The 144,179-nt window shown below is 35.6% G+C and overlaps 1 protein-coding gene across 49 annotated transcripts; it reads right to left on the bottom strand.

Annotated features, from left to right (window-relative positions):
• Positions 1-95,112: 95,112 nt before the first annotated feature.
• LOC18440288 (uncharacterized) lies at positions 95,113-129,620 on the bottom strand. 49 transcript variants are annotated; one of them, XM_088855547.1, is made up of 10 exons: positions 129,260-129,417; positions 123,799-123,955; positions 121,562-121,613; positions 111,586-111,685; positions 111,018-111,366; positions 109,977-110,923; positions 108,886-109,711; positions 108,632-108,765; positions 96,412-96,523; positions 95,113-96,239 (listed from the first exon to the last, which is right to left on the bottom strand). In XM_088855547.1, the coding sequence occupies exons 7-9, from the start codon at positions 109,681-109,683 to the stop codon at positions 96,520-96,522; spliced, it is 936 nt and encodes a 311-aa protein (XP_088711673.1). In that variant the 5' UTR covers positions 109,684-109,711; positions 109,977-110,923; positions 111,018-111,366; positions 111,586-111,685; positions 121,562-121,613; positions 123,799-123,955; positions 129,260-129,417; the 3' UTR covers positions 95,113-96,239; positions 96,412-96,519. The 49 variants fall into 49 exon arrangements, with proteins under 49 accessions (XP_088711673.1, XP_088711669.1, XP_088711647.1 ...); XM_088855543.1 differs by lacking the exons at positions 121,562-121,613; positions 129,260-129,417 and adding exons at positions 113,877-113,968; positions 114,073-114,186 and having other exon boundaries at positions 95,113-95,819; positions 96,073-96,239; positions 109,977-111,366; positions 123,799-126,290; XM_088855521.1 differs by lacking the exons at positions 109,977-110,923; positions 111,018-111,366; positions 129,260-129,417 and adding exons at positions 113,877-113,968; positions 114,073-114,186 and having other exon boundaries at positions 95,113-95,819; positions 96,073-96,239; positions 123,799-125,983.
• Positions 129,621-144,179: the final 14,559 nt, after the last annotated feature.

Genomic DNA, 144,179 nt, shown 5'->3' with positions numbered 1-144,179 from the left:
TAAGGTGGGTTCGGGACTTACTCGGGCTGGCTCGCATAGGCGCCCTCTTAGATCACAAAGAAAGCCCCTTAGTAATAAAACTGGTTCGAAATCTCTTCCCTTAGCTTGTATTCTCCTGTTTTCTGCAATCACACATATATGGCAAAGGTTATAAGACAAATGGATCAGTGGACCTCATCTGGCCTTTTGGGTGAACGTACACACGGGTGCACATTCAAAAGAAGAAGGAAAGAACGAGAGAAGAAAGATGGGGGAAAGAAGAATTTGACCAAGCGAAGAGATCAACACAATGACTAGGCTGGTGGGTAATTGGCCCGACGTGGTAGTAAAACTGCCTTGGTAACTCAGACCGGCTCAAAAGGATTACTACTAGACGTCAATATCGATACTGACTAGCTAGACACGATGGTTAGTCTGTTGTGGCAATAAAGCGAGCGCAGTAATTATGGCACAACAATATTACGGCTAGACAACAGAACTACCACAAGGGGCTAATCTCAACCCTTCTTAATCAAACGAAAGGATAACAAAAGGAATGAAAATCATAAAGAGAGAGTAAGAAGTAAGAGAATAAGAAAGAGAAGAGAAATAAAGAGAGGAAGAGAGAAAGAAGGAGACGCTTGTGAGAGAAGAGAGAAAGAAGGAGAAAAGAGGGTGAAAGACACAGGCGACACTAGGCATCGTTGGCTGTGTTGGAAGAGGAAGAGAACGAATAACACATTCGGTGCTAGGCATCGCCGGTTGGGTTGGAAAGAGAAGAGAGAGAAGATGCAATTGACACTAGGCTTTATCGATTGGGTTGAAAAGAGAAGAGAGAAAAAGGACACAGTTGGCTCTAAGCTTCGTCAGCTGTGTTTAAGAACAGAGGAGAGAGAAGACACAATTGGTGTTGAGCATCACAGGTTGTGCTAGTTCGAGAAGAGAGAGAAGATACAGTCGGTGTCAAGCTTCATCTATTGTGTTAAAAAAAGAAGAGAGAGAAGATGTAGTTGGTGCTAGGCTTCACCGACTGTATTAGATTGAGAAGAGAGAGGATGAAGTCGATGCTAGGCTTTATCGACTGTATTAGACGAGAAGAAAGAGAAGACACAGTCGATGCTAGCCTTCACCGACTGTGTTAAACGAAGAGCAGAAAGAGAGATAAAGATGAGAAGAAGAGAGAGAGAGATAGAGATGAGAAGAAGGGAGAGAAAGAGAAATAGAGATGAGAAAAAGAGAGAGAAAGAGAGATAAGGATGAGAAGAAGAGAGAGAGTGAGATAAAGGGTTGAGAAGAAGAGAGAGAATGAGAGAGAGATGAGGAGATAGAAAGAGAGGAGGAGAAAGAAAGAGAGGAGGAAAGATAAAGACGAGGAGAGAGAAAGAGAGGAGGAGAGATAAAGATGATGAGAGAGAAAGAGAGGAGGAGAGATAGAGATGATGAGAGAGAAAGAGAGGAGGAGAGAGAGGGAAGGAGAGAGAAAATTACCTTATTGAAGGGTACCAACCCTTTTCTTCTCTATGCTCTCTCTCTCTCTCCAAGACACCCACGAGTTCAAAGGAAATTGAAATTTTATTGATCGTTATGCGAAATGAATTGAAGGTTCTTTACAATTTGGCTTTGCATGCTTATATAGAATTGGGGTAAAACATCAGAGGATGCCCAATAACTACCTAAAATTGAAGATAATTACAGTTTTATTGAATTAAAAGAAATTTTAAAAATGGGTGCAAAATGATTGTTTTGCCTCTGCCTAACGATGTGTGGAATTCTAGAACAGTCCCTACTACTAGGAGAGAACTTGCGTGATCTTTCATGACTGATCTAGGGTTCTTTTAATGCTCGTTTGATCGAAAGATGATTATTTTCTTATGGGGTTCGGCATGGCGATCTATTTAATACCAACTTCGAGCCATGAATCACGTTTTTAAGCCATGATCATGAAACTTGAAATTTGCTTGAATCTTGAAAATTTTGGATCGATTGTGTACTCATTCCTTGATGTTTCTTCATGATTCCTTCGCTGAATCACACTAAGCATGCCATCACAATCACGTTGCAACAAATGCAGCTAGATTTTGTGTTCAGATAAAGATTTGGTTGTCTTGAATTTTTTGTCAGAATCTTGAAATCCGACAACCAGAATTTACAATAGCTTTGATGTCTCCGTGTGTGAAATCCAACCATTCATCGTACACGAGGTTTAAACCATAGATAACCACGGACCTCGCGCATATAATGTAATTGGTTTTGTGCCGATCTTGTATGCAAGTATCGTGATTTGGTCATCGGAGTGGTGTACGCTGCTGTTGAAGTTTCTGCAACTTTCTTTATGAATGAGCAACTTCGCTCTAGTTTTTCTCCCTGCTCGGGCATCGTCTTGGGGTATCGAATCGCTTGTAATGATGAGATGAACAAGCTCACCAAATTTAAGCAAGATTTGACTCAGATAGAGTGAGATATGGGCCCCAAAAGTCACTGTTCGTGACTGTAAAAATAGCCACCTTTAATGGTGTTTTGTTGCAGGGTGGCCACACAGAATTGGTGTGCAACCTACTCCTTTTCGATATTTTACCCATAACGTTGTCCTAGAGTGCTTGATTAAGCCGACACTTGACCTATAGGGTTTCGACCGTGTCAGATCCAATGGCACTGGTCTCACAACTGTTTGACGTACCAAAAAGATGATTCTAGTTACAGGGTCCATTTCGGGGTGCTAGAGGCCAATGTTTTCAAAATTGTTTCTTTGTGTTTATTACCTTAGACATGTCTGATTGTGATCAAACTTGGCAAGTGGCCTTTTGGAGTGCTTACGAATATCTTGACCAATTATGGGGCCATTATGAGACTGTCGAAATTTCCAATTATTTTGTAGACTTTAATGACCTGCTTCCTTCTTTATTCCGCATCAGGGACAAAGGTTTTAAAAAATGAGTTCAAAAATATACAATGACCTTGCCTCTCTGCATGAGTACATTCTCGAGTCCTTTATGGGATACAACGGTATAAACCACAAAGTCTTTATTCCCTTCAAGCAAGGCTAGTATTGGGGTTGTGGTTAATCTCTTCTTAAGTTCCTAAAAACTTTTCTTGCAATCCTCTGACCATAAAAATCCCGTATTCTTCTGAGTCAACCGAGTAAGGGGAAGCGCTATTTTCGAGAATCCCTCTACAAAGTGTCGAAATTATCCTGTTAACCCCAGAAAGCTACGAATATCGATTACATTTGTTGGTCTCTCCCATTTAAGCACTGCTTCAATCTTAGAGGGATCGACCGTGATCCCATCCTTAGAAATAATGTGACCAAGGAAGGCTACATTGGGGAGAAAAAATTCAGTCTTACTTAGTTTAGCATATAATCTTTTCGACCTCAGAGTTTGCAACACGGTTCTCAGATGCTGCTCATGTAATTTCCAACTCTTCGAATACACCAAAATATCATCTATAAAAATCACTACAAAATCATCCAGGAATGGTCGGAACACTCTATTCATCAAATCAAATCCATGAACACCTAACCCGAATGACGTTACGTATCAAGTTTTGGAAGCAATCTTCGGGACATCTCCCTCCTTAATTCGCAGTTGGTGATACCCCGATCGGAGGTCGATCTTTGAAAACACCTGGGCCCCTTGGAGCTGATCAAAGAGGTCATCAATTCTAGGCAAACGATACTTATTCCTTACCGTCACTTGGTTCAACTGCCTATAGTAAATACATAGCCTCAGGGATTCATCCTTCTTTTTCACAAATAGAACAAGTGCACCCCAGGGTGACACGCTTAGTCGGATGAACCCCTTATCCAGCAATTCCTGCAACTACTCTTTTAACGCCTTCAACTCAGCTGGGGTCATTCTATACGGGGCTTTAGAGATGAGAACCGTGTCCGGGACTACATCTATCTCAAGTTCATTGTCCCTCGTTGGAGGCAGGGAGGGCAACTCTTCTAGGAATACCTCAGGGTACACCCTAACGACCGGTATTTCTTCTAATTGGGCCTGAACACCCTGATTCTCTATTACATAAGCCAGATACCCTTCACATTTCTTAGCCAGGAGGCAAGAGGCCTGGAAGGCGGAAATAAGGTGCAGAGGGAAAATATCCCTGGTGCCCTCAAAGTCTAGTTTTGCTTGGTTAGGACATTTAAAGGTTACCGTCTTTTCATGGCAATTGACAATGGCATGATGGGTGTACAACCAATCCATGTCCAGAATAACATCAAAGTCCTTAATATCTAGGAGGATCAAGTCTATAGGTAGGTCGCATGTCACGACCCCGCTCCTTGACCCTTGCCAGAGGGCGACAGAGCAAGGGATCACGACCGAAGGTCTAGAACGCCACTCAGGTGGGAGTGGCTCAACGTATTAAAACATGGAATCAAGAGCAAAGCACGAAAACTAGAATAAATCCATCCATCAAGCAAGAATCAAATCAAAGGTACATCCATTTCACTCATTCAATATCAAAATTCTTTATAATTTCTTAAAGGCACTACTGGCCCAAAATACACAAAATGAAGTGTACATCATGTTGCTAAAATCACCAAAACGTATTGTGAAAGTCTTCGGAAGATGGCTTCTCAAACTTCTTAATTTCGGTCTTCAAGCCCTCAAATTGCCACCCACCTTGGTACAGTTGCCTCCACCCTTCATTCTACAATTATGAGATTAAAATGGAATGAGCTAAAGGCCCAGTAAGTAGATCACTAGCCTTGCATTCATGACTAATAGTATATATATACATGATAACATGCCCATAGTTCATCAGAAATCGCATTTGTCATACAGAGTGTAGTCACATATCAAAGTACACATGAATGATATAACGAGGGTAAGAATCGGTTAACGGAGCATTACTTTTCCTTAAGATGACATTTACCAGTTACCATTAGATAGTCTTACAGAATGCAGAATTCTGATAAGAAGAACAGATTAATTACTCCCGAAGTAGAAGCCACATCGATCAGGCTAAGCCACTCCTGTAACTTGGGACTTCTACCCTCATTCAGAAGGGAGGATTATGACAAGTGGGTGCCTCACTTCATAATATCCTCACTCATGCACACATCCCCAGTGCGCTTTAGGGTTTTCGATAGGCTGAGAACTAGCAACGCACGACATCACTTGTGCTTTAGGTGAGAGGGCGTTTCACTACCATTGGAGGTCCCAATTCATAGTGCCCATGACAATTCGGGGGGCACGACCCTCCCAGTTATTTACAGTTACATCTCGACTCCACTCCTATATAGGAGTTGAGAAACGGAATACTCAACTACCTATGGAGGATCCATTGCATAGCGATCACAGAAACATCATATCCACTACCAATGGAAGACCCATTGCGTAGTGACCGGAAATCACATATAACCGAATTCATGTAACAGAATCAGAATATCCACTACCAATGGAGGACCCATTGCATAGTGGCCAGAAATCACAGAATATCAGCATCAGAATATCCACTAGCAATGGAGGACCCATTGCATAGTGGTCAGAAGTCACAGAATATTAGTTTTCATATAACAAAGTGAGAATATTCACTACCAATGGAGGACCCAATGCGTAGCGAACATGGCGTGTATAACAACATCAATATGACAGAAATCATAGTATCCACTACCAATGGAGGACCCATTATGTAGTGGCTAGAAATCAGTATCCATATACCAGAATCAGACAGTATCAATATCACATTTTTAATAGTATCAGATCCATATTATATCAGTATCAACATTACGTGATCACATTATCAGAGTTACAAAATCTTAGTGTTGTTGTCACATTTCCTGTAATTTCAAGCAGAGACATCTGGTTAAAACATGGTCATTACTCCCAATTCCTTTAGATAGAGAAACTATCTCGAATTTTGAGTGTTATAGAGAAACTATCTCAAATTTGGAATTTTAGAGAGAGAAAATATATTAAAATTTTAAAGACAAAAATTATATCCAATTTTAGAAATAGAAACTTTCTCAAAATTTTTGGAGAGAGAAACTATTGCAAAGTTTATGTTTTAGAGTGAAAGTATTTTAAAATTAAAGATCAACTATATCAAATTTTAGATCGAGAAAGTACATAAAATTTTTAGAGAGAAAAACTCTCTCAAAAAAATTTAGAGAGAAACTATCTCAAAATTTAAGTTTTAGAAAGAAAAAGTATATCAAAATTTTGAGAGACACTATTAAATTTTAAAAAGATAAACTATTTCAAAATTTTAGAAAGACGAGCTATCTCCAATTTTAAGTTTTAGAGAGAGAGTATCTTAAAATTTTTGAAAGAGAGAGCTATCACCAGTGAGCTCCTTTGGTCAATTATGTGACTTTGGAACTGAATTGACCATACATACGTTTTATGAAAGGAAAATGGTTAAGTAAAGGCTCACCATTTAACTCATCAAATACTGCAATTGAAGCATCAAAAAACATTTACATCCAATCATCTTGGCCTGAACATTATGTTTGTGAAAACGAAACTTTAAGATTTCAAGTTTTAAAAATAATGTATATTGAAACAAATAATGTAGACCTTCTATTTCACCCTAAAAATAAGGGTTTAATGATCCACAAGAACTATATTATTTTTTGAGTTTCAAATTTTATTTTTGGTATTGAAAATCAATTTTAGAGTCATCACAGAGATTTCACTTGGTGAATGTATTTTCCAAACGCGGATTTGATGTGAGGCTTTAGTTTGTTTCATAAAGCCTAGGCTTCATAGAAACTTCATCCTCCATGAAAACTTGAGCATGTTATTATAATATTCTAGTCTACCTGACATCGGTGCCCAAATTTTCAATAGAAAAGGGACTCTGTTCTAAAAGAAAAACTCTTCCATTTAATGGACAAGATTTCTAGGAGTTGGCCTACCCATCTATTTAAATGAGTCTTCTCTCAAAAATCTATAGGAGACAATGGACCTGGACTCGAGGGGTAGACCAGATTTGGGTCCGGGTCTGGGTCCAAAAATTGGACCTAGTGGGTTAAGTTGGGATCCTAACCTGGTAATATTTTTCGGGTCTCAATATATAAAATGTATTTAATATAAAAAATTTATATATTTTTTAATTTTTGGGTTCAGATCCCGGACCCAACCCAACCTGTTGTCATCCCTACAAAAATCTATTTTAGAGATGGATCTAAATTTTTCTTTTTTCTTTCTTTTCGTTTTTTTTTTTTTTTTTTTTTTTTACCATAATCTTGTGTTCAATATTTTAGTGAACGAAAATCTCAAGCATGATGAGCAAGTATTTGAGGGGAAAAAAAAAAATATATATATATATATATATATATATATATATATATATATATATATATATATATATATATATATATAATATAATTATAACATCATTAATTTTAAATGCAGGTGGGGCTAATATTTTTTAACATCCATCTTCTGGTGGATGTTTTAGATATGCATCCTCTCACGCACAAAGTACTTTTCCTGTTCTAATTCAAAGCTAATTTAGCGAGACCACGAAAGAGAGCTTTGTGTTGAAGCTAGACTTTCTTGAGACTCAACCATGAGGCGTGTAAACCCGAGTCAACTTAGCGAATCTTGGTTAAGGGGTTGTTTGGGAACTTGGAATCTAATACATGAAAATAGATTATACGGAAATGTGTACACTTTAATAGTAATAAAATGGAAAAAAATTAACCGTGATTTCCTCAAAAATCAAGAAATCTATTACACGCTGAAGGGTGAAAAATCTATTAAGCGTTTAACAGATAATCGAGGTATATCTAAAAATCTCATGATTTACCTCCTAATGAAACACAAAAAAAATCAGCAAATCTATTACGTGGTAAAGGGTAAAAAATCTATTACGCGCTTGATGGGTAATCCAGGAAATATTTTTGTGTCTATGATTTTCAAAAAATCTCATGATTCACCTCCTAATAAACCACCAAAAAAAAAAAAAAAATTTATTCAACTAGCAGATAAAACGTATCTTTTCGTCTTTGTGATTTTCGAAAAATCTTGTGATTCACCTCTTAATAAACCACAAATACAAAAAAAGTTATTCAACTAGCAGATAAAACGTAGTAGCCCTCCTGCAACCAATAGTTCCCTTTGCAATCATGGTAGCAACAATAGCTCCCGTTTGCAAACGTGGTAGCCCTATTGCAACCAATAGCTCCTTTTGCAAATTGAAATCGAACAGTTGTAGCTCAAGAGATTTAAACCTCACAAATCACATAGCACCCCATCTTCTTTAATGCAGCTAGAACCCGACAGCCCCATCTTCTGAAACCAAGGCCCCAGCAACCCGCCCCATCTTCTGAAACTGCAGGCCCATCTTCTGCAACTACAACTGAAGCTATTGTTTATTTTCTGATATCCGAGATTCATTTTCTGGGTTCTGCAACCATACTTGTAGTTATTGTTCCAAAAAAAATAAAGCTATTGTTACAAAAATAAATAAATAAAGCTATTGGTCCAAAAAATAGATTTGGATTTTTTTGCTAAGATCAGTCTGTTTATTTTTTTGGTTTTATTTTTTATTTTTTGCTGCTATTTTACTGATAAATTCAAAATACTTGAGTTCACTCATAGAGAATCGTCAAATCATAGTGCAATCAAAGCGCTTGAATTTTTTTTTTTTTTTCTGAACTTTTTTAAATTAATTTAACTCTTCAATGTCCTCCAATGCCCTCAACATAATTTCTCCTCCAATACATCTCATTTAGTCATAAAGTCTTCTTGATTACTAGCCAAATTTCTCTGAACTTTTTTTTTTTCTTTTAAATTTGCCCATGGAAGTTTTCTGCAGAGAGGTGATCGAAGGGCTTTAGCACAAGAAAAGAAAACATAAAAAAAATGATGGCTTATCATAATAAAAGTATATTATTCAAAAGTGTTAACATCTTGAAGACATGTGATTTCAAGTCAAGATGCAAAGGCATACAAAAGGTGTGGCTAATTCTTATGCCTGATGCAATTATAAAGTTTATGCTATATACTACTAGGGATTGTACACTCAACCATGTTTTGGGTATAAAGCCAAAAAAAGAAAAAAAAAAAAAAAGTTGGTAGTACATTTCCCATATTTCTTCTAGACATAGACAAACAGTAATAATGTATTTCCCAGATTGCATCTAAATACTACCTAAACAGTGACAATCCATTTGCAGGTAATGTATTATTCAGTAATGTATTATACCAGTAATATATTTTACAAAAAATATATTTCCAGGTATCCAAACGCCCCGCATTAAAATTTTATTTTAAAAAAAGAGAGGAAAAGACTAAAATAACTCATGAAGAAGAAAAGAAGAATGATATCTATATCTATACTATATTATTAAGCAAGAGTTAAGGAGTGGAATAAGAAAGGACCTTGCATATAGAGTGATTTTGGGATACATGCCTTTCAAACTAAATATAATAGACTCCTAAAAACAATGTGTCCCTAAATTTTTATGTATAGAGAATAAAGAAGAGAGTGTCTCCTAAACCATAAGGGGAGAGAGAAAGAGAGAGAGGGCTATGTAGGGAGAGAGAGAGAGGGAGTTTATTTTCTTAGAATCTTCTAAAATCTTGAGAGATAATATTAAGGGGGTATCAACACTTAAAAAGAAATATTAAAGAGATATCTCCTAAAATTTAAAAAGTTGTTATTGTAGAGAGATCGTAAAATTTAGAAAGATGCTATGTAGACAGTTATAGTAGGAAGATATGATGCTTTCTATCCAAAAAGGGCCTTTAACATTTTATGCTCCTTCTATCAAAGATACTATTTCTGTTTCTTCTTTCGTTGCAACCCCTTTGCATACGTAAAACTGTTTGCAATGATATTGCTCATGGTTTGGAACATGTCGTTCTTAAAGAAACTGAAAGGTCGGAATTGTGAAGCCATTCGTGTTATCTCAGACCCTTTTGGCATGCAACAATAAGGTTGGCATCTTTTGGAACTCAAACCACCTGCCTTTGATGGTTTTGCAGTTTGAGGGTTTTTGCACATTGAGGATGTTGATTTGCAAACCTTTTTCTTTTTTAATGAAAAAGGTTGCAATCTGTGCACCCACAAGTTGACCTTAATATTAATGCAGATTTGTTGTCTCATCCCACAAGTTGGTTACCAACCCATCTGAAGGTCGATGTGGTGAGAGAGAAAGCAAATTGTTATTGCCATTGTAAGCATTTAATTCACAGAGTTGTATGCACATCGGCAATTTCTAGAGAGAGAAACTGTAATTCTCATTGGGATCTTCGATCAATTCTGATTGAGGCGTCTTCTTTTCTTTAGTCGCCCTTGCTATCGATCAAGTCAGTCTTATGATTCTTGTTATCTCTTTATAATGGATAATTCAGAAAATAACTTCAGCATGAAACATACTATTGTCCCTTTGATTAGATTTAATTATCTTGCTTGGTTGAAAGCTATTTCTCGTTCTCTCTTTGGAAAATCTAAACTTGGACACATAACGCAAAAGAAAATCATGAATATTGATTTCAAAACTTCTGAAAATAGTGTTGAGAAACCTTTTCTGGTTGCAAATAATGAAAAATACGAAACAGAAAACCCTCAAAATAGAGGTAGAGGTACAGTCGTTAACAATTATCATGATGGTAGAATGGGTCGTAGTAACAGATGATATCCTAGGTGTGATCACTACAATAATATGGGACATATAAAGAATAGGTGTTGGGTATTCTACCCACACTTAGGGCACATTATTAACATGACAGCCAACAGATCTACCTCTTAGACCACAACCACTCAAACCCAGCACTGCAATTGTGATCATTATCATCAACTAAGTAACAACAATGGATCTTCCTCTGCACAAGATCTGTCTTCTTCATTCCAAGACATAGGTAACCCTTACACTTTCACATCTTCTTGTGACATTTTTCCTTGGATAATAGACAATAATGAAACTTACAATATCTCTTCAACCTAAACAATAATGAAAATATAAACCCTGTGGCTATTGCTAATAGCTCCTTGATTCTTGTCCATGGTGTTGATAAAACCAAATTCTTTTCAAAGTCTCATAACTCTGAAGTTCTATTTATGTCATCATTTTCCCCTAACAAGATGTCTGCTAGTAGAATTACTCAAAACATGAATTACGATGTTGTTTTTTCTCTTAACTTTGTGATTTTTCAGGACCGGGCCACATAGAGGAAGATTGGTGAATGAAGATTGTCTCATGGCCTCTATTTATTTAATCTGGAGAATAAGGCTTTGGTTGCCAGAGAAGATAATTTCGATATTAATAACTTGTGGCAATGGAGATTTGGGCATCCTTCAGATAAAGGTTTGAAAATTTTACTACCCTCTCGATCTTTATATTCTCATTCTTGTGAAATTTGTAAATTCTAAAAACAAAAAAGAGCTATGTTTAAGTATTCAATGCATGTTTCAAATGATCCCTTTTATTTGTTATATTTTGATGTGTGGGGACCAACCCCAGTTGATTGTTATGCTAGCTTTAAATATTTTGTTACTTTTATTGATGATTGGTCTCATACTACTTAGGTATCTTTATTGAAATTCTTAAGGATAAATCTCCCTTTGAAATTTTGGGGAAATGAGAACACTTTAGAAAGCCAAGTGGCTCCAACGGGTCCATTACAAAGGAAGTTAAGATCTAACGTTTGGGAGGATTTTACCTTAGAAACTAAAGATAGTTCTAGTAAAGCCAGGTGTAAACATTGTAATAACGTCTTTGTGGCAAATAATACTGATGGGGAAAACCACCTTAATCGTAATATTAGGAACTGTATTGGCCATCCACATTAGGATTTGCACCAGTCATTGGCTAGAGACTTTGAAACATTTAAGTTTGACTAAGAAATTAGTCGTACAGTACTTGCAAAGATGATAATTATTCAAGAGTACCTATTTCGTCTGGTTGAACCCTGCTTTTAGAAAATTGGTTAAGTCCATTCAACCCAAGTTTAATATAATAGGACAAACTACAATAAAGAATGATTGCATGACTATATATCAAGACGAAAAAAAAATGATCTTTGATATTCTAGAGAGATCTAATAGTCGAGTGAGTCTTACCATTGTCCGTTTGAATTCATATTAATCTCTTGGATATATGTGTCTCACAGGACATTACATAGATAGTGATTGGATTTTAAGAAAAAGAATCATAAATTCCAAGTTGGTACCATATCCGCACTTAAGTTTAGTTATATTTGATGCAATTGAATGATGTATTTTTTATTGGAATTTGAAGGATAAATTGTGTATTGTTACTATGGATAATTGTACTATTAATGATGTTGTTGTTAAATTTTAAAGAGAATTTATCTAAAAAGCTTTTACTTGGAGGAAATTGCTTTCACATTAGATGTTGTGTACACATTTTGAACATTATAGTACAAGCAAGGTTAAAAGTAATATAAAGTATTACTGAAAGAGTGCGTGAGATTGTTACATATGTTAAGGCATATCCATTTCACATGCAAGTATTTAATGAAATTGCACAATAGTTAAGAGTACCAAGTAAAAGGGTTTAGTCATGGAGTTCCCACAATGTGGAACTCCATATTTGACATGCTTCAAAGTGCACTGACCTCTAAAGAGGTATTTGCTCGATATGCAGATAGTAATCATTATGATAGTGCTTCATCTGCAGATGATTGGAATAAAACTGAAGTAATTTGTAAGTTCTTGAAGTCTTTTTAGGGAACTACAAATTTATTTTCTAGAAGCATCCTGCAGCACATATTTACTTTTAGGGCATTCAAGATATGTTGATGGAAGAAGGTAATATTCAAGATGAAACCATAACATTGATAATTTGACAATGGCAATAGCAACAATTTTGGATCCTAAATCTAAGTTAAAGTTTATAGAGTACTGTTTTTTAACAGGATATAGTGATGGTGATGAAAGTAAGGTGAAACTCAACTTTGTTTGGGATATCCTCTATTGTTTATATGAGAAGTATGTGTGTTTCACACAATCAACTAATTCTAATATAGAAAACGAACAAAGTAATATTGGGAGTTCTAGCTCTTTGGTTGATAGAGGTACAAAGGCGGTCCATTTAAACTTTAACCAATTCCTCAACGAAGCTCAGTTGCTTGTACCAAAAAATCAGATTTGGATCATTATTTAGAGGATGAATTGGTTCCTCGAGATGAAGATGGGGCCGTTGGCATCTTATGTTGGTGGAAACTTAATGCATCAAAATATCATATTTTGTCTAAATTGGATCGAGATATTCTAGCAATTATGTTGTCCACTGTCCCTTCAGTGTCGGCCTTTAGCACAAGTGGCCAAGTACTCGATTAGTATCATAGTTCTTTGCATCTAGCTACAGAGGCACTCAAGATTGGCTCCATGGTTACTGCCCTAAAGGTAAATAGATATTCTATGCCTTTAAGTGTTGGTCTTATTTATATCTTTATTATGCATTTTAGTTATGATAATTACCAATTGATATTTATGTACGCGCCGAGAGCTCATCATGTATTGACCAACAGATAGATGGATGATTGCTTTTGGCGTGAGTATTCTTGTCTAATTCTTACTTTTCTCTATTCATGTAATTATTTAATTTTACCATTCATTTGAAATCACTTCAATGACTATTTTATGTATCTTGCTTGTCCTTTATTTGTATAATTGTCAAGGTAGGGGTATTCTGCAAGAGGAGGGCATAATTGTCCCCTTTCTCGACCAATTTGATTATTATATGAATTATTTTGCTTTTAGCATGACCGACTATGCGCATTATGTAATTAGTTTCTCATATGTTCTTCTCACCATGCAGCTTTTTTTCCATGTGCTTTGAATTCTAGAAATTGGCTTATTTGATTCATCATTTGGGTCTTCATAAATTGTAGTGATATGCTTTAGAAATCTAGCTACTCACTTACTATATCTATGAGCAGCTGATCTCTATTCTTGCACTTTGACTCAATATCATGGTTTGTAATAGTCCATAGTCCTGTTTAGTGGATACCATTCATGAGCTTTTTACATCAGCATGCATGGTGGACTTGTTCAATTGGAAAGAGTGTCTGCTCAAAGAGCCATGAAGTACCTGGGTCCAAAAATTTTCATCTTGTGATGTATTTTGATAAATCTTGATGAAAATGATGAACATGATAGATAAAGGCTTTTACAGATAGTTCAAGATGCTAACATGTATGCAGTGATTGCACCTCAAACAGGGAAACAAGTGATTTTGCCATCTTCATGAGTTATTTTCTCATTGTATAAGTTCTTGATTTTATTTGCTTTACATTCAGCGGTGGAATGCTCATTTAGATTGTTCTTCCTTCTTCAGGTTGTTGCCTTTCAGGCTGCGATGAAAATTATCCCTTTACAGGATATGCACTTTGGGTAGGAGCTTCTTCCTCACTTTGTATTGTGGGATCAGTTTTCTTCTTGATATTAGTACTGCAAAATCTGAAATATGTACTTTTCAGATTTCCTTGAGATGCATATGTCATAATGACATAAGAGATTCAAACTAATAATTATGGGTTTTGGGCTTAGAAATCCTTCAGCATTTGTTGCATGGATAGTCCTTTTAAAAAGTTATATCTTCTGATAATTTTCTGATCATATTGGATTCTTTTCCCTTAATTAACCTTTTTTTTTTTCCTATTTGCCTTGAACTTAGGTGATGGAATCACATTAAGCTAGCAAGCGGGACACTTCGGGCATAGCTAAAGCCATCATCTTATCATTTCAAAAGATTGGGGTGTCATTTGAGATGGATCAAGTACCTAAGGACAAGAGTGTGGCCAAAATTTCTAATTGCTTGATGAATACTGTGATATCATTGTACATAGGAATATGATATTAATTACCTGAAAAAGAAAATCTATCATTGTATACATGGAATACGATATCAATTACTTGAAAATGAAGCTCTTATCGTTTTGTTTGTGCCCACATATTTCTTTGTTCATTTTTTCATTGATATACATCTACTCGTTTAAGAATCAAGAAAGAAAAGATCGACGTGTTGGAGCTTTTGCAATTTGCAGTTTTTATTGTAAACAATGTTCATAATGTATTTACTGTTATTTGTTTTTGAATACTCATCCCTTATAGTATAGTTCTTCATCATGTAGTTAGGCTTCAATACATTGAATTGAGGCTTTTATGCAATTGTTAGATATATAAGACTAGTATTATAGTGTAGTTAGCTCTACCTTAAGATATGATGCAATTTGGATCTAGCTGAGGTCTGAATCCTTTTCATATTGGGAGCCTTGAATGATGTGAACATATCTCTTTCTATATTGAAAGTAGTAGACCCATCTACCGATGAACCATTGCATAGTATTGTGTGCTGTGGGCAGGGGTTCCTTTAATTGACTAACAGGACATTGTGGGTAATTGTTTTGGTGATTATTGAGTGTTTAAGTACAATTTTTGTGCCAGAGACTGAGGTTTTTTTTTAAAAGATTGTCTATGATTTAAACATGTTCACACTATGTTTATATCTCTTAATGCCGATGTTTGTGCACTTGGGGTTATAATTGTGAAGCTTCTTACTAATAAAAGCAAGGTAATATTAATATCTGGCCGTTTGAGAGCTACTTATCACATTGTTTTGGTTCAATTATGTACAAATGATGGGAGAGGGGCCTGTTGCTATGCTGCACATGTTGTGGGTTTAGGGGAGTTCTTAAGAGATGGATGAGTTGCTTGTCTTCTTTGAGGTGTGTCATTTTTTATTAATAGGTTGCTAATATTAGATCATTCCTTGAAGATCACGATTTTTCAGTTAATAATGAGATAATGTGAAAGGTGTTCGAAAGAATACTTATGTTTTTATGTTTATCAAGGATTAAGTTGTCTTATAGTTCCCGACGAGTTAGTAACACTTTCATAGTCAGTTGTGTAATTTTGCTGACTCATTTGTGAAAGAAAGACTAATGTGATCTTCTTGGGGGATATTTTTTTTATGGTCAAGCTTTCTAAGCTTTCCCTACAACATAAAACTTATGTACTTCCCCTTGTCCAACCATCTATTCTGAATGGAGGGCTAAGATTGCCCTAATCACAATGTTACGTCTCCACACTATTTTGTTTTCTTTGTTTTTCTATAAACTATTTTGACTCCAAATTTTGTACGTCCAATCCTCTATTAAACTTGTACAAGCTAAAAATATATAAAAAAAATTATAATAAATAAAATGACCAAAATACCCTTAAAAGTTTCAAGGGGTATTTTGGTCATTATATTTTATTGAAAATTTATTTTTAATATTTTTTATAGGTGAGCCCCAATAGAAGATGGCATGTATCAAATTCTATATTTATAAAATTTGTATAAAAAAGCTAAAAATAAAATACTTTGGAATGTCAGATCAAGATCAAATAGTGAGTAGCTCTCTTGATCAAAATTGGACGGCTGGATGGTAGGACAAGCATAGATCTTCTATGTTGCATAGGGAAATATAAAAACCTTTCCCATTTTTTATTTTTTTCTTTTCATCCCTTTTTCTTTTTATTTTCTTTTGGTAAATATCACTTACAAGTAGTCTTATTTATAGTTAGCAAGTCTTTGTTTAAAACATGTTTTTTTCAAAAAATCTCAGATTTTTTTAAAATCCATTTAGAACTCCAACTATTTCAAAATATTTTCAAAAAATCATGTTTTTCCCATGAAACTGATGTAAACCCGTATTTTATATTTTTAAATTTTTTTAAAAAAAAACTTGTTCCTTATAACTTTATTTCTTCATTAACTTAATATATATTGAATTTGTATTTAAAGAATAGTAAATTAATAGTAATAGTAAATTAAGAATCTTTATTTAAAGTAAAAATTCCATAAAATGTTTCACCATTAATTTCCCTTTAAAAAAGTTTACAAAAAATTACAAACAATATATTCCCTAAAAAACAAGATATCAAAATAATCGTATATCGCAAAATTATATGCAGAGTTAGAGACTAACCCAATGATTTTTTTTTTTTTATTCTTTAAACCCAGTGCATCCTTATAAAGAGCATTTTGTGTGAGATTAGAATTTGTTTAAATATTTTGTATACTAAAGATTTCAGCAGCGAGGAATGCAACATGAGATTCTAATTTGTTTAAACATTTTCTTCCTTTCTTTATATATTGAAAAGAATGATTAATTGTATTTTTTAAAAAATTTTATTGTATTGGTGTAGATAACATAGTATTTGGGCCTATATTTTGGTTTAGTTAATTGCTCTCCTATACTGAGGGTTTTTTTGTGTTTTTTTTTCTTCTTCAAACAATAATCCTATCTCTTAGTTTACAGTTCTTGTTATCTATTAATATAGTTCTTTTGTTAAGTATTATTTATATTTCATTTTACATTCCAAATAAATATGTGATATGTTTCGTTTTATGACAATAGAGTAAGCATTGTTGTTAGTCTTATTGAAAGTTTGGACAATAAATTGTCAAGTATCACTCTAACGACACTAGGGAAGGTCATAAAATTATTGTTCAATGGCTTTAATGTTTTTGTACAATAACTGCAAATCATAATCCTATATTATGTCATCTTTACATATCTGATTTTTTCACTCCATTTTTTCAGACAAATCTGTAATATTCATGACTTTACAACTTACCTCATTTTTTGGCGATTCTTATTTTTGACGCGATTGTTTCCACCGACTTTTTGAAACAAAATCGATTCATTACCGATGTTTTAGCTTGCCGACTTTTTATTATTCCCCAACTTGCTAACTATGGTCTCTCTTGCTTCAAAAAAAATAAAACTAGCAAACCTAAGATCCTAAAAACCTTGATGCCACTAAACCAATTTTCTTCAATAAAAAAAAATAACAATAATTCTTATGCTTGATAATATAAAGACAATTAAAGAGAGTGTCACAGATTACCTCAACTGGGCTTATTACACCACACATTGAGTCACCACCATCTAATGGTGTAGGATCAATTATCAACCTTAATCTCAACCAGGAAAGCAAGTTTAGGCCAAACCTTGTAATGGAAAAATGAACTCCTTTATCCCAAATCTCAAGCCCTTAACTGAATCTCCTTAGCAACTTAGTTTAAGAGATATGCTTCTCTTTTCTACCATAACTCTAGAGTCTAAAACCCCAATGAGAGATGAGAGATCATGAGAGAGTTGAGAGGACCACCATGAGAGAGATACCAAAGATGATAGAGTGGGATGTGCCCCTTTGGGTCTCTTGAGAGAGGATAAATTTTCTTAAGAGAGAGAGATAAACTAAGTGGGGTGTGCCACTTTGTGGGACATGAGAGAGATGAGAATTAGGTATAAGAGATAAGGTGTAAGGATTTGGGTAGGGATCAATCCCTTTTTATAGTGCTTGAACAAGATTAGGGGTTTTTAGGGTTTCCCTTAACTTGTCTCTTCTTGTGAGATTGAATATGACCCATTGATCTTGGGTAATTTCTGATATGAGATATTTGAGCCCTCCATTCTATAGATGGATCATCAACATTATAGAAGATTTTAAAGCTTTCATCCGCCATTTCTAAACCATTCTCCCATCAATAGAAATTAAATTAAATAATTCCATTCATAACATTGTGCGTACCAAAATTATGCATATGCCTTCTCATGCTTCTAGAAAATCCATTCCGTGCTTACTCAAGGCAAAGGCTTTCCAAAACATCACAAAACGTTTTCTTCAAGTCAAAGCTTGATCCAACAATATTGGAAAGCTCCTTAGAGTGGAGTGTGCCACCCTAGATGTCATTCATGGGCCCCACCCACATTGCAATGGTGGGCACAGATGCTTATGTGGGCCTCCCATGCAAAAATAAATTAATTAAAAAAATTATATGATATTTAGAAATTCATAAAATTCAATATAAATAATTAAATATACCTCAAATCAATATCTTTGTTTTTATAAAAAATTTGATAAATAAAATATCTAGAGATTTAGAAAAATTCAAATCATAATTTTAAAAATCTATATCATTAAAAAAAATATAATTAAATTCATTAAATGAGAAAATAATCCATATGGTCTAGGAATTAAATAAATAAACACTAGGGCACTCCACCTTCATCTGTGGACTACGGTCGAAACTTGCTTTATCGAACCGACCTAGTGTTTCCCAAGACCCAGAGTCCATGCAGGAGCTCATTAGTGGGTCATCAAAATTCGACTAATGAGCCAAACAGTCGTAATCCCATTTTGTGAATTTCAGGTTCTCTTCTAGAGACAAACCAAAGCCACCTAGACATGATGTGACCACTACTCCTATGGCGAATAGGGGTATCCTTCGCACTTGTATCAGCTTTACCCTGAAATGATGTTCGCTTTCCCGAAACGACTGTCATATATGCATGCCCCGTCTCTGAAGGCTACCATCACACACAAGGGTCACACTATCCCTCGACTATCTCATCGGAGCATACTCCGACCTCATCAAAGGATGACCTATTAGAAACCTTATCGGGTAGTTTTATATGTCCAGGTAACATAGGTTTTTCTCAACTGATTTGTCTAGCTCGTCAAGATCAGTCAGGCATCAGCAAACATCGTTTGCTTAGTATGGTCCATAAAGAACCACACTCCCACTGAGTTTATATTCCATCATATCAAAATGTTTATTACATGCACTCATCGAGCCTTTAATGGCCACACTCACCCAATATCTCCCACTTGGCCTTTGAAGGTCTTACATTCTTTCTTCCTCACTTTTTCTCATCCCCATCTCTCTCACATGTCTTACAAAAACATTAGCGACAATCTCCTTTGTCAAAGGATCTGCAATCGTCAGATATGTGGATGTATAGTTAATCTTGATCTTTCTCAATCTCACCTCATTCCTCTGGTGATAAAAATATGGTTTTATATGCTTGGAGTTCTTATGGAATTGTGGCTTCTTTGACACACATATCACCGCCATGTTGTCACAAAAAATCCTTATTGCCTCATAATGTAGGGGGTGCAAGTCGATTAAGAAATTTCTTAATCCATTCAGCCTCCTTGGCTGTCAAATAACATGCCGCGTACTCTGCCTCTATGGTGGACAATGTCATCACATTCTATTTCTTTGAATTCCAAGAAATTGTACCCTCTTCAAGCATGAACACATATCCAGATGTAGAGTTCGCATCATTTGGATCAGTGAGATAGCATGCATCGGTAGGAATATCTAAGCAAATAAAAACAAATGTGGGATTGCAGCAGCTCGCACTTAGTTATTGCATATACAACATATACATTCTTAACATTTTTATGCAATAAGTAAGGCAATACCCTTTAGTTTCACAATATGCAAAACCTTCCTGAACCACAAAGGTTCAACAACACTAGTCATCTCAATAGTGAATCCATGTAAACCAAGTTATCTAAGCCCAGCAAGATGGCCTTCCTACAGCATTCCCTATGGTTCAAGCTCTTAGGTAATCGCGGATTCAAAATAACGAGAAACATGAGTCAAGGCATATAGGTATTTAAAAACCAGTGCATGATAGTTTTTCTCGTAATTTTATAAATACCTTCAAGACACAATGTTTTTCTCTTTAATTAAAAAGCTATTGACTAAGTATATACATATTCACAAGCAATAGTTAGATAATAGTATGGTGGTTTAGAATGATTTTCCATAAAGACTTAGTGGACTTCGCAAGACTATGTGGTTTTCTCAAAACCATATTCATAGACTTAGGTTTTTCTCAAATTATCCAACTTAATTTTAAAATATATATTTAGCCTTCATAAATCATTTTACGACATTCACCTTTAATTTCCTACCAAGTCAAGTTCATGGCCACAAAAGAAAATCGTAAAGACCATCTTATAATTTTGTCCAAAATAAATCATGACTAAATAATGGTTATCAAAATTTTGACAAAATACTTCCTTTTGGTAAATATGAAGATTTTATCAAGAGATCATCATCACATGTAACCCATATTATTGGACATTATTGGGATGATGGTCACTAAAACCGAGTTCCATCAGAACACTCACTTCATGCTTATATATTTGAATGAGCCACACCCATCTCTCATGTTTCATCCTTAGGGTTCAAAGTCCTTGATCAAATCATATCTCCATGTGTATTATTACCTTAAGTAGTTCATACTCTAGCACAGGGAGTATTTATAAATCGACTCTTTCAAATTTGTTGACAGCTATCATTTAATGTCCATATACTCCATACATATTCATCCATAGACTCCATACATATTCATAAAACAATTAGCCAAAATATAACCAAAGAAAATTAAACATAAAATAAAAATTTATTGAATCTTCTTTCCCTATACGACTTTACCATATAATGTGAGATAGATTCCATACCTCAAAACAATGTAGTGTGGTACTGGGTGTTTCTTTATTCATTGCTTTTACTTGTTTGACAAGCTTTTGTGATCTTAGAAGGACATGCAACTGATGGAAAATATATTGCTGTAAGGACCCGAAATTTTCTACTATTTTGTGGTGCGCTAACGAGTCGTCAACACGAGGATGCTGCTAAGCACGACGCTGTAGAGCACGACGCTGTCGAGTGCGATGCTGCTGAGCGTGATGCTGTCGAGCGCGACACTGTCAAGTGCGATGCTGTCAAGCACGATAGTCCAAGGAAACTTCTTCTCTCTCATGATTTCTTGCATGTTTCTTGTGTACCATGTGGCACATGCATGCCCCGTGTGTTCCAATTGTCAGTTGTATGCTGTCACCCCCTTTCGTTTGCTTATTTATACCCCCCACTCCCCCCCCCTTCACACCCCTCCATGTGTTTTTCCTTCTCTCACCCACATCCTCCCTCTCTATACTTAAAGCCTTAAGCCCGAACCCATCCTTGGAGCTCGGCCTTTTGAAGGGAACCTATGTGGGGAACCTTAGAGTCTCTTTTGGTGCAAGTAAGTAGATCTAGCTTCCATGTTTATGTTTTATACATGTCTACTTAGTTGATCAAGTATTAAATTCTAGCATGAACAAGAATATGATTGTGAATATATGGGTGTGGATGTATAAAATCTTACTAGAATGTGCTATGTTTTTCCAGAACTATGACTCCCATTTGTGTAATCGATTGAGTATCGAAAACTTCTCTGTTGATTATGAAATTTTTTGAGAAAGTGTCTCTTTGAATCTATTTTAAGATGAAAAAGATCTCTTGTCAATATCTCTTATAGTTAGAAAGTTATGAGCTATTTTTAGAAGTAAGCCAAGATTATAAAATGAATTTTCAAGAACTTTGTGTTTTTGTATAGAACTATTCACTGACAAAAATATATCAGAATGAGGTCAAACTACTTCTATTTTAAAAATGGTTTTGGAACCATGATAAAATTCATGTGGATTGGAAATTATGCTCATTCTTCTATAAGGATGTTACATTGGAATTTCTATTGTGATCATAGGAATTTTCAAAACTGTTATGTGTTATTTTTTGGAACTGTTCCTTGACCCAAATGTATCAGAATGAGGTCAGACTACTTTTAAATGAAACATAAATGAGTCTATTTTAAAAATTGATTTGGAACTATGATAAAATTCCATGTGGACTGGAAACTTTGCCTATTTTTTTATAAGGATCTCACACTGGAATTTCTGCTGTGATGACAGGAATTTTCAAAACTGTTATGTGTTTTCGTGTGGAACTGTTCACTGACCAAAATATGTCAGAATGAGGTCAAACCACTTCTAAATGAAAGATTAATGAGTCTATTCTAAATAAAAATTTGGAAACATGATAAAATTTTTCGTAATTTGAATGTTTTGCCTTTATTCTATGAGAATGTTACACTGAAATTTCTACTGTAAAAACAGGAACTATACTCAAAGAATATCAAATAGTTTGATAAGCTTTAAACCAAAATTTGTGGTCACCCCCTTCACGAAAATTGTGTTTCATGAGCCGAGATTGTTATGAAAGTGGTGTCTAAATGACTTTTGAATCTCATGTTATGCCCTTAACGGTGGACTGTATTCACCGTGAAACACCAGAAAAATAATCTGATGATGCCTTTGGAGCTAATAAGTTCAATGATATGTGTGCCTAAGTTATACCATGTTGTGCTATTTTCTGTTATGATAAGACATGCTCTATTATAAAATAAGTTCATGAAATGAATTTCTACTCCCTTATGAAACGATGAAGGTGCATGGTTGTCATAAGCCACGCATATCAAATGATGAATGTGCATGATTGTAATAAGACATACCACAGATGTGATATGAAGCACTATGTAATGGGTCGTCCATTGGTAGTGTGATATGATATGATTGTTTGAACTTATTTTTTAGTACCTTGATCCCTAATGCGGAATAAAGAAGAAGCAGATCAATAAAACCTACAAAATAAGTGGAAATTTTGACAATCTCAAAATAAGTGGAAATTTTTACTGTCTCAAAATAACTCCAGAACTGATCAAGATCTTCATCAGCACTCCAAAAAGCCACCTGCCAAGTTTCATCAGAATCAAACATGTTTAAAGTAGTGAACACAAGGAAACAATTTCAAAAAAATTGGCCTTTTGCACCTGAAAATGGACCCCATAATTATAAATATACTTTTGTAAGTCAAACAGTTGTGGGACGACTACCATTGAGTCCAGCACAGTTGAAAACCCCAATGGGTCAAGTTTCGACGTAATCAAGCACTCCAAGATGACGTTATCAGTAAAATACCGAAAAAGGGTAGGCTGCATACTTTTCCCGTGTGACCACCTTGCACCAAAACACCATTAACGATGGTTGCGTTTATAGTTATGGATAGTGATTTTCTCGGCCTATATCTCACTCATTTCAAGTCGAATCATGCTCAAATTTGGTGAGCGTGTTCGTCTCGTCAAGACGAGCGATTCGATATATGGTATGCTCCATGACGACGCTTGAGCAGAGAGAAAAACAAGAGAGAAGTTGTTGATCCGTGAAGGAAGTTGTAGAAAATTCAACAGCACCACTCCCCACTCCAGCGGCCAAATCATGACGTTCGCATACCTGATCGGTACGTAATCAATTGCATTATATGTATAAAGTCTGTGACCATCTCTGGTCTGAACACCGCGTGTGATGAATGGTTGGATTTCTCACACGAAGGTGTTGAAGCTGCTGTAAATACGGACCACTGAATTCCAAGATTCCGGCAAAAAACCCAAGACAACGAAATTTTCGTCCGACCACAAAAGCGAGCTGCGTTGGTTGTAACATGATCGTGATTACATTCTTAGTTTGATTCAGTTAAGAAACCGAAGAAAACATCAAGAAACGAGCACATTACCAATCTGAAGTATTCAAGATTATCCAAAATTCAAGTTTCATGATTATGGCTTTAAAACATGATTCATGGCTCAAAGTTGGTATCAAATTAATTGCCATGCAGAGCCCACAAAAAAACATGCATTTTTTGATCAAACAGGCATCAAAACAACCCCGGATCAGTCATTAAAGATCACGTAAGTTTTGAAGCAGCAATAACGATTGTTTTGAAATTCCACACATTGTTAGGCAGAGGCAAAACGGTTCTTTTGTACTCAGTTTAGAATTTCTTTAAATTGTAATTATCTTCAATTCTAGGTAGTTTTTAGGCATACACTTATGTTTAGGCACAATTCTATAAAAACATGCAAAGCCAAATTATAAACAAGGAGGACAATACCCATTGGGTTCATTCTTCAATCAATCAATAAAGACTTCATTTTTGCTTAAGCTCGTGGGTGCGTCTTGGGGAGAGAGAGGAGAGAGCAGAAAAGGGTCGATATCCTTCGAAAAGGTAACTTTCTCTCTCCTCCCTTATTTCTCTCTCCTCCCCTCTTCCTCTCTCCTCTCCTCTTTCTCTCTCCTCCCCTCTTTTCTCATCTTTATTTCTCTCTCTTGTTGTCATCTTTATCTCTCTTTTTCTCGATTCTCATCTCTATCTCTCTTTCTCTCTCTTCTTCTCATCTCTATCTCTTTTTCTCTTTCTTCTTTTCATCTCTATCACTTTCTCTCTCTTCTTCTCATCTCTATCTCTCTTTCTCTCTTCTTCTCCCTTTCTCTCTCTTCTTTCCATCTCTATCTCCCTTTCTCTCTCTTCTTCTCATCTCTATCTCTCTTCTTATCATCTCTATCTCCCTTTCTGTCTCTTCTTGTCATCTCAGTTTAGGGTCATGCAGTATGGGTCGAGGCTGAGCACTCTAGGGTCATGCAGTATGGACCGAGGCTGAGCAGTATTAAGTCATGCAGTATGGACCGACCTTCAGTAGTTTAGGGTCATGCAGTATGGACCGATGATGTGCAATCTACGGTCTTTCCGTATGGTACGAGGCTGAGCCATTTAGGGTCATGTAGTATGGAACGTTGCTGAGTGGTTTAGGGTCATGCAGTATGGAAAGAGGTTGAACAGTTTAGGGTCACGCAGTCTAGACCGAGGCTGAGCAGTTTATGGTCATGCAATGTGGATCAAGGTTGAGATGTTTAGGATGGACTGAGACTGAGCAGTTTCTGGGAGGCTGAGCATTATGGATTGAGGCTGAGCAGTTTAGGGTCATGAAGTATGGACCAAGGCTGGGCAGTATATGGTCATGCGGTATGGACCGAGGCTGAGCAGTTTAGGAGTCTGGACCGAGGATTAACAGTTTAGGGCCATGCAGTATAGATTGAGGCTGAGAAGTTCGGGGTCGTGCAGTATTTAAACTGCTCATGCAGTATGGACTGAGGCTGAGTAGTTTATGGTCATGCAGTTTGGAGCGAGGCTGAGTAGTTCACGGTCATGTCATATGGACCGAGGCTGAGCTGTACATACTGCATGACCCTAATCTGCTCAACCTCAGTCCAAACTGCATGACCCTACACTGCTCAGCCTAGGTCCATAGTAGAAGACCCTAAACTGCTCAACCTCGTTCCATATTGCATGACCTTAAGCTGCTTAGTCTCGATTCATACTACGTGCCTTGGTCAAAAATGCCTGACCCTAATTTGCTAAGCCTCGGTCCGCAATGCATGGCCATTAACTACCCAGGCTCAATCCATAATGCATGACCCTAAACTGCTCAGCCTCGGTCCATACTGCGTGACCCTAAACTGCTCAAGCTCAGTCCATACTGGCAAACCCTAAATTGCTCAACCTTGATCCATAATGCCTGACCCAAAATTGCTCAGCCTCGATCCATACTGCAAGACCCTAAACTGCTCAGCCTCATCCATAATGCATGATGCTAAACTGCTCAGCCTCGATCCATACTGCGTGACCCTAAACTGCTCAGGCTCGATCCATTTTGCATGACTCTAAATAGCTTAGCCTCAGTCCATACTGCATGACCCTAAACTGCTCAGGCTCGGTCTCGGTCCATACTGCATGACCTTAAACTTCTCAGCCTCGATCCATACTACTTGACCCAAAACTGCTCAGACTCGGTCCATACTCCATGACCATAAATTGCTCAACATCGGTCCTTATTGCATGACCCTAAATGGCTCAGCCTCGGTCCATACTGCATGGACCCTAAACTGCTCAGCCTTGGTCCATACTGCATGACCCAAAACTGCTCAACCTCAATCCATACTGAATGACCATAAATTTGTCAGTCTCGATTCTTACTGCGTGACCCTAAACTGCTCGGGCTCGATCTATATTGCATTACCCTAAACTACTTAGGCTTAGTTCATACAGCATGACCCTAAACTTCGCAGGCTCGGTCCATATTGCATGACCCTAAACTACTCAGCCTCATCCATACTGCCTAACCCAAAACTGCACAGCCTCGGTCCATATTGCAAAACCCTAAACAACTCAACCTCGGTCCATATTGCGTGACCCTAAACAGCTCAGCCTCGGTCCATATTGCATGACCCGAAACTGCTCTGCCTTGGTCCATATTGCATGACGTGCCTACGTACAGCTTAACGCATGTAGTTTTCTTCGCAGCTAGGTCGCCCAGTAAGAAAATGTATGAGCTACCACGCAACGACTTTCACGCTAGCGCGCAGCAAGAAAACGGATGCACTACCGCGCAACGGCTTTCGCACTTGCGCGCTCTCCCGTTGCTTAGTGTAGTTTTCTTCACTTCAACAACGACAAGACTTGGTTACCTAGCGGAGCGAGTGCTTGCTTTTGATGTGTAGCCAACAAGCACCGAGCGAGAAGATGCGTAGCAACTGGAGTAGACCTCACAAGCTCTTTGGCTCGCTACGTGCTTACACACCTCACTCGCCATCGAGAGTAACATTCGTTACTTTTTGTTATGTTCACAAGGTGATATTATCTCTTTCCAAGAGTAATATCCCATACATAGTCTCCGTCTAGGGAGATAGGTGTGGTAGAGGGGTCCCCCGATTCGATTCCCGTCCTATTAGCATCTCCGATCCGAGATCAAGGATTACTCTGTTAGGTCTTTTCTTTGATCCAGAGCCGGCCGGTAGCCTGTAATGGACCGACTTACCTTGTCAGCAGCTGAGCTCACCTTTGTTCTATTGGTTTGGTGGGAGGCTACCAAGATGATTTCTTTATGCCCATCATAGGACCTCGAGATGCTAATCCATGAAAAACGATAAAGGAAATGCGAAAGAACTCATATACGGAGCGAGGGCGACTTATGGAAATACATCGGTTTCTTACTCGTGCAAATGAACTATTTCTTGGCAACTTGCACAACTTATAACGATGTTTGTCCCGCATATCACTAGGAAGATCGGGATTTTTACAAAAGGCTTTATAAAGATTTTGTCTCAATACATATTTAGCCACGAGCAATCTATGTTTGTGATCTTGTATATTTCGCTTCTCTGACCTCTTACTGATAATCCCCCTCATCTTTTTACAAAAAACCGCTCCACGGTGGTAATGTTTTATCTTGTGTGTCCGCCAAAGTGACAATGTCACATTGAACCCTTGAATATGCTTGAAGATCTCGAAATGATCTTCCAGATCTGGGGATAATTCACAAAACTCCGTTTCCATTGAGAATTGAATGGGGTTTTCCCGTATTTTGACCGGAGAATCTAACAGAGACATTACAGTCGAGAATTTGAGCAAAAAATTAGACAAACCATGCCCTCGGAGAGTGCTTTGTCCTGCTAGGTCACTGACATATCCAGTACCTTTTTCGGACCCCAAGAATTGATTGGATCAAAACAACTTTCCTGTCAAAGCCCTTTGTGTCTGTACGAATCTCTGATAGTGCGGAATCTCCATAGCCAATATTCCATTTTTTATTCTGAAATCAGAGGGTGCCTTTGGAAGTACTACAACTAATATTAGTACTTACTAAAACTACTACTGATACAAGTAGTAGTATTAGTACTACTAGTAGTACTGCTACTGTAGTAGAAGTACTAGTAGTAGTAGTAGTATTATTAGTAGTAGTATTTGTATACTAGTACTACTATTAATAGTAGTAGTTATAGTACTACTAATAGTTGTAGGAATAGTATTACTAATAGTACTAGTACAAATAGTACTAATACTATTAGTAATACTAGTACTAATAATACTTGTACTACTAATAGTATTATAGTAGTACTATTACTACTAGTAGTGGTACTACTATTAGTATTATTAGTAATAGTACTCAGCAGTACCATTAGTACGTACTTGTAATAGTACTAATATTAGTAGTATTACTATTCGTAATAGTACTACTAATAGTAGTACTACTAATAGCAATAATAATAGTAGCAGTAATACTAATAGTAGTACTACTAATCATAGTACTAGTAGCAGTAGTAATACTAATAGCAGTACTAATAGTATTATTACTAGTCTACTAGTACTAGTAACTACTACTAGTACTTACTACTATTAGTACTAGTAGTACTACTATTACTAGTACTTCTATTATTAGTATTAGTAGTACAAAGTACTACTACTATTAGTTCTAGTAATAATAGTATTACTACAAGTACTACTATTAATAGTAGTACGACTAATAATACTAGTAGTACTACTACTTACTATCTAACTACTGATACTAGTAGTACTATTAGTGCCACTAAGTACTACTAATACTACTAATAGTAGTAGTACTAATACTAATACTACTCTTAGTACTAGTATTAATAATAGTAGTAATATTATAACTACTATTAGTAGTAGTGCGAATAATAGTACTACTTACTACTAATATTATTAGTAGTTGTACTATTACTATTATTATTAATATTAGTATTAATAGTAATAATAGTATTAGTAATACTAGTACTACTAGTACAAGTAGTAGTAGTAGTAGTAGTACTAATAGTACTAGTTAGTACTACTAGTAGCAATAATTGTACTATTATAGTAGTAGTACTAGTTAGTAGTACTACTACCAGTACCATTAGCAATACTACTACTAGTACTTCTAATACTACTCGTACTTATGTGGAGGTTTTTTTTCGAAAATGATATTTGAGAAGACTGTAGGTCTGATAGTTTAAGAACTTGTGACCCCTTTGATGGACATTGAACTAGTATCAAGGGAATCACACAAGGTGGAGACATTTACCTACTGGTTTCTTTAATTGCCTATAGCATGAATATGTCAAAATAGTGGGTACTTCTTAAAGAGCTTGGCCTGAGATAACTATGATGGACACTCTTCCAACATAGTGTAGACACTCCATTTTTCAATTGGCACATTTCGTGATCATCTAGATAGTGACCTGAGAGAGCCCATAGGACTATATTGTTTCAGTACCCATACTGTCAGCACTATAGTCTATAACTAATAGTACTACTAAGTATTATTACTAGTAGTAGTACTTAGTAGTAATAGTACTACTATAATAGTATTAGTAGTACTACTATTATTAGTACTACTATTACTACTACTAATAGTACTACCACTATTTGTAATAGTAGTACTGATAATAATATTAGTACTAATACTATTAGTAGTAGTACTATTACTACAATTAGTATTAGTATTAGTACTAGTAGTAATACTACTATTAGTACTATTACTAGCCGTAGTACTATTACTACTAGTAATAAGATTACTAATAGTACTACTATAACTAGTACTAGTACTATTATTATTAGTAATAGTAGTAGTAATATTAATACTAATACTAATAGTACTTAGTACTAGTACTCTAATAGTTCTAGAACTTAGTAATAGTACTACTCATAGTATTGGTACTAATAGTAATAATGTTAATACTATTTGTACTACTAGTAGTTGTACTACTTAGTGCCAGTACTAAGTACTACTAGTACTAACTATTACTACCAAGTACAAGTAATAGTATTATTAGTATTAGTACTGCTAGTAATAGTAATATTACTAAGGAGTATACTACTTAGAGTAGTACTACGTAGACTAGTACTAATAATATACTAGTAATACTAATACTATAAGTATTAATAGTAATAATATTAATACTATTACTAGTACTACTAATAGTAGTATTATTAGTAGAAGTAATATTAGTAATAGTACTTGGTATTAGTACTAAAAGTAGTAGTATTAATACTACTAGTAATACTATTAATAGTATTGATACTAGTAGTACTACTACTTACTATAATAATACTAGTATTATTATAGTAATAATAGTAATGCTTATTATTACTATGTACTATGTACTATTATTACTACTATTAGTACTACTAGTAGTATTAGTAATAGTAGTAGTACTACTACTACTATTAGTAGTACTAGTAGTAGTATTACTATTAGTACTACTAGTACTAATAAATAGTATTACTATTAGTAGTACTAAGAGTACTATTAGTATTAATATTACTACTACTAATAGTACTATTACTACTACTACTACTACCAATAGTAAGTATAATAAATACTCGTAGTATTAGTAATAATACTAAAGTACTACTACTACTAGTGCTAATAGTACTAGTAATACTACTAGTAATATTAATAGTACTAGTAGTAGTACTAGTATTATTAGTACTCTAGTGTTACTACTAATAGTACTTACGCGTAATAGTAGTAGTACTACTAGTAGTACTACTACTACTACTATTACTAGTATTAATACTAGTATTAATAGTGCTACTAATAATACTACTATTAATGTAGTAGTAATACTAGTATTACTGCTATTATTAGTGTAAGTAATAGTAGTAATACTAGTACAACTACTCTTAATTCTACTTTAGTACTATTACTGTTAATATTAGTAGTACTAATATTGGTATAGTAAGTACTACTACTACCAATAGTAATACTAATAACAGTACTAATATTAGTAGTAAGTATTTCTCGTGTAATAGTACTACTATTATTAATAATAGTACTTACTACTATGTAGTACTAATACTAGTATTAATATTACTATTAGTAGTATTAGTACTACTGGCATTAATACTACTACTATTAGTATACTATTACAAGTATACTATTAGTAGTATAACTAAGAGAAAACTCTTGAACGAGGGCTTTGAAAGGACTTAGCAAAGCCAACCTCTCAAACTTGGGCTTTGACAAGACTTAGCAACATAGAAGCAGTCGTTGTTGAGGGCTTTTTGCTCTTGCAAAGCACAAGTTTGAGAGTTCTTTGCTTAACATGAAAGCAAAAAGCCCAGCCAATAGTTAGACCTTGCTATCACTGGCAAACCTCGTTGTTACCTGGCAAAGCAAGAGCAACAAGCCAACAAGCATAGGCTCGAAAGCCAAGAAGCAAGGGCACTAACATGCTGCTAGCACATCTGTTTTCTTCATTGACTAGAAAGCAAGGCGCAAGGGCGCTAATGTGCTGCGCTGCTAGCGCATCCGATTTCTTGGTGGAGTGCACTAGCACCCAGCAAACTACAGCTCAAAAGCAAGAAGCAAGGGCGCTAACGCACCTGTAGCGCATCTGTTTTTGTGCTTATCTTCGTGCCTACGTGCGGGCTAACGCACGTAGTTTCTTCGCACCTAGTGTGCCCAGCAAGAAAACGTATGAGGTACCACGCAACGGCTTTTGCGCTAAAGTGTAACAAGAAAATGGACGCACTACCACGCAACGGCTTTCGCACTAGCACGCTCTCCCGCTGGTTGGTGTAGTTTTCTTCGCTTCAACAACGAGGCTTTGACAAGACTTGGCTATCTAGTGGAGCGAGTGCTTGCTTTGATGTATAGCCAACAAGCACCGAGAGAGAAGATGCGTAGCAAGTGGAGTAGACCTCACGAGCTTTTTGGCTCGCTCAATGCTTACGCACCTCACGAGCTTTCGGGAGTTACATTCGTAACGTGATATTATCTCTTTCTAAGAGTACTACACCGTAAGTAGTACTAATACTACTTTAGTACTATTACTAGTAATATTAGTAGTACAGAAACTACTACTACTACTAATAGTAATACTAATATTAGTACTAAGTACTTCTAGTATAATAGTACTTCTATTACTAATAATAGTACTTCTATTACTAATAATAATACTTATTACTATGTAGTACTAATATTAGTATTAATACTACTATTAGTAGTATTAATGTATTAATACTACTATTAGTAGTATTAATGTATTAATACTAGTAATACTAGTACTACAACTATTCATATACTATTACTAGTATACTATTAGTAGTATAACTATTAGTAGTAGTACTATTAGTAGTAGTAGTACTATTAGTAATATTAGTACTACTAAGAGTAATAAGTAGTAGTAATAGTACTAATATTAGTAATAGTACTATTAGCAATAGTATTAGTATTAGTATTAGTACTACTAGTACTTAGTAGTACTAATACTACTACTAGTAGTACTACTACTAGTCGTACTACTACTGATAGTAGTACTATTAGTACTAATAATATTAGTAGTATTATTAGTACTAGTAGTATTATTACTACTAATACCACTATACTACTATTAGTGCTAGTACTAATACTTAGTACTACTAGTAGTACAATAGCAGTAGTAATAGTGGTATTATTATTATAATACTAAATAGTATAGTAATAGTACTATTATTAGTAGTATTACTATTATTGTTAGTACTAATAATAGTACTACTAATACTATTAGTACTACTACTAGTCATATTAGTACTACTTAATAGTAGTACTAGTTGTAATACTAATAGAATTACTAATACTAAGTACTACTAGTAATAGTAGTACTAGTAAGTACTACTTGTAATAGTAGTACTAGTAAGTATTACTAATAGTAGTACTAGTAAGTACTATTAGTAGTAGTACTAGTAGTACTTACTAGTATTATTAATACTATTACTAGTAGTACTAGTACTGCTACTATTACTAGTGCTAGTACTACTACTAAGTAGTAGTTCTATTAGTACTACTAATACTAGTAGTACTAAGTATTAATACTAGTATTACTACTAATAGTACTAGTACTATTAGTAGTACTAAGTACTAATAGGAAGCAGGGCCGGGTCTTTCATTAAGCGGAGGAATAGGGGTGTTCCGGGGGAACCGCCTTGCGCAGCCTGGGAATGGAGAGAATTTCTTCAAGTCACTCTCGGAAACTCTTATTGGACGAGAGAGGGTTAATACGATATTTGTGTTGGTTTTATCAACGAAACGAAGAAGCTTTGGGTCTTTATCATTTGGAAGGCTTAGCCGCACACTCTGACCTCAATGGTGGGAACAACCTCTGCACTCCGGTGCTCCAATGAACAACAGTTCTCCGCCTTACTAAATTGAGAATAGTGGTCGATCCCAGTGATGGCAGTGTGTAGGAAACGAGCTTTGCCAGTGGTATCCAAGTGTTGTCAAAGCCTTATTCTACTTTTTCCATGCAAGAGCAAACTCTTGAACGAGGGCTTTGACAAAACTTAGCAAAGCCATCCTCTCAAACTTGGGCTTTGACAAGACTTAGCAACATAGAAGAAGTCGTTGTTGAGGGATTTTTGCTCTTGCAAAGCACAAGTCAGAGAGTTCTTTGCATAACATAAAAGAAAAAAGCCTAGCTAATAGTTAGACTGGCAAAGCTCGTTGTTACCACTGGCAAATAAAGAGCAAAAAGCCAGCAAATGTAGGCTCGAAAGCCAAGAAGCAAGGGCATTAATGCTCCGCTAGCGCATCCATTTTCTTTCTGGAGTGTGCTAGCACCCAGCAAACTACAGCTCGAAAGCAAGAAGCAAGGGTGCTAACGCGCCGCTAACGTATCTATTTTCTTGCTTGTCTTCGCGATATGTGCGGGCTAACACACATAGTTTTTGTCGCAGCTAGAGCGCCCAGCAAGAAAACGTATGAGCTACCATGCAACGGCATTCGCGCTAGCATCCAGCAAGAAAACTGATGCACTACAGCACAACGGCTTTCGCACTAGCGTGCTCTCTCGTTGCTTGGTGTAGTTGTCTTCACTTCAACAATGAGGGTTTGACAAGACTTGGCTACCTAGCAGAGCAAGTGCTTGCTTTGATGTGTAGCCAACGAGCACCGAGCGAGAAGATTCGTGGCAACTAGAGTAGACCTCACGAGCTCTTTGGCTCGCTCCGTGCTTACGCACCTCACTCGCTTTCGGGAGTTACATTCGTAACTTTTTGTTATGTTCATGCGGTGATATTATCTCTTTCCAAGAGTACTACCCTGTACTTAGTCTCTGTCTGGGGAGACAAGTGTAGTAGAGAGGTCCCCCACTTCGATTCCCTTCCCGTTAGCATCTCCGATTTGAGATTAGGGATTACTCCGTCAGGTGTTTTCTTCGTTCCGGAGCTAGCCGGTAGCCGGTAATGGACCTACTTACCTTTTTAGCAGCAGAGCTCACCTTTGTTCTATGGGTTTGGTGGGTGGCTACCAAGATGATTTCTTTATGCCCATCAAAGGACCTCGAGATGCTAATCCATGAAAAACGATACAGGAAATGCGAAAGAACTCATATACGGAATGAGGGCGAGTTGTGGAAATACATCGGTTTCTTACTCGTGCAAATGAACTATTTCTTGGCAACTTGAACAACTTATAACGATGTTTGTCTCATATATCACTAGGAAGATCTGGATCTTTACAAAAGGCTTTATAAAGCTTGCGTCGCAGTTCATATTTAGCCGCGAACAATCTATGTTTGTGCTTTCAAATATTTCGCTTCTCCGACCTCTTACTGATAATCCCCTTCATCTTTTTGCAAAAAGCCGCTCCACGGTAGTGAAGTCTCAGCTTGTGTGTTGGCCAAAGTGATAATAGTCACATTGAACCCTAGGATATGCTCGAAGATCTCGAAATGATCTTCCAGTTCTGGGGATAATTTGTAAAACTCCGTTTCCATCGAGAATTGAATGGGGCTTTCCCATATTTTGATCGGAGAATCTAACAGAGACATTACAGTGGAGATTCTGACAAAAAAATTAGACATTCCATGCCCTCGGGGAGTGCTTTTTCGTGCTAGTTCACTGACATATCCAATATCTTTTTCGAACCCCAAGAATTGATTGGATCGAAATGACTTTCCTATCGAATCCCTTTGTGTCTGTACGAATCTCTGACCATCTTCATAGCCAATCTTATATTTTATTCTAAAATCAGAGGGTGGCTTTGGAAGTACTACAACTAATATTAGTACTTACTAATACTACTACTAATACAAGTAGTAGTATTAGTACTACTAGTAGCACGACTATTAATACTACTACTGTAGTACTAGTACTTAGTAATAGTACTACTAGTTGTAGTAGTACTAGTAGTATTAGTAGTAGTATTAGTATACTAGTACTACTATTAATAGTAGTAGTAATAGTACTACTAATAGTAGTAGTAATAGTATTACTAATAGTACTAATATAAATAGTACTAATACCACTATTAGTACTACTACAATAGTTCTACTATGACAAATAGCAATAGTACTAATAATATTAGTTGTACTAGTACTAATAATAGTGGTACTACTACTACTATTACATTAGTAGTTTTACTACTAGTAGTAATACTACAATTATTATTATTAATAATAGTACTCAGTAGTACTATTAGTATGTATTAATAATAGTACTAATCTTAGTAGTATTACTATTAGTAATATAGTACTACTAATAGGTACTACGAATAACAGTAATAATAGTAGTAGTTGCACTAATAGTAGCACTACTAATCGTAGTACTAGTAGTAGTAGTAATACTAATAATAGTACTACTACTAGTACTAATATTAGTAGTACTAGTCGTACTAATACTAGGCTACTAGTACTAGTAAGTGCTACTAGTACTTACTACTATTAGTACTAGAATTACAAAGTACTACTACTATTAGTACTAGTAATAGTAGTATTACTACTAGTACTACTATTAATAGTAGTACTACTAATAATACTAGTAGTAGTAATATTATTACTATTATTAGTAGTAGTGCGAGAAATAGTACTAGTTACTACCAATATTACTAGTAGAAGTACTATTACTATTATTATTAATATTAGTACTAGTAGTAATAATAGTATTAGTAATACTAGTAGTAGTAATAGTACTACTTGTACTGGTAATAGTAGTAGTAGTAGTAGTAATAGTACTAGTTAGTATTACTACTAGTAGTAATAGTACTACTATAGTAATAGTACTACTATAGTAATAGTACTAGTTTGTAGTACTACTATTAGTACTATTAGTAATACTAATACTAGTACTTCTAGTACTACTAGTACTTATGTGGAGGTTTTTTTTCGAAAATGATATTTGGGAAGTGTTTAGGTCTTATAGTTTAAGAACTTGTGACCCCTTTGATGGACATTGAAGTAGTATCAAGCGAATCGCACGAGGTGGGGACATTTACCTACTGGTTTCTTTAATTTCTTATAGCATGAAGATGTCAAAACAGTGGGTTCTTCATAATGAGATTGCCATGGGATAGCTATGATGGACACTCTTCCAACATAATGCAGACACTCCATTTTTCAATTGGCACATTTCGTGATCTTCTAGATAGTGACCTGAGAGAGCCCAATGGACCATATTGTTTCAGTACCCATACTGTCAGCATTGTAGTCTATAACTAATAGTATTACTAAGTACTATTACTACTAGTAGTACTTAGCAGTAATAGTACTATTATAATAGTATTAGTAGTACTACTTTTATTAGTACTACTATTACCACTACTAATAGTACTACTACTATTTGCAATAGCAGTACTATTATAGTAGTAATAATAGTGCTAATAGTAATATTAATACTAGTACTAATAGTAGTAGTAGTACTACTACTTCTATTAATAGTAATACGAGTAGTAATACTACTATTAGTACTATTAGTAGTAGTAGTAGTACTACTACTAGTAGTAATATTAGTAATAGTAGTAGTCTTATTAATACTAATACTAATAGTACTTAATACTAGTACTACTAATAGTCTTATAACTTAGTAATAATACTACTCATAGTATTAGTACTAATAGTAATAATAGCATTACTATTAGTACTACAAGTATAGTACGACTTTGTACTAGTACTAAGTACTACTAGTACTTACTATTACTACTAAGTATTAGTAATAGCATTATTGGTATTAGTATTACTAGTATAGTACGACTTCGTATTAGTACTAAGTACTACTAGTACTTACTATTACTACTAAGTACTAGTAATAGCATTATTAATATTAGTACTACTAGTAATAGTAATATTACTAAGTAGTATACTACTTAGAGTAGTGCTAATAGTAGTACTACTATTATCAGTAGTAGTAGTACTAGTAATACTACTAGAAGTACTACTACTAGTAGTAGTACTACTAGTAGTAGTACTACTAGTAGTACTACTAGCGGTAGTAATACTATTACTTGTACCAATGCTATTAATATTACTACTTAGTACTACTACTAGTACTAGTAGTACTTATAGGAGTAAGAGTATTAGTACTAATAATATACTAGTAATACTAATACTATAAGTAATAAGAGTAATAATATTTATATTATTATTAGTACTACTAGTAGTAGTATTATTAGTAGTCGTAATACTAGTAATAGTACTAGGTATTACTACTAATAGTAGTAGCATTAATACTACTAGTAATACTATTAATAGCATTAATACTAGTAGTACTACTACTTATTATAATAATATCAGTATTATTATAGTATTAGTAGTAATACTTATTATTGCTAAGTACTATTATTTCTACTATTAGTACTACTAATACTATTAGTAGTAGTAGTACTTCTACTACTAGTAGTAGTAGTACTACTACTACTACTATTAGCAGTACTAGTAGTAGTATTACTGTTAGTACTACTAGTACTAATAAATAGTACTACTATTAGTAGTAATAATAGTACTATTAGTACTAGAAATACTACTATAATAGTACCATGATTACTACTACTAATAGTCAGTATTAATAGTAAGTACTAGTATTATTAGTAATTGCACTAAAGTAGTACTACTATTAGTACTAGTAATACTACTAGTAATATTAATATTACTAGTAGTAGTACTAGTATTATTAGTACTACTAGTAATAATACTAATAGTACTTACTCGTAGTAGTAGTACTATTACTACTATTAATACTAGTATTGTTAGTACGACCAATAGTTCTATTATTAGTATAGTAGTAATATTAGTATTACTACTACTATTAGTGTAAGTAATAGTAGTAATACTAGTAATATTACTAGTATTACTAGCAATATTAAAAAAACTAGTACTACTCCAACTAATATTACTTTAGTACTATTACTATTAATATTATTAGTACAAGCAGTACTAATATTACTATGCTAACTACTACTACTGGTAATACTAATACTAATAATAATACTAGCATTAGTACTAAGTCCTTCTAGTACAATAATACTACTATTATTAATAATAGTACTTAATACTATGTGATGCTAATACTAGTATGAATACTACCATTAGTAGTATTAATACTACTAGTACTAGTACTACTACTATTAGTATACTATTACTAGTATAACTATTTGTAGTAGTACTATTAATTGTATTAGTACTACTAAGAGTAATAAGTAGTAGTAGTAGTACTAATATTAGTAATAGTATTACTACTAGTAGTATTAGTACTAGTATTAGTATTATTAATACTATTAGTACTAATAATATTAGTAGTATTATTAGTAATAGAAGTGTTATTACTACTAATACTACTATTACTCCTATTAATAGTAATACTAGTTGTAGTACTTTTAGTACTAGTACTAATACTTAGTACTACTAGTAGTACAATAGTAATAGTAATAGTAATAGTAGTATTATTATTATAGTACTAAATAGTATAGTAATAGTACAACTATTAGTAGTATTAGTATTACCGTTAGTACTAATAATAGTACTGCTAATATTATTAATACTACTATTAGTAATATTAGTACTACTTAATAGTAGTACTAATAGTATTAGTAGTATTACTATTAGTACTAATAGTATTAGTAGTATTACTATTAGTACTAATAGTATTACTAATAGTAAGTACTACTAGTAATAATAGTACTAGTAAGTACTACTAGTAGTACTACTAGTAATACTAGTAGTAGTACTTACTAGTATTACTAATACTATTACTAGTAGTACTAATACTACTACTATTACTAGTGCTAGTACTACTACTAAGTAGTAGTTCTATTATTACTACTAATACTAGTATTACTACTAATAGTACTAGTACAACTTCTTGTACTATTACTAATACTAAGTACTAATAGGAAGCGGGGCGAGGGTCTTTCATTAAGGCGAGGAAGAGGGATGGGGTTTGTTCTGGGGGCCCACCTTGCGCAGCTTTGGAATGGAGAGAATTTCTTCAAGCCACTTTTGGAAACTCTTATTGGACGAGAGAGAGTTCATATGATATTTGCGTTGGTTCTATCAATGAAACGAAGAAGTTTTGGGTCTTTATCATTTGAAAGGCTCAGTCCCACACTCTGACCTCAATGGTGTGAACAACCGTTGGACTCCGACGCTCCAATGAACAACAGTTCTCCGCCTTACTAAATTGAGAATAGTGGTCGATCCTAGTGAAGGCATTCTAGGCAACGAGCTTTTCCAGTGGTATCCAAGTCTTGTCAAAGCCCTCTTCGGCTTTTTCTTTGCTAGAGAAAACTCTTGAATGAGGGCTTTCACAAGACTTAGCAAAGCCACCCTCTCAAACTTGGGCTTTGACAAGATTTAGCAACATAGAAGCAGTCGTTGTTAGGGCTTTTTGCTCTTGCAAAGCACAAGTTTGAGAGTTCTTTGCATAACATAAAAGAAAAAGCCCAGCCAATACTTAGACCTTGCTACCACTTGCAAAGCTCGTTGTTACCACTGGCAAAGTAAGAGCAAAAAGCCAGCAAGCGTAGGCTCGAAAGCCAATAAGCAAGGGCACCAACGCGCTGCTAGCGCATCCGTTTTTTTCGCTGCCTCGAAAGCAAGAAGCAAGGGCACTAACGCATCGCACCGCTAGCTCATTCGTTTTCTTACTGGAGTGCGCTAGCTCCCAGCAAAGTACTGCTTGAAAGCAAGAAGCAAGGGCGCTAACGCAATGGGACACCCGCAATGGGATACTAATCACTACGCAATGGGACAATCTTTGGTAGCAAGACAATGATATGATATGACTATGATGCTGACCAATACACAATGGGACACCCATTGGTAGAATATACAGATATGATATGACTGTGACACTGACCACTACGCAATGGGATACCTGTTGGTAGTGGCATACCGTTATGCCGAGAATTGTGATCTTGCCTCAACCTGCATGATAGGAATGATGTTGGGAGGTGAAATTGAATATCTGCGAGGGTCGCATCCCCTGAATCTATATGGGCATTACGCATTGGGTCACCCAGTGGCAGTGTAATGCCCTCTCGCTTGAAAGGCATAAGGTGAGGGTCGAGTCTTGTAAGGCTATCAAAAACTCCAAAGCGCGCTGGGGATTGTGTGTGTGTGTGAGAACATTACGAAATGTGACACCTAATTGTCATTGTCTTCCCTCTTGAATGAGGGTAGAAGTTCCAAGTTACACAATTAGCTTGGCCTGATTGATGGAACGTCTACTTCTGAAGTAGATTACTCTAGACTCTGCTTGTGTGCTTTGTGTGTTATGTCTGAGTTTCTGACCCGTGTGTTAAGAGATGAAGTAACTGCTAGTTGATGCAATATTTACTGTCTTGCTCTTTGAATTATACCCCTGCTTACACTGTTATAGAAATTGTGATGCATGACTTCACCTTGTGATACCTGTATGAATTGTTAGCCATATTATATATATATATATATATATATATATATATATATATATATATATATATATATATATATATATATATATATATATATATATATATATATATATATATATATATATATATATATATATATATATATATATATATATGTTGGAATGCAATGGTATTGATCGACTTATTAGGCTTTCAGCTCATCCGTTTTATTTATTTTTCCTATGTAGAGTGATAACCGACAGTTCTTGAGTGGGCCGCTAGACATTTGTGGGAGACGACTGAAGCTTGGTGTTTTGCAAAGGTACAACTTGTTTGTAGGTATCTAATGGAAATGCCCTAGAGTTGTTTTGATGAAGTCTTGAAATTTTGTTGTCAGGCCTAGTGCCTCGAACATAATTGTATATAATTTTTGGAGAATGTATATGTATACGATGATTTTATTCTGTTCAGTTCGTGTAGCATTTAAGTTTTACCTTCTTTCATGGTTTGCTTTGATCCCGCCTATTCTATAAGCGTTGAGTCACTCCCACCTGAGTGGCATTCGCCACCTCTGGTCGTGATTCCGCAATTTGTTGCCCTTCGACATGTACGGTACGAGTCAGGGGGTGGGGCCGTAATAGTTATGGCAGCAGAGCTTATTTGTCACTGTCATAATTGTGTGGTAAATAAATGTGTCCTATTGACCACACACTTATTTATCACATTGTGTAGTAAATGTGACACACTCCTATTTACCAATTATATGATAAATAAGACTCAATTTACCACACCTATTTTTACCATACACAATTGGTGTGGTATTTACCATTGATGTGTGTGGTAAATAGTTTGATTTTCTTACGGTAAATAAGTATTAACATAAGTTGGTAAATTGTTTGATCTATGATAAATAGGATAGTTATTTACCATAGATTTATGGTTATGGTAAATACTATTTACCATTTGTCCTAATTACCATACAGTTGTGACAATACACAAATGTGTCCTATTTACCAACTGTCATATTTGTTACACATTTGTGTCACAATTGTCACAAATGTGACCTATTTACCATACAGTTGTCACAAACAAATTTGTGTAATGTCACATTTGTAACATTTGTATTGTCACAATGTGACAATATCAGAAATCGTATTACAATTGGTAATACATTATTGTAATACAATGTGTATTACATTGTGACATTGTATTACAATGTAATACATTTGTCACATTGTAATAGACATTTGTATTACACAATGTATTACAATGTCACAAATTTAATTTGGGTAATACAACATGTAACACAATGAATTACAAGTGTAACACATTGTATTACAATGTGTAATACATTGTAACAAATGGTATTACAATGTGTTACACTTGTAATACAAATGTAATATATTCTATTACAAGGTGTTATACTTGTAATACATTGTATTACAACGTATATCACATTGTAATAAATTGTAATACATTGTAATAAATTGTAATACAATGTATTACATTTGTAATATAAATGTAATCTATTGTAATACAATGTATTACAAATTTATTACATTTGTAATACATTTACAATACAAATGTATTACATTGTAATACATTTGTAATACAAATGTATTTGTATTACAATTGTATTACAAATGTAATACATTGTACTTTATAAATGTATTACAAATGTATAATTGTATTACATAGTAAAACAAATGTAATATTATATTTGTATTACAAATGTAATAATATTTATATATTTGTAATGCAAATTTGTATTACAAATGTAATACATTTGTATTATATTTCTTACAAATATATTGCATTTGTAATATGAATGTATTACATAATATTAGATTCGTAATACAAATGTAATATTACATTTAATATAATTATAATATTATATTTATAACAAATTTGTAATACAAATTTGTATTACAAATGTAATAAACTTGTACTAATTGTATAACATTTGTAACAAATGAGTGGCACAAAAAAACAGCACGGCTTTCGCTCAAACCGCACGCTTTCTGTTGAGCGCATGCGGTGCACATGTGCACTAAACATCGTACAGAGTGCAAGTTGGTGGCACATCTTGCGCATGTGTTTGGGGGAACGTGGGGAAAATAGTAGGGTTCATAATTGTGCACATGCCGACACCATTGCGTTAAAAAAACGGCACAGATCGTTCTCGTTGAGTTGAGCACGCACAGTGCGCATGTGCACTAAACATCGTACGGAGTGCAATTATGTGGAACTTATTGTTCACATGTTAGAGGGAATGTGGGGCAAATAGTAGGGTAATCAATTGTGCACAATCCGCCACAATTGTGCGCAAAATAACGACATGGTTTTCGTGCAAATGGCACACATTGAGTTGAGCGCGCATGGTGCGCATGTGCACTAAACTTCGTAAGGAAGGCAATTTGGTGGAACGTTTTGGGCACGTGTTTGGGGAACGTGGGGAAAAATGTAGGGTGCCCAAGGCGCCACAATTGCGCGCAACAAAACATGATTTTCGTGCGAATCGCACTCGTCGAGTTGAGCGCGTGCGGTGGCATGTGCACTAAAATTCGTACAGAGGGCAATTTGGTGGAACTTCTTACGTACGTGTTAGGGAAAACGTGGGGCAAATAGTTGGGTGCACAATTGTGCTCAAGCCACCACAACTGCGCGCAAAAAAACGTCACGCTTTTCGCAAAAATTGCACACATTGAGTTGAGCGCGCGCAGTGCGCATGTGTACAAAACTTTATACGTACTACAATTTGGTGTCACTTCTTACGCACGTGTTTGGGGCAACGTGGGGAAAATAGTAGTGTGCACATGCCGCCACAATTGCGTGCAAAAAAAGGTACAGTTTTCTTGCGAATCGCACAAGTTGAGTTGAGAGCGCACGGTGCGCATGTGCACTAAATTTCGTACAGAGGGCAATTTGGTGGCACTTCTTGCGCACGTATTTGGGGAATGTGGGGCAAATAGTAGAGTGCACAATTGTGCCCAAGCCACCACAATTGCATGCAAAAAAATGGCACAGTTTTCGCGTGAATTGCACTCATTGAGTTGAGCATTTCGTGGTGCGCATGTGCACCAAACTTCGTACGAAGGGGAATTTGGTGGCACTTCTTGCGCATGTGTTTGGTGCAACGTGGGGCAAATAATAGGGTGCACAATTTTTCACTAGCCGCCACAATTGCTAGCAAAAAAATGGCATGGTTTTCGTGCGAATCGCACTCGTTGAGTTGAGCGCATGCGGTGCGCATGTGCATTAAACTTCGTACAGAGCGCAATTTGGTGGCAATTCTTGCGCATGTGCCTTAGGGAACAAGGGGCAAAAAATAGGGTGCACAATTGAGCACAAATCGCCACAATTGCATGCAAAAAAATGTCATCGTTTTCACGTGAATCACATGTGTTGAGTTGAGTGCGAGCAGTGCGCATGTGTACCAAAATTCGCACAAAGGGCAATTTGGTGGCACTTCTCGTGCACTTGTTTGGGGAAACATGGGGGAAATGGTAGAGTGCACAATTGTGCACAAACCGCCTAATTTGTGTGTAAAAAAACTGTGTGGTTTTCGCACGAATCGCACGGGTTGAGTTGATTGCGCGCGGTGAGCAGATGAGCAAAACTTCATACGAATAAAACTTTGGAGGCACTTATTGCGCACTTGTTTTGGGGAACATGGGGCAATAAGTAGGATTCACAATGGTGCACAAGCTGCAAAAATTGAGTGCAAAGAAACGGCACGATTTTCGCGCAAAACGCATGCGTTGAGTCGAGCGCGGGCGGTGCGCATGTGCAATAAACTTCATACAGAGGGTAATTTGGTGGCACTTTTTGGGCATGTGTTTGAGGGAATGTGGGGTAAATACTAGGGTGCACAATTACGCACAGGCTGCCACAATAAGTAGTAGTAGTACTAGTAATACTACTAGTACTACTAGTAGTAGTACTACTACTACTAATAGTAGCACTACTACTAATAGTAGCACTACTACTAATAGTAGCACTACTACTAATAGTAGCACTACTACTAATAGTAGTAGTACTACTAGTAGTACAATGCTATTAATATTACTACTTAGTACTACTACTAGTACTAGTATTACTAATAGTAGTAATAGTAGTAGTACTAATAATATACTAGTAATACTCATACTACAAGTAATAATAGTAATAATATTTATACTATTACTAGTACTACTAATAGTAGTATTATTAGTAGTCTTAATAATAGTAATAGTACTAGGTATTACTACTACTATTAGTGTAAGTAATAGTAGTAGTACTAGTAATACTACTAGTATTACTAGTAATATTAATAATACTAGTACTACTACTACTAATACTTTAGTACTATTACTATTAATATTAGTGGTACTAGTAGTACTAATATTAGTATAGTAACTACTACTACTAATAATAGTAATACTAACAGTAGTACTAGTATTAGTACTAAGTACTTCTAGTATAATAATACTATTGTTACTAATAAAAGTAGTTACTACTATGTAGTACTTACTACAAGTACTAGTATTACTACTATTTCTATACTACTACTAGTATACTATTAGTAGTATAACTATTAATTGTTGTACTATTAGTAGTATTAGTACTACTAAGAGTAATAAGTAGTAGTAGTAGTACTAATATTAGTCATAATACTATTACTAGTAGAATTAGTACTAGTATTAGTACTACTAGTACTTAGTAGTACTAATACTACTATTAGAAGTACTACTACTAATAGTGGTACTTTTAGTACTAATAATATTAGTAGTATTATTACTATTAATACTACAATACTACTATTACTACTATTACTAGTACTAAGTATTATTAGTAGTAATACTAGTAGTAGCACGATTAATACTAGTAATAATACTTAATACTAATAGTAGTACAATAGTAATAGTAATAGTAATAGTGGTATTATAGTATTAAATAGTATACTAATAGTACTATTATTAATAGTATTACTATTACTGTTAATACTAATAATAGTACTACTAATATGATATTTACGTTGGTTCTATCAACGAAACAAAGAAGTTTTGGGTCTTTATCATTTGGAAGGCTCAGTCCCACACTCTGACCTCAATGGTGGGAACAACCTCTGCACTCTGGCACTCTAATGAGAAACAATTCTCCGCCTTACTAAATAGAGAATAGTGGTCGATCCCAGTGAAGGAAGTGTAGGAAACGAGATTTTCCAGTGGTACCCATGTCTTGTCAAACTCCTCTTCTACTTTTTCTTTGCAAAAGCAAACTCATAAATGAGGGCTTTGACAAGACTTAGCAAAGCCACCCTCTCAAACTTGGGCTTCGACAAGACTTAGCAACATAGAGCAATCGTTGTTGAGGGCTTTTTGCGCTTGCAAAGAAAAACGTTTGAGAGTTCTTTGCTTAACATAAAAGCAAAACGCCCAGCCAATAGTTAGACCTTGCTACCATTGGCAAAGCTCGTTGTTTCCACTGGCAAAGCAAATGCAAAAAGCCAGCAAGTGTAAGCTCGAAAGTCAAGAAGCAAGGGCGCTAATGCGCAGCTAGCGCATCCATTTTTTTCTCTGGCTCGAAAGCAAGACGCAAGGTCTCTAACGCGCCGCGCTGCTAACGCATCTTTTTTCTTGCTGGAGTGCACTAGCACCCAACAAACTACAGCTCGAAAGCAAGAAGCAAGGGTGCTAACGCGTCGCTAGCGTATATGTTCTCTTGCTTGTCTTTGCGCCTACGTGCACGTAAACGCACATAGTTTTCTTCACAGCTAGCGCACCCAGTAAGAAAAAGTATGAGCTATCACGCAAACGGTTTTCGCGTTAGCGCACAATAAGAAAACGGATGCACTATCGCGCAACAGCTTTCGTACTAGCACGCTCTCCCGTTGCTTGGTGTAGTTTTCTTCGCTTCAACAACGAGGGCTTTGACATGACTTGGCTACCTAGCTGAGCGAGTGCTTGCTTTGATGTGTAGCCAATGAGCATCGAGTGAGAAGATGCGTGGCAAGTGGAGTAGACCTCACGAGCTCTTTGGCTAGCTCCATGCTTACACACCTCACTTGCTTTCGAGAGTTACATTTGTAACTTTTTGTTATATACACGCGATGATATTATCTCTGTCCAAGAGTACTACCTTGTATGTAGTCTCTATCTGGGGAGACAAGTGCGGTAGAGTGGTCCCCCACTTCAATTCCCGTCCCGTTAGCATCTCCGATCCGCGATCAGGGATTACTCCGTTAGGTCGTTTCTACGGTCAGGAGCCGGTCAGAAGTCGGTAATGGACCTACTTACCTTGTAAGCAGCAGAGCTCACCTTTGTTCTATTGGTTTGGTGGGTGGCTACCACGACAATTTCTTTATGCCCATCAAAGGACCTCGAGGTGCTAATCCATGAAAAACGATACAGGAAATGCAATAGCACTCATATACGGAACGAGGGCGACTTGTGGAAATACTTCAGTTTCTTACTCGTACAAATGAACTATTTCTTGGCAATTTGGACAACTTATAACGTTGTTTGTCCTGCATATCACTAGGAAGATTGGGATCTTTACAAAAGGCTTTATAAACCTTTCGTTTAAATTCATAATTAGCCGCGAGCAATCTATGTTTGTGATCTCATATTTTTCGCTTCTCCGACCTTAATTGCCCTCATCTTTTGCAAAAAGCCGCTCCACGGTTGTAAAGTCTCATCTTGTGTGTTGGCCGAAGGGACATTAGTCACATTTAACCCTCGAATATGCTCGAAGATCTCGAAATGATCTTCCAAGTTTTGGGATAATTCGCAAAACTCCATTTCCATCGTGAATTGACATTATAGTAGAGATTCTGACCAAAAATTAGACATACCATGCTCTCGGAGAGTGCTTTGTAGTGCTAGGTCACTGACATATCCATTATCTTTTTAGGACCCCAAGAATTGATCGGATCGAAACGACTTTCCTTTCGAACATCTGACCGTGCGCAATCTCCATAGCCAATCTTCCATTTTTATTCTGAAATCAGAGCGTGCCTGTGGAAGTACTACAACTAATATTAATACTTACTAATACTACTACTAATACAAGTAGTAGTATTAGTACTATCAGTAGTACTACTATTAATAATACTACTGAAGTACCAGTGCTTAGTACTAGTACTACTAGTAGTTGTAGTACAAGTACTATTAGTACTACTATTACAAATCAGCCTCGGTCCATATTGCTTGACCTTAAACTGCTCAGCCTAGGTCCACATTGGATGACCATAAAGCCTCGGTCCATACTGCATGACCCTAAACTGCTTAGCCTTCGTCCATACTTCCCTAAAATGCTCAACCTAGTCCATATTGCATGTCCCTAAATAGCTCATCCTAGGTCCACACTAAGTGAACCAATGCTGCTCTACCTCGATCCATACTGCATGACTCTAAACTGCTCAGCCTCGGTCCATACTGCATGACCCTAAACTGCTCAGCCTCAATACATACTGCATGACCCTAAACCGCTTAGGCTTGGTCCATACAACATGACCCTAAACTGCTCAACCTCAGTCCATACTGTAAGACCCTAAACTTCTCAGCCTTGGTCCATACTGCATGACCTTGAGCAGCATACTGCATGACCCTAAACTCTTCAGTCTCGGTCCATACTCCATAATCCTAATCTGCTCAGCCTCTGTCCATACTGCATGACCCTAAACTGCTTAGCCTCGGTACATACTGCATGACCCTAAAGTTGTCAGCCTCGGGCAATACTGCAAGACCCTAAACTGCTCAGCCTCGATCCATATTGCATGACCCTAAACTTCTCCACCTCGGTCCATACTGCATGACCCTAAACTGCTCTGCTTAGATCCATACTGCATGACCCTATATGGCTGAGCCTCATTCCATTCTGCATGACCCCTAAACTACTCAGCCTCGGTCCACACTGCATGATCATAAAGCCTCGATCCATACTGCATGACCCTAAAATGCTCAACCTCGATTCGTACTGCATGACCCTAAGCTGCTTAGGCTCGATACATACTGTATGACTCTAAACTGCTTAGCCTCGGTTCATGCTGCATGACCCTTAACTGCCCAGCCTTGGTCCATACTGCAAGATCCGAAACTGCTCTGCCTAAGTCCATACTGCATGACCATGAACTGCTCAGTCTTGATCCATACTGCATGACCCTAAACTGCTCAGCCTCGGTACTTACTGCATGACCCACACTGGTCACCCTCAGTACATATGGCATGACCCTAAACTAATCCATGAGTTCGCGGTCCATGCAGTACCAACACATACTAGCGTTTGTACTTCATGGACCTCTCTTGGAGGTCCATGTACATACATGTATGTACCTAGTACGTATGTACATACTATGTAATATGTACAAAACTACATAGTATGTATGTAGTACAGTATGTAGTATGTACATACTACATACTGTATGCACATACTAAATGTTATATGTACATAGTATGTAGTACATACATAATATGTATGTACCACATATATAGTACATAGTACGTACTACATAGTATGTAGTACTACATATGTACTACATAGTAGGTAGTACAGATTATGTATGTAGTACTACAAATGTAGTATGTAGTACTACATACATATGTAGCACTACATATGTAGTACTATGTAGTACATACTATGTACTACATACAATTATATACAGTACTACATTTGTACTACATAGTATGTACTATGTACTACAACCATATGTAGTACATACTTATGTTCTACAGCCATATGTAGTACACACTATGTAGTACTACATGTAGTATGTAGTACTACATACTATGTAGTACTAGTATGCACATACTATGTACATACTATATAGTACTACATGTAGTACTATATACATACTAAATAGTACATAGTATATACTATGTACTACATAGTACATAAGTACTACATACATACTAGTACATAGTATGTATTAGTACTACATAGTACATATGTACATACTAGTACATAGTACGTCCTACATAGTACTAGTATGTAGTACTACTATGTAGTATGTACTTTGTACACACGTAGTACATAGTATGTACATACTGTACTACATAGTACTGGTATGTACATATGTAGTACAGATGTACATGTATGTTATATACCAAGTAGTACATAGTACTAGTATGTACATATATACTACATATTAGTAGTACATAGTATTACATATGTAGTACTATGTTGTACTACATAGTACATAGTATGTACTATGTAGTCATAGTACTACAAACGTATGTAGTACATAGTACTATGAAGTACTACATATGTATGTACTATGTACTACTTATGTAGTACATAGTACTACATACATGTAGTTTGTAGTACATACTATATGTAGTACTATAAATGTACACATAGTACTATGTAGTAGATAGTACATAGTACATAGTACATATGTACTATGTACTATATGTACATATGTAGTACATATGTAGTATTTAGAATGTACTATATACTAGGGGTACATATGTACTACATATGCTACATATGTACATGTACCATGTACATATATGTACATGTACATATGTACTATGTGCTATCTACTATGTACTACATATGCTGCGTATGTACATGTACATATGTAGTACTATGTAGTATGTACTATGTACTACATATGTAGTACTATGTAGTATGTACTATGTACTACATATGTAGTACTATGTAGTATGTGTTATGTACTACATATGTAGTACTTTGTAATGCATAGTACTACTATATGTACAAAGTACTACGTATGTAGTACATAATATGTACTATATGTACATATGTACTATGTACATATATGTACATATGTACTATGTACATATATGTACTATGTACATATATGTACATATGTACTAGTAGTACTAGTACATGTACTACTAGTACTACATGTACTATTAGTACATATGTATTAGTGTACATGTACATATGTACACATGTACATGTAGTACATGTATGTATTATGTACATATGTAGTATGTATTACTAGTAGTAAGTACTAGTACTAGTAGTATAGTACATACTAGTATTAGTATGTAGTATTAGTACTAGTAGTATGTACTAGTATGTACTACTAGTACTAAAAGTTTTAGTACATACTAGTATTAGTATATCGTACATATTAGTAGTAGCAGTATGTACTAATACTACTAGTATGCACATACTAGTACTAATAATACTACTAGTACTAGTAGTATGTTTATACTAGTAGTTGTAGTATGTACAAACTATTAGTAGTATGTACGTACTAGTAGTATGTACTAGTAGTACTACTAGTAGTAGTACTAATAGTATGTACTACTACTACTAGTAGTACTACTCCTAAAATGCTGTATTTATTAGTAGTAATATATACATACTAGTAGTAGTAATACTACTAGTTGTTTGTACTAGTACTACTAGTAGTAATACATACTAGTATGTAATAATACTACTAGTATGTACTAGTACATGTGTACTACTAGTAGTGCTAGTATGTACTACTATTATGTACTACTAGTACTAGTACATATGTACTACTAGTAGTATTAGTATGTACTACTAGTAGTATTAGTAACACTACATACTAGTATGTAGTTGTGCTACTAGTAGTTCTAGTACATATGTAGTATGTAATACTAGTACATATGTAGTATGTACTAGTACTAACACATATGTACTAGCAATAGTAGTAGTACATACTACTCGTACTACTACTACTACTTGTACATATGTACTAGTACTACTACTATTACTAGTATGTACTAGTATTACTACTACTAGTATTACATTCTAGTATGTTGTACTAGTACATACTAGTACATACTAGTAGCACTATGTACATAGTACTAGTACCGATGTAGTAGTACACGTAGTACATTTGTAGTACTACTACATATGTACATGTACTCCATAAGTAGTTGTAGTACTACATAATACTACTAGTACTAGTATTACTATGCATTACATACATAAGTACTACATATGTACTACTACTTGTAGTACATATGTATGTAGTACATACATATATATGTTGTACTACTTGTAGTACATATGTACTAGTAGTACTACTAGTAGTACATATTACATAGTACTACTAATACTAGTAATTATATGTACTAGTACTACTAGCAGTACATAATACATAGTACATATGTACTAGTAGTACATACATGCAATACATAGTACATACACGTGTACATATGTACTACTAATACATGTATACATATGTACTAGTAGTACATATGTACATGTGCATATATATATGTACTAGTACATATGTACACATGTACTACTAGTACATATGTACACATGTGTACTAGTAGTACATACTACATATGTACTAGTATGTACTAGTAGTACATGTACTAGTACATAGTACACATGTACTATTATGTACTAGTACATGTGTACATATGTATACTAGTCCATATGTACACATGTACGAGTAGTACATACTAGTACATATGTACATATGTATACTAGTCCATATGTACACATGTAATAGTACACGTATGTACTAGTAGTACATACTACATATGTACTAGTATGTATTAGTACTACATATGTACACATGTAGTGCTGAGCAATTTAGGGTCATGCAGTATGGGCAGAGGCTGAACAGTTTAGGGTCATACAATATGGAACTAGGCTGAGTAGTTTAGGGTCATGCAGTATGGGCCGAGGCTGAGCAGTTTAGGGTCACGCAGCCTGGATCGAGGCTAAGCAATTTAGGGTCATGCAGTATGGGCCGAGGCTGAGCAGGTTATGGTCATACAATGTGGACCGAGGCATAGTAGGTTGTTAGGGTCATGCATAATGGACCGAGGCAAAGCAGTTTGGTCTTGTAGTTTGGACCAAGGCTGGGCAGTTGAGGGTCATGCGGTACGCTGATAAGTTTTGGGTCATGCGGTCTGGACCGAGGATTAACAGTTTAGGGTCATGCAGTGTGGACCGAGGGTGAGTAGTTTAGGGTCATGCAGAATGGACCAAGCTTGAACAGTTTAGGGTTATGCAGTTTGGACCCAAGATGAGCAATTTAGCATCATGCAGTTTGGACTAAGGTTGAGTTGTTTACGGTCATGTCATATGGTCCGAGGTAGAGCACTTTAGTGTCATGCAGTATGGACTGAGGCTGAGCAGTATTAGGTCATGCGGTATGGAGCAGTTCTTGCGCAACTACACGTGTGCAAGAATTGCAAAAGAACTGTCGCCAAATTGCCCTCAGTATGGAGTTGAGTGCACATGCTCACCATGCGCACTAAAACCAACGCGTGCTATTCACGTGAAAATCGTGACGCTTTTATGCACGCAATTGCGGCGGCCTATGTGCAATTGTGCACCCTAGTATTTACCTACTATACATATGTACATATGTACACATATGTACATGTGTACATATTACTATAACAACTATTAGTACTACTAGTACTAGTAGTAGTACTAAGTAGTAATATTAATATCATTAATAGTAGTAATAATACTACTAGTAGTATTACTAGTACTACTACTACTAGTAATAGTAGTACCACTATTAGTACTACTCTAAGTAGTATACAACTTAGTAATATTACTATTACTAGTAGTACTAATACTAATAATATTATTACTAGTACATAGTAGTCATAATAAGTACCAGTAGTACTTAGTACAGTTACTAAGTAGTACATATGTAGTATGTACTACTAGTACACATGTGTACATATGTAGTATGTAGTACTAGTACGCATGCGTACATATGTAGTATGTACTACTAGTACACATGTGTATTGATGTATTATGTACTAGTAGTACACATGTGTACATATGTACTAATACATATGTACACATGTGTACTAGTAGTACATACTAGATATGTACTAGTATGTACTAGTAGTACATGTACTAGTACATAGTATACATGTACTAGTAGTACATACTAGTACATGTGTACATATGTACATATGTACACATGTATTAGTACTACATACTATATATGTACTAGTATGTACTAGTACTACATATGTACACATGTAGTATTGAGCAGTTTAGGGTCATGCAGTATAGGCCGTGGCTAAATTGATTTGTGTCATTCAGTAAGGAACCAGGCTGAGTAGTTTAGGGTCTTGCAGTATGGGCCGAGGCTGAGCAGTTTATGGTCATACAGTCTGGACCGAGGCTTAACAGTTTAGGTTCATGCACTGTGAACCGAGGGTGAGCAGTTTAGGGTCAGGCAGTATGGGCCGAGCTTGAGCAGTTTAGGGTCATGCAGTTTGGACCCAGGATGAACAGTTTAGCGTCATGCAGTTTGGACCGAGGCTGAGTTGTTTACGGTCATGTCATATGGACCGAAGCTGAGCATATTAAATGCAGGACCCAGACTGAGCACTTTAGGGCCTTACAATATGGATTGAGGCTAAGATGCTTATGGTCGTGCAGCACCGATCGAGCTTGAGCAGTTTAGGGTCTTGCAGTATGGGCCGAGGCTGACCACTTTAGGGTCATGTAGTATGGACTGAGGCGGAGCAGTATTAGGTCATGCGGCATGGAGCTCTTCTTGCACACGTGTAGTTCTTGCGCAAGAACTGTCACCAAATTGCCCTCAGTATGGAGTTCAGTGCACATCCGCACCATGCACTCTAAACCCAACGTGAGTTATTCATGTGAAAACCGTGCCATTTTTATGCACCCAATTGTGGCGGCCTATGCGCAATTGTGCACCCTAGTATTTACGTATTGTACATGTGTACATATTACAATAACTTCTATCAATACTATTGTACTAATAGTAGTACTAAGTAGTAATATTAATAGCATTAGTACTAGTAATAGTACTACTATTACTAGTAGTAGTGCTACTACTACTACTTGTAGTATTACTAGTACTAGTACTACTAATAGTAGTAGTACTATTAGTACTACTCTAAGTAGTATACTACTTAATAATATTACTATTACTAGTAGTACTAATACTAATAATACTATTACTGGTACTTCGTAGTAATATTAAGTACTAGTAGTACTTAGTACTGGTACTAAGTAGTACTAGTAGTACATGTGTACATATGTAATAATATGTACATATTTACATGTACATATTTACCTATGTACCAGTACATATGTACACATGTACTAGAAGTACAAATGTACACAAGTGTATGTACTACGTAGTACATGTAGTACATGTATGTACTACTAGTACATATGTACTATGTACTACTAGTAGTATATATGTACATGTACATAATACATATGTACTATATACATATGTACTATTAGTACTAGTAGTAGTAGATAGTACATATGTACTACATACATATGTACTACTAGTACATACATATGTACATGTACATAGTACGTATGTATTATATACATATGTACTAATAGTACTAGTAGTAATAGATAGCACATATGTACTACATAGTAGTACATATGTACTACTAGTAGTAGTATGTACTAGTAGTAGATGTACATATGTAGTAGTATGTACTAGTAGTACTAGTAGTAGATGTACATATGTAGTAGTATGTACTAGTAGTACTAGTAGTAGTATGTACTACTAGTAGATGTACATATGTAGTAGTATGTACTAGTAGTAGTATGTATGTAGTACTATTTATGTACTAGTAGTACATATGTATGCACTACTAGTACATATGCATGCACTATTGGTACATATGTACTAGTAGTACTAGTAGTATAATAGTACATATGTACTACTAATATGTGCTACTATTAGTACTACTAGTACTATGTACTACTAGTACTACTAGTAGTACATAGTACAAGCAGAACTAATAGTAGTACATACTAGTACTATGTACTACTACGACTAGTATGTACTACTATTAGTACTATGTACTAGTACTAGTATATAATACTAGTATGTACTACTATTAGTACTACTAGTAGTACATACTACTAGTATGTACTACTATTAGTACTACTAGTACTATGTACTACTAGTAGTACTATGTACTACTAGTAGTACATACTGCTAGTATGTACTACTATTAGTACTACTAGTACTATGTACTACTAGTAGTACATACTACTAGTATGTACTATGTAGTAATAGTATGTACTATGTAGTACTAATATGTACTACGTAGTATTAGTATGTACTAGTACTACAACTAGAATGTAATACTACTCATACTAGTACTAGTACGTATTACTTGTAGTAGTACTAGTACATATGTACTAGTAGTAGTAGTACTAGTAGTATGTACTACTAGTACATACTACATATGTATTAGTACTACATATTAGTATGTAGTACTAGTAGTACATACTAGTACTACATATGTACTAGTACTAGTAGTACATATGTACTAGTACATACTAGTACAAGTAGTACATATGTACTAGTACATACTAGTAATACTAGTACCACTAGTTTATACTAGTATGTATTACTACTAGTAATACTAGTACATACTACTAGTGCATACTACTAGTAATTCTAGTAGTATTAGTACTACTACTGGTATGTACATACTACTACTAGTGTCATGCCGTATGTACTGAGGGTGACCAGTTATGGGTCATGCAGTAGGTATCGAGGCCGAGGGGTTTAGTGTCATGAAGTATGGACCGAGACTGACCAGTTTAAGGTCATGCAATATGGTCTTGCAGTATGGACCGAGGTTGGGCAGTTAAGGGTCATGCTTCATGAACCGAGGCAAAGCAGTTTATGGTCATGCAGTATGGACTGAGGTTAAGCAGTTTAGGGTCATGCAGTATGGGCCGAGGCTGAGCAGTTTAGAGTCGTGCAGTATGGACTGAGGCTTTATGATCATGCCGTGTGGACCGAGGCTGAGCAGTTCAGGGTTCATGCAGAATAGAACGAGGCTCAACCGTGTAGGATGCAGTATGGATCTAAGCTGAGCAGTTTAGGGTCATGCAGTATGGACCGAGGCGGAGCAGTTTAGGGTCATGCGATATAGACTGAGGCTGAGAAGTTTAGGTAGCATTACTAGTAATAGTACTCAGTAGTACTATTAGTATGTACTAGTAATAGTACTAATATTAGTAGAACTACTATTAGTAGTAATACTACTAATAGTAGTACTACTAATAGCCATAATAATAATAGTAGTAGTGCTAATAGTAGTACTAGTAATCGTAGTACTACTAGTAGTAGTAATACACTTACTAGCACTAATATTAATAGTAGTATTAGTACTAATTCTAGTCTACTAGTACTAGTAAGTACTACTAGTACTTACTACTTTTAATACTAGCCATACTACTATTATTAGTACTAGTAGCACTATTATTACTAGTACTAGTAGTACAAAGGACTACTACTATTAGTACTAGTAATAGTAGTATTATTAGTAGTACTGCTATTAAGAGTAGTACTACTAATAATAATATTAGTACTAATACTTACAATAATGCTACTAATACTAGTAATACTACTAGTACTATTAATAGTACAATAGTACTATTAGTAATACTAAGTACTATTAATACTGCTAATAGTAGTAATACAAATACTAATACTACTATTAATACTAATGCGAATAGTAGTAGTAATACTATTACTACTATTAGTAGTAGTGCTATTACTATTATTATTATTATTAGTACTAATAGTAATAATAGTATTAATAATACTAGTTATAGCAATAGTACTACTAGGACTAGTAGCAGCAGCAGTAGTAGTAGTAGTAGTACTTATAGTACTAGTTAGTACTACCAGTAGTAGTAATAGTAATAGTACAACTATAATAGTAGTGCTAGTTAGTAGTACTACTACTAGTACTATTAGTAATATTATTACTAGTACTTCTAATACTACTAGTACTTATGTGGAGGTTTTTTGTGGAAAATAATTTTTGAGAAGAGTCTTATAGTTTAACCACTTATGACCCCTTTGATGGATATTGAAGTAGTATTAAGGGAATCACACAAGGTGGGGACATTTACCTACTGGTTTAATTAATTTCCTATAGCATGAAGATGGCAAAACAGTGGGTTCTTCTTAATGAGATTGCCATGGGATAACTATGATGGACACTCTTCCAACATAGTGTAGACACTGCATTTTTCAATTGGCAGATTTCAAGATCTTCTAGATAGTGACCTGAGAGAGCCCATATGATCATATTGTTTCAGTACCCACACTGCCAGCACTATAGTCTATAACAAATATTACCACTAAGTACTATTACTAGTAGTACTATTAAGTACTGCTACTAGTACATATGTACTACTACTAAGTACTACTACTAGTAGCAGGTAAATGTCCACACTCCATGATCCAAAATTGCTCAGCCTCAATCCAGACCGCGTGACCTTAAACTGCTCAGCCTCGGCCCATACTGCATGAGCCTAAACTAGTCAGCCTGGGTCCATACTGCATGACCCTAAACTGTTCAGCCTCGGCCCATACTGCATGACCCTAAACTACTCAGTACTACATGTGTACATATTTAGTACTAGTACATATGTAGTATGTACTACTAGTACATATGTGTACTAGTACCTGTGTACGTATGTACTAGTAGTACTACTATTAGTATTACTACTACTATTGTTACTGATATTAGCAGTACTAATAGTAGTAGTACTATTACTAATCGTAATACTACTAGTATTAGTTCTATTACTAGTACGTACTAATAGTACTAACTAATACTACTATTGAGTACTATTACTAATAATACTAATAGTAGTATTACTACTAGTAGTAATAGTACTACTATAAAAGTATTTGTAGTACTACTATTATTAGTACTAGTATTACTAATATTATTAGTACTACTGCTATTTGTAATAGTAGTACTATTATAGTAGTACTAATAATGGTATTAGTACTATTTGTACTAGTACTATTAGTAATACTATTACTATAACTACTAGTAGTACTTTAACTACTACTATTAGTAGTAGTACTAGTATACTAATAATACTACTAATACTAATAGTACTCTTACTACTAGTAGTACTAGTACTACAGTAGTAGTATTAATAGTAGCACTAATACTACTACTTGTATTAGTAGTAGTCTTAGTAAGTACAAATATTAGTTGTAGTACTTCCAAAGGCACTCTCATATTTCAGAATTAAAAATGGAAGATTGGCTATAGAGATTCCGCACGGTAAGAGATTCGTACAACACACAAAGGGCTTCGACAAGAAAGTTGTTTCGATCCAATCACTTCTTGGGGTCCGAAAAAGATACTGGATATGTTAGTGACCTAGCACGACAAAGCACTCTCCGAGGGCATGGAATGTCTAATTTTTCGGTTAGAATCTCGAATATAATGTCTCTGTTAGATTCTCCGGTCAAAATACGGGAAAACCCCATTCAATTCTAGATCGAAATGGAGTTTTACGAATTATCCCCAGGACTAGAAGATCATTTTGAGATCTTCGAGCATATTAAAGGGTTCAATGTGACTATTGTCACTTCGGCCAACACACAAGATGAGACTTTACCACCGTGGAGCGGGTTTTTGCAAAAAGATGAGGTGGTTATCGATAAGAGTCAGAGAAGAGAAATATACGAAATCACAAACATAGATTGCTCGCGGCAAAATATGAATTGAGACGAAAGCCTTATAAAGCCTTTTGTAAAGATCCTGATCTTCCTAGTGATATGCAGGACTAACATCGTGATAAGTTGTCCAAGTTGCCAAGAAATAGTTCATTTGCACGAGTAAGAAACCAATGTATTTCCATAAGTCGCCCTCGTTTTGTATATGAGTTCTTTCGCAATTCCTGTATCATTTTTAATGGATTAGCATCTCGAGGTTCTTTGTTGGGCATAAAGAAATCGTCTTGGTAGCCACCCACCAAACCAATAGAACAAAGGTGAGCTCTGCTGCTTACAAGGTAAGTAGGTCCATTACCGACTTCTGACCGGCTCCTGACCGTAGAAACGACCTAACAGAGTAATCCCTGATCTCGAATCGGAGATGCTAACAGGACGGGAATCGAAGTGGGGGACCTCTCTACAACACCTGTCTCCCCAGACAGAGACTACGTATGGGGTAGTACTCTTGGAAAGAGATAATATCACCACGTGAACATAACAAAAAGTTACGAATGTAACTCCCGATAATTAATAAAAGTAATAGTACTACTAGTAGTAGTAGTAGTACTAATAGTACTAGTTAGTACTACCGGTAGTAGTAATAGTACTACTATAGTAGTAGTAATAGTTAATAGTACTACTATTAGTACTATTAGTAGTACTACTACTATTTACTTCTAATACTACTAATAGTATGTATTACTAATACTAATAGTATTAGTACATACTAGTATTAGTATGTAGTACATACTAGTAGTAGTAGTATTGTAACAATCCTAAACTTTCAAAACAAAACAAAAAAAAAAAAAAAGGGAAAATAAACTTTTAATAAGTGATGGTCCATATAAGCATGATGGTCCTTAGGGACCATCACTATTTTCAAAAGCTTTTGACTTAAGATTTTCTTATCTTATGACGTGGCTTGTGGTTTCTCTTACGTGTTGGCCCTTGACAATCCACTATGACGTGTAAGTAAATTAAATGTGCCACCTTCCGATGGTATAACCATGAGATGCGTCTTTTTAACTGAAACTTTTATCATTGAGCTCTTGTGCATACTGATGCCATAAGATCTACTGTAAATGGGCGGCCTTTTAGTGCCCCAACCAACATACACAAAAAGCATCAATTTCGTGAGTGACTAAAGGTAAGTGACATCATCTTCCAGCAAAATAGTTTGTTTTTAATAAATAGTGATATTTCCGTCCAGGATCTTTATTTTATAAGTTTTGTGTGCAAGTGACCTCATTGTCTTAAAAAATAATCCATTCTTTTTAAAAATGAAATGAAATAATTATTTCTGCTTATTATCATGAATTTTAGGCGCGATAAATTTTATGCGGACGTGACCTCATTATCTTGAAAAATAATCTTTTTAATAAAAATTGTGATATTTTATCTATGTTAGAAATTTTGAATGCTGTAAATTAGAAAAATAAATTTATTTATTTTTCTTGTCTATTGTTAGAAATAAATGTGATATTTCTGCTTTTAGTAAAATTGTGATATTTCTTTCTACTCTTTTGAATATTAAGACATTGTAAAATTCGTTTGCAAATGACTGCCTTATTATTTAAAAATTGACATTTTTGCAATTGATTATAGTATTGTTGTGAAATGTTTATTTGTGGATTGATATCCCATAAATTGTGATAATTCTGTATTCTTAAATTTCCATAAGAGTTTTTCTATACATATTAAATTGTCAATTATGCTAGAATGCCTTTACAAACTGCTACCTTTCTAAATTTGAGCCTAAAATATTTGATTGGTCATTTTTAAAATGTTATAGAGAGTGACTGTTATTAATGGTTTAAGTGAAATTCATATTAATGATTTCAGTGATATGTTGAGTACATGATATTGCTGCTTTCGAATGTTTAAAGAGATTTAGAAATAATTTAAGTATGCAAGTGGATTCATCCGGTTCGCCGGTGAGGTATAAGTGGACCTATCTGGGACGCCGGTAGGGATTAAGTGGACTCATCCATTACGCCGGTGAGGTATAAGTAGACCTGCAAGGATTAAGTGGACCTATCTGGGACGCCGATAGGGCTTAAGTGGACCCATCAGGACGCTGATGGGGTATATAGGTGACCTACTTGGGACGCCAGTAGGGTATTTTGTGAAATCCTTTGAATTATGCACTGCCGTTAAAAGTGTTATAAGCATTTCAATTACTGGGATTATACTTAATTATGCATTTATTGAAAGAGAAACTGTTGATGCATTTCTGTTAATAGATCTCATTTTGGAAAATATTGATATCTTTCAAACATGATTATTTTTAGGATTATGATGATCACTTACTGAGTAGCCAAACTCATCAAACTATGGTAAACATTTTTCAGGATAACTGCGGATTCATTTTGAGTGCTAGTCAAGATCAACCTTGGAAGATATTGTTGTTGTGCTAGCTTTCTTTTGTTACTTTGTAAGACCTCGCCACTGTAAATTTGTCCTATCAATATATGTATATATGTTTTGTCTGTCACTCTCAAGAATAACAGTATTGTAAATTCTTGAGGTGTGAAAAGTATGTACTAATACTACTAGTATGTACATACTAGTACTAGTACAAGTATGTACATACTAGTAGTATGTACCGCTAGTACTACTAGTATGTACTAGTAAGTACTATTAACAATAGTACTACTAGTATATACTAGTAGTACTACTACAACTAGTAAGTACTAGTAGTAATAGTACAAGTATGTACTAGTAGTAGTAGTACTACTACTAATAGTAGTACTCCTAATATGTAGTATGTACTAGTAGTAGTACTACTACTAATAGTAGTACTCATAGTATGTACTAGTAGTAGTAGTACAATTAGTAATAGTAGTATGTATATACTAGTAGTAGTACTACTACTAGTTGTACTAGTAGTATTTACTAGTACTACCAGAAGTAGTACTACTACTAGCACTATGTACTAGTAGTACTAGTGGTACTAGCAGTACTACTAGTAGTACTACTACTAGTAGTATGTTCTAGTAGTACTACATTCTTGTATGTAGTACTAGTCCATACTAGTACTACATAGTACATACTAGTATGTATAAACTAATACCACATAGTACATACTAGTATGTACATACTAGTATTACATAGTACATACTTATACTACATAGTATATACTAGTTGTACTAGTAGTAGTATGTACTACTAATACTACAAGTTCTACTAGTAGTACATACTAGAAGTACAAGTAGTACATACTAGTAGTACAAGTAATACATACTAGTAGTATGTACTAGTAGTACATACTACTAGTATGTACTAGTAGTACATACTACTAGTATGTACTAGTAGTACATACTACTAGTATGTACAAGTAGTACTACTAGTACTACTATGTACTACTACTAATACTACTAGTGCATACATATGTACAACTAGTACATACATACTACAACTAGTACATATGTACTAGTAGCTCATACATATGTACTACTAGTACATACATACTACTACTAGTATGTACTACTAGTAGATACTACTACATATGTACATCTACTAGTAGTACGTACTACTACTAGTTGTACTATGTACATAGTATTATGTAGAAGTAGTACTACATAGTACGACTATTAGTGGTACTATGTAGTAGTACAAATAGTATATTTATAGTACTATGTAGTAGCATTACATACTAGTACATATGTACTAGCAGTACTACTACAAGTACATATGTACTACTAGTACTAGTATTATTACTAGTAATACTACTAGTACATCCTAGAAGTATGTACTAGTATATACTACTAATAGAACTACTAGTATGTACTACTAGTAGTGCATAGTACACTAGTAGTACTACTAGAGTACATACAACTGGTAGTACTACTAGTAGTACATACAACTAGTACTAGTAGTACTACTAGTATGTACTATGTAGTACTAGCATGTACTAGTATGTACTATGTAATAGGAGTACGTACTAGTACTACATAATAGAATGTTATTCTACTAGTAGTGGTACTAGTACATACTACTAGTAGAAATACTAGTACAAATGTACAATTAGTAGCAGTACTAGTAGTATGTACTACTGCTACTACTAGTACATATGTAGTAGTACTAGTGCATACTACATATGTACTAGCACTACATACTAGTTGTCTTATTACTACTAGTAGTACTAGTAGTACTACTGCATACTAGTATGTAGTACTACTAGTATGTACATACTACTACTACTAGTACATACTACTAGTATGTACTTACTAGTTCTAGTAAGTAGTATGTACATACTGCTAAAACTGATAGTATTAGTACTAGTAGTACTACTAGTACTAGTACTAGTACTATTAATACTAATACTACTAGTACTAGTAGTATTAATATTGATAATATTAGTACTAGTACTAGTAGTATTAGTATTAATAATACTAGTACTAGTAGTAATAATATTAGTACTAGTAGTACTACGAGTATTAGTACTAGTAGTATTACTAGTACTAATAGCTGTAAGTATTAGTACTAATATGTACCTACTAGTTGTATTAATACATACTACTACTACTAATATGTAGTACATAGTAATACGAGTATGTTCTAATACTATTAGTACTAGTAGTACATACTACTAGTACTAGTACTAGTAGTACATACTAGTTAGTACATACTACATATGTACATAGTACATTCATGTACTACATGTACATGTGTACATATGTACATGTACCATTAGTAGTACATGTACTTGTACTACTAGTACATATGTACTAGTTGTACATGTATTAGTAGTACATGATATATACTAATAATACATGTACATATATATACTCTGTATATATGTACATGTAGTACTATGTACATATACTACATACTATGTACTACATAGTACTAAATATGTAGTACATATGTACTAAATAGTACATTTGTACATATACATATATGTACATAGTACATGTACATATGTAGTATCTCATACATAGTAGATAGTACTACATATGTACACATAGTATGTAGTACATACTACATGCTACATATGTACTGTGTACCATGTAGTACATATATAGTATTTTTTGTACATATGTAGTACTACATATAGTATGTACTACATACTACATGTATGTAGTACTATGTACTACATAGTACTATGTACTACATATGTAGTACATAGTACTACGTATTATGTAGTACATAGTAAATACATATGTAGTACTACATAGTACTATGTACAACATGCATATTTAGTACTATGATTACATAATACATACTATGTACTATGTAGTACATATACATATTATATAGTACTGCATAGTACTACATATGTGGTACTATGTAGTACATATGTACATACTAGTGCTATGTACTACATAATACATAACATACTATGTACATAAGTATGTACATATATACATACTAGTACTACAGGAGTATGTACATACTATGTACTATGTATGTACGTAGTACATACTACATAGTAGTACCACATACTAGTATTATGTAGTACATACTATGTACTAGTATGTACGTATGTACTATGTAGTACTAGTACATACTATGTACTAGTATGTACGTACTAGCACTACATATTATGTACATACTGTGGAGTACTACATAGTATGTACATTGTCGTACATGTAGTAATCTGTAGTATGTACGTAGTATGTACATACTAGTACTACATAGTATTTAGTACTACATACTACATGTAGTACTACATAGTATGTACTACATATGGGTGTAGTACATAGTACGTACTATGTAGTACATATGTAGTACATAGTAGTACCACATATGGTTGTATGTACTACATAGTATGTATTACATAATACTACATATGTGGTACTACAACCAAGTACTACATAGTACTACATATGTACGTAGTACGACATAGTACATTGTACTACCTACTATGCAGTACATATGTTGTACTACATACTATGTAGTACATACATATTATTTATGTACTACATACATATTATGTAAGTACTACATACTATGTACATACAGCATGTAGTATGTACATACAGTATGTAGTATGTACATACTACATGCTGTACTACATAGATAGTATGTATGTACATACATACTATGTAGTTTTGTACATACATACTATGTACATACATGTATGTACATAGTATGTAAGGTCATATAGTATGGACCAACCCTTAACTGTATGTACATATATACAACATACATACTACATACATACTACATACATGTATGTACTACATACAACCCTAAACTGCTCAGCCAAAACTTCTCTGCCTCGGTCTACACTGCATGACCCTAAACCGTACGTAGTACATACATACTAGATCCATGTATGTACATGGACCTCCAAGCGAGGTCCATGCAATACAAATGCTAGTATGTGCTGGTGTTGAATGGACCTCGAACTCATAGATTAGTTTAGGGTCATGCCGTATGTACTGAGGGTGACCAGTTATGGGTCATGCAGTAGGTACCGAGGCTGAGCAATTTAGGGTCATGCAGTATGGACCGAGACTGAGCAGTTCATGGTCATGCAGTATGGACTGAGGCAGAGCAGTTTTGGGTCTTCCAGTATGGACTAAGGCTAGGCAGTTAAGGGACATGCTGCATGGACCGAGGCTAAGTAGTTTAGGGTCATGCAGTATGGACCTAGCTTGAGTAGTTTAGGGTCATGCAGTATGTACCGAGCCTGAGCAGCTTAGGGTCATGCAGTATGAACCGAGGTTGAACATTTTAGGGTCATGCAGTATGGGTCGAGGCTGAGCAGTATGGACCAAGGCTTTATGATCATGCACTGTGGATCGAGGTTGAGCAGTTTAGGGGTCATGCATTATGGAATGAGGATCAGCCGTATAAATTCACGTAGTATCGATCTAGGCTGAGCAGTTTAGGGGAGGGGAAGCAGTTTAGGGTCATGCAGTATGGACCTAGGCTGAGCAGTTTAAGGTCTTGCAGTATCGCTCGAGGCTGACCACTTTAGGGTCATGCAGTATGTACCAAGGCTGAGCAATTTAGGGTCATGCAGTATAGACCGAGGCTGAGCAGATTAGGATTATGGAGTATGGACCAAGGCTGAGAAGTTTAGGGTCATGCAGTATGGACTGAGGCTGAGCAGTTTAGGGTCATGTAGAATGGACCAAGGCTGAGAAGTTTAGAGTCTTGCGTAGTGGTCAGCATCATAGTCATATCATATCAGTATCCTGCTACCAATGATTGTCCCATTGCGTAGTGGTTTGTATCCCATTGCGGATGTCCCATTGCGTTAGTGCCCTTGCTTCTTGCTTTCGTGCAATAGTTTGCTGGGTGCTAGCGCACTTCAACAAGAAAACGGATGCGCTAGCGGCGCGTTAGAGCCCTTGCATCTTGCTTTCGAGCCAGCAAAAAAACGGATGCGCTAGCAGCATGTTAGCGCCCTTGCTTTTTGGCTTTCGAGGCTACGCTTGCTGGCTTTTTGCTCTTGTTTTGCCAGTGGTAGCAAGGTCTAACTATTGGCTGGGCTTTTTGCTTTTATGTTAAGCAAAGAACTCTTAAACTTGTGCTTTGCGAGAGCAAAAAGCCCTCAACAACGACTGCTTCTATGTTGTTAAGTCTTGTCAAAGCCCAAGTTTGAGAGGGAGGCTTTGCTAAGTCTTGTCAAAGCCCTCATTCAAGAGTTTGCTCTTGCAAAGAAAAGTAGAAGAGGGCTTTGACAAGACTTGGATACCACCGACAAAGCTCGTTGCCTACACTGCCTTCCCTAGGATCGACCACTATTCTCAATTTAGTAAGGCGGAGAACTGTTGTTCATTGGAGCGCCGGAGTGCAGGGGTTGTTCCCACCATTGAGGTCAGAGTGTGGGACTGAGCCTTCCAAATGATAAAGACCCAAAACTTATTCGTTTCGTTGAAAGAACCAACGCAAATATCATATTAACTCTCCCTCGTTTAATAAGAGTTTCCGAGAGTGATTTGAAGAAATTCTCTCCATTCCAAAGCTGCGCAAGGCGGCCCCCCAGAACAAACCCCACCCCTCTTCCTACACTTAATGAAAGACCCTTGCCCTGCTCCCTATTAGTACTTAGTACTACTAATAGTATTAGAAATAGTGCTAGTAATATTAGTAGTAATACTAGTATTAATACTTAGTACTACTAGTATTAGTAGTACTGATAGAACTACTACTTATTAGTAGTACTAGCACTAATAATAGTAGTAGTACTAGTACTACTAGTAATAGTATTAATAATACTAATAAGTGTAATAGTACTAGTACTACTATTACTAATAGTACTTAGTATTAGTAGTACTATTAGTACTAATAGTAGTACTACTAATACGATTAGTACTACTACTAATACTATTATTAAGTAGTATTAATATTACAAGTAGTAGTACTAATAGTATTAGTAATATTCTTATTAGCACTAATAGTAACAGTAATACTACTAATCGTAGTACTATTACTATACTATTTAGTAGTATAATAATAATACTACTATTACTATTACTATTATACTACTAGTAGTACTAAGTATTAGTACTAGTACTAATAGTACTACTACTAGTATAACTACTAATAATACATAGTACTAGTAATAATAGTAATAGTAGTATAGTAGTATTAATAGTAATAATACTACTACTACTAATAATACTCCTAATATTTTTCGTACTAATAATACTAACATTAGTAGTAGTATTAGTCCTACTAAATGCTAGTAGTACTAATACTAGTACTAATACTACTAATAATAGTACTATTACTAATATTAGTACTACTACTACTACTTATTACTCTTAATAGTACTAATACTACTAATAGTACTACTACTAACAGTTATACACTACTAATAGTATACAAGTAATAGTCTACTAGTAGTAGTAGTACTAGTATTGATAGTATTAAAACTACTAATAGTAGTATTAATACTAGTATTAGTACTACATTATACTAGAAATACTTAATACTAATAATAGTACAATTATTAGTGTTACTATTCTAGTAGTAGTAGTTATTATACTAATATTAATACTACTAGTACTACTAATATTAATAGTAATAGTAGTATTAGGAGTAATAATACAAGTATTATTAGTATTAGTAGTATTACTAGTACTACTCTATTACTTACACTAATAATAGTAGTATTACTAGCGTTATTACTAACCTAATAGTAGTACTATTAGTAGTAATAATAGTACTAGTATTAATACTAGTAATAGTAATAGTAGTACTATTACTAGTTCAAGTCATAATAGTAGTAGTACTACTACAACTAGTACTACTACTACAAGTAAGTATTATTAGTACTATTACTAGTAATGGTAATAGTACAAGTACTACTAGTAGTATTATTAATATTACCAATAGTATTACTAATACTACTAGTACTAATAGTAGTAATAATTTAGTATTAATACTAATAGTAGTAGTACTTTAGTATTAATACTAATAGTACTAGTACTACTACTAATATGTGCTATAAGTAGTAGTATTAGTACTACTGAGTACTAGTAGTACTAATTCTAGTAGTAGTATTAGTACTACTGAGCACTAGTAGTACTAATACTAGTACTAATACTATTAGTAATGGTACTATTACTAATATTAGTTCTACTACTACTACTACTTATTACTCTTAGTAGTACTAATACTATTAATAGTACTACTACTAATAGTTATACACTACTAATAGTACACTAGTAATAGTACAAGTAGTAGTAGTACTAGTACTGGCAGTATTAATACTATTAATAGTAGAATTAGTACTAGTATTTGTACTACATAATAAAAAGTACTACTACTAGCAATAGTAATATTATTATACTAGAAGTATTTAGTACTAATATTAGTATTACTATTAATAATAGTAGTAGCTATTATACTCATTTTAGTATTACTAGTACTACTAATATTAATTGTAATAGTAGTAATAGTACTAGTATTATTAGTCTTACTAGTAATACTTGTAGTATTACTTGTACTACTGCTATAACTTTCACTAATAGTTGTAGTAATACTAGTATTATTACTATTCTAATAGTAATACTATTAGTAGTACTAATAGTACTAGCATTAATACTAGTAATAGTAGTAGTAGTAGTACTACTACTACTAGTACTACTACTACAAGTAAGTACTATTAATAGTATTACTAGTAATAGTAAATAGTACTAGTACTACTACTAGTATTATTAATATTACTAGTAGCATTACTAGTACTATTAGTACGAATAGTAGTAGTACTTTAGTGCTAATACTAATAGGACTAGTACTTACTATTAATACGTACTATAAGTAGTAGCAGTAATAGTACTATTAGTAGTAGTAATACTAGTACTAATAGACTATTATTACTACAAATAGTAGTATTATTTATTAGTACTAGTGATACTTATAGTAATACTACTACTAGTACTCTTAATAGTAGTTGTAGTAATAGAAATAATAATATTACTTAGTACTTTGTAATAATAAGTACTACTACTATTACTATAATAATACTAGTATTATTACAGTAAGTAGTAGTACTACTAGTATTAATACTATAAATAGTATTATTACTACTGATATTAGTAGTAATACCTAGTACTATTATTAGTATTACTACTACTAATAATGCTACTATTAGTAGTACTAGTAGTAATATTAATATTATTACTATTAATACTTGTAGAATTAGTATTACTAGAATATTATTAATACTAGTACTATTACTACTATTAGTACTACTAGTACTAGGAATAGTACTAAGTAGTAATATTAATAGCATTAGTACGAGTAACAGTACAACTACTACTAGTAGTAGTACTATTAATAGTAGTACTACTATTACTAGTACTACTATTAGTAGTACCACTACTACTAGTTGTACTATTAGTAGTATTACTAGTACTACTACTACTATTAGTATTACTCTAAGTAGTATACTACTTAGTAATATTTTTATTACTGGTAGTACTAATACTAATAATACTATTACTAGTACTTAGTAGTCATAGTAAATACTAGTAGTACTTAGTACTGGTACTAAGTAGTACTATATTAGTAGTACTAATAGTATTAATATTATTACTATTTGTACTATTAGTATTAGTAGTAATACTACTACTACTATTACTTGTAATAGTACTAGTAGTAGTATTACTACTCGTACTATTATTAATAGTACAAGTACTAATATTACTATTAGTACTACTATAATAGTACTTCTATTTCAAATAGTAGTAGTACTATGAGTAGTACTATTACTAATAATAATACTAATACTAGTAATCATACTAATAGTAGTAAGTAGTACTACTATTAGTAATAGTACTTATAGTAGAATTACTACTCGTACTACTATTAATAGTACAAGTACTAATAGTACTATTAGTACTAATATAATAGTACTACTATTACAAGTAGTAGTACAATTACAAATAGTACTACTATTACAAATAGTAATAATACTATTAGTAGTAGTAATAGTAGTACTAATAATAATAGTATTACTAATACTATTATAGTAGTACTATTACTGCTAAGTACTACTACTAGTAATAATACTTAGTAGTACTATTAGTTATAGACTACATTGATGACAGTATGGGTACTGAAACAATATGGTCCTATGGGCTCTCTCAGGTCACTATCTAGATGATCACGAAATGTGCCAATTGAAAAATGGAGTGCCTACACTATGTTGGAAGAGTGTCCGTCATAGCTATCCCATGGAATCTCATTAAGAAGAACCCATTGTTTTCACATCATCATGTTATAGGAAATTATTGAAACCAGTAGGTAAATGTCCCCACCTTGTGTGATTCCCTTGATACTGCTTCAATATCCATCAAAGGGGTAGTTAAACTATAAGACCTACACTCTTTTCAAAAATCATTTTCCAAAAAAATCCTGCACATAAGTACTAGTAGTAGTATTACTAATAATACTAATAGTAGTACTACAAACTAGCACTACTACTATAGTTGTACTATTACTATTACTACTACTAGTACTACTAACTAATACAATTAGTACTACTACTACTACTATTAGTACTTGTAGTTCTATTACTATTACTAGTATTACTAATAATATTATTACTACTAGTATTAAGATTAATAATAATAATAATATAATAGTATTACTACTAGTAGTAACAGTAGTAAGTACTAGTAGTACTCACTAATACTAGTAGACTAGTACTAGTACTACTAATATTAGTACTAGTAGTAGTACTACTATTAGAATAACTACTACTACTAGTACTACTACTAGTACTACTATTAGTAGTCCTACTATTAGCAATACTATTACTACTATTACTGCTATTAGAAGTACTATTTTTAGTACTATTATTACTAATAGTAATACTACTAGTACTTGTACTAATACTAGTACGTACTAATAGTACTACAGAGTACTATTACTAGTAATACTACCAAAACTGCTCGGCCTAGGCCCATACTGCATGATCCTAAACTGCTCAGTACTACATGTGTACATATGTAGTACTAGTACATACTAGTACATATGTACAAATAGTACATATGTACATATGTACTAGTATGCACTAGTAGTACATGTGTACTATGTACTGGTACATGTACTTCTAGTGCATACTAGTACATATGTAGTATGTACTACTAATACACATGTGTACATATGCACTTGTAGTACATGTACTAGTACATAGTACATATGTACACATGTACATATGTACTAGTACATAGTACATATGTACAAATGTATTAGTAGTATATACGTACACATGTGTGTGTACTATGTAGTACATGTATGTACTACTAGTATATATGTACTACTAGTACATATGTATTATGTACTACTAGTAGTACATATTTACTACTAGTACATATATACTATGTACAATTAGTAGTACATGTACATATGTACTAGTACATATGTGGACTAGTACTAGTAGTATTATGTAATATGTACTACTAGTACATATGTACTACATAATACATACTAGTACAAGTAGTACTACTAGTAGTATTTCATATGTACTACATACATATGTAGTACTCGTAGTACTTATGTATGTAGTACATAGTACTACTAGTACTTTAGCACTACTTGTACTACAAGTGCTTGTAGTACTATAGTACTACTATTAGTACTATGTAGTAGTACTACTACATATGTAATAAATGTACATATGTAGTGGTACAACAAATGTACTAATTGTACTACAATATAGTACTAGTAGTAGTAGTAGTACTAGTACTACATAATACTATGTACATAGTACAACTAGTAGTAATATGTACTACTAGTAGATGTACATATGTAGTAGTATGTACTAGTAGTACATACTAGTAGTAGTATGTATGTACTAGTAGTACATATGTATGCGCTACTAGTACATATGTACTAGTTGTACTAGCAGTCTAGTACTAGTACATATGTACTACTAGTACTAGTAATATTACTAGTACTACGTACTAGTAGTACTACTTGTACATACTAGTAGTATGTACTACTAGTATTACTCGTATGTACTACTTGTACTACTAGTATATACTACTTGTACTACTAGTATGTACTACTAGTAGAACCAATAGTACTAGTAGTATATACTACTAGTAGTATATACTATGTATTACTAGCATGTACTTTGAAGTACTAGTAGGTACATACTAGTCTGTACTATGTTGTACTAGTATGTACTATATAGTACTAGTAGCAGCAGTATGTACTAATACTAGTACATATGTTGTAGTACTAGTAGATACTACATATGTACTAGTAGTAGTATGTACGTACTACTATGTATGTACTAGTAGTTTATATATATGCACTACTAGTACATATGTACTAGTTGTACTAGCAGTACTAGTACTAGTACATATGTACTACTAGTACTAGTAGTATCACTAGTAGTACTACTTGTACATACTAATAGTATGTACTACTTGTACTACTAGTACGTACTACTAGTATGTACTGCTAGTAGAACCAGTAGTACTAGAAGTATATACCACTAGTATATACTATGTAGTATTAGTATTTACTATGTCGTACTAGTATGTACATACTAGTATGTACTCTGTAGTACTAGTATGTACTAGTACTACATACTAGAATGTAGTACTACAAGTACATACTATTAGTAGTAGTACTAGTACATATGTACTAGTATTAGTAGTAGTAGCATGTACTAGTACTAATACTAGTACATATGTAGTAGTACTAGTACATACTACATCTGTACTAGTACTACACACTAGTAGTACTAGTAGTACTACATACTAGTAATACTAGTATTACTAGCAGTACTACTGGTAGTACTAGTAGTACTAGTACATATTACTAGTACTACTTGTAGTATTACTACTACTAGTATACACATACTATTACTAGTAGTAGTAGCAGTCCTACTAGTACATACTAGAAGTACTACTAGTTGTACTAGTAGTAGTATGTATGTACTACTATGTATGTACTAGTCATATGTATGCACTACTAGTACGTATGTACTAGTAATACTAGTACTAGTACATATGTTCTACTACTACTAGTAGTACATACTAGTAGTACTACTTGTACATGCTAGTAGTATGTACTACTAATATGTACTACTAGTAAGTAATACTAGTAGAACCAGTAGTACTAGTAGTACATATTACTAGTAGTACTACTAGTTTATACTATGTAGTACTAATATGAACTATGTAGTACTAGTATGTACATACTACTATGTACTATGTAGTACTAGTATGTACTAGTATTACATACTAGAATATAGTACTACTAATACATACTACTAGTAGTAGTACAAATACATATGTACTAGTAGTAGCAGTAGTGGTAGTATGTACAATTACTAGTACTACTACATATTTAGTAGTATTAGTACATACTGGATATGTACTAGTACAACATACTAGTCGTACTAGCAGTACTACTGATAGTAATAGTAGTAGTAGTACTAACTACTACTACTATTAAATAATAGAAGTACTACTACTAGTACATACTACATATTAGGAGTACTACTATTAGTAGTAGTACTACAACTACTGACACATACGAGTAGTAGTAGTACTACTACTACATACTAGGAGTACTACTACTAGTCGTACATACTAGTAGTACTACTACTAGTTGTACATACTAGTAGTACTACTACTAGTAGTACTACTACTAGTAGTACATACTAGTAGTATTACTAGTAGTAGTACTAGCAGTACATATTAGTAGTGCTACTACTTATACTACTACTAGTAGTACACACTAGTAGTATTACCACTATTAGTAGTATGTACTAGTACTACATGCTAGAATGTAGTACTATTAGTACATACTACTAGTAGTAGTACTAATATATATGTACTAGTACTAGGAGTAGTAGTAGTACGTACTAGTACTAGTACTAGTACATATGTAGTAGTACTAGTGCATACTACATATGTACTAGTACTACTTATTAGTAGTACTAGCAGTACAACTGGTAGTACTAGTAGTAGTAGTACTACTAGTGGTATTACTAGTAGTAGTAGTACTAGTACTAGTACATACTAGGAGTACTACAGGTAGTGCTAGTCGTAGTATGTATGTACTACTATATATGTACTAGTGATATGTGTGCACTACTAGTACATATGTATTAGTAATACTAGTACTACTACATATGTACTACTAGTACTAGTAGTATTATTAGTAGTACATACCAGTAGTATTACTAACAGTACTCCTTGTATATATTAGTAGTATGTACTACAAGTATGTACTACTTGTACTACTTGTATGTGATACTAGTAGAACTAGTAGTACTAGTAGTACATATTACTAGTAGTACTACTAGCATGTACTATGTAGTACTAATATGTACTATGTAGTATTAGTATATACATACTAATATGTACTATGTAGTACTAGCATGTACTAATACTACATACTAGAATATAGTATTACTAGTATATACTACTAGTAGTAGACTAGTACATATGTAGTAGTAGTAGTACTGGTAGTATGTACAGTTACTAGTACTAGTACATATGTAGTAGTATTAGTATATACTACATATGTACTAGTACTACATACTAGTAGTACTAGCTGTACTACTAGTATATACATATTATTACTAGTAGTAGTAGTATTAGTACTAGTACATACTAGGAGTACTTTAGGTAGTGCTAGTCGTAGTATGTATGTACTACTATATATGTACTAGTGATATGTGTGCACTACTAGTACATATGTACTAGTAATACTAGTACTACTACATATGTACTACTAGTACTAGTAGTATTATTAGTAGTGCATACCAGTAGTATTACTAATAGTACTCCTTGTATATATTAGTAGTGTGTACTACAAGTATGTACTACTTGTACTACTTGTATGTGATACTAGTAGAACCAGTAGTACTAGTAGTACATATTACTAGTAGTACTACTAGCATGTACTATGTAGTACTAGTATGTACTATGTAGTATTAGTATATACATACTAATATGTACTATGTAGTACTAGCATGTACTAATACTACATACTAGAATATAGTATTACTAGTACATACTACTAGTAATAGACTAGTACATATGTAGTAGTAGTAGTACTGGTAGTATGTACAGTTACTAGTACTAGTACATATGTAGTAGTATTAGTATATACTACATATGTACTAGTACTACATACTAGTAGTACTAGCTATACTACTAGTATATACATATTATTACTAGTAGTAGTAGTACTAGTACTAGTACATACTAGGAGTACTTCAGGTAGTGCTAGTCGTAGTATGTATGTACTACTATATATGTACTAGTGATATGTGTGCACTACTAGTACATATGTACTAGTAATACTAGTACTACTACGTATGTACTACTAGTACTAGTAGTATTATTAGTAGTACATACCAGTAGCATTACTAATAGTACTCCTTGTATATATTAGTAGTATGTACTACAAGTATGTACTACTTGTACTACTTGTATGTGATACTAGTAGAATCAGTAGTACTAGTAGTACATATTACTAATAGTACTACTAGCATGTACTATGTAGTACTAGTATGTACTATGTAGTATTAGTATATACATACTAATATGTACTATGTAGTACTAGCATGTACTAATACTACATACTAGAATATAGTATTACTAGTACATACTACTAGTAGTAGACTAGTACATATGTAGTAGTAGTAGTACTGGTAGTATGTACAGTTACTAGTACTAGTACATATGTAGTATATTAGTATATACTACATATGTACTAGTACTACATACTAGTAGTACTAGTAGTACTAGCTGTACTACAGGTAGTACTTGTAGTAGTAGTACTAACTACTACTATCAGTATATACTAGGAGTACTACTTCTAGTAGTACTACTACTACTAGTACATACTACATACTGGGAGTATTACTATTAGTAGTAGTATTACAACTACTGGTACATACTTGTAGTACTCCTACTACTAGTACATACTAGTAGTACTACTACTAATAGTACATACTAGTAGTATTACTACTAATAGTATATACTAGTAGTGCATACTACTAGTAGTACATACTACTAGTAGTACATACTACTAGTAGTATTAGCAGTACATACTTCTAGTATGTACATACTAGTATTAGTAGTATGTACACTACTAGTACTAGTCGTATGTACACTACTAGTACTAGTCGTATGTACACTACTAGTACTAGTATGTATATACTAGTAGTATTATTACATACTACTACTACTAGTATGTACTACATACTAATACTAGTATGTACTACATACTAATACTAGTATGTACTAGTACTTTTAGTATTAGTAGTACATACTAGTACTAGTAGTAGTACTATTAACTAGTACTATTACTATAGTAGTACGATTATTACATACTACTAATACTAGTATGTACTACATACTAATACTAGTATGTACTAGTACTATTAGTATTAGTAGTACATACTAGTACTATTAACTAGTACTATTTCTACTACTAGTAGTACTAACTAGTATTATTAATACTACTACTACTACTATTACTTGTACTAGTAGTACTATTACTATTAGTAACTTTCGATAGTTACATTCGTAACTTTTTGTTATGTTCACGCGGTGATATTATCTCTTTTCGAGTGTACTACGCCATACATAGCCTCTCTCTGGGTAGACAGGTGCGGTAGAGAGGTCCCCCACTTCGATTCCCATCCCATTAGCATCTCCGATCCGAGATCAGGGATTACTCTGTTAGGTCCTTTCTTCGGTCTGAAGCCGGTCAGTAGCCAGTAATGGGCCTACTTACCTTGTCAGCAGTAGAGCTCACCTTTGATCTACTGGTTTGGTGGGTGGCTACCAAGACAATTTCTTTATGCCCATCAAAGGACCTCGAGATGCTAATCCATTAAAAACAATACAGGAAATGCAAAAGAACTCATAGACGGAACGAGGGCGACTTGTTGAAATACATCGGTTTCTTACTTGTGCAAATGAACTATTTCTTGGCAACAGGGACAACTTATAACGATGTTTGTCTTGCATATCACTAGGAAGATCGGGATCTTTACAAAAGGCTCTATAAAGCTTTCGTCTCAATTCATATTTAGCCGTGAGCAATTTATGTTTGTGATCTTGTATATTTCTCTTCTCTGACATCTTACTGATAATCCCCCGCATCTTTTTGCAAAAAGCTGCTCCACAGTGGTAAAGTCACATCTTGTGAGTTGGTCGAAGTGGCAATAGGCATATTGAACCCTTGAATATGCTCGAGGATCTCAAAATGATCTTCCAGTTCTGGGGATAATTTGCAAAACTCCGTTTTGATAGAGAATTGAATGGGGTTTTCCCGTATTTTGATCGAAGAATCTAACAGAGACATTATAGTCGAGGTTCAGACCAAAAAATTAGACATTCCACGCCCTCGGAGAGTGCTTTGTCTTGCTAGGTCATTGATATATCCAGTATCTTTTTCGGACCCCAAGAATTGGTTGGAACGAAACGACATTCCTGTCGAACCCCTTTGTGCCTGTACGAATCTCTTACCGTGCGGAATCTCCATAGTCAATCTTCCATTTTTAATTCTAAAATCAGAGGGTGCCTTTGGAAGTACTACAACTAATATTAGTACTTACTAATACTACTACTAATACAAGTAGTAGTATTAGTACTACTATTAGTGCTACTATTAATACTACTACTGTAGTACTAGTACTTAGTACTAGTACTAGTACTTAGTACTAGTACTACTATTAGTAGGAGTACTAGTAATATTAGTAGTATTATTAGTATACTAAAACTACTACTAATAATAGTAGTAATAATACTACTAATAGTAGTAGTAATAATATTACTAATTGTACTAGTACAAATAGTATTAATACCACTATTAGTACTATTATTACAAATAGCAGTAGTACTAATAATATCAGTAGTACTAGTACTAATAATAGCAGTACTACTAATACTTTTATTGTAGTATTATTGCTACTAGTCGTAATACTATTATTAGTAGTAATAGTAATAGTACTCACTAGTACTATTAGTACATACTAGTAATTGTACTAATACTAGTAGTATTACTCTTAGTAATAGTACTACTAATAGTAATACTACTAATATCATGAATAATAGTGGTAGTAATATTAATAGTAGTACTACTAGTACATATGTACACAAGTACTAGTAGTACATACTACATATGTACTAGTATGTACTAATACTACATATATACACATGTAGTATTGAGAAGTTTAGGGTCATGCAGTATGGGCTGAGGCTGAACAGTTTAGGGTCATGTAGTATGGAACCAGGCTGAGTTGTTTAGGGTCATGCAGTATGGGTCGAGACTGAGCAGTTTAACGTCACGTTGTTTGGATCGAGGCTGAGCAATTTTTGGTCGTGGAGTGTGTTCATTTACCTATTATTGGTAGTAGTACTTAGTAGTAGTACATATGTACTAGTAGTAGTACTTAGTAGTACTACTAGTAATAGTACTTAGTAGTACTATTAGTTATAGACTACAATGCTGACAGTATGGGTACTGAAACAATATGGTCCTATGGGCTCTCTCAAGTCACTATCTAGATGATCACGAAATGTGCCAATTGAAAAATGGAGTGCCTACAATATGTTGGAAGAGTGTCCCTCATAGCTATCCCATGGAATCTCATTAAGAAGAACCCACTGTTTTGACATCATTATGCTATAAAAAATTATTGAAACCAGTAGGTAAATGTCCCCACCTTGTGTGATTCCCTTGATACTGCTTCAATATTCATCAAAGGGGTCACAAGTAGTTAAACTATAAGACCTACACTCTTCTCAAAAATCATTTTCCGGAAAAGACCTCCACATAAGTACTAGTAGTATTAGAAGTACTAGTAGTAGTATTATTAATAGTACTAGTAGTAGTACTACTAACTAGCACTACTACCATAGTTGTACTACTAGTAGTACTAACTAGTACTATTAGAACTAACTAGTACTATTAGTACTACTACTACTACTACTACTAGTCTAGTAGTACTATTACTATAACTAGTATTACTAATACTATTATTACTACTAGTACTAATATTAATAATAATAGTAATCGCACTACTACTAGTAATATGAGTAGTAAGTACTACTATTACTTGCACTACTACTAATAGTATTACTACTACTATTAGCACTATACTAATAGTAGTATTAGTATTAGTAGTACTACTATTAGTAATAGTAGTACTACTAGTACTAATAGTAGTAAGTACTAGTGGTACTTACTAGTACTAGCAGATTAGTATTAGTACTACTAGTACTATTAATATTAATACTACTAATAGTATTACTATTAGTATTACTACTATTACTAGTATTATGATTAGTAGTACTACTATTAGCAATACTACTACTAGTATTACTGCTATTAGTAGTACTACTAGTATTAGTACTATTACTAATAGTAAAACTACTAGTATTAGTACTATTACTAAAACATACTAATAGTACTACTGAGTACTATTACTAATAATACTAATAGTTGTATTACTACTAGTAGTAATAGTACTACTGAGTACTATTACTAATAATACTAATAGTTGTATTACTACTAGTAGTAATAGTATTACTATAATAGTATTAGCAGTAGTACTATTATTAGTACTAGTATTACTAATATTATTAGTACTACTGCTACTTGTAATAGTAGTACTATTATAGTAGAACTAAAAGTGGTATTAGTACTATTTGTGCTAGTACTAATAGTAATACTGTTACTACTACTTTTAGTAGTATTATAACTACTACTATTAGTAGTAGTACTAGTATACTAATATTATTACTAATACTACTACTAGTACTACTGGTACTACTACTACAACTACTAGTACTAAGCACTAGTACTACAGTAGTAGTATTAATAGTAGCACTACTAGTAGTACTAATACTACTACTTATATTAGTAGTAGTATTAGTCAGTAGCAATATAAGTTGTAGTACTTCCAAAGGCACCCTCTGATTTCAGAGTAAAAAATGGAAGATTGGCAATGGAAATTCTGCACAATCAGAGATTCGTTTGGATCCAATCATTTCAAAGGGTCCGAAAAAGACACTAGATAGGTCAGTGACCTTGCACTACAAAGCACTCTCCGAGGGCATGGAATGTCTAATTTTTCGGTCAGAATCTCGACTGTAATATCTCTGTTAGATTCTCCGGTCAAAATACGGGAAAACCCCATTCAATTCTCAATGGAAATAGAGTTTTGTGAATTATCCCCCAAACTGGAAGATCATTTCGAGATCTTCGAGCATATTCGAGGGTTCAATGTCACTATTGTCACTTTGACCAACGCTTGGGCAATGGAGCAGTAGTAGTCTTGAAGTTAAGTGGGCTGCTTTCGAGTACAAGTGGAATGACGAAAGGGATGGTGATTCTAGGGAGTGGGTGATGGGGCAGCAGTAGCATGGGTCTGATCCTGGTTGGTTGGCATGTGGTGAGGTGGTGGTTGTGTGGAAGAGATGTGGGGGTCTTCATGGTCAACAGGTGGTAGGGGAAGAACAGGGGAATTATTAGTGGATGAAGCGAGAAATGTATAGGGAAAGATGTGTTCATGAAAGATTACATCCTGAGTGACATAGATTTTCTTGGTGGGAATGTCAAAAATTTCGAAACCTTTCCGGCTGTGAGGGTATCCGATAAATATGCCGGGTGAATCACGTTTTTCAATTTCATGTGGGATGGATGTATTGTGACCAAAACGTAAGCATTCAAAAACCCTTAAATGAGCGAAACAAGGTGGTTTTTGAAAAAGAATTCTATGTGGGGTTTTACCATGAAGTACCGATGTAGGTAGGCGGTTGATTGGGTAGGCAGTTGATTAGGTATGCGACAATCAATACACATTCACCCAAAAAATCTAAAGGTAAGTGAGCTTGAAAATAACGTGTGCGAGCGATATTAAGGAGGTGACGGTGTTTACACTCCATGACGCCATTTTGTTGTGGAGTGTCAACACAACTTGATTGTGCAACGACACCCAGTGAGTTAAAAAATCAAGATTGGATTTATTATAGAATTCAGTTCCATTGTTGGATCTAATTTGCCAAATGTGTGTTAAATTGTCGGATCTAATTTGCCAAATGAAAGTGATTGTTTTAAATTGCTTCGAGTGAATTCATGTTAGTGATTTCAAGGATGTTCTGTATATGCAATATTACTACTTTCTGATGTTTAGAGAGTTTCAAAGATACTTTAAGTGTACAAGTGGACTCATCCGATACGCCGGTGAGGATAAGTGGACCTATCCGGTACGCCGGTAAGGATTAAGTAGACTCATTCGGTACACCTCTGAGGTATAAGTGAACTTATCCGATATACCGGTAGGGATTAAATGAACTCATATGGTACATCAGTGAGGTATGATTGGACCTACAGGGATGAACTTGACCCATTCAAGATGCTGGTGGGGTATATAGGTGACCTACTTGGGACGCTAGTAGGGTACTTTGTGAAATCTTTTGAATTATGCATCTCTATTAAAGTGTTTATTTGTATTTCAATCTTTTGGATTATGCTAAATTGTGTATCACTGAAAGTGAAATTGTTCTCTTTAAATGCTCTTCCTCGTATTTCAATAGACATCTTTTTAGAAAATGTTTACATCTTCCAAACATGATTATTTTGAGGACTATGATGATCACTTACTGTGTATCCAAACGCATCAAACTATGGTAAATTCTTTTCAGGGTAATTGCAGTCTCATAGTTTGAATGCACAACATGACCAGCTTTGAAGAAAATGTAGTTATGATTCAATTTTTCTTGTACATTTTGTTCAAATTCACGATTGTAAATTCCATCCTATCAACATATGTATATATCTAAACTTTCATGTTAATAATCGTTATGAGAAAACTTTGTACAGATTCTTAGAAATAAATAAAAAAAATGTTCTTTAAGGATTGACTGTCACATCTCAAGAATTTTAGTGTTATAAAACTTGGGGTATAACAATTTTTGGTATCAGAGCAATAGGTTTAGGATTCTTAGGAAATTTGAATAGAATGTACTTTAAGTCCTACTTATTGTATGTACAGACTAATACGAGGTCAAGATCCCGAATGGCTGAAGCTAATATGAAGGGAATTCATAAAGCCTTGAAAAATACGGTTGCCCTTATGTAACATCAGATGGAGAACAACAATCCACCTAGGCAGTCAGCTACGAGAAATGGTTGGTGTAATATCAAACAATTTAAGAAAATTCCATTTCTTTTTTATCTCGAATAAAATCTAGGAAGTATTTCTAGAGACATTTAGTGATAAGTACTTCCTAGATTTTATTCGAGATAAAAAAGAATGGAATTTCTGGAATTAGTCTAAGGGAACAGGACGATAACACAGTATGAGCCCAAGTTTATGAAACCGGCCCGGTTTGCTCTATATATGATCAACAATGAGGCAAGAAATGTGAAAAAAAATGAAAGGGGCCTCAGATCAGCCATCAGAAGCAGAATATCAGTCTTAAAATTAAGAACTTACGCAGAAATAGTGGATCGAGCCCAAATTGTTGAAAAAGACTGTGAAGATTACTAAAAGAGGAAAAACCAGAGAAGTAAGGTTAGGCCCACACCATCTAATCGACAACAATTTGAAAGAGCAAACAAAAGGCCAAGGCCGATGCCATTTCAAAACCCACCAGAAGCTTGTAAAATATGTAAGAAGAAACATGGGATGACACCTTGTTATTGGGAAATTGGAGCTTGTTTTCAATGTGGGAAGTTGGGGCACGAAATCAAAGATCGTCTTGCCTTGAAAATGCAGCAACAGTCGAAGCCTGAAGAGGCAGCCCAGAAACCTCAGATGAAGGGAAGAGTATTCATGATCACCCAGCAAGACGCTCAGGCCTCAAAATCTATGATTCAAGGTACTCTTACTATCTTTCAAAGAGTAGCTTATGTTTTGATTGATCCTGGATTTACTCATTCATTTGTGTCACCACATTTTGCATGCCACTTAAGGGTAGAACCAAAACAATTGGAATACCTTGCATGCCACTTAAGGGTAGAACCAGAACAATTTGTGTCACCACACTTTGCACACCTATGGGGAATTCAATTGATACCAATCTAGTATACAAATCTTATGTAATCAGGATAGAAGAAAATGAACTGTTAGTGGATTTAATACTCTTAGAAATTCAATATTTTGATGTGATCTTAAGCGTGGATTGGCTCTCTGCCTACTATGCAAGTATTGATTATTACAAGAAAATGGTTACCTTTTGTATTCTGAATCAACTAGTATTGTACCTAGAAGATATCAATGTAGCCTCCCCACCATTTTTAATCTCCTTCATTCGGGCTAATCGCTTCCTTCGAAAAGGATGTCAATGATTTCTTGCCTATATTAAAGAAGATAGAAAGGAAAAGATAAACTTGGACGTCATTCCGGTCGTTCGAGAAATCCTGACGTATTCCCTAAGGAATTGTCAAGGTTACAACCTAACAAGGAAATTGAATTCTCCATTGAGTTACTTCCCAAGATAACCCCAATTTCTACGGCCCCTTACCGAATGGCACTTGTGGAACTTAAGGAACTTAAACAACAATTGGAAGAATTATTAAATAAAAGTTTTAGCAGACTCAGTGTGTCACCTTGAGGTGCTCCAGTACTGTTTATTAAAAAGAAAGATGAGTCTATGAGGTTGTATATCGATTATAGACAGTTAAACCAGGTGACAGTAAAAAGTAAGTATCCACTACATAAAAATGATGATTATTTTGATCAATTACAAGGATCACAAGTATTTTCAAAAGTTGATCTTAAATCTGAGTACCATCAGCTTAAGATTAAAAGTGATGATGTTCTCAAGACAACTTTCAGGACAAGATATGGCCATTATGAATTTTTAGCCATGCCTTTTGGATTAACCAATGCACCGGCTGCATTTATAGATTTGATGAATCGAGTCTTTAAGCCTTTTCTGGATAAGTTTATTGTGGTATTCATCGATGATATTCTAATCTATTCCAAAGATCGGGAGGAACATGAGCAACATGTAAGAATGGTATTGCTAATATTAAGAGAAAAGAAGTTGTATGTCAAACTAAATAAATGTGAATTTTGGCTAGAACAAGTGACATTTTTAGGACATATAATTTCAAATGAAGGTTTATCAGTTGATCCTTCAAAGATTGAAACTGTTGTTAATTGGAAACAACCAAATAATATAACTAAAGTTCGAAGCTTTTTGGGATTTGCAGGATATTACAAAAGATTTGTAGAAGGATTCTCTCGAATTGCAACCCCATTAACTCAATTGACACAAAAAAATTTCAAATTTGAAGGAATGTGATGAGAGTTTTCAAGAACTAAAAGCTCAATTGACTTTAACGCCTATTTAAACTATTACTGAGGGGAGTGGGGGATTTGTGATTTATAGTGATGCTTCACAAAAAGACTTAGGTTGTATATTAATGCAACATGGGAAGGTAATGACATATGCATCTAGACAGTTGAAATAATATGAGAAGAAATATCCAATTCATGACTTGGAGCTGGCTGCAATAGTATTTTATTTGAAAATTTAGAGGCATTATCTATATGGTCAGCAATTTGAAATATATACAAATCATAAGAACCTGAAATACCTCTTTTCCCAAAGAGATTTAAATATACGGCAGATAAGATGGATGGATTTCCTAAAAGACTATGATTGTACAATCCATTATCATTCGAGAAAGGCTAACATTGTGGTCGATGCTCTAAGTAGGAAATCTACAGGAATTTTAACTCATCTAATGATCCAAGAGATGAGATTGTTAAAAGAAATAGTGGATTGGCATCCGGCTCCGTCCCTTAATGGTGTGGTAGGTATGATTGCTAACATCAAGATTGAACCCCAACTAGTTCAACAGATTCGGTTGGCACAAAAGAGAGACCCTCAGCTTATAAAAATTGTAGAAGAGGTAAAGCTGGGAAAGAGAGACGAATTCTCTATATGTAGTAATGATTTACTGAGATTCAAAGGTTTGGTTTGCGTCTCGAATGATGAGAGTGTGAAGACAGTTATCTTGAAAGAAGCACATCACTCCCGTTATACTATACATCCCGTGAGTACTAAGATGTACCAGGACCTGCAGAAAACCTTATGGTGGAATGACATGAAAAAGGAGGTGGCATTATTTGTGTCTAAGTGCCTAACATGCCAGCAAGTAAAAGCTGAGCATCAAAAACCCGCTGGGTTGTCGCAACCTTTACCCATGTCAGAGTGGAAGAGAGAGCACATTTCTATGGATTTTGTCTCTTGCTTGCCTAGAACAAGTTCAGGGCATGACAGCATTTGGGTCATTGTGGACCGGCAGACCAAACCTGCCCACTTTCTACCCATCCACATGACTTACACTTTGCATCAACTGGCCCAGTTTTACATCAAGGAAATAATGCGGTTACATAGAGTTTCGGTCAGTATTGTATCGGGTAGGGACACTTGATTTACTTCTAGATTTTGGGCTAAGCTACAGATAGCCATGGGAACGAGACTCACCTTTAGTATCGCCTTTCACCCCCAAACTGATGGGCATTCAGAGATGACCGTCTAGACCTTAGAAGATATATTAAAGGCATGTGTCATTGACTTTACAGGAATACGAGATGATCATTTACCCGTGATTAAGTTTGCCTATAATAATAGCTTTCAAGCCAGTAGTCAGATGACATCATATGAAGCCCTGTATGGAAGGAAATGTAGGTCACTCGTCTATTGGGACGAGGTTGGTGGAAGAAGGCTTTAGGGGCCAGAACTTGTCCAGGTAACCTCAGATAAGATAGCATTAATTCAATAAAGGCTCAAGATAGCTCAAAGTCAGCAGAAGAGTTACGCTGATAACCAACGAAGAGATCTTGAATTTGAGGAAGGTGATCAGGTCTTTTTAAAGGTGTCGCCAATAAAGGGCATCATGAGATTCGGCAGGAAAGGAAAGATGAGCCCCCGCTACATCGGACCCATTGAAATCCTTGATAAGGTCGGAGGCATCGCATATAGATTTGCCTTACCTACAGAATTGGCAAACATCTGTAATGTCTTTCATGTATCCTTATTACGAAAATATCAGCCGACCTATCCCATGTCCTAAAATAAGAACTTTTACTGATCAAGAAGGACCTGACTTTCATTGAGTAACCAATTTTGATACTGGATAGGAGGGTGCAAGTATTGCACAACAAGGAGATTCCTTTGGTCTGCATATTGTGGTTGCACCATTCGCGAGAGGAGTCAACTTAGGAACGAGAACACGAAATCAAGGAAAAATACTCCTATCTTTTTCAGCAATCAGTTACACAAATTTAGAGGACTAAATTTCTTTAAGGGGGGAGAATGCAATGAACTTAATTTTTTTTTAATTTTTGAAACTGAAAAGTAGCAGTAACAATAATAACAATAATAATAATAAAAACAACTTATTGTGATGTTTCATTTTTATAAGGTGGACATTTGGTCCACCATATTTTTCTTTTACTTTTCATTAGATGGCGTAGCAGCCAAGCAACCTCTTTTTAAAAAAAAGTTGACACCTGCTCTATGGGGTGTTGTGTGATGGTCTCTCTCTCTCTTATAAGTTTGTTGGTTGATGAGCGTTGAGGGGTGGATGTGCACATGCCCTCTCTCTCTCTCTTCTGATACGAGCTTGCTCTTTCTCTCTTTAGCCAAAACACAGTGAGCTCTTTCTCTCTCAAGCTAAATTTTAAGATACTGAAAGTTCCTTTTCAAGTTGTTTAGATAAATGATCTCATTGTCCTGTAAAACTGTTATTTTCATTTTTAACAAAATTGTGATATTTTGTGTATTGTAATATTTTGTCCATCATTTTTATAAAGTGTTGTGTAAATGCTTTCATTTTCCTGTAAATTAATTATTTGTATTTTCATAAATTTGTGATATTTCTGTCTATTAGACATCATAAATTTTATGTGTAAATGGACTTCATTCTCCTATAAAATCATTATTCAAAAAATTGGTATTTCTGCATTTAATTGTAATGTTACCAATACGGTAAGATTTACACATTTCTGTATTTAATTGTATTTTTATCCGTCTGTAAATTTTAGACGCTATAAATTTTATTTATTCTTGTAAAATGATTGTTTTTTAAATTGCATTCTCATAAAAGTGTAATATTTTCATATTTAAACTTTGGATTTCCATAAAAGCTCATCTATTGATAATAGACTGTTCATCGTGTTACATTTCATGACTGTCTTTCAGAATTGCTATATTTCTTAAATCATTACTCAAAATGTTTGATTGGTTACACGTAGGAATTTCAATGAAAGTGATTGTTTTAAATTGCTTCAAGTGAATTCATGTTAATGATTTCAATGATGTTCTGGATATGCAATATTGCTGCTTTCTGATGTTTAAAGAGTTTCGAAAATACTTTAAGTATACAAGTAGACTCATCCGGTACGTCGGTGAGGATAAGTGGACTTATCCTGTACGCTGGTAGGGATTAAGTAGACTCATTCAGTATGTCGGTAAAGTAAAAGTTGACCTATCCGGTACGTCGGTAAGGATTACATAGATTAATCCGATATGCCGGTGACGTATGATTAGACCTGCAGAGATTAAGTGGACCCATCCAGGATGCTGGTGGGGGGTATATAAGTGACCTACTTGGGACGCCAGTAGGGTACTTTGTGAAATCTTTTGAATTACAGTAGGACCTGCTTTGAAGAAATTGTAGTCATGATTAAATTTTCCTTGTAACTTTTGTTCAAATTCACAATTGTAAATTTTGTCCTATCAATAGATGTATATATCTAGACTTTCATGTTAATAATAATTATGAGTAGACTTTGTACAGATTCTTAGAAATAAAAAAATTTGTTTTGTTCTTTAAGGATTGACGGTCACATCTCAAAAATTTTAGTGTTATAAAACTTGGGATGCGACAAAACCTCACCCTTTTAGTTTTGATATCTTAAAGGCTATCCTTACATGAACCTATTTGCCTTAGTTATTTACAGTGTGGTGCTCCGTTATTTGTGAACTAATCCACAACATAACACTTTTATTTTTGACAATGAATCACAACAAAATAATTCATCCACACATAAAGAACTCACTATGATTCTACCACTAGAATGCTACACCCATACTGACTTATCCTCTGAACACAAGGGAATGAAAGACCCCTCTTGAAACCCCTCATAAACACATCAACACTGATGTATTCGTAATCCTGTGGATCCTTTTTTGTCAGGGCCATTACATTCTATTTCCTCATTTATCTTGATTCACTATCTACAAGTGTTTGTATCTACCACCAATCTAGAGTCACAGATTCTCATCCTGGTGTGTTTGGGGAGACCAATAAATATGACGGAGATGCTTATTTTTGTATGCTAGTAATGTAAGACTTCCACAATGTGTTTGTGTCACTTATTTCCTGGACCTTCTAATCAGGAGAATTTTTTTAAAAAAAAATAATGTTTTTGCCTTGGTTCATTAGTTTTCCAAACAAGAAGACACCTATTCAGGCCATCCAAATTCGCGCCTAATGTACATATTCTTACTCCTATGAATTCAACATTCAGTTAACTCTTGCAAGCTCCTATGCACTTGCTTATTCATATTGAACTATTGAAGCATCTGGAAATTCTCTTAACCTTCTTTCTCCTTGATTTGACCTCCTCATTGAAGGCATGTGTACTCCCTTAGTTCTTACGGAACATCAAATTCCACATTGCTCATAAGGCATGCATTCTTCCCTAAGCTACGTAATCAGAAAGTATTCTATAATAGTGCAAATTTATAATTATGTCTATATCATGGAGCAATAATATAGGTGTAATAGTTCTACGAAAATATGTAACCAGTATTGGACATTATTGTAGTCGTGATGTGTGTTGCCGTAAATGAAGCAGCGTAAGTTGTTGATCTGTTTTACAACTTTCTTACATGCCTTTGTTTCTTGATATGATCGCAATTGATGACTTCTATTTGAAATAGGGTTTATCTGAAGAACAATTGTTTCATGCGGGCTAGACCGCATTTGTACAATATGCGGTCCAGAGGTACAAAGCATCCATCTCAAATATGGATGCAAATAAGTGGTCTATCTAAAAGCAATTGTAACTAACGGCCCAAATATTTAATATAATTATCATTTTTAGTTTTCAAAATTTATTTATTCTTCATATTCATGATGTCCATGTTAAAGATTATATATTCTCTAAAACTTAGGAGTGAATTATATTTTAAAAATATATTATTGCCAAGCCTGCATTTCTAGGGGTGCAGGCTTGGCCGCGTCCTTATCTGAATTCGCTAGTAGTATTGGACCATTAGTGTTTGCTTACATTTGTTAACATTTTGCATGATTTTTTGGAAGAAAAGGGAACCGATGAATTAAATTTTAAACGGACATATCGTTGTTATCCTGCATCTTCTGTTTATAAGGTTTCTACTTTAGTCTTCATTTTCTCACTTTTGTTTTTCTTAACATGCAGTTGGTCGTATGCAAGTTTGTCTTTGACTAGATATATATGCCAATTGTATAGTTTTTTCATCCGGCCACCATGGTCTAATTCCATGTATACTTTTTATGTTTGAAATAACTATTTGTAAAAATTCCACCTTGGTTCCAGTAGCAAAAACATATGAATATGGTTTTATGTTTATAATACTTTCGTCAGCATAGCAACAAATCCCTAATTAAGAATTGTTGGAAACGAGCATCGACATCAATTCGTTGTCGACCAAGCCATCGTTATAAGACAAATCCAATTTTTTTAGCAGTTTAAAATGCTGCCCCCAAAGAAGTTTGTACCCCCAATTCTCTCTCCAAGACATCACAGTTTACAAGCACCAAATCCTCAAGCCTAGAACTTAAGGCTGGACCAACTGTAAAGGCGAAGAATTCTCAATTCTCTGCAATTTTGTGCAATCACAGATAAGCCCGCATCATCGAGATCAAGAGGAAGCCTCAAGTCAAGAATTTGCAGAGTTTTACATTGCCTAATGACGTGAAAAAGGCCTTGAGATCTTCCCCATCATATAAAACCAGAGAAATCAATGACCCACAATTCTCTGCAACATGATGCAGCACTCTACCTGCTATAGTTCTACAAGTTCTCAGCTCAATTTCTCGAAGACCAGGTAAACAGTTAATGAAAGAAGAGGAAGCAGTATCTCCAGTTCCTGCACAGCTACAAAGCTGTAATTTTTGCAATTTCCTGCAACTTCTCCACAACCACCCAAGACCCAAATCTGCAGGCCCGATTCCAGTCAAGCAGAGCTTCTCCAATGGCAGGTTCGCCTCCGCAAATTGATCGCCATGATCGAAGCCTGACCCAATTTGAAACCCAACTCCTTTGCAATCGACATAAGTGACTGAAAGCTCCCTCAATGAACCAAACCCAAAAAGCTAACGAAAACACAGAGGCCCAAAACCCAAAATCTTGAGAGAAGCGAGTGAAACACAGCCCGTGGCAAGAACCTCGAGGCTCGAAGGAGAAACAGGGCTAGCCAAGAAGCGGAGTTCCTTAAGGTAGGCACAATTATTGGCGACGCCACAATCAGAAGCAATGGAGCTACAGGTCGATAGATCTTCAGGGACAATTCTCAGAGTGGTGAGGTACGGGGAGTGAGAGAGAAGGGAAGAGAGCGAAAGTGAGGGATCAGGTAATCTTAAGCCAAGAGTGGTCTTGTTTCTTCGATGAATGCTGAGCCAGCGTTTACAAACCTGGCCGACGCTGTTGAGCTCAGAGAAGCTTTGCAAGCGACCGAGGATTTCTTCCAGGAGTTCGTCGCAGAGACCATTTTCAGAATCCATTGATAAAAAACTTGGTTCTGATAACGGTTGAATGGGTTGAAATGGATTGCAGAAAGTCCATAGATGAAGTGGGGAAGGAGAGAGAGAGAGAGAGAGAGAGTGAGACAAACTCTACCCATCAAATGGAAATCTTAGACAGAGAAAGAGAGCTGCTGGGGTGGCGAATGACACCACCGACTTTCCTTTCTTTCCATTAACCGCCATTAAAAAGGAGAGAAGAGAGAGAGGAATGCCAATTGCCGGTAGGTGGCGTGAAGTCGAGTGAGACAGAGCGGCGCCACCTTCCGTTTGTCTATTGATTTTTCATTTGGGATGAGATTTCTCCGAGGCCTAGGTTTATGAAAACAATATAAAGCGCCAACCAAAATCCTCGTTCAGGAAGTACTTTTGGTGACCAAAATAATTGTGATGCTCTAAAATCAATTTTTAACACTGCCAATAAAATTTGAAGTTTAAAAATTGGTACAGATGATGCGGATCTATAAATATTTATTTTTAAGGCAAAAAAGATTCTAGATAATTTGTTATAAGATTTGTTAGGGTGTTAACATTATGGAGCAATATTTAGAACGCTATTAAGCAAATTATGACTTAAAAACCAACTCAACAAAATAGGTGCAATAAAATTGTAGTCAGCATTTTCATCCACTAAAAAAAAAATCTTTTTGGGCATTAAAAAATTCGTTTTTGAGGGCACGGGGTTTTCTTCTCACGCTTAATTTTGACTCCTGCCGGATTTGGTTTCAGCTAGTGGTTTAAAAAACGGATCGGTGTCCCGGATCAGGCACTTCAAAAACTCATCCGGATCGGTAAATTGGCGATCCAGATCGATGAATTGGCAATCCAAATCAGGAATCGACCGACTCGGTCGGATTAAGCTCTAAAAAAATCCAAAACAATTATTAAAATTAATTGTAAATGTTGTATTTTATGAATCTAATAAGAAATGAGGGTATTTCATTGTTAACTTTCACTTTTTTCATCAATTTGTTAATATTGATATGTTTTTTCTCTGAATAAACTTATGTTAACCATTAAATTTACGTCACACATAAGAAAAATCATATTATTCTCATGGATAAAATATATAATCATATATGGGCTACTATAAAGAGTAAATTTAATCGATAAAAAATGGCCATGCGAATCTCAAATTGACGGAAAGCCCTAATCCCCTAAAAAACCCCAAATTATTATAAACTAACTCACTATAATCCAAATTTATTACAACCTAACTAACTATAATGTTATATAGTAAAATTAAAATTTTTGGTTTAAATTTTATAATTATTTTGTTATACAAATAACAAATCCAAAATATTTTATAATACGATCTAATTTAAAATGTATTATTGAGAACTATAAGAAAGATAATAAATTACATGATTTATAATGCAAAAATTAATAAATAAAATAAAAAAATTGGTTGAAAATTATTAGAATGCATACCAATTTTCGAAAGAACACTTTAATTTTTCAAAATTTTAATTTTTTAGATTTCTAGAATAAATTTAATAAAATAGAATGTTAATAGAAAGAGAGATTTCAAATGGAATAAATTTCTTTTAAAAAAATTACTTTTTTAGATTTATAGAATAAATTTTGTAAAAAAGATTGTTAATAGAAAGAGGGAGATTTCAAAAAAAAAGAAATTTAAAAAAAAAAATATTTTTTGCTTATTTTAGTTGTCAATAAAAATAAAATAAAATGTGTCCAAGGCAGAATCAAACTTGAGAAGCGAAAGCTTTACCGTGAAAGTGATAACCACTCCACCACATCAACACAAGTGTAATTATTTTCTATATTAATAGTACTTATCTAAATTCCGTCATATTTTAATGTACCGTGGGAATTATTCTACATCCAACAGCGAGTTTTAGTTTTGCATCTATAAATTGCTTTGTAAGTTTTCAAACTGTTGTACGCGTGTGCCCGAAGTTGTCATCCACACGTGGCCGATGGGAAACTGTAGTCCCAATTGTTGTTTTGGCACGTGCTAACTCGCTATTGAACATCATACACTCACTATGTGACATCATATGAGCAATGCACGGGGTAACCAATTCCTGTTGTATGACATCATACGCTTGTTATGTGACATCATACGGGCGATACACTAGGTAACTGACTCCCGTGCCGAGTCAGACGAGTCCAGTGCGATTCGCCGATTTTTAAATCACTGCTTTCAGCTATAAGGAAAACAAGTGTTCAAATATCGTAAATAAATAGGGGTTTTTTTGGGACTTTCCGGCTAATAGAAATTCTAATTTTCTTGTCATAAATAATGCAAATGTCGTTATTTTTCGTCGGTACTTGTAGAAACCATCTAGTTTTTTTATAGAATCGGCCAGTTTTATCAATGTACTGCTGAAGAACTGGCTGTGTGGAGGGGGGCGGGTTGGGCGGGCCGGGAGGGAGCGGTCCCTGAATTTTGCTTGTGGGAACTGGCTCATCCCTGACGATTTCTTGTTCTGGATATGCATATTTTGCTCGTGGCAACTGGTTCGTCGCTGACGATTGTGGATCTGGATATGCCGTTTGTTTGCACGCGTGTGATGTGGACGGAGAGGACAATACTAAGAACAAAGTAACCACTGTACAAGTATTTATTGAGGTTGCGATCATATGTATGACTCGTGTATTTCTAAAGTTGTCTTTGGGATTCGCCCAACGAAAACAATTTATATAAGGTTGACCTTATAAAATGTAGAATCAATGCGCACCTTAATAATCCATCAAAAACATCGAATTGATTGTCTCGATCAGTAGAAAAAATCGAATCAAAGCTGTTAACCAGACATAAGGTTAGAAGCAGTTAAAGATAAAAATACATTTTCGGGTCACCCAAAGAATTTTCGACCCAAAAATTACATCGTATGACAATTTGAAAGTGCACCTCATTTTGATTGTTTAAAGTTGCAACTTTAAATATGCTTACGTGTGTATATAGGAAAGTATAAAAAAATAAAAAAATAAAAAAATAAAAAATAAAAAGAACAAACCTGTGAGCTAGTTTCATTATTGTCCTAATTCATTATCGTCCTAACTCCACTGGACTTGTCTCCAAGCTACTACCGACCAGGTGACCAACCATTCCTTCAATGGACCTTTCTTCTTCGCTTCTCTTCTCCTTGAAAATATTGTACAACTATCTAACCTAACCTCCCTCTTTCACTGCTTTTAGGCGGGGAAAACTTGGAATGGCTGGCTTTAGTGTCAACTAGGAATGTGCACGCCATTCCAGTGATTGAAAGATTCATACTCCCATGCATTCCATTGATAAACGAAGAACCAACCAAAGCCATATTCATTCAAAAATTTTGAATTTTTATTTATTTATTGTTTTTACAAATTAAATTCATTTGAAATTTTGAGGTAAATTTTAGCGATATCTTGGCTTTAAATTTTTAAATTTTCTTTTTTGTTTTATTCTCTTATCCCTCTTTTCTACAAGTTGTATCTGAGCCTTGAGATCCATACAGGATGATGATATCAAAAACATCTACTAATCTATTATGGGAGTACATGGTTAAAATATTTGAGAGTCCAAAATGCCTTGAAGAGAGCCATGGCAAATTAATATTTTTTTGGATACTATACAAAGAACCCTTGTCAACTTTCGTACAGATTGAGTTTCCAAGTATCAAGAATGTGAGGTTCTCCTTAGTCAACTTGGTACATACAGATTGAGTTTCTAAGTATCTGAACCTTCTTTGTCCATGGGCCTTCTCATCACATTCTCCATCACGAGAGGCTTCCCTAATGCCAATGTGGGGTCATGATATTCACTACACTCCCCCTCAAGCTGAAGCATAAATATCATAGATGCCTAGCTTGCCAAATTGTCTTTTAATCGAACTAGATTAGCAGCCTTGGTCAGGATATCTGCCAATTGATTATCAGAGCGCAAAGATGAAGTGCATTCTACTTTTGGAGTGACTTTTTTCTCTTACCAAGTGTCAGCGACCTCAACATCTTGGTTCTTTTATGGTATACAGGGTTTAAAGCAGTATAATTACCATTTGATTATCACAATCTAAAGGAATAGGAGTTGACACATAAACACCCATCTTTTGAAGAAGAGAATGAAACCAAAATAAATTATATGTAGCACTAGCCATTGCTCAATACTCGACTTCTACTGACGATCAGACTACAAGATTTTGTTGCTTACTCTTCCATGAAACTAAATAACCACCCACTGTCATAAGGTAGCCAATGTAGATCATCAATGAAGAGAACACCAGGGCCAACATAATCTGCATCACAAAAGATATTTTATATCAAGGTATAAAGTAGTCCATCTCCTAAAGCTGCTTTTAAACATCGTAAAATGGTATAAACGGCCTTCAAGTAATGGCAGCATGGTGTGTGCGTAAACTGACTTGCCAGCTTATGCACACGTTGTGTATGGTGTATGATAGTCATATAGACAAGTCTACCAACCAATCTCTGATATACACCCAAATTACATTGACGCTCTAAATGGTGATCATACAATTTGTGATTAACCTCTATGGGAGATTTGCTGGTTGGCTCTGAGCATTCCTGTGTCATTGAGGAGATGACGACTATACTTCCATTGATACAAAGATTCCCAATTTAGACCTTGCCACCTCTATTCCAAAGAAGTATTTCAATGGACCAAGATCCTTGATGTCATTTGTGATTATTATTTCCTGTAAGCACAATATCATCCATGTACATTGTTAGTATTGTCATAGACCAAGAATTTCATTTAATAAATACCAAGTGATCAAAAATGCTTCTGGCATATTGCCATGCTGAATTTTCAAACCAAGCCTGAGGTAACTATTTCAGTCCAGTAATAGTGTTTCTCAACTTGCAGACCTTCCTTTTTTCCACCCAAGTATAAACCTAGGTGGATATACTATATACAAGTCTTGCAGATCTCCATGGAGAAAGGCATTCTTCATGCAATAGAGTGCTCATTTTTTGTTAGCTGCAATAGACAAAAGTACTCGTACTCAATGTTCAAAAAGCAAAGGCCACATTTTTTGTTAGCTGCAATAGACAAAAGTACTCGTACTCAATGTTCAAAAAGCAAAGGCCACATTTTTTGTTAGCTGCAATAGACAAAAGTACTCGTACTCAATGTTCAAAAAGCAAAGGCGGTCGCCTAGGTGGGGGCCCAAATTCTGGGGAGGCATGCATAATGTTGGGGCTCCAAACCCTTGCGGACTGTTGGAACCCCTGCTTTTGTGTATAGATTATCATTTTTTTTTTGGTTTAATAAACATGATTAATTGTATAGTTTTTTTTAATATAATTTTTTTGTACTAAACTACGTATCAAACTTAAGATACATGACTTTGAACTGTGAACAAAATAGCTAAAAGTAACATTAAAAGAATGAAAATCACTGACCTCTACTTGCAAATGTTAATTTTCCATTATGCTTTTCCCAAAACTTGTGATATCCATTACATGTCACAACAGACAACTAACAAAAAAAAGTCACTACTCACAAAGGGCATAAACTCCAGACTATGAGATGGAGGTCCCCCAAGACAGTGATGAGGATGTTAATGTACTGACACTCAAAGGATTTGGGAGGAGTCAAAGCGATAGGGATGAATGTTTTGAATTCCGAGAAGAAATTGCGAAGAGCATGTGAGAAAAATATAGGCACCATGGTGCCTAGATTATGTACTTTTCCCTTGATTGTATGAAATGTTATGCTGAACTATGCCTAAAGGCACATACTTGGTTTGTGTATGCATCTTTATTGTCATGGATACTGGTGAAGTGTAAGTTGAAGATTGTGTATTGAAATGGGTTTTAATATATATGGGACTGTGTATGAAGGTTGTGACTGCTCGTTTTGGTAGTATGTATATATTTTGATGCTGCTAGCTCTTATTGTACTAGGTATGGATAATGATGTGGTGGAGACACAATCGGCATCTTCGAAGGCCAAAAGATTGATATGGTTGAAGAAAATCGAGAGAGCATTATTGGATATCCTATCCGAAAAGATTTTGGAGACCAATAAAACTAGCAAAGATTTTAAACCCGTACACTGGGCCACTGTCGAGCAGGAGTTCTTAAAGACAACTGGTATGGACATTAAAAAGGACCAATTCAATAATAAATTGAAGACCTGGAAGGCTCATTACTTGATAGTTAGGGAAATCAAAGCGGTTTTGGGTGGGATAGTATTAGGCACCATGCGCTTGTTGATGATGACGTATGGGATACCTATGTTGAGGTCAGTAATATTGTATTAACATTTTTGTTGTTTTTTATCTTGCCCAAAAAACATGTACTAATATCTCACACCTTATCAATACATAATCATCCAGACGATAAGGGGTGGATGATGAATAAACGACCACGCAATCCACTCACAGCTCAGGTCGGCAAGGCCATAGACAAGATCCGGGGGCTCACACCCACAACTAGAATGACTGCAACTAAGGAAATTGTCACAAATGTGGATGTGACGATGTTATTCTAAAATATAAGTGAAGAGGAGCATAATATGTTCTTGATGTGTATGGTGTGCATGGTTGATCACCATCTCCATAGATAGACTAATGCTCTTTAATTCCTCCATTATTGTGTCCTCAATACCTCTCTAATGATGGGTTAATAACTTCTACTTTTGGTTGAAATGCCCAATGTTGGATGGGTATAGTGTAAATATTTTTAAGTTGCATTTGGTGATGGGGAATTACATATGTTTTTGTTCATGGGTTATTAACTTGTAGTTTTGGTTGATCATTGCAGTTTTTTACGGTTAATCTTTTTTGTTCGATATCACTATGAGTGTTATTAATGAGGAATGCTCTTTTGTTTTGATTGGATATAACCATGATGGCTTTTCTTGGACAGTTTGATGGTATAGAACTAAGTGGTTTACTATTGAAAAGTGCATTATGTATGGGTATGAAACTTTATTACAATAATGATCCTACAATTAGTTTTGGCAACTAATTAGTTTACTTATGAAGTGATCATCAGTGTATATATGTTTTTGATGGCTTTAATGTTCCCCATGTGTATACATTGCTCAATATTGCAGAAAATGCCAAGAGTATATGTTGTGTATGTTGGCCACAACCTTGGGGTGTATGTGATATGTGCAGAATGCTCCAGGCAAGTGCTAGGCTACCCAAAAGTTGTGCATTGCTCCTACCCCACTATAGAGGAGCGGGGTGGCACGATTTTGAGATTATCAAAGTCGCCAAGGGCATGTAGTTTTTTTTTTTTTAATAACTATTAACTTTTTTATTGATCGAAAAGATAGATACAAAATGGTAAAAGTAAATCCAAGAGTACCTTTACTACACGGGACTCCTAGTAAAAAAAATAGGTCAACTGACCCTATACAAAATGGGGTTATAAGATTATCCCCTTACACAGTATTCAGGAAATTTACAAAGAAAGTAAAGAGAGTAGATCACAAAAAAATCCCAGACCAAGAGAGAGGTTCTTGTAGTGTGCGTGCTCTGTAACCGACCCAAACCCAACTGTGGTAGAGCCTATTCTTCAACATGGACCTTAGCTCCATCCTTGGCGAGCAGGTCCGCGAGCCCGTTTGACGTCCGCGAGATATGCTTCCATAAGACGGGTGTATCCTTGCAAAGATGCTGAATCTCATCATAAATAGACACAAGATACCAGGGGGGAGTAGCTATCCAGGAAGCCTAAGAAATAATGTTTCTAGAGTCGCCCTCCACTAATAGAAACTGCCCCCAAGAGCGATCATAATTCTGTATGCCTCTGAGTAGGGCCATTGATTCAGCGAACTGTGAATCTTGGAAGCCGAGATATTCAAAGTATGTAAAAAGTATGTTCTGATGGTGATCTCTAAAAACCCCTCCCGCACTTGCATGGCCTGGGTTTCCCAAAGAGCAACCATCAGAGTTTAATTTGATTGCTCCTTGGGGGGGAGGTTCCCAGGCCCTTATGACTTTCTTTTCCTTCGGTTTGTGGAGGAGAATATGCTCCCACTGCGGTAAGGAGTCTGTTGGGATACTGTTGAAAAATGATGGTTTGACGCCCAGAAGGTTACTAAGGATGTAACCTTATGGACAAGAGAAGGGGCTAGACCGGTTTGTCCCCGAAAGATTCTGCCATTTCTTTCTTTGCCAAATGGTCCAAATTGTTCGTGCCACTATGGCTTTCCATAGGATTCTGGCCGCCTTCGGCCAGTGCGAGGCTAAGTTCAAAACGAAAAGGTCTTTGACCATTGGAGGTATTACCTAGAGAACCCCAAAAAATTGCAACAGTAGGCTCCATAGTTCTTGGGCCACGTTACAATGGAGAAAGAGGTGGTTATTGGATTCCTCTTGACTCAAGCACATGATGCACCTATTGGGAATTGGAATTACTTTCTTTTGTAGGTAATCCATAGTGAGGGCCTAGTTAGAACCTGCAATCTAGTTGAAGGTTTGCACCTTTGGAGGTGCAATAGTGTGTCATACCTGTGATAGAATCAAGGTTGGGTTGAGGGGGAAAGTAGGAGGTTGGATGAGCATTTTGTAGAAAGAAGCCACTGTAAAAAACCCTGAGGGAGCAAGGGGCCATACCAACTTATCTCTACCTTGGATATGGATAAAGGTATTGTGGAGCAGTGAGGAGAGTAAGAGAAATTGATTAGATTCCCCCTCCGAAAGGTTCCTTCTGAAAGATGGATGCCATCCTCTTCTTCCTCCTTCCAGTCTAAACTCCTCCTCTACGGTAGCCTCTCTATTAACCGTGATAGAGAACAGGGAGGGATAGTAGTTCCTCAAAGGGGCATGACCTATCCATAGGTTAGTCCAAAACCGCACCCTACTGCCTTCTCTTGGGTAGAATCTGATGAGCTTCCTGAATAAATCAAGGGTGGCAGTAAAGGACCTCCATACACCTGAAGCATTAGACCAAGGTTTTGTCTCTGGGATCCAGGTATGTTCTAGAATATTATACTTATTCCATAATCCCTGGGCCCAAAGTGGTTCTGTTTAGGTGGCCATGCGCCACCACCATTTCCCTAAGAGGGCAAGGTTTTGTTTTCTTAAGTTTCTAATTCCTAGCCCACCCTGGTCTTTAGGTAGACGTACCTTGTCCCAAGAAATGAGATGGAACTTAGTTTTTTCAGCCTGCCCTGACCAGAGAAAGTTCCTCATGAGCTGGTCAAGGCAGTTTACCATTGAGACCGGTATTTGAAAGAGAGACATCATGTACACAGGTGCATTGGCTAGAGTAGCTTTGATAAGGGTGATTCTTCCTGCTAGTGACAAGTATCTCCCTTTCCATCCAGCCAACCTTCTATCAACCTTATCTATATGGGACCAGTGTCTCATTTTTGGTTTACCAAGGCCTAGGGGAAGACCCAAGTAAGAAGTAGGGAGGTCTTCCACTTTACATGAGGTCTTCCACTTTACATGCCCAGTCTAGTATGAGCTCCCTGATTTGGCTGGTAGTGATAGCTATACCCGTCATTTTTCATTTCTTCATTTCTTCATATTTACCTCGAACCCAGTGGCCATTTGGAAACATTTGAGGTAGATTCTGAGGTTTTCCACTTCAAGAGAGGAGGCATTAAGGAAGACCAAAGTGACGTCTGCGTATTGCAGATGCGACACAGTAGGCCCTCGACGTGAGGACCTAAAGCCTGAAAGAAGGCCAGCTTGGTAAAGGTGACCCAGAGAGTGGCTAAAGACCTCAGCCGAAATAGTAAAGACGAAGGCCTCTTGAGCAAGGAAAGTAACCTTTGGGAGTTCCGTTGATGAGGATCGAAAAACTTGGGTGGGAATAGCACCCTCTCATCCATTTCCGCCACCTATCTCGGAAGCCCATCCAAGTCATAGTCTCATCCAGGACCGACCAGTTAACATGGTTGTAAGCTTTTTCCCAATCAATTTTAAAAATCAGACCAGGTTTTTTGGCTCGGTGCCTAGAATGGAGGCATTTGTTGGCTATCAACGCTCCCATCAAGAATTTGTCTATTTTTAATAAAGGCCGACTGCCAGGGAGAAATGACAGAAGGAAGGACCTCCTGAAGTCTAGAGGCCAGTAACTTAGATAAAATTTTGTAAGAGGAGTTGAGCAAACTTATAGGACGGAAGTCCTTAAGTTCCTCAGCCCTTTCAACCTTAGGAACCAGAGTGATGAAAGTGGCATTGATGAATTTATTGAGAATTCCCTGCTGAAAGAACTCTGCAAAGAAACTCAAGAAATTCAAGCGAAAAGTTTCCTAGAAGATCTTAAAAGGGGCCACGGGAAACCCATCAAGCCTAGGGCCTTTGTCTTTAGCTAGGTCGCCCAAAGCTTTTAGAATTTCATCTTCAAATAATGGACGTTCTAACCATGTTGCATGTTCTTCCGAGAAGGTCAAGAAGTCTAGGTCAGCCATAGCTGGTCTAAGACCAACAGGAGCTAAGTATAGATTCTGGAAATAGTTTAAGATTGTTGATTCAATCTCTTCCGGCTGGTCTAAATAACAGTTGTTAACCTGGATGGTCGAGATTGAATTGTCCCTCCTGCAACAATTAGCAATCTTGAGGAAGAAACGGGTATTGTCGTCCCCTATTTTGAGCCAGTTGACTCTTGATCTTTGGTACTAGTACATCTCTTCTTTTTTCAAGGTGGATAAGTAATCAAGTTTTGTTTGGGTTCGGCAGTCAACTTCAGAAGAGGACAGGGGACGTGATTCTTCAATGTTATCCAGGTCTTGCAAGGTCTTAAGGAGATCAGACTTTATTTGAGAATAGTTCCCCAAAACAAACGAACTCCAGGACTTAAGGGAGGCTTTGAGAAGTTCAATTTTTTATTGTAGTCTGAACCCTGCTCTACCATTGACCTGGGCAGAGAAGGAGCTCCACCAAGTGGGGACCAGAGTTGAGAGAGACCTTTCCTCAAGCCAGGCTAACTCGAATCTGAAGGGTTTGGGGCCCCTATTTAGAGCTAAAGCAAACAAGAGCAAGGGGTAATGGTCAGTGACAGGCTTAAGCAAAGCCATCACAAGAGAACCTGGGAACTTTTCCTCCCAATCTAGGGTAAATAGAAACCTATCCAATTTGGAAAGAGAAGGTTGGGATGAGTGACTGGACCAGGTGAATCTGTTGCCTTGGAGAGGAATGTCAAGAAGGTCATTCCTAGATATGAAATCAGAGAAGTCCAACACGCCCTGAGAGATCAGGGAGCTAGAGTTTTGTTCATGTGACCACCGTGTTATGTTAAAGTCCCCACCCAAGCCCCGGATAGGGTGAGGGAGGGATGCAACATAGTCCAATTCGGACCAAAGCCGTGGTCTACAGGCTGAAGAGCAGAGGCCATAAATGGCCGAAAACTTCCATTCAAGGCCGTCAGAAACTCTGGACAGCAGAATGGTGACTGAGAAATCCCCTATATGCGAAGATTTTAAAAGATAGTCAGTGGGTTCCCAAATAACCCAGATTCCCCCTGAGGCACCTTCCGCAGGTTAAGCTACCCACTGGCAAGGCCTCCTACCTCAAACCTGACGAACTTGGAGTAGGGAGGGCTCAGGGCTCTTAGTTTCAATAATAGAAAGAATAGAGGGACAGTGTTTGGAAGTGAGGTCCTTCATAGCCTTCGTTTTTGAAGGATGACCCAAACCTCTGATATTCCAGCTGACTATCTTCATGATGAAGATGAAGAGAAGGGAAGGGAGGCTATTCTAGGTGAACGCCTCAAAGAACCACCTTGGGGGGAGGGATAGAATCCTTTTGGAGTGGAGGGGCCCTGAACAAATAAAGAATAAAAGAGGTTTAGAAGCTCCCTCTTTCCTTTGAATCCCACCTTCATGTGGCTCTGGAGATCAGCGAGCATGACGCGATGACCCGGTCCTTCAAGGCCATCATACTGGAACCCCATTAATCGGTACATGTCCTTCATCCTTTCCAAGTCACGGTCAGGCCCTTCCCCATCGACCCCCTTGTCGCCAAAGTCAACCGAGGGGGGAGAGAAGGGCGGTGAGGGATCCACTGTTGGTAGGTTATGCCCATCCCCATCGAGCCCCCTGTCTAACTCTAATGACGAGGAGGGAGGGATGAGCTCCACTGGAGCATCGAACTGGTCAGTCCCTTGCTGCTGAGTAGATGGAGGAGAGGTAGAGATCAGATGGAAGAGAGGGAGAGTCACCAAAGGGGGGGGGGAGGAGGAGGGCAAGGAGGAGCATGAAGGGGTGGAGACGAGAGGGAAAGAGACGGCGGAGATGGGAGAGGAGAGTCGGAAGGCAGGGGAGGGGAGACCGAGCCCCCAACAGGTGGCAGAAGAGGAGCAGGAGGGGGGGGGAGGGAGGGAGGATGGGGGGAGCAAAAGGGGAAAGGATGGAAGAGTGGAAAGTTGAGAGGAATGCAGGGCGGGAGAGATAAGCAAGGTAGTGAGACACCTCAACAGAGAGATGGGAAAGACAATAGGCCCCAAAATAGTGATGAGAAGTGTGAACCCTGTGAAGCCTTACTACATGGGGGGTAAATCCTAGGGAAAGTTCCAAGGAGGGGTAAGCTGGATGGGGCAGCTCTTGGTCCTAAAGAGAAGAGGAAGAGCCCATAAGAGAAGAGGAGAGAGAAGGCCGGACAGAGGAAGCAAGAGATGGAAGAACAAACAGGGGGGAGAGCCCCAGGGGAACGCAGAAGGCACCGAGGAGGGGAAGGGATGCTAAGCAGGGGCAGGGGAGAGAAGGAAGCGAGAGAGAAAGCGAGAGGAAAGAGAAGGCGAGAAGTAGAGGCAACGGAAGGGAAAGTGGAGAGAGAAGGAGCCGGCTGCGAGCTGCCATCATGCCACACGGCATCCCAGGGGAGAAGGCGAGGGGATGGGGGAAGGCTCGAGGCCAAGGATGGCGGGATACAAGAACAGGGAGGGTGAGGGGTCCAAGGCAAACAGAGAAGAGGAGGGGACATGAGAAATGAATGCAAAGTGGCCAGGGAGGGGCGGTGTGGCAATCAACAAAGGAAAGAGGACACCGGTAGGGAGCGAGGCAGGCTGAAGAGGGACAGGTGGCAAGGGGCCAGTCAACGGGGTAGATGGAGCGACGGCTGGCGGTACCACAGGCCAGAGGGTGACCGATGGCTGCGAGGCAGGCGCCACAGGGAACGTGGTAGAAGTGACCAACAGCAGAAAGGCAAGAGCCACAGGCAACATGGCAGAAGGTGGCACGGTTATGGTGAGGCACACATCACCAAATGCAAAAGAGCCAAAGGAAGGGGGACATGTGTGAACAGTAAGGAATGCCACAAGGACAGAGGGCCCAAGATCGCAAGACGGGCTAGTATCACAGGACGAACCCGAAGAGGGATCATCGACGAGAGTAGAGATAATGGGTTCTTTTCCGAGTCAACGAGGAGCCAAAGGTGACATGGAAGGAGGCACTGGAGAAGCAACTGGGGAACCCGAAAGGGCGAAGGCGGTGTTCGGACCCAGTTCTAGGGAAGGGTCCTGAACTGAGGCAGAGACTATAGGCTCAAAGGTCAGGTCAGTACTCGTCCGCTTGTCTTTAGCCCGGCTGAAACCAGAAGGCCGAGGATGTCGGACTAACTCCCGAGAGATGGAGCCAGAAGGAGAGGTAACCAGGCCAGGAGGAGGAGGGGCTGCAGCCCGATGGATGCGCCTCCTGAGCCAACGATTCTTGTGGAGAACAAGAGTCCATGCAAGAGGATCCAAAGGCTGAGTTTGGGGGGGGCGGGCGGGGAGAATTGAAGGAGGAAGGGGGTGAGGCTTCCGTCCAAGATAAAGAGACACGGAAAAAAAGAGACTGAACTTCAAGCCAGACACTTGAGGGAATCAAACTAGAATCCAAACCTTCAATAAGCACCCGGATGGACCCAAGGGGAAGTGTCTCAATGGATTTCTAATAGATAGCTATTAAATCTCCACAAGCTTCAGCTATCTTAGAGAAAGTCACTGGAGACCACGCATGGAGGGGGATGTTGTCGAGAGTAAGCCAAACTCTTTGTTTCCTGTAGGCTCTAGAAGAGGCAGACCAAGCCATAAGTGAGCAGGAGGCCCCATGAAAGGTGGAATTAGCCGGGGTCTTAAGAGCGCATTGCGCCAACTCAAGAGATGGGAAAGAGAGCAAATAGGAGCCCCCATTCAAGCGACGGCAGGTGAGAGATGGTTCGTTCCAGATTTTCTTAGCCCAACGTTCTATTCCTCTCACGTCGTCCTGTTGAGGGCGAAAAGAAGCCACTAAACAAGACTGGAGCTTGCATTGCAGTTGGGATGAAATCTCAATAGGAGGCGAAATGAGGCAGGGAAGAAAGGGGGAACAAACAAGGGGGGGGGAACACTTAGCAAGAGGAGGAGGGGGGTGACCAGAAGAAGGTCAGGGATAGTAAAGGGAGTAGCCGAGGCGAGCACTTGAGAGAAAATGACCTTGTGAGTGTCCCCTGACAGCAACCAGCAGAGGGAGAAGGAGGAGCAAGACGAGAAGGGTGGGTTTTGGGGTAAGACTGTAAATCAGATCCCAGTAGGTAGGGGGAGGAGAAGGGCGACGACGACGACACCAAGCCCCCATGGTCTTTTTCTTCACTGCCATGGACGTGTAGTTGTTCCTACAAATGGGGGACCTGTAGTTGTTCCCACAAATGGGGGACTTGTAGTTGTTCCTATCAGTGGGAGTGCATTAAAGACAATTACATTCGTAGCCGTGCTTATATGCATATGCGTGTCATCATATTGCATTTTTCTAAGCTAAACTCGATCTTGGGGCAAACTAACTCTCCTTATCTCGATATGGACTTTCGGAGTGTATTGTATGAAAGAGGTGTGAATGGAATAGTACTTTGTTTCATTGATTGTTACAAGTTTTGAAATTTTATTGCATGTACTATAGTTATTGTTATATGCTATTCATCAATGGGGCTGGATGAATTGATAAACATAAGCATACATTCGATATGTTTCTTGGGAATTTGGTTTTGTAAATGTCATTCATTAATGCATACATATATTTGACATGAAATACTATTAAAAATCCAGGATGTCTATTCCAATTACTCTACCAAGTGGCGATGTTTACAGGCGTATCAATTGGGCGAACATGACAAAATCATATTCAAAACTATGGTTGAAGTGGGTGCTACGAACCTTAAAAAGGACTGGATATAAATAGTTTATGTTATGCGTGAAGCATACAGGCCTATGTTCACCATAGACAGACTCAAATATAGGGTTAAATCGTTGAAGTTTTTGTATATAAATGTTAAACAGCTCCTTGATCGACCTGGTTTCCAATTCGATGAAGGTAAAAGGAAGATATATGTACTCGGTTGGGAGGAGTACATTCAGGGTAATGAGGCAATTGCAAGGAAGTTCGACAAGGTCCTACCACTTATGCACCTTGTTGACCTGTTTTTGCAATTGTAATGTATTAATGGATTTCTGTTGTGGTTTGAATTAGAGCATATTAGATTGCAAGTACTTAACTTAATTAGAAGGAATTGTATTTTCTTGAACTTTGCAAAGCTTGTGCTAAGTTTTCGTATTGTTTGGATACAAAAAAGTAAGCAGCAATCGACTTGAATTCACATCTAAAATTTGTCCACTCACTATCCTTTCTCTCTTCCCTTTTATGGCATTCTCTCATTGTGATTGTGTTACCATTGGCTTTAATACTTAGAAATTTATTGCAAATCTAAATCCCTCATTCTGAGAGAGACATCTTCCATGGATTTCCAAAGCTACAAGGACAAAAAATTTATTGTGCAAGGATTTAAGAGAGAGAGAGAGAGAGAGAGAGAGAGAGAGATTATTAAAATCTGGACATTTCATTCAAATCCAAAGCAACAATGGAAGAAAGAAACTTATAATTCAAAATGCAACTTAGAGCTAAATCGCCCCAAATGACTCTTATCAACGACCCTAAATGACCCTTATTAACCAAGGCCCAAAAATCGCCCCAAAGGACCTTTATCAAAATTCAATTAAGTTTTTTTCTAAAAATATTATATATTAATAAATATCTATCTTTAAAAGGTATTTTAGAGAGAATCCTTTTCCAATAGATTTGAATGAAACTTCTTTAAAATTAAATGTAAAGTAATAATGCAAAAACTACAACTGAATTTTCATGGATTGACATCTTCCTGGAAATCCAAATAGTGGACAGGACTATCCATGTTTCTTATCAGGTGCTATCCAAAACAACAGATAGCCCTATCCCAGGGACAGACCAATTCCAGGAGCAGCCAATTCTAGTATCAGCCAATCCCGGGCATAGTCCAATCCAGGTACCCAAATGGGCCCCAAGTTCATATTTCATTCCTTCTTTTTTTTCTTTTTTGTTCCTCCTCTTATGTGTATGGACTATGAAGTATGGTGTGTATAGACTATGGGCCATGAGTTATGTCTAGTACTGAATTTGAATGTTGGATAATATTTTCGTATTTCTTTTAATACGTTAGTAACTAATTGTCCAAATCTCAATTATTTTGGACCTCAATATGTATTTTTTTAACTGATTGTATGGAGTATGGACTAATGATATGAAGCGTATGGACTATGGATGGACTATGTGTCATGCATTCTTAATGTGTGCAGCTATTCTTAATGTGTTATGCCTCAATATGAATTTTTTACACAAAATTTGAACCTAAAACAATTGGATCAAACACCTTTTAACCTTGTTCTTCTACCTGGGCCAACCAGGCCACCACCTAGGCACTGAGCAGCTAGGACCCCTTAGCCACCTAGGTGCTGCCCAGCGTTTTTTGGAACATTAGAAAGTAGTGCCCATAGGCCAAATAAGGGGACTCATCCTAGGCGAGAGAAAATAGAAAAGTCATTTTAACTCCATCCAGTACAAATGCACTTTGTGCAGAGATAATATACACATCGGCCAAACAGGCAGCATAATGTCTCACCACCAAAGAGGCTCTATGTAGATCACAATTACAAATCAAGAAAGAGAAAAAACATGAGCATTAAACTTGGAGTTTCATAGCAGATCAACTTTAACTATCTCAATGCTAATGTGAGACAAATAAAAAATAATGCGCCGCAACTTCAACAAAATACATTTATCCAAAAAAAAAAACTTTAACAAAATACTGTCACATAACAGGAAAGTTTAAGAGCTAAAAGAATACTAGAAACTAACCTGCCAACTCTCACAAGAAAAGAAGAGCAGGCTATCTCACTGTTCAAAGAGACTCTCGGTGATATCTCAAGGGTAATAGCATCGATTTGGTAGTCTCGAAAAGCACCATGAGGAACAGTGGGCACACCAAGGGCCTATAATATGGTACAAATGCACAATCAAAAGAACTCAACCTTATAAATACAAAAGAATTTCCATTATATCTGAAAGACTGCATTATGGTAGTAAAATCAAGCAACAATTTGAAGAGCTACCTGGTGATATACTGAGCTTGCAAGGACAGCTATCCCTTCAACATAATCCAGTACAGGAAGCGCAAATCTCCACTTAGGGTTTAAGCCTCCTGCAATGTTGCTCACTCCTTCTAGAAATTTGCCAACCACCTTTAGCCATAGAGAATTAAGTAAAGAAGATAACTTCCCCACTTCAACATGCAATCCATGCCTATGAACTGCCAAATAATGCACGATATTAATGAGGTCCAGATTTGGCATCTGGCCATTAGAAGACTCTGCACATATATTAACATTATCCGTCCCAGTCCCCTGTGATGTTTCTAAAACCTTAAAGACAATTGCAGCTGCCATAGTGCCAGCATGTTTAAAGTCCTCTGAAATGCCCCTCAGAAACAGAATATCCCCATCAACTGGGTGAAAATTTAATTTCTTTCTGATAAATACTGGATCATGGTACTGTTTGAGCCATTCTGCAACTGAAGCATATTCTCCAAATTTTGAATCAGCTGCCAGCCACACAATATCTTTGGCAAGCCGTGCAGCTCGGCCAAGGAGGCAGAATATTGAGTAAGCAAGGCTTACTGATAGGGCATCACTTGGTTCCATTTTATCTGAATTGTAATGTGAAACTAACACAATTGCTTCCTTTCCATCACCATGAGGAGCTGTTATGATGCCAATTGAGTTAACGGCACGTGTAGAAGAATGATTGTTATGATCCTCAATGGGTGCCCCTATAAAGAAGCTCATTGGATGAAATTGTTTTTTTGGAGAGTAGAAACTGTGGTAGTAAACATCGGCACCAGTTTCATCCATGTGTTTGGCTATAATTTTATAGGTTTGCCTGCATTCATGAACAATCAAGATTGATAAAACATCAGTGCGTGTTGATTATGCACCACCAAGAAAAAGTTACATATAATATTATAAAAGAATATTTTTATTATTATGAAGGATGAATGTATTCTAGCAAAATCCATATGGTCAAAAAGCTAACAAAATTACAAATGCTTCCAGAAGGCATTAACACCATGAAAGGTATGAGAGATTTCACTAAAGCTTCCTAACAAATCCAACAAAACAAATGTAAGGATGGATCACCGAAGCACCTGAGACAACTATTGCCAGCTAGGGCAGAAATAGACTCCTTTCCCTCCAAACCTCAATTATCGGAAATAAGGGAACCATGAACGACCTTTCGCTACTCATGCGTAGCAATTTCATGAAGTAGCAAGGATAATATCAAGTTCCTGATTAAATCCTTCCTGGACCCTTACTGAACACTATGGCTTGTACGAATTGTTCTACAGTTTCTACCATTTTACGCTCATAATAGAGATTGAATATAGCTGAAGCCATAACAATGAACCATACGAAAGATGCTGCACATCTTCACAGAAGGCTAGGGACTAGCCATGACAAGAGCATAAGTTTTCAATCCTTTAGATGCCCAAATATAACAGAGCCAAAGACCAAGAAGATAAAAATACTGCAAAATTCCTACAATACAATGGATGTCACTGCAAGTCCAGATTCACATCAATTCGTTCTAGATGCCCCAAAAGGCAGCCAGTGGACAACTTTGCAAATATTCGCCTGGCCCATGTACTAATGTTTGAGATCATAAAGTTTCCCAATTGACTTGAGCTTAAAAGACATGTTCTTGAGCATCGTACAAATGATAAAGGGACAGTGAAGAAAGAGGCCCACAATCTCCTCTGTCTACCAATATAGAAATCGAACAGTCAGAGTACCACACCATCTCTTGAGATGATCCATAGCAATGTTTAACCAATAATAGCCAATCAACCAAATGATTTATGAGGTCTCCAAATTGCCATACATCACTTCCATGAAACACTCCTAGGAAGGATTTTATCTACAAACAATCCCAGTTGTCCCACTTCAACAGCCCTTTGTCAGGAATGCAACCCCAGATAAATACTTAGTTGAAGCAGCTCAAAAAATCACCTAATTCCCTTCTCTGTATCCCTCATGTCTTTTAGAATGTGGGCACCACACCATTTCCACGCCACACAATCCTTAACCAACACCTCTGTATCCAAACACCAAAGACGGTCATGCCAAATGCTGGTAAACTCATGACCTCCCACACCACACTGCCCCACAAAAATAATGTTGTTCCATACCTTATCCTGAATCTGATCTCATGTAAATTATAATCTCCTATAACATATTAATGTCCAAAACCCTGTGGTGCATCTTTGATATCTCTGATGCTCCAGCAATCACGTCCTAGGCCATATTGCCTTTCTCAGCTCTCTGTGACTCCAACCTTCAAAGCCTCAATCTCTTCCTGAAAATGCCAATGCACCTCATCTGAAAGCGTCCTTTATTAGCCTTAAGTGCTCCATAAGAAAGTCATCCTAGACTTTAGATCCATTAGTATTTTACTGCCTAACCAAAACAAGCTTAAAGCTCTTACAACATCCTCCGCACAAAAACTCCCTGTAGATACTCTTTAAGTTCTCAATATCCCTGCCAGAATTTGAAAAATAGATGTAAAATAATAGTAGTAGTAGTAGTAGTAGTAGTAGTAGTAGTAGTAGTAGTAGTAGTAGTAATAATAGTAATAATAATAATAGTAATAATAATAATAATAATAATAACAATAACAATATAATAATTCCAAGGTTAGAAAATAAAACAAAGTGAAAGGTATCTAACAACCAAAGTCAAAGTGGTCAAAGTGCTTACATTCCATTTTCAACCCGAATAATTTTCCAATCAATAAGCTCTTTTATCAATTCGTTTGCCGTCACTGCATCTTGACTGGAGAATGTAGGTTTTGCAGAACCTGTAAGCATGATGCTTCCTTTAGGATTAAAATACTATAAGAAAGTATCATACAAAGAGTAGTAAATCGCAATGCACATGAAAGAGCATCTAGAAATCGATAAATATAAGTAGGAACTTTGCAATTATCAAAAGCCTTGTGCATATTCAAAAGTCTTGAGCATATTGAAAGATAGCAATGAAAGATAAAATGTCTCAAGGATCTATACACAACGTTTCTCAAAGAGTTCCAACAAAACAAAATCCATAACCTTAGGAAAGAAAATTGTGGATGAAGATTTTCAGTACACTTTAGAAAATAAAGAATAGAAAAAGGGCAATTGATATGCTTCAATTGTTTATTTTAGCATCAATTTCAAATCACCCAACTAAGTCATAGACACTTTTTAGGGGTACCATTTCATTCGTAAAAAGAAAATATAAGGACCTTGTAAGTTAATGCTAAACATGAACTCGTCCAAGTTGAACTACATGTCAACAACACATGCCAAATGTAAGACCCTCTACTATTAATTTCAACACGAAAATAAAAGACAACATAAGACCATGAACCAAATTACTGCTAAAATGCAAGCAATCCATGTTATTTAGCATCAAGGGTTCGCCACAAAACAAAATAGAGGCCCTCAAAATGGACGATAGTATAGAAGATAATAATCCAAATTATTACCTTCATCTAACCTACACCTTGAGCAACTATGAGAAACCATGTGAATATGCTGCTGTATAATAACAATCAAAAAACAAAGATAAATGGACTTTTTACGTGTAGGTAGATAGAGAGGTGGATTTCATATGGAAAAAACTCTTACATATTTGATCATTTAATGGCATGACAAACCTTAAAAGTAATACAAAAGAAAATAACACCATATTGATTGGAGGAATGATAACTCCAAAAAAGCAGTCCAAGCACAACTTAGTTGCCATCTTTTTTCCTTTCTTTTTTTTTTTCCTTTCCCCTTAGTCATACAAGACATTATTCTAGATTATGAGGCACATGGCTTAATACATGGGCATATGATTGCCACATCATTGGTTTTTGTGAATAGCAAGATCTACCATAGAACACAATACACTTTGTTCTTCAAGTCAAGAAGCCCTTAACTCCTACTTGATATGGCCATGTATCGCTAGGATTGATGCAACTGAATATTTAGTGGGATACTGAAGAGATCATGTTTCTTACAATGAATAGATAAACCCCATTGCATGGCTCGTCAACAAGCCAAATGTAATTAAGGGATACAAAATGCAGTGGTCATAGAGAGACATGATAAAGCAACATCCCAGTAAGAGCTCCTAATCCAAAAAAGGAAAAAAAGAATCACCAAGAGCTCAAATGAATAGTTAATGGGATTCCCCTTCCCTAAAGTGTGCTAAAGATCAATTTTGACGGAAGCTCCAAGGAGCCTTAAACCAGCAAGCATTGGGGGCATCATTTCTGATGCTAAGCCAAAATCATCAAGCCAAGTTTTATTGGTTTGAGTCACACTTTTATAGGAAATTCTTTTAGTCCCAGACTATCAAAAGTGATATTTTAAAATCCATTCAGTGGCACAACAGTCAGTACTATGGAGGGTCCATTAGCTTATCAAAACAGGTTAGAGGTCACTGCTGTGTAAAATGCTACCCATTAAAAATTATATAACCATTATATAATTACTCCCATAATAATTACTATTTTGTTTTATTATTACTCATAAGTATATAAAATTACATTTTATGCCGCAGAGTTCAAAATATGAATGTTATTTCACATTCTTAAATCAGCATTTACAGCCTTTAACAAGAGATTTATGAATTGGGTAGCTATAATCATGTGATACTTGCAAAGTTTTATCGTTTAGTTGCAAATATCAACATTTTAGGTCAAATTAAAGTGTTAAAACAAAGCAACCCAAAATTTGATAAAATTACTGAAAACGATGATCATACAAATCAAGTCTAAAGAAACACATTAAATATGGGACTTTAACAAATTTGAGTTCACCTTATACCATCGACGACCACAACTAAGCAATCAAAAAAACCAGAGCAAGATACAGAAAAATGACTGGCTGTAAACATTTCCATGAACGAAGAAATAAAGATATTTAAGGAAACAAAAAATTTCTATATATGAAAAGCGAAGAGAGAGTAGGTGGAGAAAAAAGAAGAAATGCCCAGTAAAGGCGCGAAAAAAGTCTTACCCGGCATGAGAGCATTCTCAGATATATAGGTACTCTTTGCGAGAATGGGTAAGAGCAAGAGGGCGACAAAGGCTGTAAAACAGCAAAACACACTGCTTTTCCCACACAAATCTCAGCCAAACCACAAATGATAGAAAGAGAGAAAAAGACTGAAATGAAAATTGATGGAGAAAAAGTTCCAATGGTGAAGACAGACCTGACAGCATAGCTGTGAGAATGAGGAAATCCCCTAAGAAAGCGATGAGTAGGGGTTTTCTCTTCTTAGGTGGCGTAGACGAGTCCTCGCCATCATTTTCCGCCATTCGAACTCCTGAATAGACCTCCCTGTGAGACTTGAGACTAATTCTTCAAAAAATGCATCCCCATCTCTCTCTCTCTCTCTCTCTCTCTCTCTCTCTCTCTCTCTCTCTCTCTCTCGAAATGCATCTCATCGCTCTTCGCATCTGAATTTATCCCATCACTCTCTCTCTCTCTAAATGCATCTCATCGCTCTCTCTCTCTCTCCCCCCTGTTCACCACACTTGATTCTCTGTCAAGTTTCAATACGAAAGCGCATTTGAAACTTCGGTACCACATTGAAACCCAGGGATGGCAATGGGCCAGCCCGGGCCTAAGAAATTATGGCCTTTGGCCACAAAATGTGGCCCGAGAGCTGGGCATGGTCCTCTCTAAATCTTTATCTCTCAAAAATCTCGAATCTCTCTTAATCTCTTATATCTTACTCTCTTAAAACCTCTTACTTTCAAATTCTCTTTCCTCCCAACTCTTTACTTTCAAATTCTCTCTCTCACTCTCTTAAATCTCAAATATTCTTTCAAACTCTCAACTCCCCCTCTAAATTCTCAAACCCTCTCACTTTTAAACTCTCTTCTTTCTCTCAAGATTTCTTACTCTTACTTCTCTCTAAATTTCTCTTTCAAAACTCTTAGCATCAGAAATGATGCCCCCAAAGCTTGCTGGTCTAGGTCTCCTTGGGGCTTCCATCAAAATTGATCTTTAGCACACTTAAGGGAAGGGGAATCCCATTAACTATTCATTTGAGCTCTTGGTGATTCTTTTTTTCCTTTTTTGGATTAGTAGCTCTAACTGGGATGTTGCTTTATCATGTCTCTCTATGACCACTGCATTTTGTATCCCTTAATTACATTTGGCTTGTTGACGAACCATGCAATGAGGTTTGTCTATTCATTGTAAGAAACATGATCTCTTCAGTACTAAATATTCAGTTGCATCAATCCTAGTGATACATGGCCATATCAAGTAGGAGTTAAGGGCTTCTTAACTTGAAGAACAAAGAGTATTGTGTTCAATGGTAGATCTTGCTATTCACAAAAACCAATGATGTGGCAATCATATGCCCATGTATTAAGCCATGTCCCTCATAATCTAGAATAATGTCTTGTATGACTAAAGAGGAAAAAAAAAACGAGAAAAGATGGCAACTAAGTTGTGCTTGGACTGCTTTTTTGGAGTTATCATTCCTCTAATCAATATGGTGTTATTTTCTTTTGTATTACTTTTAAGGTTTGTCATGTAATTAAATGATCAAATATGTTCACTAGTACTCCGACCCGGGCCTGAAAATTTTCAGGTCCACTTTGTAGGACTTGGACCCTACCCGTAGTTCCAAATGCTGGACCCATACCCAGACATGTCAAGTATACCCGACGAGTCCTAGGTCAGGTCTGGGTCCATTGCCACCCCTAATTTTACAACCTCATCCCATATAAATAGTGAATATTTTATTCTCTCTTTCATATAAAAGAGAATAGGTGAAGAACGAGAGAGGAGGGTGAAAAAAAAAATAAAAAGCATATGCTTTTAAAATTAAAAAAGAGAAGAGTGAGAACAGTTGTTTTCTGGGTGGGAAAACAGAGAGAGTAGCCTTAACAAATTAAGTGAAAGGTGACTAATATTGATTGTAAGGGAGCAAGATCAGTAGTATTGTGCTTTTATGCGAGTCTTTGAGCGTTTAATACAGAGATTCAAGAAACGTTTCTTGATCTAGCTGTATCCTGTGAGTGTTTTCGCAAGTACCATTTGCATCTCGGTTACTACCGAGTCGGCGGCGTTAAACACTTCGAAGAAAGTGAGCTCCTCTCGTGCCTCCAAATGTTTGATTTTGTTATTTCTCTTTAACCTCCAAAACCTGATCAAATTCCTATAGGAATTTAAGTGGTACTAGGAGCGTTTTCAGTTGTCAGATATTAGTTGGGTCTATGAGTTTTATGGACACACCTGTACTGAATCCGTCCCTAGTGAAGGGGAGGTTCTGCCGATTTTCTCGGGACTAAGGTGTCAGTAAAACTAGTATAAAGATGTTCTGGAAAATTATTGATTTTAATAATCCCTCCTATCAGTGTCTTGGATGAGAACTTGTGTGTTGTATCACGAAATATCTTTCCTCAATTAGATCATTTATTTACTTTGTAATAAAACATATAGTGTATATACTCTGCTCTAATATGAAAAAAATTTACATTAACTCCATTAGGAAAATGACCGACTTAGGAGAACTTTTTGGTTTAAATTTTGAATAAACATCAATCACTAAATAAGTGTCTTTAGTAAAAGAATTGAGTACCTAAGCACTTAGATTAGGCTTCAAAAAAGCAGGATGGCAATTTTGACAATCTGATTTTGCCAATGGAGTTCTAAGGTGCCTACCAAAGCTTTTAACTATTATGACTGCTAAATTGAGTAGGTCGCATTCTAAAAACTTGAATCCTAAAAACACTTTTAGCCAGGTTTTATATTGTATTAAGAAACAACTGTAAATTTCACTACGACAATCCGTTCAAAAGAAAAATTATGGAGGGAGTACAGTCTTTTGAAATAATTGAAATTAACAAGTCATCTCATTTGCTAATATTATCATGTCTAATACAAACGACAATGACCATGTAGGTTCACCGTTTGAATGGTAGGATGCTGATAGAGAGGAAATAGATATGCACAATTCATTGGGCACATATGGTACGTGCAAAAATAATTCTATTAAAGTATTCTACATGACAAAAAGCCCTTATGTTATTAGGTGTAGGGTTTCTTTACACTAATTAGCCCTATCACATGTTTGACATCGATTGATAGTTAATTGATGTGAAAAAAACTCATACATAATTACATATGGGAGTTTTTTCGGGTGAAAATATTTTTTCACACATTACAAAGGGTGTGCTATTTATTAGATGCTCCTCACGTCGTGGAGCTAAAAGGAGCATAAAATTGGACAATATCTAAGAATTGACCTTGGTTAAGGAGGAGAGATGGAGGAAGGTGAGATAGAGGAAGAGGAGGTGGCAAGAGTTGTTGGTTCTGAATCTTTAGTCGCTTTTCTTTCTATTAGTCGTTCTGAGGTAGGTGATCTTTTGTCTAAGACAAAATTTTGTGTGGCTAGTTCTTTCTTAACTCCTTCAAATGACATTTTTGGCTTAAATGATTGGGCGAAACGTGGATGGGGTTTAGCCTACGTCCCGGAGGTGAAAGTTATTGGTAGCAATAAAATAGTTTTCACTCTCCGCTCGGAAGAGGATGTTGTAAAAGCCTTAAACCGCAGATTCTACAGAGTTAGAGGTAAACCTTATGTCTCTGGACTTATGGAAGCCTACGATCCATGAATCTGTTATTCAAAGAGAAACAATTTGGATCTGATTCTGGGGCATTCCTCTTCACGTCAAGAATCTTAGCAACATTTAGAAAGGAGCCAATCTTTGTGGGGACTATTGTGATATTGATTGGAACTCTTTACTTGGAGCTGATTATAGATTTGTTAAAGTTAAAATTTGGAGGCTTCAAGGCCATGATTTACCAAAGAAAATTCGCTCGCAGGTTGATAAGGATTCCTTTATTATCAATACTTCTATGGAAAGGTATGGTTGTTAAGAATCTTGGGAGTGATAATGTCAATAAAGGAAATGGCTATTTGGTAGCTTCAAATGAATGGCAGAAGGTTACTCTCCGCAAATGCAAATCTCAAGGCCTGGAGCTCACCCATGTCGATGTCGGAGTTGTTCTTTCCGATAAGCCTCGCCAAAAATGTCAGAAACAAAAGAAGAGACATAACAACTATTTTCCTCAGGATTTTCAAAATTTGAAAATAAAAAAGCGTTGGATCCCTGTTGGGAGGTTTCGTAATCTGGCACCAGGTATGTTGAACGAAAATGGTCATCTATTACCTTTGACTTTTCCAAGTGCCTTTATCAAAGACTCTTCCGTTAGTGAACTTGTGAACCCATCATTTTCAGTAAGACCTCAAGGCCCACCAAATCTTTTGACGTTTGGGAATGTTGGAGTGGTTGATCCCTCTAAGGACCAACTTACTTATGGCAGACCATTGGGCCCATCAAATCCTTTGGTTTTTGGAAGGTTTGGCGGTGAAGGAGATCCTTCTAATTCGGAGACAAGATCGAGGTCTCATGATGCCCCCTCTTTGGAAAAGGACACCTTGGCCTAAGTGGCATGCTTTTTCCCTTTTCGAAAGATCTCTTTCCCGAGTTTGGATTTGAAATCTTCCATCAAAACTGAGATTTCATATCTTTTGGCTATCTCCCTCTGGTTTAATTCTCTCTCCAAGCTTGGCATCCTTCACTAGAGGGCATCGGTGTAAGCTCTGTGTATCCTCTTCTCCCTGAAACAGAAGATGTATCCTTTGCCTTTTCGTTTTGCTGCTTCGAAAGGCCAAGGTAATAGAACCAGAGTTTGTTTTGACCCACTAGACGTGGACACTCTTACATTAGTGGTGATTGAACCAAACATGGCGGTGGATATCCCGGTGCTTCAGGAAGTTGAGGAAGGTAATCAAGACCATCTAGACCCTCCGGAGTTATTTGAAGATGAGGTTTTCATTGATCCAAAGATAGCCCTTGTTGAGGCAGGATGATATCCCTCCTATTAACTCCATCCCTCAGCCTGTACCTGCCATTTTACTTGATGTTCCTGAAAAAAAGCTGCGGGTTTGTCTGTTGCTGAGAAAGCCGAAATGTTCAAGATCGGGTCGAGGACATAAGCATGGATTGTGATGTGCCAATTAGGGTTTTCTTTTATGAGATAAAAGCTAGAAAGAAAGCAAGGATGCCTACCGTTTCAACAACCAATTTTGAGAATGTGGCAAAAGGGGTTTATGAGCCTTGTAAAAGTCCTCTCAAGCAAGCTGCGAGTTCGAGGAAGGATAAGAAAGCTCAGCTTGTTAAAACTCTTGCCAAAAAGAATGAGAGCTCAAGGAAGGTTCTTCATGCTTTACGATCTTCAGCACTTCTATGGGAATTATTAAGAGTAGGGCAGCTTCTAAAGGAATTTCGATGGAGGACTTCGATGTACTGGAAATTAACAGCGGTGCTTCTTCTTCAGGGTCTTGTGCTTCAGAGGACTCAACTTTGGATGAACCCCTTATGCTCAAAGAGGTTTATTTTGGGCCTTGTGTGGAAGGTCCAGGTTCCTCTTCTAAATCTCTATTTAAATTAATATTATATCACGGAATGTAAGGGATCGTGGTGAACCTAGATGTAAGCGAGATGTTCTACACCAAACTTCCCAAACCCAATGTTTCTGGGGTTAGGGAGGTTCGGAGCTCAGGGTCTGTTGACTTTTTGGGTATTGATTCCATAGGAGCTTTTAGGGGTTTATGGATATTATGAGATCCTCAAATATTCCGATCTTTTGTTATTGTGATTAGAGAAAGGTTTTGCTTGTGAGCTTTAATGTACCTTCTCTGGGTTTTCTTGGAGATTTTAGAATGCCTATGGACCGAATTTATCAGCTTTAAAAGAATGTTTTATCGATGATATGTCCGAAGTTATCAATGGTTTTCATTTCCCTATTTGCTTGGGTGGTTATTTCAACCTTATTAGATGGCTTGATGAGTATCTCTTAAGGACTTCCTTAAATTCGGCTCTCAGGGACTTCCTTAAATTCGGCTATGAGGATATTCAATAGATTTATTGAAAGCCATTCCATGTTTGATCTTCTTATTTTTGGGACGATCTTTACGTGGTCGAATTATAGTACTACTAATCTATCCATGTACAAACTGGATAGATTTTTAATCTTCGTGGATTGCGTAGATGTATTTCCTTTGGCTTTTGTTCTAGCTTTACCTAGACTTTCTTCAGATCATACCCCAACCATGCTCTCTTTAAGAGTTGTTTCTGCTGGTTCCAAACCTTTCAAAATAGAAATAAGATGGCTAGAGAAACAAGAGGCTATTGATCTGACTCGGATTTCTTGGGAAATACCATTACTTATGGTTATGTTGATTTTCTAAATACGAACCCTTGGGCTAGGTCATTATCCAACCCGTAAAGGGTGGTAATGGACCCGGACCCAGCCTAGACCTGAGGAATAGACTCGATCCAAGTTTGGGTATTGGTCAAAAAATTGGACTCAACAGTCATATCCGGGTCTAAATCTTGGACCCAAACATTATTCGAGTCTAGCTACCAGTTCGCTCTAATCCGGTTAGATCCATGTCCAAGTCCAAATCTAATAATATTTTTCGGATCCCAATATATAAAATATATTTAAATATAACCCGACCCGTTGCCACCTGTACCGACCCGGACCCAATGCGCCGGGAAACATGGTTGATGCCAACCTAGGACCCAATGCGTCCTAAAAGTAAAGTACCAATCCAAACCTGACCAGTTGCCACCATTTAACCCAAAAATATTGCATGGAATTTGGTGCACATGATAAAAAAAAACCATCCTCCTCATCTCGTACTGTCGTCTCTTTCCTACCGTTAGCAACTACTCTCTGTCTCACGCTCACTCACCCTTTCACTTTTATGATGTGACAATAGGGGTTTTCTGTTATGACATAAAAACAAACCCACATCATGGTTGTATATCATAGAAAAAATATATCAGATTTCATGAACCCATAAGCATTATTCTTAAAAAAAAAAGGTAACAAAATGAGCATGGTAGCTACAGCATTCATAATTGGAGCTAAGTAAAACTCAACAAACCCAAAAACAAAAATCACAAAAAAAGTAAGCAAGATTATTCTCATTTCCAGTAAAATTCAACATTTTATTCACAAATAGGAAGCAAGATTAGCAATATATCGCAAAGAAAATAGTCAAAAACCCAAATACAAAAATAACCAAAAGTAATAAGAAAACGAAAATGTTGAGTAATTCATGCACATCGTGTTCGCATAAAAAGATATAAACAAACCCACATCAAGTTGTATATCTTAGAAAAAATATATTAGATTTCATGAACCCATAAGCATTATTCATTAAAAAAAGAAAGGTAACAAAACAAGCATGGCAGCTACAGCATTTATAATTGGAGCTAAGTAAAATTCAACAAACCCCAACATAAAATAACAAAAAAGTAATATTCATATAGTTATCTACTCATGAAAAAAACTCCCACACCATATGCATTGAGAAACTCTTGTAGTTTTTCAAAAAACATAAAAAATAGCCACAAGGTGCATTCATTTGCTGCTTTTCCAGTATTTTTATCTCTTTGTTTTGTTAACACCTTGCTGAAGTCATTGTTGGAACGACTCAAACAAGCAAATTCTAGAAGTTGAAAAACAAAAGAACGAATATGATAAACTCCAGTCAGAAAGGATCAAATCAAGTAACCATAGATCGGTAACAAAAATATTAAATAAGAAGGAATTGAAATAACCAAAATGGCTCAAATAACCAAGAACCAGGAAACACAAACCTTGTAGAAACCAATTAAAAATATATCAGGCTGTCATCTTCCTGAATTCAATCTATTTATTCAAAACATGCAAACAAAGTCACCGTAAGTAGTATCCTTATTTGACCACTTTACCAGAATGAATAAGAAAAAAAAAAAAAAGATGAAAGTGAACACCAAGAACCTCTAATCACCCAATAAGATGCAATTATGCCAAGAAGGAACTCAAAATAACTCAGTAAGATGGAATCATGTCAATCATGACAAGAACCTTTAATTTTAATACACATGCTACAAATTAACTCAAAATATGCCAAGAAGAAAAACATGAAATGCCTAACTCGAGTAAGATGCAATCTATTAACAATTTTCACAAGACCGAATCACTTTGCTTTACCCAATGTTTGAAAAAGGGGCTCAGGAGAAGGACCTCACACCCTTGCAACTCAAAAAAATTTTAATCAACTCATCAAAGTCTATGCTGAGTAACCCAATGAGCCAAACAAACACAAAAAAAAAAAAGGACTCAGATTTTAGTACAAACTGTTTGAACAATCAGTTTATAACTGAACTCTATTTTTTTTGTAACTGAGCTCTGATCTATTGGGCTGTTGTGAAAAATCTGTAAAATCGCCAAATAAACACAAAAAAAACTGACTCTAATTTTATTACAAACTGTTTGAATAATCAATTTGTAACTGAGCTCTATTTTTTTTGTAACTGAGCTCTGATCTTATTGGCCTGTTGTGAAAAATCTGTAAAATTGCCAAATAAACACAAAAAAAAAGGTCTCATATTTTATTACAAACTGTTTGAATAATCAGTTTGTAACTAAGCTCTATTTTTTTTGTAACTGAGCTCTGATCTATTAGGCTGTTGCGAAAAATCTGTAAAATCGCCGAATAAACACAAAAAAAAAAGGACTCAGATTTTACTACGAACTGTTTGAATAATCAGTTCGTAACTGAGCTCTTTTTTTTGTAACTAAGCTATGATCTATTGGGCTGTTGCGAAAAATCTGTAAAATCACCAAATAAACACAAAAAAAATGGACTCATATTTTATTACAAATTGTTTGAATAATAAGTTTGTAACTTAGCTCCATTTTTTTTATAACTGAGCTCTGATCTATTGGGCTGTTGCAAAAAATCTGTAAAATCACCAAATAAACACAAAAAAAAGGACTCAAATTTTATTACAAACTATTTGAATAATCAGTTTGTAACTGAGATCTATTTTTTTTTTGTAACTGAGCTCTGATCTATTGGGCTGTTGCGAAAGATCTGTAAAATCGCCAAATAAACACAAAAAAAATGACTCAAATTTTATTACAAACTGTTTGAATAATCAGTTTGAAATTGAGCACAACTTTTTTTTGTAACTGAGCTCTGATCTACTGGGCTGTTGCAAAAAATCTGTAAAACCGCCAAATAAACACAAAAAAAAGGGACTCGGATTTTATTACAAATTGTTTGAATAATCAGTTTGTAATTGAGCTCTATTTTTTTGTAACTGAGCTCTGAATTATTGGGCTGTTGCGAAAAATCTGTAAAATCGCCAAATAAACACAAAAAAAAAGGACTCAGATTTTATTACAAACTGTTTGAATAATCAGTTTGTAACTGACCTCTATTTTTTTTGTATCTGAGCTCGATCTATTGGGCTGTTGCAAAAAATTTGTAAAATCGCCAAATAAACACAAAAAAAAAAATCCACAGATTTTATTACAAACTGTTTAAATAATAAGTTTGTAACTGAGCTCTATTTTTTTTGTAACTGAGCTCTAATCTATTGGTGTAAAATCACCAAATAAACAAAAAAAAAAATGACTTAGATTTTATTACAAACTGTTTGAATAATCAGTTTGTAACTGAGCTCTATTTTTTTGTAACGGAGCTCTGATCTATTGGGCTGTTGTGAAAAATCTATAAAATCAGAAATAAAAGGTATGCTATTAACTCTGATTTTATTAAATAAAACACATCAATATTATTTGTTGTGGTTAGGGCAATCGGGGGCAAATACCTCGAGAAAGATGAAAAACACAGATCAGAGCTCAAAGAAGAGATAGAGAGAGAAAGATGAAGAAAATCAGAGTCAATAGCATAACCTCAAGATCAATAACACAGAGAGAATAAGAGCTCTTTGCTTCAAGAGCTCAAGAACAAACACAGAGAGAATAAGAGCTCTTTGCTTCAAGAGCTCAAAAACAAACCCAGAGATCAATAACACAGAGAGAATAAGAGTCAATAGCATACCTCAAGATCAATAGCAATGATCAGAGCTCACGAAAAGTTGAGTAAACCCTAGCGTGGGGCTGCGTGTGAAGAGAGGATTCTGCCTGAGATAGTGGCGTGCTGCGAAGAGAGGGGTGGCTCAGTGGCTGAATGCGAAGAATAGAAGAGCGGGGTCGTGCTGCGAAGAGACGGGTGCTCAGCGGCTGAAGATGGAAAGATGGGAACAAAGAGAAGAGAAGAAGAAGAACTAGGGTTCGGGGGTGAAGTTCTAAAACAAAGTTCCAATTTTAAAGTGAAAGCAATCATGTAGACACCCCTTTCGAATTTAGGTTCATCTCTTAGGGCACGTTTGATAACTGGAAGCAAGTTCATGAATTGTAAATTGGAGGTTATTGAAGAACTGTAAATTAGAAGTTATTTAAGAAGTTTCTGATTTCGATGTAACCTCCCTAGAAAGTTAAGAAGTTCATGGTTTCTGTGTTTGATAACCTCCTGGGAAGTTAAAAAGTTCTTTGTTTGGTCCCAACTAATTATATTCATGAACCCATAAGCATTATTCATTAAAAATTGAAAGGTGACAAAAAGAACATGGTAGCTGCAGCATTCATAATTGGAGCTAAGTAAAACTGAACAAACCCAAAAATAAAAAATAACAAAAAGGGAAGTAAGATTATTCTCAATTCCAATAAAATTCAGCATTTTATTCACAAACCCACATCATAGTTGTGTATCATAGAAACATATATCAAATTTCATGAACCCACATCATAGTTGTATATCAAAGCAATTTCAAAAAAAAAATAGCAAAGCAATTTCAATAAATACTTGGAACAAATGAAACCATTGAGTGAAGAACAAATTCAGGAATGAAAACAAGCAAGCTAGTAAGCAATAGCAACTAAACTTCACAGGTTTTCAGAAAATCATGAATTGTGACTAATGAGAATCAAAAGAGAACAATGGAAGAGAATCAATAATTGTGAACAAAGTACCACAATGAATTTTAGCAATCATTGGAAGCTCAAAGTACAATCCAGTAACCAAGTTCTACAACAACGAGAATGCAGAACTATTTAGCATTTGACCACAATTCAACGAGCAGAATAAGAATGCATTGACCACAATTCAACATGCTGAACTGTTTAGCATTTAGCACACAAAAGGTTCCCAAGGATGCAAAAAAAGACAATGTTGGAAATGTACATGCTCAACCAAAAATATAACCACCCTGTACTATTGAATCATAAATAAAGCATAACAAAAGAGAGCATAATATTCTCAATAACTCAGCAATAATTTTCTAAAGGGCATTGAAAAGGTTAATGAATAAATTGAATTGTCATCCAAACGACATCCAAGCAATTTCTCAAATAAGGATGTGACATGGATTCGTTAAACAGAAATATCGAAAAAATGACAAACAACATTTTAATTAGCCATGAAAGTAAAGTTGATCACTTCAGAAATCAGTGTTCAACAAGAGCACTGAAACCAAATCCTCATTTATTATGAACCCGAAACCACCTTCCAATTCCAAATTTGACTATGATCATTCCCAGAAACTAAAGTTTCTTAACAGAAGTCCTACAAAACTAAAACCAATAACACTCATTTGATGCAAATAGTCTCCGAAAAATAGCATATGGGTGTCAAATTTCTTCTCTCTCTTGGTGTCATGGCATGGACAATAATCCCTGTGCTTGGTATCACAGAACTCGAAGAAGTTAGGGATGGTGGTCTCATAGTCTGATAGGTTTGGGAGTGGTGGTGTTCAAAGTCCATAAAGGGTCCAGATTGGTGAAGAGTAAGGAGATCCAGCCTTACCCCATTACTAAAACAATCTGCAGTTGAATTGGAGAATGAGTTTAGGAGAAGAGAATATGGTTTTTTGTGGAGATTTGAACCAAGCAAGTAGGAGAAGAGGTAAAGGAGCGAGATACAGGAAAATATGAATTACCCAAGCTAATCAAAACTACTTTTTTTACGGATTACCCAAGCTAATCTGAAAATCTGAACCAAGTAAGTCTTTTTTTTTTTTCTAATCCTCTTTTTCAAATAAACTATTTTTGAAGTGGCTTCTCTAAATAATATTCGATTTGGAGCTCCAAAAGATTTAAATCTTTGGCATTTGTCCAAAATTTTGTTGGAGGGTTGAGCATTCTTGGAGCTCTAATTCAATTTTTTCAATTTTTTATGGGATTGTTTCCATAATAAAAACAATATAACAAATTTTAAGGTTTGCATGAACTAGGGTGATGCTAATGTAGTAATCTCACAGTGAATCAAGCTAATCCAAATTACAGCAGTCTGGAATGAAGTATACTGATTCCAACAAGAACCCAAACTATCAAATGATTGTGCATCCATATTCTTATCATGCTGACAACCAACAAGCTCTCTAATATCTTATCATGCACACAACCAACAAGCACTCTAATACGGATAGATTGTCAGGGAACTTGATGTTACACTCAAAACAATCAGTTAACCCTGAATCTAGATTTACAACATAGAAAAATCATGAAATAAAGCTTTTGCATTGCCTTAGAACTCGATTTACAACATAGAAAACTATTAAACCAATTTAATACTACATTCAACATAGGAAATTATACAAAGTAGATTTAACCCTATAAATGTTTTTAGAATTCAATCGATGTAGAAAATAGATGCAAAGCAATAGGGAAGGAGAAAACCAGAATACGAATGAGTAAGAAATCACAAGGAAACAAGAACATGGGACTCAACCAGTTTGTATTGAGAGTGCCACGCAAAGTAGAATCTACCAGTACTAAGCTGGCACATAATGAGAAGGCCAATCCACAACCAACTAATTATATGGTAATGAGCAGTAGAAATATAGTGACAAAATTTTCACGCACTTCCAAAGTAGACCTTATTGAAAAATTAGCAAGAAACATTGATAACTGATCCAATCGACATGTCTCTTGGTGGAGGGGACAACTATGCATTAACAACATAAAGGGGGTCGGATTAATAACCCAAATGCATTATGAACCGATCCATTTAATCCATATTGTCATTTAAAGCTCCAATTCATCATCTTGCAAAATTCATGAGCATCTCGTGCAAGATACACTAGAATGGATAATTTGGAGGAGCACATCTATTGAAGAGCTTAGGGGAAGATCACCATTGCTACTGCATATCCCTTAACACAAGCCAATGTCACTAGCTTGAGTCACATCCCTAGAAACAAAATTACATATTAGTTGAAACACAAGCCCAAACGGGAATCCATACGCACCAAAGCAAAGAAAAGGAGATAGGGGTATCCTAACTTCATTTGTGTGACCATGTTTTTGCAGCCTGGGACAAGTAAAATGCAAATGATGTGACCATATATCCACATACCAAGGTATCAGCCCATGCAGACACAACAGTGTCCCCAGAGTGCCCTACCTTTGCTACAAGCAGATGGGGCTCAAACCTCCCAACAGAAAGCATAAGGCTAACTAACCTCATTACTTACATCAAGATTTTATTGTCCTTTTCATCAATGATAACTTTTATCTAAGATTGAAATTTGTGAAATTAAAACAGAATACCAAGATTTCACCTTTAGAAACTCCAACTTCAGTTCTTAAGTCATGATTATTAAAAGGAAAATGTAAAAATTTAGGCATTCTAGATAAATATTATGCACTGTAAATATATAAGGCAAACGATTTTATGCTCCACTGACAAAGGAAAATGACAGTTTTCAGTTTTTGAAAGGCCAACTGTCATTCGAAAAGCCAATAGTTTCTGTGCACGCTTGCTCTCATCATTCACTTCTACACATTTTCCCTGATTCCAAACTTCGTTCATGAAAAGGACCCCACCATCCCATTGGCAGTGTTGCCTTGTATTTGATGTAGAGTGACAAGAAACTACTTGCTTCAATGACCAAAACTTCCAACTCGAATAAGATCCTCATGGAAATTCCCAAGTGCAAGTCTATGATTGTTTCCCCGAAATATAGTCGAAATCACAATTAGCTATTTGTTAGTGAAATATTTTACTTTGCAGTTATACATTTGATAATGCAACATGTTGTGAATGGAAAATAGAAGTACTGCCATAGCTTTAGCATGATTCTATATTTCTGCTAATTGATGTATTATCTTTGAGCTAATCAATGTGCAACAGTGAATCAGATCACTAGATTTTGATTCATGCGGTAAATGTCTGAACTACTAATCATGGTAGACATGCAATTCTTCAGTGATACAACTCTTCTCTGTGTTGCTTCCTCCAAACATTTGAGTATATGAATCAAAGTACACTAGATTGTCCCTGTAGCATACTTGTTTATGTCATGGCCTTTTAACATATGAGAAAAAATGGCTTCTAAGGATACACAATATCACATTAGGGATCTAGCTAGACAAAGAAAAGGATATTGTTGTTATCAAGGAAAATCTCTCGACATGTCTCTTTCATGCTTTTTGTTTGAAATATATATTTCTCTTTCATTTGACATTATATTCCATAATAAAGATCTTAATTGCCCCAATGAGATTGGTAAAAAATACATAGACACACAATGCCACTAGTGGCTTACTACTACAAAGAACAGTTGCTCAGAATACCTCAATCACTCATACACATGGATATTGCAGTGATGGAAGTATATCATTTATTCTCTTTGAGTCCACCTCTGCCAATTTTTTATAAAATCTAATCCCTTATAAAACATAGTTTGTAAAAGAATGTAATACACATACAAGAAACCACGGATGCTCTCTGCGGAAAACCATATGGCTAGATTCCAACAACTTTAAAAAGCAACACAAATTTAGAAAAGGTCAAAAACCATAAACTGAGAACATCAAAATTCACTTTCATTGCTTCAAATTTTTGTGTCAATGGACAAATAAGAAGTAGATAGTCTGTCACAGCTTTTAATTGTTGCTTGTCAAGAATAATTTCAGTTAAAATCTAACATATCCTACAACTAAATGAACCTCTGGATTCTTCCAATGAAATGAATAAGACCTAAACTTCAAAAACTAAAGAAATATTAGAGATTTGCACAATACAAAATCATTACATAAGCACTAACAGCAATCAAAATCACTGCTCCTCAATTCCCATGTAATCCCAAACCCTAGAAATTGTGTACAGAGTCATGCGCAACCTAGACCCCATGTTTGTGAAAGAAACACATGATCAAACAAACAAATGAAAGATTTTAAACATATTGGAGCTCTTGATTCTAAGGATCATTGGACCTAAAGTTTTCTTTCTTTTGATTACCCAGGCCTAAAGTTCTTCTTTGTGCCACTAATTTGTACAGCAAACAAACAGGGAGAATTTGGATCTTCTCATCAGTCACCCAATAGGAAAATACACAAAAATATTACTCGAACATCCCATTGATCTCACTGATAATGTTGAAAATGATCAACTGCACTCAAATTTCAAAAGTGAAAGTTTTAAGGTATAAATTTCATAACCAACAGGATATGAAATTGACCTGTAACCTTTGAACCAAAGGCCATGAAGAAAAAAACTGAGCTTGGAGCTTCGAAGAAATGGCAGACTTTGAATGAGCTTTTGTTCCATAAATTACAGAAATGAAGGGAGTTGCTGTCTCTCTCTCTCATGAAAATGGACTTTCTCTCTCTACAATACGCTTTCGCACATAAGTGGAGAGGCTCAAGTTTATCAGGACAAAAAGTTCAGGACGAACTTCTATTTTTAAGTTTCGTCCAAAAGGACGGAAGTTTTTTTAAACGTAAAGAGGAGAACTTCAGTAATATGAAGTTCTCATATTTAACTTCCTTTTTTTTATCAAACATAAAACATGTACAGTGAGCTTCCAAGTTCTGGGAAGTGAGTGAGTTCCTGTTACCACACACACCTTATATGGTGGTATTGCATTTTGGTGTTTTTTAATATATTTTTTTTTAATCTTCTGTTTTTTAATCATTTGTGTTGTTATATGAGCTTAAGATTAGCTGAATATTGCATTATTAGCTTTGATTTATTTGACTAGTTTCCTTTTTGTGGTATATGAATTGCTTTTGGTATTGCATTTTGGTGTTTCTTAAGGTTTTTTTTTTTAATCTTCTGTTTTTAATCATTTGTGTAGTTCTATGGGCTTACGATTAGCTGAATATTGCATTACTGAATCAGTGATAGCTTTCATTTATTTGGCTAGTTTCCTTCTTGTGGTATATGAATTGCTTTTAGTGATGTTGTACCTTGATATTGCAATTTGGTGATTCTTTTTTGGTGAATACCTTTCTTGTGGTTTATGTTAATACTTGGAGGATGGAACAATTTGTTTAAGTTCAGCTGGTATTAATTTATGGTAAAAGCGACATTATTGGCATTTGGCAACTCCAAGTGATGATCTCTATATGATTTCCATGCGGTGTTCTTTATTGACAATTTCTATTAGAATTTTTGAATCTGGTCTGACCTTTTCCATGCTTTGTTACTCATTCCATTCTTGTTTATTAATGGATGTGTTTCTTGGTTTTGCCGATCAATATTATTGATTCTATTTCTTGGATTAATGTTCAATATGTTGGTGTGAAGTATTTCTATGCTTTACTTGAGTTTATTGCTTCGATGGTGGTTGATAATGGCAGTCTTAGGTCAAAGTTTGTATGGTTGTTGCTTAGCTGGTGGATGGGAATTTGAATTTGCTGATAAAGACTGTTGTTTGCTACTCCTGGCGAGTGAGAAGGTTAGAATTAATGATCATTGTCATCTTTTTTGTATTCTAACATGAGCGAGTCTTAGTTGTAGTGGACACCTCATTAGTATATTGGGGATAATTGTAGTGTGGTGCATTAACAATAATTGATATCTGAACTGTCTAATTTATTTTTTACATGATGGATAACTTATTCCCAAAAAATAATTTAATTGGCCATGTAGTACTACCGAATCATCAACTTTAAGAATCAATAGCTAATTTGCACTAACAGAAAACAACCAAAAACTAGGGTAACGTACCAGCTTATATATATTCTGGGTTCTTCCTGCAGCCAGCCAAACAACATTGTGCTCAAAACCAGCTTTTATATATACTAGAATCAACAAAAATAGGTATTAGTAAAAACTCGATTTGGGGTATATAGGGTTCCCAAACGACCCATAATGGGTCATTAGGGAACCCTGTATACCCCAAAACGAGTTTTTACAAAACCTAGTTTTGACTCAAAATAGTGTTTAGCTCAATAAAAAGGTTCAAAACGAGTTTTCCATATCTCCAAAATGACTCAAAACCAGAATAAAGATTTACCCCAAAATAGGAGGATTACTTTTATTTCAGTTTTTGCTAGTTCCCATGTTACTCGAATACCACGTCGCCTGTTGCTCCTTTTTCACTGTATTTTATTCCTCATCTCTCTTTGTTTGCAGAGCCCTCCTTCAACATTGAGAAGTAGTACACAAAGAGCCCTCTCTCCGCCATCTCTCACACATTTTTACCAAGAGCTCGAAAAATCTATTGTTAATGGAATCATCAGTAGGTGGAGCTCTGTCACACCCCAAGAATTTTCAATACTGTTATTTTTGAGATGTGACAGACAAAACATATATACATCTATTGATAGGACAAATTTACAGTGGCGGGGTCTTATAAAATAAATAAAGAAAGCTAGCACAATAACAGTATCTTCCAAGGTTGATCTTGACTAGCACTCAAAATGGATCCGTAGTTATCCTGAAAAAATGTTTACCATAGTTTGATGAGTTTGGCTACTCAGTAAGTGATCATCATAATCCTAAAAATAATCATGATTGAAAGATATCAATATTTTCCAAAATGAGATCTATTAACAGAAATGCATCAACAGTTTCCCTTTCAAAAATGAATAATTAAGTAGAATTCGAATAATTGAAATACTATGACATTTTAACGGCAGTGCATAATTCAAAAGATTTCACAAAATACATACCCTACTGGCGTCCCAAGTAGGTCACCTATATACCCCATCAGCGTCCTGATGGGTCCACTTAATCCCTATCGGCGTCCCAGATAGGTCCACTTAATCCCTGCAGGTCCACTTATACCTCACCGGCGTACCGGATGAGTCCACTTAATCCCTACCGGCGTCCCAGATAGGTCCACTTATACCTCACCGGCGAACCGGATGAGTCCACTTGCATACTTAAATTATTTCTAAATCTCTTTAAACATTCGAAAGCAGCAATATCATGTACTCAACATATCAGTAAAATCATTAATATGAATTTCACTTAAACCATTAATAACAATCACTCTATATAACAGTTCAAAAATAACCAATCAAATATTTTGGGCTCAAATTTAGAAAGGTAGCAGTTTGTAAAGGCATTCTAGCATAATTGCCAATTTAATATGTATAGAACAACTCTTATAGAAATTCAAGAATACGGAATTATCACAATTTATGGGATATCAATCCACAAATAAACATTTCACAATAATACTATAATCAATTGCAAAAATGTCATATTTTTTTTAAAAATAATAAGGCAGTCATTTGCACATGAATTTTACAATGTCTAAATATTCAAAACAGTAGAAAGAAATATCACAATTTTACTAAAAGCAGAAATATCACATTTATTTCTAACAATAAATAAGAAAAATAAATAAATTTATTTTTCTAATTTACAGCATTCAAAATTTCTAACATAGATAAAATATCACAATTTTTATCAAAAAGATTATTTTTCAAGATAATGAGGTCACGTGCGCATAAAATTTATCGCGCCTAAAATTCATGATAATAAGCAGAAATAATTATTTCATTTTATTTTTAAAAAGAATGAATTATTTTTCGAGACAATGAGGTCACTTACACATAAAACTGATAAAATAAAGATCCTAGATGAAAATATCACTATTTATTACAAATAGACTATTTTTCAGGAAGAAGATGTCACTTACACACAAAACTTATAAAATAAAGATCCTGGACGGAAATATCACTATTTATTAAAAACAGACTATTTTTCAGGAAGACGATGTCACTTACACACAAAACTTATAAAATAAAGATCTTGGATGGAAATATCACTATTTATTAAAAACAGACTATTTTTCAGGAAGACGATGTCACTTACACACAAAACTTATAAAATAAAGATCCTGGACGGAAATATCACTATTTATTAAAAATAGACTATTTTTTAGGAAGACGATGTCACTTACACACAAAACTTATAAAATAAAGATCCTGGACAGAAATATCACTATTTATTAAAAACATACTATTTTTCAGGAAGACGATGTCACTTACACATAAAACTTATAAAATAAAGATCCTGGACGGAAATATCACTATTTATTAAAAATAGACTATTTTTCAGGAAGACGATGTCACTTACCCACAAATACTTGAGAAGGAGCTTCCGATAAAAATTCGGCTAGAGAGGAGTTCACTGTGTTTCGACCAGAGAGAAAAATCTCATAAGTTTTCTAAGGTAGGAGTCCTCATCTCTCTGAATTTAAATTCTAGTAATATATTATTTTATTCTTTTATTACGTTACAGGTGTGAGCGTTAGGTTACGCTTTAAACGACTAAAGCCCACGTCCTTTAGTGGACGTGGCAAGCGCAAAGAAGCAAAGAAGCTTTTAAACGAAAAGCTTTGAAAAGTAGAGATGGTCCCTAAGGACCATCATGTTCAAACGAATCATCATGTATTAAAAGTTTATTTTCTTCTTCTTTTTTTTTTTTTTCAAAAGTTTAGGATTGTTACAAGCTCCAATGTTCTTGGGTTTTTTCGAGAGTAACCAACCTCCCATTCGCCATTAGCAACATAGCTCCTTGTATGGTTTTTTCCTTTCTATAAACCTGTCACACCCCAAGAATTTACAATACTGATATTCCTGATATGTGACAGTCAAAACATATATACATCTCTTGATAGGACAAATTTACAGTGGCAAGGTCTTACAAAGTAAATAAAAAAAGCTAGCACAACAACAGTATCTTCCAAGGTTGATCTTGACTAGCACTCAAAATGAATCCGCAGTTATCCCGAAAAAATGTTTACCATAGTTTGATGAGTTTGGCTACTCAGTAAGTGATCATCATAATCCTAAAAATAATCATGATTGAAAGATATCAATATTTTCCAAAAGGAGATCTATTAACAGAAATGCATCAACAGTTTCACTTTCAATAAATGCATAATTAAGTATAATCCAAGTAATTGAAATGCTTATAACACTTTTAACGGCAGTACATAATTCAAAAGATTTCACAAAATACATACCCTACTGGCGTCCCAAGTAGGTCACCTATATACCCCATCAGCGTCCAGATGGGTCCACTTAATCCCTATCAGCGTCCCAGATAGGTCCACTTAATCCCTGCAGGTCCACTTATACCTCACTGGCATACCGGATGAGTTCACTTAATCCCTACCCGCGTCTAGATAGGTCCACTTATACCTCACCGGCGAACCGGATGAGTCCACTTGCATACTTAAATTATTTCTAAATCTCTTTAAACATTTGAAAGCAGCAATATCATGTACTCAACATATCACTGAAATCATTAATATGAATTTCACTTAAACCATTAATAACAGTCACTCTCTATAACATTTCAAAAATAACCAATCAAATATTTTGGGCTCAAATTTAAAAAGGTAGCAGTTTGTAAAGGCATTCTAGCATAATTGCCAATTTAATATGTATAGAAAAACTCTTATAGAAATTCAAGAATACGGAATTATCACAATTTATGGGATATCAATCCACAAATAAACATTTCACAATAATACTATCATCAATTGCAAAAATATTAATTTTTAAATAATAAGGCAGTCATTTGCACATGAATTTTACAATGTTTAAATATTCAAAACAGTAGAAAGAAATATCACAATTTTACTAAAAGCAGATATCACATTTATTTCTAACAATAGACAAGAAAAATAAATAAATTTATTTTTCTAATTTACAGCATTCAAAATTTCTAACATAGATAAAATATCACAAGTTTTATTAAAAAGATTATTTTTCAAGATAATGAGGTCACGTGCGCATAAAATTTATCGTGCCTAAAATTCATGATAATAAGCAGAAATAATTATTTCATTTTATTTTTAAAAAGAATGGATTATTTTTCAAGACAATGAGGTCATTTACACACAAAACTTATAAAATAAAGATCCTAGACGGAAATATCACTATTTATTAAAAACAGACTATTTTTTAGGAAGACGATGTCACTTATTCACAAATATTTGAGAGGGAGCTTCCGATAAAAAATTCGGTTCGAGAGAGGAGTTCACTGTGTTTCGACCAGAGGAAGAGATCTCCAAATTTTTTAGGGTGGGAGTGCTCACCTCCCCTATTTAAATTCTTATAACGTATTATTATATTATTTTATTACGCTCTACCTCATACTTGAGGTGTCGCGTTAAGAGTCTGCTTTTAACGTACGAAAACCACGTCCACTAAAGGACGTGGCAAGCAGCAAGCAGCAAAAGCAGCATCAAGCAAAAGTTTAAACCAAGTAAAAACTTTTGAAAATAGTGATGGTCCCCAAGGACCATCATACTCAAACAGACCATCACCTATTTAAAAGCATATTTTCTCCTTTTTTTTTCTTTTTTTTTTTGAAATTTTAGGATTGTTACAAAACCTATTTCTCTTGCTAGAGTTTTGTAAACCTATTTCTCTTGCTAGAGTTTTGTAAACCTATTTCTCTTGCTCAAAAAATTAGCGAAGATCTTCTAAGATCCTGTGATATTGGTTGTTATCGATTTGTTTAGAGCTAAAAATGCTTGATTTGGTTTACCATCTGTGGGAGAAATTCTAGGTTGCTCATATTTCCTTCTTTTTTTTGGTGCATTATTCTGTTTCTATGTTTATTTGTTATTCATTTGATTTTGTGGGTTCCTTCTCCGTGGTCTTGCTTTTTATAAAAGTCCCAATTGTAAATTGTAAATTGTGAATTTTGGCAAAAGCCCTAAATTTCATTGGACTGGTGTTTGTTTGTATATAGGGTTTCACTTCTGGTCATTTGTTTCTACCAAAACTTTTTATACTTCTGCTGCGATATAATATTCTTGTTTTCTGTATATGCAGTGTTTCAAAAAGTGGATCGCCTAGCGTCTGCGGCCGCCTAGGCGGATCTGGGGGCATGGGCGCATCTCCTAGGCCTAGGTGCCCTAAAAAGGATGTGGCTCTTGGGCGCCCACCTATGCGGCTAGGAAACCTTCTGTGCGGCCGTCCAGGTCTAGCGCCCTGCCCAGAGGCAGAAATTGCTTTAGGTGGGGGCATTTTGGTCCATTGTTTTGACACTAAAGGGCCAAAAATGGGGTTTTAGGTTTATTTGAAACCTAAAACTTATTGGAGGGCGGAAATTGCTTTTGGTGGGAACACTTTTTTTTCCATTTTTTTCATATTAAAGGGCCAAAAATGGGGTTTTAGGTTTATTTGGAACCTAAAACTTATTGGAGTCCATTTTAGAGAGAGAAAGTCTCCAAAAAACTATTTTTTGGAGATTTATTTAGGATCGAAAGGAAGTTATGAGAAATTGATCAAAACATCATCCATTGATATTAGATTTAATTTTTTATATTTATAAATCTATTGGGTTTTTTTTTAGAAGATTTTGAGTCATTAGAAGCATATTTGAGGTGGAAGTTTGGAGATTGAGCAATCAAACTCAAAGTAAGTGATTTTTTTTTTGCTTGTATAAATTACATTATTTTGAGATATCTTTTTCGGGATCTAATAGAAGTGGTGATCCTGGTTGAAAATATGGCTACCACCCGGATCAAGGGGGTGTTGCCCCATTTAAAAAGACTCTTGATGCTGTTATAGAGGAAATAACCAATTTTTTGAATATGGTAAAAATAAAAATAGATGGGAGATTTGCCTGCAAAGCAGAGATTAAGTCTGGGGTTTGGGTCAGTTATTATGATGATGATAGTGATGAAGATGGGATTGGGGAGAGATGTTAAGAGGTAGAAGTAAAACAATTCATTATTAGGGGAAAGGGAGTTGTAATTGCTTCTGGTTTTAGTTTTGGTTGTAAGAAGCCTCAGGTTAGAGGCCCTATGGATAGTTTTTGCCTCGGTCTAACCCTGAGGTTGCAAGAGAGAAACAAAGAAGCAAACCACCATTGAAAACAGAATAAAGAAGGATGAGAGAGATAAAGCTGCTTATTATCTTGCTACATGCTTTTATGAGGCGACCATTCCTTTCAATATCACTCGCTTAAATAGCTTCTATGCTGCGATAGAGGCAATTGGCCAATTTGGGCCTGGGATGAAACCCCCAACACCATATGAGCTTTCAGAGCCTCTTTTGAAAAAGACAGTGAATGTCACGAAGGAAGCTGTAGAAGTTAAGAAGGCTGCATGGGCTCAGTACGAGGTTTCTATTATGACTGATGCTTAGAGTGATAGGAAGAGAAGAAGTTAGATGAATTTGCTTGTGAATTGTCCTTTAAGGACAGGTTTTTTGAGGTCTGTTGATATCTCTGACATAGTTTCAAAAAGCGGCTGGGCGGTCACCTAGGCGGATATCCTCGGTCGTCCACCTGAACCCGCTTAGGCAGTCGCCCAGGGTCTGCACCCCACCCGGGGGAAGAACTGCGGCTCCTTGAGGGTATTTTTGGGTTATTTTTTGAATTCTTAAGAAGGATGCATGGGCTCAGTATGGGGTTTCTATTATGATTGATGCTTAGTGTAATAGGAAGAGAAGTTGGATGAATTTGCTTATGAATTGTCCTTTAGGGACTGTTTTTTAGGTCTATTGATATGTTTGACATAGTTTCCAAAAACGGACCGCTCAGCGCCTGGGCGGCCACCTAGGCGGACCCTAGGGTCAGCGCCCCACTCAGGGGCGGCACTGCGGCTCCTTGAGGGTAGTTTTGGTTTATTTGTTTAATGCTAAAGAGGCAAAATTGTGGGTTTTAGGTTCATTTGAAACCTAAACATTAGAGGCTATTTTAGAGAGAGAAAACCCATAAAAAAATATTTTTACTGGGCCGCTCAAGTTATGGGTGCCTGCCTCAGCGCTGGGCAGCTTGGACCCCCCCGACCGCTTAGGAGCCGCCTAACGCTTTTTGAAACACTAGTCTCTGATCATATCCATGCTGCCCATTACATATTCCAAGTTTTAGAAAAGGGAATCAAGGAGGTTGGGGAGCATCATGTTGTACAGGTTGTCACAGACAATGCTGCTCCTAATGTTGCTACAGCTAATTTGTTGCGCATAGCTTATCCTAGATCTTTTGGATGCCATGTGCAGCACATTGTATAGATCTCATGCTTGAGGCTCTTGGCGCTTTAGCCGAGATATCAAGTGCAGTGAAGAAGGCAAAGTCAGTTATAAATTTCATTTATGGTAAATTTTAAATTTTAATTGGATATGGATTATAGACCGACTTATAGTTATGCTTATAGAGTGTGTGCTAATGTGTAGTATACTTTGAATTCTGATGTGCCCTAAATACTTAATTCATATATTTCATATAATATATAACTGTAGAATCTTTTTAGATTCAACTGAGCCGTCCAGGTTCTGGGTGCCCACTTAGGCACTGGCCGACCTGGACCCCCTAAGCCTCTTATGACCCGCCTAGCGCTTTTTGAAATACTGTGTATATGATCTCGTTTTTAGATAAAGAAAAAAAAAGACAGGGTGTCTGGATTAAAGGATTTTGTTTAGTGGTTTTGCATCAGCCCCTTTCAATTTATTTGGTTGAAAATCTATGCTTTACGGTGATTTTGAGTTATTTTTTATGATTTTTTCTTACCATTTTGTTTGTTTGTGGAGATACCCAGGATTTGGTGTTGGTTTTTTGTGGTGGAAGCTGTAGGTTTCCTTGTTATTATGAATGTATGATTCCTATATAAGGTTGTAACCTTAAAATGTAGAATTACAGATGCGCCTAAAAATATATCAAAAAATGTTGTTTTAATGTTGATAAACCCTCCAATTGATTATCTCGACATCGAGATATATGATATTACACATAAAACATAATCCAAATGATTGAAATGCATATAAACATTTTGATATCAATGCATCATTCAAAAGATTCCACAAAATACCCTATTGGCATCCCAAATAGGTTACCTATATATCCCACCAGCGTCCTGGATGGGTCAAAATAATCCATGCAGGTCCAATAATACCTCACCGTCGTACCGGATGAGTCCAAATAATCCCTACTGGCATAACCGAATAAGTCCAAACAATCCCTGCAGGTCCAATCATACGACACCGGAATATCGGATGAGTCCAAATAATCCATACCAGCATAATCGGATAGGTCCAAACAATCCCCGCAGGTCCAATCATACCTCACCGGCGTATCGGATGAGTCCAAATATCCCACCAGTATCCTGGATGGGTCTAATTATACTTAAATTATCTCTGTAACTCTTTAAATATTAGAAAGCATCAATATCATCTATTTGAAATATCATTGAAATCCTTATCATGAATTCATTTGAGCCAATTAATAAGAACCACTTTTATTGAAATCTCTATAAGTAGCTAGTCAAACATTTTAGGCAATAATTTGAAAAAGGTAGCAGTCAAAAAAACCTTCTTGAAATGTAACATGATAAACAATCTATTATTAATAGAAGAATTCTCAGGGAAATCCATAGGTAATTACAAAATTGTCAACTGTCTAGTATCATAGAAATCGTGTTATAGAAATACGTAAAATTTAAAGCACATAATTACAAAATTTTAATCAACTGTTTTTCATGAAAAGTAACGCCACTTGCACATAATACTTACAATTTCAAAATTCATACTGATAGACAGAAATATAGAAATAATAGTTTTTAAATAACTATTTTACAGGAAATTGTGATTGCTTACACATAAAACTTATAAAATAAAGATGATGGACGGAAATATCGCAATTGTATTAAAAACGAACTACTTTTCAGGAGAATGAGTTCATTTACTTTTATATGTCATGAGATGACTATGTTGTTACTATTGCCAGAACAAGATTATTACTGACGTTCAGCTAAAGTATGAGAAAAGAGGTCAAATGAGTTCTCTTTTTATGGAGAGAAAATATGCTCAAAGTATGGGAGGATGATGCGCGAGAGTATCATACTATAATTCGTGAAAATACTATTATGGAAATATTCTGAGAATGACAGTGCTTACTATAACAGAATAATATCGTGTATGAGGATGGTATGAGAGTGAAATATTAGAATGTTATGAAATTAAGACTATTATTATAAGGAGGTAATATTTTGTAATAAGGAAAAATAATTACTATCATTATGAGAGAGATATGATTAGAGAGAGATGAGAATGAAAATCATTAAAATAATGAGATGATAATGAAGGCATGATGAGGGAGAAGATGAGAATGAAAATTATTAAAATAATGAGATGATAATAACAACCTTGGATGATGAGGAGGAGATGATAATGAAAATCATTAAAATAATGAGATGATTTTTTTCTAGAAAAGTTAGACTTTTGTATTGCTATATGGAGAAAGATTACAGTTAGGGATTGATCCAAGAGTACCCTCTAGATGGAGTACCCTCTAGATGGGACTCTTGGTAAAAAATAGGTCAAATAGACCCTGTAACAAAAAATGGGCATATGAATGCCCCCTTACAAAGTTTACAAGGAAGTTGCAGGAAAAGGAAGAAAAGGCTTAAAAGAGTGCCCGTTTACAGTAAAGATACAAACGACTAGTAACCAAAAAGGGTATCTAAACACAAAAGGTTCAGGTACTGGTTAGGTTCCACTGGTCTTGCAGAAAAAAGAATGTGGACCTGGCTTGAGTGACCTGACTATGGCTTCTAGCTCCCTCTTTCGCCAAACTGTCTGCGGTATCATTGGACATCCTCCACGTATGCTGCCATAAGACATCCATAGCCTTGCAGATGTGATGAATCTAGTCAAAAATTGGAGTCAGCTGCAATGGCGTATCGCTTGTTCTTCTAGCCCAAGAGAAGGAGACTCAAAATAATGAGATGATTTGATGAAATCATTGAAACTATTATGCTCATGATTGAAATTGACATGACAAAGAGGGAGAGATGAACTTACGTGGAAAGAGAGAAAGGCTCTTAGTTTAGAGGAGAGAGAGAGGGAGAAGACCAATTGATGTCATGCTTAAGGGTTTAATGGGGGTATTTATAAAGAGTAGGGTTCAATATACATAGGACACATGGCTTCCATGTGTCTTTTTCCTTATTTGAATACTAGCCTCCATGAGCCACCTCACCTCAATTATGAGACACCTCATCCTTACTCATGAGACACCTCACTTCAATTATGAGACAACTCACCTCACCTCACCTCACCTCATTTTTCGTTTTTTCTTCTTTATTTATAAGTTTTGTTGCAAAATCGTGGAGGTTTAGTGGTGGTCCCATGGAGTATTGAATTCTCATGGACCATCATTTTAAATTTATCCTTTACTCATTTAGTTATTCATTATTATTCATCTATTATTATTTTATTTTTATTATATATATATATATATATATATTATTATTATTTTATTTTAGTTATAATATGCACACACACACACACACACACACACACACACACACACACACACATATATATATATATATATATATATATATATATATATATATATATCTTTTTTCTTTCTAAAATTTGGGGTCATCACATCCCTCTCCCTTTAAAGAAATTTAGTCCACTAAATTTTCGTACTTGATTGTTGAAAAAGATCGGGGTATTTTTCTTTCAATTCGTCTTCTCGTTCCCAAGTTGACTCCTCTTTCGAATGGTATTGCCACAATATACGGATCAGAGGAATTTCTTTGTTACATAACACCGTAGATAAAATAATATTCATTCGAAAAAGGCTCAGGACAACTCAAAGTCAACAAAAGAGTTATGCTGATAACAGACGGCGAGACCTTGTTTGAGATAGGTGATCGGGTCTTCCTAAAGGTATTGCCAACGAAAGGCATTATGAGATTCGGCAAGAAAGTAAAACTAAGCTCACACTACATCTGACCCTTTGAAATACTGGAAAGAATCGGAAGCGTGGCATATAGACTGGCCTTACTGCACAAATGAGAAAACATTGATAATGTCTTCCATGTATCCTTATTACGAAAGTATCAGCTTGACCCATCCCATATATTGAAATATGAACCTTTACCAATCAGAAAGGACCTGACCTTCATTGAACGACCAATTCTGATACTAGATAGGAGGGTACAAGTGTTACGCAACAATGAAATTCCTCTGGTCCGTATATTGCGGCAATACCATTCGAAGGAGTCAACTTGGGAAAGAGAAGACGAAATGAAGGAAAAATACCCCGATCTTTTTCAACAATCAGGTACAAAAATTTAGAGGACTAAATTTCTTTAAGGGGAGAAGGATATGATGACCCAAAATTTTAGAAAGAAAAACAAAAAAATATTATAACTAAAATAAAATAATAATAAATAAAATAATAATATTAATAATAAATATATATAATAAAAATAAAATAATAATAGATGAATAATAATAAATAACTAAATGAGTAAAATGATAAATTTAAAATGATGGTCCATGAGAATTCAATACTCCATGGGACCACCACTAAACCTCCACGATTTTTCAACAAAAGTTATAAATAAAGAAGAGAAAACGAAAAATGAGGTTAGGTGAGGTGTCTCAAGAGGGAGGTGTCTCATAATTGAAATGAGGTGTCTCATGGGTAAGGATGAGGTGTCTCATAATTGATGTGAGGTGGCTCATGAAGGCTAGTATTCAAATAAGGGAAAAGACACATGGAAGCCATGTGTCTTATGGATATTGAACCCTACTATTTATAAATGCCCCATTAAACCCTTAAGCATGGCATCAATTTGTCTTCTCCCTCTGTCTCTCTCCTCTCAAATAAGAGCTTCTTTCTCACCACGTAAGTTCATCTCTCCTGCTTTTTTATGTCAATTTTAGTCATGAGCATAACAGTTTCAATGATTTCATCAAATCATCTCATTATTTTAATGATTTTCATTATCATCTCTTCCTCATCATGCTAGGTTGTTATTATCATCTCAATATTTTAATAATTTTCATTCTCATCTCTCCCTCATAATCTCTCTCTCATAATGATAATAATGATTTTTCATTATTATAAAATATTACCTCCTTATATTAGTAGTCTTAATTTCATAACATTTTAATATTTCACTCTCATACCATCGTCATATACAATATTATTCTGTTACAGTAAGCACTGTCATTCTCAGAATATTTCCACAATAGTATTTTCACGAATTATAGTATGATACTCTCGCGCATCATCCTCCCATATTTTGAGCATATTTTCTCTCCATAAAAAGAGAACTCATTTGACCTCTTTTCTCATACTTTAGCTGAATGTCAGTAATAATCTTGTTCTGGCAATAGTAACAACATAGTCATCTCGTGACATATAAAAGTAAATGAACTCATTCTCCTGAAAAGTAGTTCGTTTTTAATACAATTGCGATATTTCCGTCCATCATCTTTATTTTATAAGTTTTATGTGTAAGCGATCACAATTTCCTGTAAAATAGTTATTTAAAAACTATTGTTTCTGTATTTCTGTTTACCAGTATGAATTTTGAAATTGTAAGTATTATGTGCAAGTGGCTTTACTTTTCATGAAAAACAGTTGATTAAGACAGTTGACAATTCCGTAATTACTTATGGATTTCCATGAGAATTCTTCTATTAATAATAGATTGTTTATCATGTTACATTTCAAGAAGGATTTTTTGACTACTGTCTTTTTGAAATTATTGCTTAAAATGTTTGACTAAGCTACTTATAGATATTTCAATAACAGTGATTATTATTAATTGGCTCAAGTGAATTCATGATAAGGATTTCAATGATATTTCAAATAGATGATATTGATGCTTTCTAATGTTTAAAGAGTTTCAGAGATAATTTAAGTATAATTGGACCCATCCAGAATATTGGTGTGATATTTGGACTCATCCGGTACGCTGTTGAGGTATGATCGGATCTACAGGGATTGTTTGGACCTCCTGTTACGCCGGTAGGGATTATTTGGACTCATCCGGTATGCCGGTGAGGTATAATTGGACTTGCAGGAATTATTTGGACCCATCTAGGACGCTGGTGGAGTATATAAGTGACCTACTTGGGGCGCTAGTAGGGTATTTGTGGAATCTTGCATTGATGTTAAAATGTTTATATGCATTTCAATCATTTGGATTATGTTTAATTGTGTAATTGTGAAAGTGAAATTGTTATCCATTAACGCTTTTGCTCGCATTGTTTTTAATAGACCTCCCTTTTGAAAGTGTTTATATTTTCCAACCATGATTATTTTTAACGACCATGATGATCACTTATTGAGTAGTCAAGCTCATCAAACTGTTATGAATCCTTTTCAAAGTAATGACAGCCTTATCATGCAGTAGGAATAGCTTG

This window comes from Amborella trichopoda, chromosome 13 (genome assembly GCF_054954075.1).
Source record: "Amborella trichopoda isolate Santa Cruz 75 chromosome 13, AtrichopodaSantaCruz75HAP2 v2.0, whole genome shotgun sequence".
Taxonomy (NCBI): Eukaryota; Viridiplantae; Streptophyta; class Magnoliopsida; order Amborellales; family Amborellaceae; genus Amborella; species Amborella trichopoda.
Note: the sequence above shows the minus strand (reverse complement) of the source record. Positions and strands in the feature narration are given on the sequence as shown.

What these genes read in the sequence shown, in the direction of transcription:
- LOC18440288 (XM_020670984.2), bottom strand. Translation starts at nt 129,389, where the DNA reads ATGAGAGAGAGAGACAGCAACTCCCTTCATTTCTGTAATTTATGGAAC. An exon ending in ATTCGGGTTGAAAATGGAAT is followed by an intron (nt 109,712 to 111,585) that starts GTAAGCACTTTG and finishes TCATGAATGCAG; the next exon opens with GCAAACCTATAAAATTATAG. An exon ending in TTTCTTGTGAGAGTTGGCAG is followed by an intron (nt 95,820 to 108,631) that starts GTTAGTTTCTAG and finishes TTTGTGATGCAG; the next exon opens with ATTATGTTGGCCCTGGTGTT.